General features: G+C 46.6%; 2 protein-coding genes across 4 annotated transcripts; one reads left to right on the forward strand and one right to left on the reverse strand.

Annotated features, from left to right (window-relative positions):
* Positions 1 to 16415: 16415 nt before the first annotated feature.
* On the forward strand, positions 16416 to 46974 carry ADRA1D (adrenoceptor alpha 1D). The gene is made up of 2 exons (XM_008501663.2): positions 16416 to 17726; positions 44421 to 46974. Exons 1-2 carry the CDS (start codon positions 16760 to 16762, stop codon positions 44987 to 44989), a joined length of 1536 nt encoding a protein of 511 aa, XP_008499885.2. The 5' UTR covers positions 16416 to 16759; the 3' UTR covers positions 44990 to 46974.
* A 9292-nt stretch (positions 46975 to 56266) lies between these two features.
* Positions 56267 to 117767, reverse strand: SMOX (spermine oxidase). Of its 3 annotated transcripts, none has more exons than XM_030450451.1 (7): positions 117710 to 117767; positions 80454 to 80688; positions 75070 to 75296; positions 67360 to 67533; positions 64707 to 65406; positions 58559 to 58719; positions 56267 to 56754 (listed from the first exon to the last, which is right to left on the reverse strand). In XM_030450451.1, exons 2-7 carry the CDS (start codon positions 80659 to 80661, stop codon positions 56617 to 56619), a joined length of 1608 nt encoding a protein of 535 aa, XP_030306311.1. In that variant the 5' UTR covers positions 80662 to 80688; positions 117710 to 117767; the 3' UTR covers positions 56267 to 56616. The 3 variants fall into 3 exon arrangements, with proteins under 3 accessions (XP_030306311.1, XP_030306312.1, XP_030306310.1); XM_030450452.1 differs by having other exon boundaries at positions 117723 to 117754; XM_030450450.1 differs by lacking the exon at positions 117710 to 117767 and adding an exon at positions 108113 to 108335.
* Positions 117768 to 142975: the final 25208 nt, after the last annotated feature.

A 142975-nucleotide genomic window follows, 5' to 3' on the forward strand; every position in this document is an offset into this window, starting at 1 on the left:
CGGGATTGCTCCAAGCAGGTTGCTACACCTTCCACTCAACTCCTGCTCTGTGTCTTTGAAGAACTGGATGAGATAAATGGAGTTACCAGTCAGCAACTCATCTCCTAGGTATGTGGCTTTTATCTCAAGCCCTTTAACTCTTTTTGAACCTCTTTCACAGGCCTTGAGCAGAAGGCCAGTTATAATGTTAGATGTCCTCCCAATCACAGAATTGTCCTGGTTGGAAAAGCCCTCTAGGATCACCAAATCCAACCATTAACCCAGAAAATGCTGGCTGGCAGCTTCTTGTGGCTCTGCATGCTCCATGTCCCCCTTTTTTTTGCAGTTTTTCTCTCTCAGTCTGATTAACAGATGATGTTTTTGCAAAAGCATCTCAGCCTTGAAACCAAACCCTCTGCAACCTGATGCCTTTCACAGGTGCCTTCAGCTTCACCCCCAGTGGGCTCTCATCATTATAACCAAGATGAGTTTTATTCTGCAAATTGCTCCCATGTGCTTGGCTGTTTAATAGTCATTGTTTTACACTGAAGTGCTCTTCTAAGTCCTCTATAATTCTCTGCTGGACTGTGACACTCTCTGCTCTCCAGTTCAGCTACTCCCAAGTGATGTTAATAGCCACAGATGCATGGTACAATATTAACAACTCTCCAAATTTCAGAGCTGCCCTTGGTCTGTTAGATTATTAGTAGAAAGATTTAGTTAGTTAGATTATTAGTAGAAAGCACAGACAGCTTTGCAATGGAATAGACACAGGGCTCTGCTTGGAGAGCAGAGTCACAGGGGGTTATCTCAAGTCTGCTCAGGAGAAGATGCTCCCAAAAGGAGCTTGGTTATCCCTTTGGACTAATCCAAGCATGTTACCACAAGATTCCTAAAATACTTCAGATGACACCCTTATCTTATTTGTCTTTGGGGAACTTCACAGCTTTTGAACTCAGCAAGTATATGGTTTATTTAAATTAAGTACTTGATTAATACCACAAACCCATTTTCAGTGCTAGCAAAGAAGTCAGCTTGTTATATTGTTATAGGTTATAAAACCAGGGAATGGTTTGGGCTGGAAGGGACCCTAAAGGTCCTCTAGTCCAACCCCAAGCAGTCAGCAGGGACACCCTCACCCAGATCAGGTTGCTCAGAGCATCCTCAAGCCTCACCTTGAATATCCCCAGGGATGGGGCCTCAACCCCCTCCCTGGGCAACCTGCTCCATATCCCCAGGGATGAGGTATCAACCACCTCCTTGGGCAACCTCTTCCATGGAGCCACTAATGTCATCCTGAAGCCTGGCATGGCACTGAATACACTCTGGTAAATAGACACTTGCTATTTCTTCCCCTATTTCTTCTTCTTCTTGTCATTTCTTCCCCTCCCAGTAACCTCATTTACTTATCCCTTTCACACATTTACTAACTGGATACAACTGGTAGCAAATTCCTGTGCTGGTCACACAGGTCAGGCAAACAAGCAAACACAAGATTAATAGGAGTTAATCAGATAGAGTTTACAAAATAATTAAAGCCTTGAAACACAGCCTCTCTCTGGTTTTAATAACATCTGTAAATCACTTGCCTCATGAGGTCATTCAGCATCTTTTCTGCTTTAGAAGTTTCAGCCTAATGTTAATAATGAGTGCCTTTTCACTCTGACAGTGTTCTTTGGATTTAAACTCAGCAGATGAATATGCACATAAAAAATGAGTACATCACCTCTAATATCTCCCCAGTGGTCAGGTTTTACTTAGCATGGCTGCCTCATTATGGGTAATTAATATTGGCAGGATTAGAGTTTCACAAGTTAAACTACCTGCCCATGGAGTAAAAACAGAAACACAGGAGAACTTCTTTGCAAGGGAGATGGACCTAGAAAATTGTGGTGATTTGCTTCCACAGGCTGCTCTGGAAGGCAGAACCTCTTGGAGGTTCTCCCTCCAAGTAATTTTGGGGAAGTTTGACAGACAAAAGGTGTTGCCATCCCTCAGGTTGTCCTGTGCCAAAGCCACCCCAGTGGCACAGGAATTGATCCTCTGGCAAGAAACTGGGTGAAAGCTCAGCACCTCTGGTAGCTCCAGATGTCCTCTGGAGTGCTATTCTTCTACAAGAATCCAAGGGAAATCAATTTAGCATATTGGTTTTGGTGTTTAACTGTTTATCAAGAATAATTCTATTCTATTCTTCTCCTATTCTAGCCTACTTTAGTTGCCTTTGAAGAAATAGCTGGAGATTTGATGCTGAGCAAAAGCCTTTGTGCCTCAGTTTACATGGCAATGTTACTGACTTTAATTCATGAATTAAAAGGGATTTATGGCCATAATCTCATGTGCTGGCACTTTTTAGAAACTTCTGCTATCTGTATCTTGGAATTCCAGTGGTCATGTTCCTAAACCACATCTCCAGCACATCCTGACCATCTCAGCTCCCCTCCTGCAGCTGGAAGGGAAAATTCAAATGATCTCTAATGGTTTCAAATGATCTCTCTTGGTTTTCAGCTACCCAAAACATTATCAACAGAGATGATCATTTTATTTCTAACTTATCAGAGAGCCAACAATGTAAAGGAAGAAGGTTGCTCTCCCTTTTTCTCCACCCTTTTGTTTGGTACAACATTTCTGCAGCTTTTTTGATTTTTCCACACTGTTTTCTGCCCCCAGTTGTATTTTCTGAGTGCATCTTGTAACTTCTTTTTAAATAAGTCCTAGAAGTCCTCAAGTCTCTGAAGACTTTTTATTTTTGGCTCACAAAAAACATCCTCAACTTTGCAAAAATAGGAGGCCAGGTGTAAGAGAGACAAGAAAACAGGGCAAGAAGTTGTTTGCTCTCCTCTCTCCTCCCCTCTCTGTAGCTGCAGCAATGCAGCCACAAAATTCAGGTTTTCCTACCCTCTGCCTTTCCCTGGCACTGCCCACCCAAAATATCAGCTAAGAGGTGTTAAGATTTCTTGATGCTTTCAGAGGGCCAGTATGCTTCTTTTTTTCCTTTCTTTTTTCTTTTTTTCCTCTTTTTTTTCCTCTTTTTTTTCCTTTCTTCTTTTTTTCATTCTTCTTTTCTTTCTTCTTCTTTCTTTTCTTTTTTTCTTTCTTTTATTTTTATTTTTCTTTTTTCTTTTCCTTTTTTCTTTTTTCTTTCCTTTTTATTTCTTTTCCCCCTTTTTCCCCCTTTTTCCCCCTTTTTTCCCCTTTTTTCCCCTTTTTTCCCCTTTTTTCCCTTTTTCTTTCCTCCTTTTCTTCCTCCTTTTCTTCCTCCTTTTCTTCCTCCTTTTCTTCCTCCTTTTCTTCCTCCTTTTTTTGTTTTTTCTTTTTTTCCTTCTTTTTTCCTTCTTTTTTTCCTTCTTTTTTTCCTTTTTTTCCTTCTTTTTTTCCTTCTTTTTTCCTTCTTTTTCCTTCTTTTTTCCTTCTTTTTTCCTTCTTTTTTTCCTTCTTTTTTCCTTCTTTTTTTCCTTCTTTTTTTCCTTCTTTTTTCCTTCTTTTTTCCTTCTTTTTTTCCTTCTTTTTTCCTTCTTTTTTCTTCTTTTTCCTTCTTTTTTTTCCCTTCTTCTTTCCTTTTTCTTCTTTTCCTTTAATACTATAAAGTATTGCAGTGTGACCCATGTCTGGAAAGCATTTATTTCACTGAGCAGAAGTGTTTGGTTGCAGTTACTCCATGAGCTGGTTATTCCTGGTGCTATCACAGGGTCTGTCAATGGCAGCACAGTGTGGGGAGCATTGGGTGATCATGCAAATACAACCCATAATTACCAAATTGTAATCACACTGCCAACACTATTAGCACCTGATTCATTGATTAATTAACCTTATTAACCACCTTGATTAGTAAGAGCTGTGAGAAACCCTCTGGGTCCAGGTCCATGGATCTACATCTGAATAAAGTCATCATTCTGACAGTGCAAGACTGAAACTTCCCAGTTCAAAAAAAATGCTTTTTAAATAAAAGAAAAAAAGCAGCATCTCCACTCCTGCAGCACAAGCCAGTTTAGAGCTATATCACCAAAAAAATGGTCAAAAATACCTTTTTTTTAATCCTTCCCCTACTACTAGGTGTATCTGTAAGCACATCCCAGAAAGGAGCTGCTCTTTCTCATAGGAATCTTTAGGGTCTCCAAAATGTGATGTGAATTCCACAGTTTTTGGCCTCAGTGAATTCCAGTTGCTCTTCTGCCTTTTTTCCCATTTTCACACACACATAAAAAAAATGATTTTGCTTGATGCAATCCACTGCCAAGCACCCCAAAGCAAAGAGAATAATTTTTAATGCAAGTATACAAAAATATACATAGCTATGTACATAAATCCTCCTTATATGAGAGGAGGGTTTATATTATATTTTCAGCATCATGGTGGGGAGCAGGCAGCACTGAATTCAGGTTCAAATTGTTGTGATAATTTCTGAATTCCTGGATTAGAGGAGGCTGCATCTACACTCTTCCTAACAAAATCTGAGCAGCTCTAAGTATGCCAGACACAAAGCTTCTGATAAACCTGGAAAAAAACATGAAAAAAAAAAAAAAGGAGCATTTCAAACATTTTTAAATTGCTTGTGGATCAAGAAAGATTTCAGGCAGCTCAGGTTGGTTTCTCTCTTCAAGAATCCAGAGAGTTTTTATTCATTTACACACAGCATTCCTGGTTCCCTGCTAGAAACTGATGCAGCTGATTTCTGTCTCTGGGTTAGTTGGTTTATCTGAGGGACTCAAAGGGCAAAATGTGTCCTGCTGCTTCATTTTACAAGTACATTTGTTCTGCCAAATAATTAATTCTTTAAATTCTTCCAAATGGGAAATCAGACTTTCTGGCCCATATTCAGCCTTGCTATTCCTAACCAGAGAGCCTGAAAAATAACAGCTTTTTTGGGGGGTTTGGGTTTTTTTTTTTTTTTTTGCAGCTATCAGCCCAATGGGGCACCTATAATTTACAGCATTTGGAAGTACAAATGGCATTAATGTCAGGTAAGGTTTCCAAAGAGCCTGGGAATCAGATCTGCTTTCAAAAGGCTGGTGAGCAAGGATCACAGAGCAATCTGTATAAGGGACACGCCTGGCTCACTCTCTTGAAAACTTTTTTTCCTTCAAAAAGCAGTGGTGTTGAACCCAGCAGTTTAACACGTCTGGGGAAGTGCTGGCAGTCTTCAACCTCCCTTAAATTTCTCCATTTTTACAGATCTGTCTGGACATTTAGGAACAAGCTCTAACTATAGCTGACTTATTTACTTTGCTCGTGCCAGTCAAAATATTGAAGAACTTGGGACATGGGTGCCCTGTTATCTCTTTGTCTGTACACACTGCAGTCCATACAAAGGAGGAATTAACTCTTCCCCCTTCCCTTCTACCCTTTTTCTTTCTTTGCTTAAATTATTTTACACTTGCAAATCATTTCACATCATTCTTTTGGGCATCTTCAGCTCCTAGCATTTGAATTCTGCTGTTGCAATCATCATAATATTGAAACTACTTCATTCTCACCCCTTCATCCCTCTAAAAAACACTGAAAAAAACACCTACAGGTGAAAAAAGAAATTTCCTGTCCTTGGAGCTGCTCCAGAATCAACTGGGCATGATCATGAGCTACCTGGTCTAGTGAAACCTGTTTTGAGCTACATCTTGGACTCAGTGACGTCTGGAGGCCACTTCCAACCTAAAAATTTATGCTAGGGTTTTGTGAAATCCCAGTTAAACTCCATTTCCCAGGATGGCCAATATTAGTATACTGGCCAGACATCTTCATTCCCAGTAGAGTGACTGGGATCTAAGGAATGTGGTCGTGTGAGTCTTTTAAATCCTTGTTCTTCTAGAGCTACTTGTGGCCTCCTTTATAGGACAGTGGCACTACCCAGAATTAGGAAGACCATCTGACCAGCCAATATTATCAAGCTAAAGAAGCAATAATTCCATGCCATCTTCTTTATGAATTATTAGAAGAGCTCATCACAAGCCACAAACTTTCTGTAGACTGAAGTTACTGGGATTTCTGGGCCATCTCCACACCTTTAGCCAACTTCCCCATCACCCTTCTTGGGTTTTTTGTTAGCTAATATCTTAAGCACCTCCCTTAAAACAGGTCCTTTCTGGGACTTAACTGCTTCCACTTGAGGAAATTAGTTGTTCTGAAGACCATTATCAGGATCTTGTCTTCTTTTCCTGAGAGCAGTTGGTATTGTTTCAGTCTCACCCAAGCTGTCCTCTACCTTCATGTTCTCAGTCTGTTCCTGAATGTTCTATTAAAACTCACAACATCTTCTCTTCTCTTTGGGTTTTTGGTTGGTTGGTTGGTTGATTGGGGTTTTTTTTTGTTGTTTTTTTTTTCAGTTGCTCACCAAAAAATTATGCTTATTAACATCAAGAATTTTCTGGCTTCTTTATATTCCCTGCTATCCTCTCCTTTCCAGCCACATCCAGGGCAAGGAATTCCTTTCTCACATCTCCCAGTTGCTACCAGTAGGTACTGCTGTGACTAAACCTCCTGATTTTCCAGAATTCAACATTGTAAAGTGAACCTTTCACACTGAGAGCTGAAAACTGAGGGTGGTGGCACTTGACCAAGATATAATCAGTGTTTAGCAAAGGAGAGAACTGTTGCTACACAAGTGACCTCCCTACAAGCCTATCATTTCTGGCATCTCTCAAAAAAAAAAACCCTACTAAAACCAAATCAAACATCAAATAAAGCAGGGAAGGCTGCCTTCCCCAGCACTGGGCCATTGCTGGAGTGGTGGGGTCATTCTCATCCTAGATTTAGTGGAAACCCAAAGATTGTTCCAGCTGCAGGCATCAAATGGGACTGTGGTTCTTGGCTCTGCCGTTTCACCCAGGCTGTGGCCAAGCTCCATGGAAAAGAGCTTTTTCACAGTTTATTGGCTGGATTGTTTATATTCCTGGTGGTTTATTTGCCTGTTTAATTAGTGCTTGAATCTCTCTGCACTGAATTTCCTCTAGAAGCTGATTCTAGGGTATTTTAATATCTTTAATATCCTCTAGGCAATTTCTCGTAATGCTTCAATTAGAGGCTTTCTCACACTTATTTCCATTTGGGGCTCTGTGTTCAGCTGATAGAGAAGCAATAAAGGGAAAGTTAGTTGGGTCCTGTGAGTCTGATAGGTTTATAAGGTGAATGGTACTGATTTCATGAGCTGTCTCTTTGTTTTCTTCTATTCTGCATGCTCATTGCCACGTGGCTGAGCTTCCTGGTAACACATCAAGTTGTGTGACTTTGTTTTGTGGTTTTTTGGGGTTTTTTTTAACTTATTTACTAAATGCACCATTTGCACTGATGCTTAAAAAGTCAGGATCCAGAGGAAAAAGATGGTGATCCTTTGCTCAGCAGCCTCCCTGGAAGTTTTTGCTGTGAGCAAGAGGAGCTTTATCCAGTTCAAGGAAAGTTCATTGCATCAGAAGAGTGGAAGTACGAGCCAGAACTTCCATTCTTGTTGATTTTTTTCCATATTATAACCCCAAATCTTCATCTAAGTATCCAGTCCCTATTTACCCTTTTGCATGATATAATAAACTACAATTGTAAGCCTCTTTTGGAGACTTAGACTTTATCATCTGTTAGGCAAAGGTGTTGGCCATAAATTTTGTTAAAACCTTGAAACTTTAGGAGTTTACCAGCTCACCTCTCCTTCTTGATTTGCATGATTAAAAAAGCAGTTTGATTGGGGGGGTCTGTGCCAATTTGTGGCTCTGGTTGTGAGTCAGAAGTGAGCACACAAAATAACCCAGTGAGTATTGGGCTGGTCAGCTTGTTCAGCATCACTTGGATGGATGTCCCAGAAACCTGAATTTGCATCCCAACCTGGCATGCCCTGCTTTGCCTCAATTAAATGCCCATCCCTGGGATTTGCTCTCATGGAGCTTGACCTGGTTTCTGGAAAGAAGCTCCAAATAGCTCAGCAAATCTCTCAGCTGTGTAGATTTTCTTCGTAGGAACATTTTGCTTTGAGAACATTGTTTGGAAGGATATAGGGTTGCTTTTGGGGAAAGTCAGCACTGCAAGGAATCCGCTCAAAGGGGCCAGCAGATACTTAGGAATTAATTCTATCATATGAGAAGGAAACAACACATTTTCTGCTCCTTGCCAACCACATGGAGATTCATCTCTGTTACGTTCCATGTCCTGAGATGAGGACGCCGATAAGAATTGACTTAAATCCCCCAGCCCTTGTTTTTTGCCTGTAAATTGGCTTCAAACTCATCTCCTAATCAGGTATTTGAATCATTTATGTTTCTTGGCTGAATTCCAGTTGGGGTTCATCACCTATGTAATTGCTCCAGTTCATTTAACCAGTCTGGTGATCCTGAACCAGTCATTATGGGAAAATACAACCCTTGCAGCCAGCAAAGGGAGGATGACCAGGGGAGATTTCACCTAAGAGCTTTAGAACTGGTGTCTTAGTCTTGTGACAGCTCTTGAAGGCCACTTCCCAGCAGAGCATCCCAGCTCCTTCAGCTTACCACATAGCACCCCCTGAGCCTGCTGTGGGGTGATGGATGGTACCAGTAGGATCAAGTAGGTCCACCTCCCTTCCTCCTGGTGCTGGCAACCATGACCTCAGGGCACTGTGCCCACCTCTTTTGCCCCAGATTGTTCTTTGGGATTGATTCAGGTAATGGGGTGACACAGGTTGGTGAGGTACATAAGCTCTAAGAAGCCGCCACTGAAGGTAATAGTGTGGTTCTCCAAAGTGACAAGGGGGCATCCCAGGTGTGCCTGTGGTTGGGAAGGACTCTTTGTTGGTCATGTTCCTGAAGCTGGCTTTAGAATTGCCAAAGTAGCCCATATTTCTCTCTCAGCCTTGTACAGAGTGGGAGAGAGTCAGAACATGGCACAAAACCATGACCCTTTCCTCCTCCATTCCCCCTGTCTGCCATTACTCCCAGCTTGAATTTCTTCAATCTGATGCAATTTTCTTATTTTGTGATCTATTACTTCAAATACTTGTGCAAACTCTCCCAGGAGCCATAGAAACATCTGACACTGCAACATCCTCTGGAAAATAAGCCTGGTGCATAAATAGCCACCTCCTCTTGTCCTTCTGTAACCCAACAGGTACCAGCATCACACAATGACCCCCCTTGCTCCCCCTGTTCTTACTTCAGGAGAGACCAGGTTTAGTTGGGTCTTCACCACCTCTGTTCCCTTGGATTTTTAGACCTCACCTTTAAGCATCTCTTTCCCAGACTGAGGAGTCCTAACCCACTTTATCAGATTTGACAGAAAAACTGTTGCTTAGAGCTGCATGGATTTGTTGCCCTTCCTCGGAAGGTCTCCTCTGCCTCCTTTGAGACAGAAGATGCCATAAAGAGTTTGAGATGTGGGAAAACCCAAATTTTAAGTATTTTATACATCATGTCAGAATGTTCTCTGTTTCTTTTCCACTGCTAACTCTTGTGTTCTTTTTTTGGTTTGCTCTACTGAGTTTTCCCTGCTGTGCTGGGTGCTTCCATCACTTGGAATTATTTGAATTTAGGAGGCAACCCTGGATGGTGAGGACCTGAGCTCTGGTTTTTGCTGGCTATAGCCATTGGCTGTTATATTCTTCATAAATGAATATAACCAAAGTCAAAGGTTTGCTTCTCACACCTTCTCCAGAAAATAGGACTTTAAACACGTGTGTACAGGAGGGGGAAATAAAACCCCTAAGACAGCCTCTGAGCTTTTGATAACTTCCACATTCATTTGCCATGTTTTATTTTCCCTTGTCCTGGAAGGGAAGCAGAGGAGTAGAAAACATTAAATCTCCAACCACAGTCATTTCCTGAATGCCAGAGAACTGCTGTCAAACCCGAGGATTCACTCACTGCTGAAACATCTGGATTAGATTACTGCACTTTCCCTTTTGCTCCTGCATCCTGGCCCAGGAGCAGCCACTGCTCCAAACCAGAAGCTGGAAGCAACTCCAGAATTCCAAACCATTGGATATTCCCCTGTCCAACACTGTGATGTATCTGTCACAGCAAGGACAGCTTTTGGGGTTTAGGGATGCTTCTTCATTCAAACACCTCACAGCAAAGAGTAAATCCTTTTTCCTGCCTGGAACAGAGCTTGTAAATAGCTGAGTTAGGTTCTTACCAGTTTTTGGAATTTTATTAATTTCTCCCTGCCTCACTTTCTACCTTGTTGCCATTTTCTGCACCATTCTCTCCCACTGACTGTCAAGCTGCCTGTAATACATTTCTAGAAGTGTGCTTTTCTGCTTTTCTATATTTTATAGAATATATTTTTTTTTTAATATTCTAACCCCTACTAAAAATAATGATGATAGTTTTAATAATGACTGATCTTTCTTGACCTGGTTTTTAGCTCTTTGGCCAGCTGATGCAAGGATATTATTCACTGTCTTCTCCCAAGTAATTTCCATGAGTCTTTGGGACTCATGGCTTCTGTCTGATTGACTTATTAAATTTCAGGATAGCTAATAGCCAACATCAGAAAAGAATTATTTGGATAAGACCTTCTGGAAGGTCTGGGAGGAAGTTTGCTGCTGACTTGCATGTCAGAATCAGATTGAGAGGTAGCAACACATCCAGACCTCATGGATTTATCACCAAAAAAAAGCATGACCTTGCTAAGTGCCCTGAGATATGGCATGTTGCTGGCAGGGTGTGTGACAGCCACTCTCTGCCAACAAGATCCCATCAACAAGGACTCTCTGACTTCCAAGGAAAGATCCAAAAATGAAAAAGTGGAGAACAAATGTGTGTGTGAGAACTTCAACTGTCTGAAGCTTGGCACAACATTGAAAAGGAAGCAGAAAAAACCCCAACAAACCTCCAGCAGCAAATTGGAGACAAACAGAGCTGGAGAATGAAGGTATTTAATGAAAGAGAGATTTTCTTCCAGGTGAAGTTTTCACCCTCAAATGGCTGTACCTTCACCATGTGGCCTTGGCTTGCTTCAAGCACACGTTTTATTGACTCCTGTTTGAGATGGACAGGAGGTGAGGAAGCCAGGCAGGGGGTGAACTCACTTAAATAAATGAGACTGATAACTGTTCCTCACCATTTATTAGCTCAGCCTGGAGAAGACTCTGGGCAGACCTTAGAGCACCTTCCAGTCCCTGAAAGGGTTCCAGAAAAGATGGGGAAGGACTTTTGACAAGGTCATGGAGTGATGGGATGAGGAGGAATGGTTTCTAAGTGGAAAAGAGGAGATTGAGATGAGATTTTGGCAAGAAATTCTTTGCTGTGAAATTCTTTGCTGCCCAGAGCCTTCAGCCATGGAAGTGTTGAAGGTTGGATGGGGCTTGGAGCAACCTGGGCTGGTGGGAGGTGTCCCAAGCCAAACAATTCCACAATGTTATGATTTTATGAATATTTTATTAAAGAAAAAAAAAAAAAAACAAACCAAAAAACAACCTCAGATACATTGAACCTAGATCTACTCAGTGCTCAGGTGGTTGCTAAAATCTTTCTGTTTATTTTTAACTGAAGGCATCATTGAGGAGCAGCACCCAATTTGCAGAGTTTAATTTTAGTCTGAGTTTAAGCTGCTCATTTTCATGCCATGTATTTATATTTGTTTGCATTTACTTGTGCTAAATTAGAGAGCAGAAGCCTGGGAAGGTCCCTGTGTTGGAAACAAGCTGCTGGGATAAATGACAATGCAACTTAAATTTCCTTTATATGGATTTATTTACATTTATGCATCTTGCAAACTGAATTAACAGAAGGCCATGTCCAGGGTGACACATGGGCAGGTCTAAAGCAGAACCAACCTCAGAGGTGGCTTCAGATCTCCAGTTCTCCATCCAGCTGATGGGACAATGACTTTCTCAGGGTTATTTTATGGCTGCCTGGATGGAATGACATCATGACAACTTCTTTGGAGGCCAAGTCCAAGTTTGGTATCCTTTTCCAAAAGGTGTTTCTTAGGCAAAAGAGTCAACCATGAGAGGCAGTTCTTTGCAGACCAGAGGGGCTTTGAGGAGTAAAAAAGGGCTGTAGAGGAGTTCAAACTCTCCTCCCTTACAGACTTTGCTGATTCTTTCATCCATCTTCCTTGCTTTTTGTAGGATCACATCAGCACAATTAGGAACACTTCCTTAGACCTATGCAATTAATACCAACATTTTTTTCTTATAAAAGCAAAGTGAGAACTAGGGCTCTAACCGTACCCACCATCTGAGGAAGCTGATGGTCTGAATATTTAAATGGTAGGAAAAAACCCAGGAATGGCCAATAAATGCTAACCTTGGGGGGAAGTGAAATTTCTCAAAGAAACAAAGCTGCCAACAGAAATATTTTCCTCTGATAACAGAGAAACCCTTCGTTGCAATTTGACCTCTTGGAGCATTTTTATTTATACATTCAGTCCTGCTGTGATTTATCTTTTATGCCATGCCTTATTTTATTCTGTTCTATACCTCACTGGCTGCTCTTTTACATCATCATTAGCAAGCATTCTGCTCATTGCTAATTCTGTAAGCAATTTCTGAAGGGATTTGCCTTATTTTTTGTACATTCCTCCTTGAAAAAAGAAAAGTGTTTTCAAATATGGATCTAGAGTGCTCTGCTTGCTATTGAACTGTTTTATTCTATGACTCTTAACGGAGCAAAAGACAAAAAAAAATACCCCAGAACATCCCTGAGGAATGCTTCATTTCCAACACATCAACATTCCCATTGAAATAACAAACATGTCCAGCCAGTCCTGGAAACCACATTTATCTGCTTGTTCTATCAACACATCCCACCTGCCCTGGTGGCCCAGATATCAGCATGGTTTTCAGAGCTGTTCTCCTTGGACTCAGAAGCTCTGGCAGTTTTAGGTAGGAGTCAGAAGACGATTGTCTGATTTTCTTTTTTCCCCCCACCTTTCTTAGTCAGCTAATAAAAACTATTTCCTCTCCGTAGCCTTAATTAAGGAGTCTCATCTCCTTAATTAAGACATAAACATTCAAAGTGTGGCCTGATTTTTCCTAGACTTCAAAAAAAAAAAAAAGAATAATTGCAGAAAAATGAGTATACCATGAACACATCCATTCATCACACAAGTCTCACAAAACTCACTGAAAAAAAGTATTGCTTTTCTTTGTCTCCAGTTTCTCAACAGCCCCACACTGGGCAGCAGTTGGAATAATCCCTTTCAATCCCTTCAAGCCCATTTTTTATATGCTTCAAGTCCTGGGGCCAGCTGGACACAGGAACCAGCACCTCCTCCAGCTGGACATGGGTCACATAGGCACATGCACTGGTGACCAACCCCAACTTCCCAGAGGATTTCTGGATGTCCTGCCCAAGAAAAGGCAAGCCCAAGTGTACAATCAGTTAAATCTTATAATTCCAGCACTGTCCTGCATTGAATCTGGGCAGGATCCAGCTCTGGACCCAGGAGATGCTGAAGGCTCTGCAGAAGGGTACCCAGGGCATGACTCTCCTTGGTGTTCCTCTTATAACCCTAGAATCCATGCAAATATCAATCAAAATCCTTTTAGATGGAGTCTTTTGCAGTCAAAACTTGCCTTTCCTTCTCAAGACTCGGGTGTATCCCAGTGTGAGCAACACTGCTCATCAGGTGTCTTTATTTAAAAGCCCCCATTCACACCCTGCTATGGCACTGGCAGGTCCTAGGATGAACTCTGCCTCCAAAGGGTATCAGAAGGTCAAAAAAAGGGAAGAAAGATGTAACACATCAAGAGAAAGAACTGTACCTCCTTCCAGCTCAAGCACAACAGATTAGCAAGGTCCTAGGTGCTCACAGATCTCTGGGGGTATTTACTTCAAGCCCTTCAGACCCTCCATGCAGCCTTTTATTTGGGTTTAAGTGTAAACCTGTTCCTCATTAGTTTAAATTAACCATAATCACCCTGGTTTAGATTGAAACAAGGAGACAGATGGAAAGCAATGAGGTAAGTGGACCTTAATGAGCTGGTTAGCTGGGATGGGGTTACAGCTTGGGATGTGCTCTCTCCCTGCCCTGGTGAGGAGGGGAAAAGCATCAGTGCAACCTCAAAGCTTTCATGCATGGTTGGGGGAAGGTCCATCAGTCCTGAGCAGCACAAAAAGTGACCTTTTCCCCACCAAAAGGTGTCACCTTCAGCTCAGCCATCCCACTCCTGCACCCCATTCAAAGCCTGGGGTCCCAAGGCAGCTCCAGCCTCTCAGCAACACCAGCAAGTTGTCTTCAGAGAGGTCAGGAGATGAGGGAGAGCTCACCCAAGGAGGCCAAGAGGCAGGGCAGACACAATCTTCACCCTAATGGCATTTCCTAGCATGTCATTTGGGAGAAATCTTTCCTTTCTGACCAATAAGGTGGGTAAAATCTCACTGTACGTGAGAAGTTCAGCCCAGCCTTAGCTTTGGAGTAAAGCACATGTTTTCTTTATTTCTTTATCTCTCTGTCTCACTGGATAGATTAGATGAGATATATTTATCTAGACAGCAAGCTATGGATAGCCACAAAGATAGAGCCTCAAAATTCCATGGGCTGAGATCATCCCATGCTGGGTTTAGCATCCCAGTAAGAAATGATCCTTCATTTTGGTGCTTGACATGTTTTCAGGAAAACATAAGGCAAGGGAGTAATTTAACCTCAAGTGTTGGGTGTGAGGGCTCTTTTGTTGCTGTTTGGTTTTAAATTCACATGAAGAAAAAAAATTAAGATGTTTGTAGGGTGGAGTTTCTTGAAGCAAAATCTTTCTTTTGAATATTTCCCTTGTACAGCACTCGCTCTTCTTTGCTTGTGTTTTCCAGTTGGTTGACTTGAGTTGTTTCCAGCTGGGTCAAAAACCCCAGCTTTAGGAAGGAGGGTGAAATCCTAAGGTAAAGTACATGAAAGAAATAAGGAAGACAAAACAAAAAAGTGTCACTTCCTGCAATGATTGTAAAGGAAAATAGAGGAAAAAAATACATTATTATATTTTGTTCTGATAGTGAATCCAAAAAATCTCTGTTCTGATGGAGCAACAATGTCCACTTAGCCTGCCCTTTAAATTGTGGGGGGTTTTTTTAAGAAAGAAAAGTTGAAAAATCATGGATAAACAGACTCCAAGGAAATATTTCCTGTGTACAGTAGAAGGGAGTCAAGGGAGAGCCCCTGCTCACCACTGGGGTCAGTCCCCATCCCAATGTATGGAGGCAGGAGAGCAGGGTCAACTGGGAGGAAACCAGTATAAACAGGATCTGCTTTTATCAGTGGGAAGAAAAACAAAACAAAAAAAAAAACCCCAAAAACCCCTAACCCTGTTGAAATTAGCCAGAAATATCTGCCTATATGTTTTAATCACAAGCTGCTGTTTCCAAGCCTTGCAGCAGGGTTAAGACACAGGTAGGGAGCTGCTGATCAAACACTGCCCTGAATGCAAGACACTGATTTCTGCTTTTCAAAGAAATTAGAGAGGGGCAGCTCATGGTCACAGCCAGGGCAGGACCTCTGGGCTGGAGTGGCAGGATGGGAGGACAGAAATGAGACCTGCCAGTCTTACAGGGCAACTTCCTGATGGGATGCTGGGCATGGAGGGGACCTGCCAGCTTCCAAAGCATCCTAATGATGGGATAGAGGGACTGGGGGACCCGCCAGCCTTGCAAAGCATCCTTCTGATGGATTTTTTGGAAGAGGGGGCAAGGGGGGCTGACAGCATCCTCCAGCCTTCCCAGCATCCTCCTAGTGGGCTGCTGAGGTTTTGGGGGGACCTTCATCCTTGCAGAGCATCCCCTGGGTGGGATGTTGAGGCTGGGTGACCTTTCAGCCACGTAGATCATCCCTCCTGGCTCTGGGGGGACCTGGGGTGAGGGGGGGAGGGTGGTGTCCCATGAGAAGGAGATGCAGCCCCCCCGCCCCCCCCTCTTCCCAGCAAGACCCCCGGGGAGGGACCCTCCGGGCAAACCCTGCGTTCTGCTGCCCTCTGCCGGGGTCGGGCGGGACGGCAGCACCCAGGGGTACCTATCCCCCCACCACCACCCCCCGGGGTACCTATCTCCCCCCTCCAACCCCCAGGGCACCTTCCTCCCAACCCCGCGGGGTGCATGAACCCCAGTCCTGCATCCCCCCCACCTAAATGGGTGTCTGCCCCTCCCTGGGGGTGCTTTCCCCCTAACTGTGTTCCTGCACCCTCCTCCTGTCCCCGGGTGCCCCAGGGGTGCCATCCCCCCGCTAGTGGGTGTCTGTGCGTGGGCTCCCCATTCGTCATCACCCTCCCATCAACTCCCCCTTCTTTTCCCCTCCGTGTCTGCAACCTCCCCGCTCTGCTGCCGGCTTCACCCTGCCACGGGCTCGTCTCGTCCAGCAAACCAGCACTGCTGCTGCCTTCTCCTCCTTCTTTTTCTCCTCCTCCTCCTCTTCTTCCTCCTCCCCCTCCTCCGGCGGCGGCACCTGAGGGTCAGAGCTCCCGATACACCCCCTCATTCCCCGCTCCCGGTCCGGCCCGGTCCGGTCCGGCCCACCCCCTCCTTTCCTTTCCTCCCTCCCTCCCTCCTCCCTTGGCCCCTCCCGGAGCTCTCCCGTAGGAGCGGGCAGGCGAGCGGAGCCGCCGGGCGCTGCCCAGCGCAGCCCCCCCGGAGCATGCGAGGGCATCGGGGGGGCACCCACCTCGCTGCCCCCACCCCGGGTGGGTCGGCTACGGGGCTGAGAGGCGGCCAGAGGCTGTGGTGGGGAGGGGGACGAGGAGGGGAGCGTTCTGCCCACCCTCCAACCCTCCAGCTTTGCCCCCGGAGGGGCGTGGGGGGGAGAGAGGTGCCGAGCGAGTTTTGGAGGGGGCCGTGGGGATCATGTCGGGGGGTTTGAACCTCGGCATCGCTTTCTCCTCACCCTCCATGGAGCCCGGACTTTTTTTACAATGACTTTCCCTATGCTGAGCAATGGCAGCTTGAGTGGGAACCGGACGGGACAGGGCAGCCAGAGCGGTACCAACCAGTCCTGGGGGCTGCAAGGTGAGGAGACCCCCGAGGGCAACGGCACCGCGCTGACTTTCGCTTTGGATGTGCAGACGGTGGGAGTCGGGGTCTTCCTGGCTGTCTTCATCCTCTCGGCCATCGTGGGGAACATCCTCGTCATCCTCTCGGTGGTTTGCAACCGGCACCTCCAGACGGTCACCAACTACTTCATCGTCAACCTGGCGATCGCCGACCTGCTGCTCAGCACCACCGTGCTGCCCTTCTCGGCCACCTTGGAGGTACTGGGTTTCTGGGTGTTTGGGCGGATCTTCTGCAACATCTGGGCAGCTGTGGACGTGCTGTGCTGCTCTGCCTCCATCATGAGCCTCTGTATCATCTCCGTGGACAGGTACATCGGGGTCAAGTACTCCCTCAAGTACCCCACAATCATGACCGAGAGGAAGGCTGGGGTCATCCTCGTGGTGGTCTGGCTCTCCTCCATGGTCATCTCCATCGGGCCACTGCTGGGCTGGAAGGAGCCACCACCACCGGATGAAAGCATCTGTAGCATCACGGAGGAGCCGGGCTATGCCCTCTTCTCCTCCCTTTTTTCCTTCTATCTGCCCCTCATGGTCATCCTGGTGATGTACTTCAGGATCTACGTGGTGGCCAGGCGGACCACCCAGAGCTTGGAGGCAGGGGTCAAGAAGGAGAGGAATAAATCCATGGAAGTGGTGCTGCGCATCCACTGCCGCAGCGTGCTGGAGGAGCATCTCTCCAGCACCCGGAGCAAGGGGCACAACTTCAGGAGTTCCCTTTCTGTCAGGCTCCTCAAGTTCTCCCGGGAGAAAAAAGCAGCCAAGACTCTTGCCATCGTCGTGGGAGTGTTCATCCTCTGCTGGTTCCCCTTCTTCTTCGTCCTGCCTTTTGGTAAGTGACCCCCAATCTTCCTTTCCCCCCTCAATCCCACTGCCCAAGGGCTGGGCCCCTGGGAAACTGCTCCTGGAGAGAAACTTTCAGGACACAACTCATGCAGAGAGGTGAGGGATGGGTAACTGATCAGTGGATAAACCAGCAGTGCATTAGTTCAATTAATTAACACTTACTCAGTATTTATGAATCAGAGTCACATCATCAATCAAAGTAAACAGCAAATGAATATAATAGCAGCATAATAATGGCTTTAATTAATTCATTCTCCATTCAGCAGATTAATTAATGAAGCTCAGGCTAAGGAGGAAGCAGCCCCAGTTCAAACAGGCTGTAATTATGGCAGTGTCCCTCTCCCTGGCCTCCCTTCTTCCCAATTTTGGGGCTGGCACCTGGATCTGCCTCTTGTGGCCCCAGGGCTCCTAACTCTGTTGTGAATTGGTGACAATGCTGGAGATGAGTGGCCCCAAGAAGTCTGTCAGAGTCTGAAGCATGAGTCTTGCTGACGTCCCTGGATGCCAGTGATGTGCAGGGGCCTGGAGCAGGACCAGGTTTTATCTACAAGGGTGATGGACCTAAGAGATTTCCCAGGTCTGATCCACCTCTTTCAGGAGCTGTGTTTCAGCTCCCTGCCCTACCCTGGTGCCCGTGTCACTGGGTGCTCATTTGGGGTTGTCTGGCTGTTTTCTAAAGTTCTGGCAAGTTGGTTGCTTGGGTGAAAAGGATGCAGGAGAGTGCAGAGGAGACTGAGAGGGTATAGACCCCTCCAGAGGGGTGTGATGGCCAAAGCATCATCCCCTTCCAACACCAGTGCTACCTTCAGCCCTTAAAAGTGCAGGAAAATCTCTGCTTTCCATCACCACCTCCTCTAACAACAAGCACCCAGCCCAGGGAACCTGTTTAACCCTCTGAAGGGATGCAGCTAAAGTGAGGGGTTGGGGAGAAGAGATTAAAATAACTTCAAATAGTGACCATGGCCTTTGAGCAGAGCTCAGCAAGGCTGAGAGGTCAGACCCCATCTCCTGCTGGGCACCCACATGTTCCACAGCCTGCTGGGGACTTGGGTTAGGGTTAGGGTTAGTGTTTGGGTGAGTTTAGGGGTGAAATTGCTGCTGGGATGAGTTTTCATGAGTGTGTGCATGAAGGTTTGTGGTATAAGTCAGGCAGGGAGCAGTAAGGCTGCTGTGAACTTTTCTCACTACAAGAATCGAGGTGAATTACCCTCTCTGCCCGTGCCTCAGTTTCCCTTCCATCAATCAGGTGCACTGGGGAATTTTTATAGCCTGTAAAGGAATATTTGGGTTTTGTGGGGCTGATGGAGATGCTGTTATCTGAAGGCTGAGTTCTCAGGGCATCCCCAGTCTGACTCTCACCTCTTTGGCCCCCCAGAAGAGCAGGAATCAGCTCCCCCCTTCATTCCCACCTTTGCACTCTCAGGTAATGAGGCTGGGAACTGTGATCCTGTTCTTCTGAGTTATTTGCAGTCCTCAGAATTAGGGAACAAACACCAGGAAAATACTTTTCAGTAGAAAAGAACATTTTATTTTGGTTTACCAGCTAAAAATCCGATTTTATTCTTTAAGTAGCTCCCATCTGCTTCCTCCAAAGGCAGAACTCAGCAAGTTCTTTACAAACACAGCTTTGCTCTTTGCTTCCTGCTGCATTATACATATAATATAAACACCCCAGAAGTTCATTTATCTTGTGACTACAAAACATGCTGTCTTTTCCCTCCCCTTTTATTAATTGCACTACTCAATGCTATCTAGAAGGGGACCAGAAACTTCTGCAAGGTCTAAATCTCTGATTTTACAGCTCAGGAGACAGGTTTGAAACTCAGAGAAAGCAGCAAAGCTCAGTGTAAATCCAAACTGAAACATTCTGGGGCAAATCTCCCTTGGAAAGGAGATTATAAAGGGCTAAACAGAATGGCTTTCAACTGAAAATGCTACTGAGCCACACTTTAAATGAAACTGAAACACTGCTGAGAAACAAGAATCCCTTCCAGTTGAAGTCAAACATCTTGTTTCAATTCAAGACACGAGTGAATGGAAGTGTATTAAAAAATGAGTACTTAGAGACATGAGCTGTCACATGAAAATGAAATGAGTAAGTGATCTATTCTGAAAACACTGAGATGTCCTGACTTTTTTTTTTTTTTTCTGTGTGACATGAATTTTCAAGAAGTTGCTGTTGAGTAACTTAGGCTGTTGGCTGGTGATACTTCTAAGGGCTAAGCAAATTGCTGAGCTGAAAAAAAAGACTCTCAGCTCTACTCAGGACAGGCTTTGCAGTCAGAATTTTTCCTATCAGCTCTGTCACCAGTGCCTGTGTCAGTCCAGAAGTGGTTGAATCTTTCTGCAGAAAAGTTGCTATTTCAGTAAAAGAGGAGCAATATTTATCCCATTAGTGTCGAGGAGCTGAAATAACCAATATTGTTAAAGCCCAGGACCTATGTCAGTGCCAGATGTTGTCAGCTGTTTCTCCATGCTTGAACAATGTGCTAAGGTTCTTCTTTAAATCAGCTCAAACTCCCCAAAACCTCCACAGTCTGTTGAGCAGCTAAGTAACTTAGCTCACTCTTGGGTTTGTGATGCCATCACCAGGGGGTTTAACACAATTAATAGTTTCCATGGCTAATGAGACTCTTTAAGCAGCTGCTTGTTCAACAAGAGATGAAATCCTAATTATCCACACAACTCTTGTGTGGGTTGGATCTTCTGCTGGGTGTGCAGTAGAGCTCTACTGAGCTCCTTTGCCTGGAGGTCCTGGGTGGTCACTGGGGGTTTTATGGCCAGGGTTCCTCTTCCCTTAGCAGAGAATGTAGCTGGAGACTCCTCAGAGTCCAAGATGGGGGTTTAAGGGTGTTTTGTAGGATGGGATTCATCTCCCTTTGGTTGTCCCAGATATTTGTGCCTTCATCTCAGTTGGCAGTGGGATCATGGAACTGCCAGTTGGAAGGGACCTTTTCTTATTCCTGGTCTTCTGTTTGCCTTGGGGTGGTGAGTTGTTTGTACAGCAGAAGCTGGCACTTCCACTTATACATTCCAGGTATAATTAAAAAAATAATAATCAGTGTAATGGGTTTTTTTTTACCTGCATCCTGAAGAAAAAGCATCTGCTACAAAAACCAGGCTCTGCAAGGGCTCCTTCCAGCCAAGACAAAAATACTTTTGTAGATGCTGTTTTTTCATAGGGTAGAAATCCTGTCACAAAACATTTTGCACAAGTTGGGCTCACAGAGGCAGAGTCACTTCTAAAATAAACACAGGTAAAACCACATTTCAGCTGAAACCGAGTGTGTTCTGGTAGAAGAGGAGAATCTGGTTCTGTTGGGGTAGAACGATTAGCATGGTTTTCTAAGGAAAACAAATGGACTTTTGTCATCTCTCTGTGTCTGTGTTTATGGAAGCCTTTCACCACCAACTGAGGAAATCATTCTTCAATTTTGGGCCCATTTGAGGATGTCCTAAGAGCCCTCAGTAGATCAAGTTCCTAGAAAAATAGGTTCCTGGGTAAAGGGATGGGAAGTGTTATTACCCCCTTCACAAACTGGAAGTCTCAGAGTGAGCTCAGCCCCTGGTCAGACATCAGAAAATACTCAGTAAAAATCCACAAGACAGTTCAACAGCAAATCCAACTTCTTCAGTTTTTGTTGTGAGCAGGAGGACCTGCTGGAAAGTGGGATTTAAAAGGAGGAGGATGAAAGGGAAACCATTCAATTACTTTGATTGTCGGGGCGGTCTCTTTTATCTCCTGAAATTTTCTAAGTCATGGTGGGACTGGCAGAATTGGCATGGAAAAAGAAATGGGCAACTGCTTTGGAATAATTAGCTATGCCCAGAGCATCAAAGCAAGCTGGAACAAGAGGAATTGCAATGAACTGTTCCATCTGCCACACGTCCCCAGTTGATCTCAGTCCGCAGGAACCATCCACACATTAAAAATTCCAGCAACATCATGGCCACAGAGTCTCAAAAGCTGCTAGATACTGGGCTCCAGTGGGATTTATTGGACATCATCCAGGCAAAAGGCAAGATTCCTCTCATCTGCTTGGCACCACAGGATGTTTCCATCAAATAAGTTTGTGCCAAATTAGCATAAATCCATTAATGGGGGATGGATGGGTCTTCCAGCCCATCTCCCAGTGTCAGGGAAAGATTCCTTGGTCCCAAACCATTCCTGACCTGTTTTTCAAGACATTAAAGCATCACAGTGTGGGCAAAATGAGACTGTTGCCTAAGGATCCCATAAATATGATTTCTGCTTCTCTTTTTCCAGTTCAGAGTGTCTGAAACAATTTTAGGGCTGGGTTGCAGCTTCCCAGAACATCATTCCTACATGATGGGAGGGATGCATGTGGCACAGGGACATGAGGGGGTGTACATCCCACTGGGATAGCCCTGGAGGAGTCATGCAGACACCAAAGACCTTCCTGGGAGTCATCTGCATTAATTATACCTGTGGAATAGCAGCCTCTGAGCTGGGTTTCTCTCCAGGGAGAAGAACATCCTCCAGAAGGGCACAGGAGAGAGTTCCAAGCAGGGACATGAATAACGAGCCTGAGAGTAAATTATATGGCTTTTGACATGTTGATTTCACTCCTTGGGCCCTGCAGTAGAAGCCTCAGGAGTGTAGAACAGCAGGGAAATGGTGGAGTTTTGCTTGGATTACCTGGAGCCCTGATGAATGAGCGTGGTTCCCTTTTCACCCCTATGTAGAAGACCAGAGGCAGGTTGGGGAGGGGAGTTTAGGACTGGTTTTGCTGCTTTATTACAAGAAATGCAGCATTCTGGCCCTCAAATCATGATGTGGGCACCCAAATCTGACTGCAGGCTTTGCCTCTGCTTGGCCCAAGTCATGCAGTGATCCAGTGACCAGGAGCAGGACCCAGATCTCCCATGACCTATGGATGGGATTGCTCTGCTTCCAGTCCACCCCCCTCACATCACCAAATAAAAACTATTTCAAGCCAAATGGCTTTTTTTTTATAGTGCAGTGTCTTGGCTCATCTGGGGACAGTTGCTATGATGGATGTACCACAAACAAGAAAAAAAAACCAAATAGAACTTGAAAAATTTCAAACTGCTGTGATCCAATGGGCAAAATGTTATAAAATCTCACGACAGGAGTTTTGGAACCAGTACCAAAATACACCATGTAAGATGAAGTGCATCTATATTAAGCTAGAGCTGAATGTTTCATTGTATTTGCACACCCAAAACTTAGTCCTGGCTCTGGAAGGAGCTTTTAGTTATCCTGCTCCATCTGCATTAATTAATTAATTTATATTTGGATAGATATCTGCTGATTAATGCTGATAATGTGGTTAATATGTGATGAAGATTGAGCAGAAGGGTGGGGATGCTCTTTGCTACCATCATGTAAGGTGATTGCTTAATCTCTTGCTACCAGCTTGTTTTTAGTTGATTTTGCCACAAAAAAACCCCACAAATTAGGTAGTAGGGAAGGTGTACATAGAGGTACAGCCTCATGTATGGGGCCCATCCAAATCTCTGTCCCATCAGGTTCCCATCTAGGATAGGATGTCCCATCCCATTCTAGGATGACATTTAAAGGTTCTTTCCAACCCAAACCATTCTAGGAGTCTATGATTCTCTCTAATTTTTAGCAAGGGAAACTGAGGCAATGTTTACATACCCGTGGTCATTGTGTAACCTTCTCTGTGCAAAGAGAAGACTTTGCTGCTCCCTGCACCATCACTTGTCACTGCAGGCAGCCCAGGGATGGATTTACTGGGGTGGCTGGAACAGGGCATGGCTTTTTAGCTACTCAAATGAAGAACCTTTCTCAAAGAGGGCTCCTTAGCTAATGCATTTGGAGCTGAGCCAGAGAACCACCAGGTCCAATGGTAGAAAAACAACTGCCAGCTTGCTAAAGAGAGGTCTTTTCCACCTCCTGGGAAGTGTCCAACCCGTGCCAATTCACAACTCAAGTCATTAAGGCCCTTGAAATGCAACTTTTCTTTTTAATCCCTTCAGTAGCTGAAAAGCAAAGAAAACCCATTTTGCAAGGGATTCCTGCTAGGAAGAATCTGTGCCCCAGAAAAATCTAACCTGCCTTTCCCATTGCTCCCAGTGGGCACACTGGTGTCCCACAGGACCTGAAGCAGACAGTAAGTACTGGACTGGCTCCAGCCCTATACCCAAAATCCCCCTTCCCCACTCTCTCCAACACAAATTTGCCCAAAGAAGCCTGACCATGAGATGATTGGGTGCCCCTTGGGCTCAGAGCCTGGAACCAGCACCCTAATATTCCACCTGCAGTCTCCTACAAGACTGGTGCAATGGAACCTTGTGAGTGTTGAGCAAGCACCCACAAGAGCCAGGTTGAAAATCCTCCAAAGGATGGCCAAAAAAAGAGAAGAAAAATACTTAAGAGATGTCCCATGCCAGGATCAGTTGTGCAAACACTGGTTGCCCATGCAATGGGGATGGGTCCAGGTCCAGGTCGAGGTATCCAGCCACTGAGAAGAGCTTTGTGAAAGAATTTAAGTGGAGGAAAACTAGCAAAGAAATTTGGTTAGGTGGAAATTCACATCCTGACCTTAAACAGGTGATTTTTGGTGCTGAGAGAGTGAGGAATGGGGATATTTTCAGAGTGTTGTGATCTTGTCTTGGGGCAATGAGCCAAGAAAGGGTTAGGGCAATGTGAATAGGAAAGGGACAGGAACCTTCCTGAAGGATGGGCAGGAGCCAGGCACTGCCACCCCAGGACAGGTCAAGGGAAGAAGGGAACTGTGCCTCATGCCACATCTCATCCCTGGCAGCTTTCCAGCTGCAGATTTCCTCAAACCAGCCTCACAGCTCACTGAGAAACTCCCCATAGGCACTGATCCTCAAATCCAGAGGCTCAAAGCTGCTTTCCAGGCTTTCAGTCACCAGGTGAAGGTGGCAATGGGGCTGTTTCTTACCCTAGATGAGAGGGCATCATCTCATGGGATTCCCTGACGTGTGTGGTGTGGCTTCAGAAATGCAATTTGGGAGGGCACCAGGCACCTGTACCTGCAAAACCCATCACTGAAGACACCATCAGCTGCTCAGCAACCTGCTTTGAGCACAGAGGGCTGGAGTTCAGAGAAGCTGCCAGCTCTTGAACCTCTGCCCCAGAAGCCAATTTCTCTTGGGGAGATTCATCAAACTGCACCAGAAAGAGTTTTTTAGCCATGGGCTATTTCTGTTCCCAAGGTCCTTTCCATAGGAATTAGCTGGGAAGCTGGGAGGATGCTTTCTGAGGTTGAGCCATGGGCTTCTCTGCCTCCCTCCACCTGGCTCTCAGGCTGGGGATCTGGGGGAACAAAGCAGAGTGACTTCAGGTCAAAGAGTTTACATTCTGCATATTCCTGGGCATGCAGAAAAAGGGGAAGGAAGGAATCAAGAGTTTTCCAAATATTGCATCTCTCCACTCTGTCATGGAAAAGCAGAGAGATTTGGGATTTAATTCCACTTCAGACTGCTCTGTCTTGAGATCCTTAACAATGCCCTTTACTCATGGGCTTCAGCCCTTCTTGTATCAGGAGCTCTATAAACAGAAATGCTTTTTTTTCTAGCCCTGAGGAGGTCCAAGTGGCAGTTCCAGATGGATGTGGGAAGCAGGAGGGCAGCCAGTGGTGTCTGTGTGCAGGCAGACTGCAGCTTTGGCAGCATCCAGGCAAAGGGGTAGGAATTAGCAGGTGGCTTCTGCTGGGCTTGGAAGGCAACCAGGGTCTTATCATCTCCTTGGCTATCATCCCTTCCTCTCTAAGTCCCCAGGAATGGGTAAGAAGGGAAGCACTCCTAAGGAGATGTTGAGGGAAGAGGCTGTGTGCCAGGATTTCTGCTTTGCAGGTGGACAAAGAGATGAGGGGTAGGACCAGAGTCCTAGAAGGAGACATCTGGGTGGAGTTGTCTCTGGGTAGGTGTCTGCATGTGAACTGGATGTCTCAGCTCCTGTTACTGCCTGTGCCTAGGGAGTTAGATTCCTACCCAGATTGGGAGTGCAATTTCCTTCCTTACTGTAATTTAATTTCTTAGAAATGCCAGTGCTGCCCATGGTCCTCTAAACTCTATGAAGCAACCACCTGGGGCTTTTGGTTGCAAAACAGGTCCTGGAGAAGTTCTGTGCTCTTCTCAAGGAACATCCCAGGACATTGATCTCCTGTGGTCCAAGACACAGAGGGAAACTCAAACTTTAGGCTGACCTGGATTGCACCCTGGATTTCTTTCCCAAGAAATTAAAAAGAAACCCAGTGGTTTCTTTCAAAGGAAAGCCATGGACTGTTACCAGTGACAGAGAGTGAGGGAGTGAGGTCATCCAGCCCTTAAAAAAGAGTCACCCTTGAGCTATCCCAAAATCCAGGCAGGATGGGTCACTTTGACATTGTTGGTCTGCAAGTTGTCAGTGCAGACCCTCCTTGGCCGTGGGAGCATCATTGAGGGCCAAGCACCAGGTCAGGCTCAGCCATGGAACAGAATTCTTCCCAGTGTAATCCCAAAATCCCTCTTTGGAGCCCAGAGATGGGTGGCATCACCCACACCTCATCACATTGGCCATGGCTGGGACACCTGTGCCACAGGAGATGAGGAACAGGGGGAGATTTTGGAGCATGGAGGTTCCCAGGCTAAGAACCAAGGGAGCCCTGACAGCCTGCAGGACAAACCCATAAATTGAACTGTTGCCTTTCTCTCAAAAAGGAGGATCCAGGGACTTCTCCATGGCAGGAGATCAAAGAGGAGACTGTAGCACAGCTAATTGATAGCAGGATGCTTTATTCCTCAGGGAAATCCCTGAGGCCACCAAGCCAAGGGAGGTCAAAAGGAATGAACAAAGGATCAGGGATGTCCCAGAGTGTGAGGAGGGCAGAGACCACCCTGGGGTCTCCTCTCCCAGCTGGTCCAATACCCACCCCTTTTCGTGAGGAGAGAGCCCATCAGTGGAATCTGGAGTGATTTATCAGCCAGCACCCAGGAAAATAGCTCATGTCACCCAACTTCTTTCTCTTCTTGTTTAAATAAACTAGTTTTGAGGGGTTTAACTCCAGATGGAGTTAGTACCACCCAGCTACTCACTCACTGCAACCCTCATCATGATGGGGGGAAGAGGATTGGAAGGGAAAAAGTGAGAAAACCCTTAGGTTGAGATGAGAGCAGTTTCATAACTGAAATAAAACAACAACAGAACCCTCCTAGCTTCTTCTGCACCCCCAGCCTCTTGGGGTAGGGGAGCAGAAAAGAACTGGACTGTAACCAGTATAATGTCCCTGGGTCAGCTCCAAACCACAGCCCCTTCCCAGCTACAGTGGAGAAAATTGACACTGCCCCAGCCCAAACCAGCACAGGAGTGCACAGGATCCCAGTACAGACTGGGGAATGAAGAGATGACAGCAGCCCTGTGGAGAGGGACTTGGGGGTGTTGGTTGATGAGAGGGTCAATATAAGCTGGCAATGTGCCCTGTCCTGGACTGCATCCCCAGCAGTGTGAGCAGCAGGACCAAGGGAGGGATTGTCCCCCTCTGCTCCACACTGGTGAGACCCCCCTGGGTCCAGTTCTGGGGTCACCAACACCAGAAGGACACAGAGCTCTTGGAAAGAAGTCCAGAGGTGGCCATGGAGATGCTGGGAGGGCTGGAGCAGCTCTGGAGCCAGGCTGAGAGCTGGGGGTGTTCAGCCTGGAGAAGAGAAGGCTCCAGGGAAGATCTTATCATGGCCTTTCACTTAAGTAAGTGAAGAAGGAGAAGTGAGAAACATGAAAAGAAAAGCATTAGGCAGAGGTTAAAATGGGGATGGAGAAAAGGTCCATGTGTGCAACCTCTCCCCTTCTCCATCCTTCACGTGGTCACACCAGAAGGTCACTGTGCTCCCCAGTGTCAATCCAGCCAACATCAAATGCAAATCAGTCCCATTTGACCTTCTCACTGTAGTATTTGGGGCATGGATTCAGCCTCCTGAACACCTTGCAAAGCAGTGGCCATTCTCCTGGGTGTAGTGGCCCAAAGCAAGCGAAGCGTTTAAGTGGATACCGAGCTCACGAGATCCCCAAGTAGCAGGTCTGGCTGCTGGCCAGCAAAGGAGGATTTAATTGGAAAATGCCAGTTGGAAAACCAAGCGGAAACGTCCCAGGTTTAACAACCTCTGCTTCAATCACCACTCATAGCTGCGAGGCAGCCAAGTTTGTGCCAAGTTTCCATGGCTCTCTTACCACGCAACCAGCGGAGTGAAAAATCTTGGCACCTCCGCTCTAACCCGGGGTTCACTCCTGGATCCAGCACAAGTAACCTGGAAGCCCTGAAAACTCTGGCTCTAGAAAGGGTTTGCTCATGCTTCAAGGTTTCCCTCTCCAATTACTTTAATTTGGGGGACTTAAAAACCTCCAGGTTTCTTAGAGAGGAAGAGCATTGGGTCACAGGGGTGATTTTTCACAGCTTCGTGCACACCCCTTGCCAGCCAGCTGGGACAAGAATAATGGAATGGTTTGGGTTGGGAACTTAAAGCTCACCCATTCCCAACCCCCTGCCATGGGCAGGGACACCTCTCACCAGCCCAGGGTGCTCCAAGCCTCATCCAACCTTCAACACTGCCAGGGATGGGGCAGCCACAGCTTCTCTGGGCAACCAAGGGCTCAGAACCCTCACAGGCAACAATTTCTTCATAATATCTCATCTCAATGCCCCCTTTTTTATCTCGAAACCATTCCATCTCATCCCATCACTCCATGACCTTTTCAAAAGCCCCTCCCCAGCTTTCCTATAGTTCCTTTCAGGCACTGGAAGGTGCCCTAAGGTCTCCTTGGAGCCTTCTCTTCTCCAGGCTGAACAACTGCAGCCCTTCTCAGCTTGGCTTCACAGGAGAGGTGCTCCAGCCCTCTGAGATCTTCATGGCTTGAAGTGCTTTTTTGGTTTGTTTTCAGTTTAGGGTTTTTTTTGTTGTTGTTTTGTTCTTTTTGTTCCTGTAGGCCTGCATTTCTTTTCAAGACCCTTGCTCAAAAAGAGACAACCTCTTCTGTAGTCCTATCCTGACATGCTTCCTAGGCAGAACATAAAGATTCTCAGGTCTCAGCCACTCTTCCACATTCAGATTCAGGTTTTCATCCTGTCTGTTCTCTACCCCCAAAAGCATCCTTTTTGCCAGTCCATCAGAGATATTATTTTGTTTGTTATTTTCTTAATATTCATGGAGTTTTACATCAACCCATCTGCTCTTCCAGCTCCACTGGGGGTCCTTAGAACCAGTCCTAGGTGGGCTGTGCCCCCCAGATACAAAGCAGGGCAGTCAGACAGGCACCAAGCAGCACATGGACCCTCCAGGCTGCTCCCACCAGCTGTCCCCAGTGCTGCAAAGCCTTATTACCATGCCAATCATCATTTCAGCAGCACAAAAAAAAATAAATTTAAAAATGCAGTTTTAATGCTGCTGGGACCTGAATAATTGCTCAGAGCTGGCCCAGGTCTCTGCTCATGGCATGTACAGGACCATGCAGACCTTGGCATCAGTGGCAGCAAGTGGCAGCAGCTTGGTTGGAGAGGAAGGAGACAGAAAACACTCTCTGTGATGCTTATTTCTTCCCAGCTTTGTTTGCTCTGGGTAATTACTAGCACACCAAAGGATATTAGCTGTGGATGTTAGAGTGCAGAGAGACTAACTGGCCTCAAATGCCATCACTGCAGCTCATTGTAATTAATTAAATGTTGACATGATCCCCAGCAAGCAAAACCTCCATTATATTCAATTAAAACCCCTTGACACAGATGCTTAACTCATTGTCAGTCCCCTTAATTAAGAGCAAATGCATGGAAATGCAGACATCACAGCCTCTGCCTGTCAAAGCCAGGGAAAGATCTTGCAGCAGGGAATAAAGATCCCCAGCTCTTCCCAATTAAAGCAGTTTCTGGAACAGATCAACTGTTTCCCAAAGAGTCTCTGCACTCATCGGGTGCCTGAAGCCCCTCTGGGACATGCTGGGTTTGTACAACTCTTCTATAGCCAGGACCTACCACATTTTGGAGTCTGCAAACCATGGTTTGCCTGCAGTGATTTACAGGCAACTGCAACCCTAAGCATCTCGTTCAGTATCTTCTCCCACTCCTCCATGACTCAAAAAGAGTTTTTCTCCTTAGACACACAGCATTAACTCAGGACTGCAAATAGTGGAGAAGCCATATCTCTAGTTATGCTTTTTCCAGTTGTTTTACAACCTTGCTACTAAAAATGACTCCTTTCTTTCCAGGGTGAATTTATCTAGCTGTTATGGCAAGCCATTAAATTTTTCTACTGTTCTTGGCTAGGTTAAAGACATGCTTGCCATCAGAAACTGCTTCCCCTATATTTCACTGCAATGCATGAGCAAGTCATTTCAGTTTCTCTTAGATAATCTCAATAGATCAAGATCCTTTAATCTCATGCTCTAAGTCAGATTTTCCAGACCTTTGTGTGGTCTCATAGATCTCCTTAGAGCATTTTCTTCCTCCTTGGCTTCTTTTCTGCACAGTGGGCATTCAAATGGGACACGATTTTCCATATGAGCAACCTCCATTTTTCAGTTTTCATTCATCTGGTTCATCTGTTCCTGTTCTGGGGTTTTTTTTTAATGCTCTGAGCTTGTGTTATTATTGCTCATGCTCTGTGCAGCATGACTCCTAGGTGGATCATGTAGCAGGAAGAGCCTTTCTTGCTCCTGGGGCTCGACGAGCTGCTGGCCTTGCACCAGAGTGAGCTCCCTCCTTGTGGGTGTGTGTCCCACCTTTATTGGCCTCCTGGTAATAGGGGGCCTGCCCTAATCAGGCACAGGTGGACTCACACCCACTCTTTGGCAACTCAAGGCACCTGGTTTATCTTGTTTCTCTACATTCCACCCCCCTTTTTTTTTTCTTACCCCAGTTTGCCCTAGCTTACAAACATTTTGACACTGATTACAGGATACACTTATAACTTATGGGATTTAACCCTAGCTTACAAACATACACAGGATTTTTACACTTATAGCTTACAGGATTTAAGCCTAGCTTACGAACATACAACACTGATTACAGGATTTTTACAAACATTTAAACATTTCACACTTATAGCTTACAGGATTTAACCCTAGCTTGTAAGACTGACACAACACTGAACATTACACTTAAACATACAAACATACACTTATAGCTTACGGGATTTAACCCTAGCTTCTACTGACACAAACATCACACTGCTGCAGCCCAGGCAAACCGTTCAATGTCAGCCCAGGCACTTTTCACAAAGTCTCTGCCTTTCCGACTTAAGTTGTTCTTCTCCCTCCTGTATCTGCTCTTCTCTTGGCTTCCCCCTGCTCAGGGGTTTCCAAAGAGAGAATCCTTATCTTGGCTTGCCCCTGCTCAGGGGTTTCCAAAGAGAGAATCCTTATCTTGGCTTCCCTCTGCTCAGGGGTTTCCAATCCAAAGAGCTTGCTGGTCATACCTTTCAGGGAGAATGTTCCTGTTGCCAGCTCCTCACACTGCTGCCTTTCAGAAGTTGTTCTTCTTTCAAGTTGCCCGCATTTTCCACCAAAATGTAGCAGGAAGAGCCTTTCTTGCTCCTGGGGCTCGACAAGCTGCTGGCCTCGCACCAGAGTGAGCTCCCTCCTTGTGGGTGTGTGTCCCACCTTTGTTGGCCTCCTGGTAATAGGGGGCCTGCCCTAACCAGGCACAGGTGGATTTGATACCAGCTCACACCCACTTCTCGGTAATCAGAGGTGTCTGATTGTTTTGTTCCACTACAGGATCACATATGTCTTTTCACCTTGACAGCTTTTTTTTTTAAGGTGGTAGATGTAAGAGCAAGTCATCAGCTGTAACTGGAAGGAAAGACAGCTCTGGAGGTAGTGAAAAGATTTATGGATTTGGCTTTAGGGCCGCGGCTTAATGGTGGACTTGGGAATGTTTGGTTAATGGTTGGACTTGTTGATTCTTTTCCAACCTAAATGATTTTGTGAATCTGATATTCTTCTACAGAACCAAAACTTGTTTTTCTCCAAAACTTTCCCATGTACATGGCATCCTCATGAACATTGGTCCAGAGCTGACAGCAGCACTGATGTGTGCAGTGCTGGGATTGCTACTGGGAAGCCTGAGGTTCAGAAGATATTTTCATGCCTAATAGCAATGAGGTCAATGAGATTTCACCTTCAGAATCTGTGCCATGACATTTATGGCAGGGATCATCAGATGGCTGAGCTTCACCCACTGTTACAAGGTTTTTCTCTTGAGGTACAAACGAGTTGATAGAAGCCTTTCCCTGAGACAGATGGTTTCAGATGACAAAGAAATTGCTTTTTTCAGCATTTTGAGTATCTGGAGGCAATTTGCAGATCTGCATTGTAAGGAAGCTGAGTTCTGTCTGACAGCAAACGTGAGGTCTCTTTACCCAGCCACAGGTTCATTGCACAAGCCTGTGAACACCTCAATTTTCAGCCCTACTGACTGAGACACCCTGGGGACCCACCAGGAGCCCCTCCTTGGACCCCCCAGCTCCCCACCTGTAGACAAAGCTGTTGGTGGGAGGGCAGAAGTGAAGCAAGTTTTACACAGCTTGGTTTTTTGTTCCATTGACATGAGGACCCACCCAAAACGTCTCCTAAGAAAAAGGTGGCAAGTCAGAAACTAGATGGTGATGCTGGAAGAAGAGATATTGGTTATCTTGGATGACACCACTCCTGATGGGCTGTCCACAGAAGCAGCAACTTTCTTAAGAAGGGCTGGAAAAGTCTGCTTAGGGTCAATTCCCTGGAATATAAAATGAATATGAAAAATTAGCATATTCAAAACTTAATTAGGAGTCAAAGCCACATCAAGGCAGGGAGTGCACCCTAGATCCCATGTCTATGACTTCTGAGCAGTGAGTGAAGCCAAAAAGGTTTACTTATCCAAGGATAAAACAAGAGAGAGGGAGGCAGATATCTCACAGGAGAGACTCAAATTGCCATAAAAATTGAATGCAAATTTCCAGCCTTTCCCTTCTGGACCAGAGATTAAAAAAAGAAATAGAGATAGGGCAGAGATGGAGCAGGAGGCACGTCAGAGTGAATGAGCCTCATCACAGTAATGAGGCACTTGGAGACACACAGCAGAGATCCCAAACCAGGCAATGCAGCAAGTTCCTTTCATTCTCTCTCCTGAGATTTCTCCTCAAGACTCCATTGGGCTGCAAAGCTTAAATAAAACCACCAGGAGATGATGGTTGGTCTGCTGCTACCTTTCTTGGTCCTTTCCAGTGGTTTTGGGCTTGTCCCAGGCTCAACTCTGGCTAAGACAACCAGGCATCCTTTTTTTTTTTTTTCTTTTTGTACCTCTTGAGTCAGGGATCAAGAGAAGATAAAATGACACAAGTAGGTAACTGAAAATACTGATAGTCTGGGTTTTCTTGGGGCTTCCTACCCTTTCCCACTGACACCACTGTGCATGGGTACATGGAGACTGCTCTACTCCAAGCATCACAAGCTCTCTCCCAGCGTGGTGCAGCCCATCCAATCTCTCCCATCCATGCTACCAGAGGTCTTGCTATGGGTCCCAAATCCTGGGCTACAAACCTTGTGTGTGCTGCAGGCCTGCAGGACACCCCTGCTCAGCATTGGGGTACAAAAAGCTCCTTTGGAAATTGGCTTTCCCACCACTCCGTGCTTGTGCAGCTCCAAGCACGAGGTGTGCTCTCCCCATCCCATCAGTGACAGCGAATTAAAGGCCTGAGGGACACTTTTTTTAAGCCCTGCCTAGCATTGCCCCAGCTAAACCCTCCAAAATAGTGATCTGCATGCAGGCACATCCCTCAGCTCTGCTTCCCACTGCACCACGTCCTGACCACAGCCATGCCAAGGTCCCTTTTAACAGCCTGGGTGCCCCAGGGTCAAAATCTGGTCCCTTATCCTGTCCCTGTTCACTGTACTGGCAGAGATACGACTTAAATGCATCGCTGAGTAACCAGATAAGAGATGCAGAGCTGCTCACATCAGATGGATGACATGACCTTTGCTGTGGGGATGGGGAAGGGACTGACTAAGAGTGATTCTGTGCAAAGCATTAAACAGGAGACTTCATCCCTTCCACTTAATGGCTTCAGGAACTGTCGGGAGTGATGAGGATGTGGTTATCTCACCATTCTTGTTATATTTGTGGAGCCCTGTTGCACTGACCCATTGTTTTTCTGGGTCTTTTTTGGAAGTGCTATGTCTTTAGAGCTTGGTATCAGCTGGAAGCTGGTTTTCAGGGTTGGGGAGAACAGAGCAATGCTTTTCTATCTCCCCTGAATAATTCCAAGTCTGGGGAGAAGAAGGAAATAAGATAATTTTTTTTTTTTTTTTAATTTTCCTTCTTGTAGGGGGGAAAAAGAATAGAAAAAGAGAAAGAGAAGGCAAACAATGAGAAACTCTAGGTTTTTCTATGCCAACACCAGAAGGGCTGTGCCTTGGAGCTGGGTGTGGAAACAAGGCAAGCGTTGGAGGATTTTCCCCTCTAAGCCTGCAAAGAAACAAGAAGCTGGCTGGCTGGTCTTAAGTACTCCCCCTTGAGCCTGCAAAGCCAGTCTTGATTTTTCATCAGAGCTGAAAATATCAACCTCCCCCAGCCTTTCTTCCCCACCCTTTCCTCTCCAACGTCACAGCCACTGGGTCCAGCACTGTGGCTCTCTGGAGGATGCTGCTCCACGGTGCAGGGAGGGGGACAAGGGCTGAGAGAGCTGTGGTGCCAGGTTCTGGGGCTGGTGACGTGCTGTCTGCCCAATTCTGATATAAACAGAATGTCCTTGGGACCAGCATGGTGGAAATGGGCTGAGGAAGCTCCCACACCTCCCCTCGATAGCACGGTTGCCAAACGCTGGCGTCCCGCCACCAGCAAGCTCTCCAGACTGGGGACAACCATCTGAAAAAAACTTTCCACTGTAGAGTCATCATTTAGGTTGGGCTTCTTCAGATCATCAAGTCTTCTCTCAGTTTGGCCCACGATGATGCTCACCAACCCGAGGTTGCTGCACACCCAGCACCATAAATTGGAGTCAGGACTCGTGCATTTTGCTGCGAGGGGGGAATTTTTTTCTGGGCTGGGCCCAATGAGAAATTGCCTTTTTCCTTTGTGCTGCTCAGGTCTGGCCTCACTGTACATAAAATGCCATGTGTTCCCAGCAGGATTCAGCCCTTCCAAGGCCTACCCCGCAGCCAAATCTGATCTACATATTTACGAGCTTGTAAACAGGACAGGGCGGGCGAGTTCACATTCTTAGAAAACCAAGTGCAGAGAAAAGAACTTCTGAGTTGGAAAAACAAAGAGTAGTCTTGGGTTCGACCCAGCAAACACAGTGTTTTTTCCGAGACTCAGATGACTTGCTTGAGAATCATTCCCCTACACTCCTTTTCTCCAGGAGTTCCCAAGTTTGGTCTTTCAAATTGGAAAAAAAATACGTCTTCAACGTTTCTGACCTGACTGGAGAAGACAGCTTGATAGAAAAGGACATTTTCTCTTGGAATTGAGTTGAAGGCAGAATTCTGTTTGTAGGAGCCACAGAGGAACAGCAGTGACTTGCAAAGGGAGGTCTGAGGAAGCTATTAAAAGAAGTTGGCCAGAAGAAACCAGTTGAAGTGGTGACCCCAGAGCATCTCTACCAACAAATGCAAGGACCAGTAGTCTAGAACAGTGGTTCCCAGACTGTGGTCTTCAGGCCACGGAGGCTTGCAAACAGTTCATGGAAAAGCAGAGGACAAGGGGACAATTCAGTCTACCAAAACCAAGGAGGATTAACAGTTGTTGGTTCAGAAAACTTGGAAAACCACTGGTCTAAAGCCCTGTGGTATGTCTGTTCACTATTTATAGGTACAGAACCAGAGAGCTCTTCTTGGCAAGGGCTGTAGAAGCATTTTTGTTATCTTCTTGCCAAACAAAACCCACACTTTGGACCTTGTCTGTGGTCCCAAGTCTGCTGTCCAGCCCTTCTTCTTGGAGAATGAACCAAGCAGCTAAAATGGGCACCCCAAGGCATGGCAGTGTTGAGGTGAGTTCATGCCTGGCTTGGTTTGAGGACATGGAGAAGAAAATGTCTAACACCAAGCTTGGGGCTGCCAGCTCATCTATGTGGTCCCCTCTCAATGCTGAACCAGCCATGGTCTTCACCTCAGAGCAAGCAAAAATCTCATAATTATGAGCTCATGAGGTGGCCCAGGATTAATGGTCAGCAGTTGTCCTCAGAGACCAAGTGGTGGCTTCATCCCAGGCATGAGAAAGCTGGTGGGACAACATAGTCTTCTAAAACATGCAAAGGAGGTTTTGGGTCCTACTCTCCATCCCTTCCTGCAAGCATTGCCTTAACCATTTTAGAACCTTCTTTTATAGGGAGAACTTGCTTTGAAGAATCCAAGCCCAGGAGTGGTTTCAAAAATATCTCTCCTGTTCTTCTGCGTGATCCTCAGATCCACAGAGCTCCTCTTAAAAATCAAGAAGCAGGGAACGACTCAGTCCTCAACCTACTGACATAGAATTAATTATTCCTTTATTATCTTGATCAAGACTTTCTAAGAAGAAACCCCTAATGGAAGATAGAAACCCACAAGTTCAGGTCAGGGCAATGAAATGTTGTGCGTGGGACGTGCAAGTCCTTGGAAGGAGAAGTGACAACTTCCTGGGGATTTTCTGCTGCTCCCAGCTGTGTGTTTGCAGATGAAGGGTCAGTGTCCTCCCAGGAATCTGGCACATTGAACCTTCTTTGGGCCCCATTGGGTGTCCATAGTATCTCATGAGCACGTTCCCAGTGGTGGCTATCACAAGTTTAGTTACAGCTTTCTCAGGAACCAAGCTCACTACTTAGGGTCATCTCTGCTCCCCAAAAATAAAATATTTTAAAAAATAAATAAAAAAATACAGATTATGGTCACAAAACCATAGATACAGAGATATTGCTCCATGGGAGGTTTTGGAGACTCCTTGTAGGAGAGAAGACCACCAATGAAATTAAGGATGAACTCCATTAGGAGTAACCTTGAGTGCCCTTGATGAGGATGCCCATGAGTTTTTGTCCATGTAAGACTTCATGTGATCCACCTGCCCAGGCCAGGCTTATGTTTTAGGATGAGATGCACCATTGCCTCCTTTCCATAGAGTCTTCTAAACCATTGACAGTGAGAGGAACCCAGGGACCTGCCCAGATGCCTAAAATAAATCAGTTGGCTCACAGAGTTTACCCACAGTTTTCGGGAAATTTACTCCCTTGGAAACATCCTCATGTCAACACCTCCCATGAGTGGTCCAGGTCGATGGGGCTGCTTTGAGGAAAGCTCCAGTGTGAGGGGGAATGAAAAGCAACTTCAGCCAAAGTCCTACTGGTGAGCTGCAATTGAAAGGAAGGCTTTGGAGACATCACTAGGATGGTACTTGTGGAGAGGTGAGGGGACAGGTTTGGGCACAGTGAGTTAGACAAATAAAATGTCAGAACAAGGCTCTGGGGCATTATCCTTCCCTTGCTGAAAGAGAAGCTGCACTACATCCTCAAATTTGGGATCCTGCTTGAGGTCAGAGCCTTAAACCCCCATGTCCTCCCCCAGCCTTTCCAACCTCTCCATCACCTCCAGCCTCAACCATGCTTCCCTGAGCCCCACCATCCCTCAGGCTGTCCCCATTCCCTCTGGGGACCCAAGACACCAGATCTGCACATCCCACCATGGCCTTTGGCATTGCCAAGGGCTCTCCAGGAGGAGAGCCACCAACCTTGGACACTGCAACACTGAGAAGGTCAGGGTCTGGAGCACAAAGCTGACCAGGAGCAGCTGAAGGAACTGAGGGTGTTGAGCCTGGAGCAGAGGAGGATGAGGATTTGGATCTCTGCAACTGCCTGAGGAGGTTGGAGGCATGGGGTTGGGGAGGGAATCAGGCTCTGTTCCCAAGGAAGAAGTGAAAGCACAAGAGAAAACGTCCTCAGGTTGCCCAGGGGAGGTTTAGATTGGAGATTGGGAACATCCTCCATCCCTGGAGGGGTTTCAAAGCCCTGGAGATGTGGTGCTGAGGGATGAGGTTTAGTAGAAGACTCAGTAGTGAAAGCTTGATGGTTGGACTTGATCTTAAAGAACTTTTCCAACCAGAACAGTTTTGTGACAGGCAGGGGAAGGGTTTGCTGCTCCTTCCTGTCTTCCCAGTTGGATCAGGGTGCAGGAGCTGGAGCCAGCAGTCGTGCCTACCCAGAGAGAGGCACCCAGGCAGCTCATTGGGGTTTTCATTGGCATCACAGAAGTCGTGGCCCTTATCTGTGACATTGTTTATGGGGTCAGCTGGAAGGCTCACAGCCCTGAGGAATTCCATCCAACAGAATTGTCCTCCAGGGAAAACACCAGAGGCACTGAACATGCTGTCCTCCTCCTTAGGCCAAGCATCTCTTGGATCTGTCCTAGGAGGGCAGTGAACTCAACATGAAGCCACCAGCTTCGAGGAGGTGTTAACCCTCTAGGGACCCCAAAACACCTCCTGATGGCCAGTGGAGGTGGTCAAGAGTGAATGGAGAAGGTTGGGAAATACTGATCAGGAGCTGAGACTCCCAGCCCAAGACATAGGCAGAAATCCTTGTTGATTTCTGTCCTGTTCTTCCCCAGCTTGGCAGCCTCATCAGGGAAGTTGCCTGAGGAGGAGCTGACAAGGAGGAATGCAAGCTAAAAGTAATGAGCAGAAAATGGTAGTTTATAATTGCTTTGGAAAAGATTATTTGGTTTCTGAGAACCAGAAAAAAAAAAAAAAAAAAAAGAAAAAGAGGTTCTTTCTTTAGCCAGGAGAGCCCACAGTGAGCTTTGGCACTTATGGTGCCTCCTGCATCAGGGTTTTCCCTATCCCAGCTGCAATTCTCTTGGCTTACTGCTCTGATACATCCTGAAGGAGTCCTCAGATCTCTCCTGACCTTTGAGGCCACATTCAGGAGAAGTTTGGGTGATGGGCCCCCTGTCCTCACCAAGGACCTGTTCCTGTATATGGATTTCTGGAGCTTCCTAACTCAAGAAGAGACTGGTTTGCACCTTCCTAGATTTTTTTTTCTTTGCTTTCCATGTTAGCAACCACAGCCTCCTGCTGCAGGGACATCCCCAGCTGAGCAACATGCTGTGAGATGAACTGTCTTCTCTTCTTGGCTTTTAATCTACCACCAGCTGGTCCCCATCTCCTTCTATGCCTCTTGTAGTGGAAAAGACAGGAGCTCCCTTTTGACCTTCTCCATAGCATTCCAACACCTGCAGAAACCAAGTGCCCAGAAGCCATCCTGGAGACCATCCTGCTGGTCCCTGCATTTCCCACTCCAGGTGGGACAGCACTGGGACACAAGTTTGGCACTTGGTTTTTTTCCTCACCTGCTGTCACATCTGCAGCACTTTTGTGCCATTCAGGTCAAGCTGTAGAGCAGGAACCTTTTAAAGCAATGATGCCCCTGCCAAGTGCAGCAGAAAGCAAGCCTGCTCACAGATTCTGCCTGCATACTGGGCCAGAATTTAGATTGGATTAGGTCCATTTTCATTTGTGCATTTGTCTTTTTTTTTTTTTTCCCCCAGCTTGTTTTTCTTTTTTTTTTTTTTTATTTTGAGCACTGCACACTGGGACCAGCAACTCCCCCAAGAATCCAGTGATATCACCTTCAAGTGAGTCATGGGGAAGGCAGGGTGGAGAAAAGTGAAGCAAGGAAAGATCAGGAGATTGTGCTCACTCAAACCATCTTAAAAATAAAACAAAACAACCCAGATTATGTGGGTTTGGATGTGTGGAGGGGAGTTTGTATCCCCCAGCCAGCCAACCTAGGGTGCCACAGCTCTGGGGGAGCATGCCCATGGCTTCAGAGATTTGGGATTTTTTTTTTCCCCAGCTATGAGCAGGGTGACATTAGGAGAAAAAATGTGTAGGCACACAAACACACATGCCCTGAACACATCCACACACTGTGAGAACACCAAAGAAATTGGGTTTTGTTTTTTCTTTTGCTTTCTCTTCAGAGCACAAACCTTAGGGAGTTTGGCACCAGCAAAAAAAAAAGGGAAATTCAGTCTTCAGATGATGTTTAGACTGGGGCTCTGGGCACTAAGCACAGTGTGGGCAGGCATTCCTTGAGCTAACCTGCAGCTCTCTGAATTTCTGCATGATCCTGAAGATCATTTCCTTGGGTTACAAGAGGAGCTCCAGTCCTTGCTCAGACCCAGCCCCATCACTGGGATTCAGACTCAGGAAAATCTGGAAGGGCCTTTTATAAAATGCTAAAAAGTACATATAAAGCCCCTAAGTTGACTTTCAAACCCCAAGAAGTATTATTATAGAAGCTGCATCTTTTAAGGGAAGAAAAGATCCTCAGGATCCCCATCAGAGCCTTCTCAACAGGGCAGCTTCATCCCACCTTGCCTAGGATCATCCTACACCAGGATGCTCCTGAGAGCATCAGGAACATTCTCCTGAGAGGCATCACTTGGTAGGCAGTCAGAATGGAAGATGGGCATCCCAGGGGGCTGTTTTCCTTGTGTTTCACATGGGAACTTAGTAAGGTTGGATAGAAAAACTCCCTGGTGGGATCACTGCCTTCAAAAGCAGCAGCCCTGCCACTGGGCACCAACAAATCTGTCAGAGTTTTAGCCAATAACCAGGTGACAGATGCTCTCTGGTTTTCTCCCACCACCCTCCCAGGGGAAGATGAAGAAGGGGAAAAGGGAGAGAGACTTTAAGCTTGGAAAAAAATAAAAATAGGGTAGGTTCAAGGAAGTAGCAATAGCAAATTACAAAGAAAAATATGCAAATGGAGAACTCACCCTCCTCACTTGGCAGTCATTGCCCAAGCAGAAAAGTCCCACACAGGAGTCAGCAGCAGATGGGGGTGCCCAAATCCAAGGATGGTTTGCAAAAGTCTTAGAGCAACCAAGCTGGTCCTACCTGGAAGGGCAGCAGGTGACCTCTTTTGGTGACTGATGTCCTTCTTCAGTGAGGAGACAAGGGGTAGTAACAAGCAGATCCCAAGCCAGCTAGCACACCAACCAGAGAAACCACCAGAAGGTGCCCTTGGGAGCCATTTTATATGGGAAGGAGCACTGTGATTGATCCATTTGGGTCATCTGACCCATCCTCTCCTCTCCATTTGCTCAGCTGCTCCTCATTATGAATTCCCCATCACTTGATGGTGCTGTCCCAGGGAGTTATTTTGGAGTTATTTTTCTATTCTGATCTTCCCAAACCAGGACACAGGGCAAATCATGTCTCTAATGCCCTCTCCTTTTGAGGACTCTGATGCTCCAGCATCCAGAGGTTCCTGGAACCTGCACACAGTGTGGGTGGAAGTCACCAAGGTGGCTGTCACCACCTCCTCCTCTGGAAAGTACCTGAAGTTTGCAGTGAAATGGTGAGCAGGATGCCTGAGAGAGGTGTCCAGGGCTCTGATTTTTGAGCAGCACCTCTTTGAGACCAGTCCAGGTTTCACAAACACAAGTCCTGCAATATTTGAGCTTCTTGAGCTTTGATACTGCCCTGTTCCAGCTCATCAAAAAGTGCTCTTAGACTGAGCCATCAAAGTGCTGGAGCATCACTCTGTGTTGCTATGTCTGACATTTCACTTCCATTTTCTATTTCTGAACTTTGGAAGCATCCAACTGGGTTTTCTGAGCCCTTCAAGTGTCCATTCCTCATATGCTGTCTTCTCCACATCCTGACAACACCCAATCTCCTATGTGACAGATGTGACAAACCCCCTCCTGCTTTCAGAACGTTGCCGTGCATGACAGCAAGAGATAAATCCTCCCATTCTTTAAATAAAACCCCACAGCTCTTCCCTCCCAGTGCCCACCAGTAGAGTCTGAGGCTCCAGCATGTACCAAGCTCCCAGCCAAGGACCTGTTCTGGGGACTTCTTGTCTCATTCTCTTCACCCCACTGTGATCAAAGGAGGGAACCATGGATGCACTCAGGACACGTCTCTGCCAAGGGCCACCCTTATTTGCATGGAAATGAGGATGGTAGTGAGGCCCTTGTCCTCAGATGTACACAAAGTTCTCCTGGGTGAAAGAAACAGCCAGAGCTGAAACTCAGGGAATTCAGTGCTTTTGTATTATTATTGTTATTTCTTTTCCATTTGAATTTCCTTGTCTGGATGCAAAGGACAAAGCACGTGGTAGAGAAACTCTGCTGTGCAATCAAGCCCTAAACTCCAGACAGCAATTGTTATTATTTTAATAACCATCAGGCTGCTTAAGCAAGCACCAATCTCCTCAGTAGCCTGGCTCAAGCAGTAATTACTGGTCTTGTTTCTAAAGAGACCCTTCTTTTATTTCCTTTTTTAGCACAGCTTTTTGTTTTCTTTTCCTCTCTCTTCAAGTGAAAAAAAAAATGCTCCAGAAAGCCACAGCTCCTCTGAGAACCCAGTGCATGCTGTAAACAGGGTAATTAAGTAACTTCCAGTGGGGAAACTGAGGCATGGAACCTCTCCCCAGCAAGTATGAGCAGGATTAGATGCTTAATGAGCTCTCTCACCTGTGTTAGAGCCAAATGCTCACCCTGAGTGAGCATGACAAGGTCAAGTTGAGACAAATCACTGTCTTAGGGCTAAAATCCCCTTTCACAGAGCTTCAGGTAGAGGCTGGTCCCTGGATGGAGAGAGGGGAGGCCAGGCTGGAAAACTGACCCATCCAATATCACCAAACCTGAGAGCAAGGAGAGGAATTGATGGTGGGCTTGGAAACCCAACTGGTCCTCATTGCCCAAGGGATCAGATGGTACCTGTAGGTTGATGGGCTGGGGGCAGTGAGAGAAAGCTCAAAGCCATGGTTGGACAGAGAAGGGAGGAGATGCTACCTGGAATGGACTGTCCTCAGCACCTCTGAGATGTTTAAAGTTCCTGGCTAAACACTCAGGGGCGATGTTTCTGCTCTGCTTAGAACTGGATGTGGTGTTTGAAGAAGCACCAACCTAGAAAGTTCAGCACTGTTCCAGAAGGAATAAAACCCTTTAACCATAAAATCATAGATTTTTTTCTGATTGGAAAAAGACCTTTGAGGTCAAGTCCATCAAAACCAACCAAGGTGGGGCCATCACCTCTGCAACCCCCTAAGTGCCCATGGTTCAAAGCCTTGGCACTGGCCATATCCATCACTTGGGTCACACCACCAGTAGCTGCTCATTAAACTGCAAAATCTCCTTGAAGGCCCCAAGCTTTTCCAGAACTGAGATGGAAGTCCTGATGTCCTTATTCAGTGCCTCCTCCAGCACATCCTGACAGCTCTAGGTTGCCCTTCCCAACCACCAGAAAATGCTGAGCTCTTTTTTCTTCTCCCGTGTCCTTGTGGTAGAGTAGAGCACGGAGCTAATGCTGTGTCTGGCTGTAATTCCTGCACTTCTTAGGGATGGAATAAGAAAGCCTTTGCTGGACCCAGTGCTCTGAGTCTCCTGGATGATGGTTTTTCTCCAGCAAACAGCTTGAGGAGTTTTTATGTACTGTCAGTCCCAGATTTCTGGCTCCCGACACCTATTTTGACACCAGGCTGTTGAGCAGAGGGAAAATAATGATGATATCCAGAGCTAATGTTATTTACTAAAATACACATTAATGCTCAGTCACATGATGGCATGATTTGTTATCCAGAGCTAAAATTAAAAGAAATTAAGGCTGAGTCAGAAAGTTATTTCAGATCCTAGTGGGAAATGTTGTGACGAGGCCATGGGCGAGCAACACTGACATCTTCTGGCTGAAAAACAAAGTACTAATAATCAAAAATCTCCAGTTTTTTCACTAAGAAAACCACCGGGAACTTCCAGCACAAAAGCATCAGTGAGCACAAGAGTTTTCAAATATCAGGTACAAGGTTGGGATGGTGAATATTGTCTGAGCAATAAGAGACCACCTGAGCATCACTGCAAACCTTGAACAGATGATGTGTGTGGCATCAATGATCCCAAATGGGTGGATGTAGGAGGTGAAGGGGTGTAACTCTTCCACCAGGTGATGGGGTTGAATCCATCCTCTTATGTTGCAGTGGTGAACTGTGAGGTGTAGGAAGAGGCAGGCACCAAGAATTGATCCCTACAAATCAGCTGAGCAAAAATGGTCCCTAGCTGATCTGGGATGGGACAGGGCCTGGAGGCCTTGTGTTGATGGCATGGAGACCATTGAGCCTTTTCCCCAAAATTATGGTCTCAGCTCCTGGTGCAGGATCTCAGAAAGCAGCCAGACCCCAGATATGGGTGCAAATCTCCTGCATCAGTTCATAGAAAGGAAAGCAGGTTTGGCCATAGGGCTGTTGAGTCCTGCAGGAGGACTTTGATGTGGATCCCCCTCAAAACAGAGTGCATGCTGGAATAGGGGGGGTAGCTGGTGGTCTGGAAAGAGCTGTGAGAAATATCCATCACCCCCCACACCCCCCCTCATGCTGCTGCCACAACTCACAGCCTCGCTTCAAGCTGTATGGCCTTGCCATGATGGTTCCCAGCTGCATTTGAGGGTGCTGGGTCTATTCCTAGGAGTCCATTTGCATTGGGATCTAGGAGGCCCCTGCCAAAAATATAGTAGAATCCATCATTATCACTTCAAGGTCGTTGCCTTTCTGTCCTGCAGTGGCCAAATCTTCACTCTGGTGGCAATGGCACTGCTAGCCCAGGGCAATAGCAGAACCCAACCTTCAGCCTTTTCTGCAGCTCTCGTGTCTTCAGGTCTGGGTTGACCACCCTGCAGTTCCCTCCCCTCCCAACTTCTCCTAACCATCTCCCTTTCAATCTCTTCCCAAGGTTCTTTTTTCCCATCTCTGAAGCCCTCTGAAATGGTCTTCAAGATCATCTTCTGGCTGGGATACTTCAACAGCTGCGTCAACCCCATCATCTACCCTTGCTCCAGCAAGGAGTTCAAGAGAGCTTTCATCAGGCTGCTGAAATGCCAGTGCCAGAGGAGAAGAAGACCCATCTGGAGGGTCTACGACCACCATTGGAGAGGAGCCTCCATCAACAGCTCGGGGCAAGACCCCGAGACAGACCCGAGGCCCAGGATTAGCACCCTCAACAGCTCCTTCATATTGAACTCCTCCTTGCAGGAGAGAGCCAGCAAGAGGAGGACACTCAGCTTCAAGGGCTGGAAAATGCTCACTCCTTTCCAGAAACCAGCATCCACCCAGCTGAAGGAGAAGATGAACAGCCTCTCCAACAAAATCCGGGGTGGCTCCAGCAAAGGGGGGGTGACAGCCACCTACAAAACAGAGGTGGAGTCTGTCTCCATTGGGATCCCTCAGGATTTTGTGGAGACCATTGACTTCCAAACCTATGAGCTACCAGATTGCTGCAGGCTCCGGGAAACAGATATCTGAAGGCACTGGGACAGCTCTTGATGGTTTCTGTAGATCCAGATGGCTGAAAAACGAAGGGGTGGCACCTGTGGGTCTGTCAGGCAGATGGGGAGCAGCAATCAGGTAGAAAAATGCAGTTGCCCAAAGGTTTTCTGAGCATCTCCCATCCCTTCTCTGGGATTCTGGGTTCCTCCAAATAAAATAAAATAAAGAAAAAAAAAAGGTGGATTCCATTCCAATGGGCCTCAGCATTGAGGGGAAGATGGAGGGTGGCTATGGCCCTAGGGCAAGAGCTGCTCCCTCCAGTGGGTGTTTATTTTTCACCCTGGAAGAAGCTGTGAAATTAAAGGAAATCAGGATGTCTCCTTTGCCTTAAAAACACCACCAGAAAAATCGAAAGGAAAGGTGAAACCCCAAAAGATGCCAACCCTGCCTTAGTACACGTGGTCCTGTGTCCATCCAGAGGCAGCACCCAGAAAGGACTCAGCAGAGCAGCAGCTGGCAGCTGATCCTTGGGATAACAGGTTGGGAACCTGGAGGTCTTACAGGGCTGGGCAGGACCTCCAGCTTTGGAGAGTGAGCAGCCTGTGGCATTCCCAAGCAAGGGGAGGAGGATTTGGGCTCTCAGCCATCATGTCTGGCATGACCACAGCTTTCCCCCCACATGCTCCCCCATGACCATGCAGATGTACGTGTAGACACATCCCCACTGTGCTGCATTTACATCTTTAAATGTCCTCCAAAACAGCAGAAACTCTCCCACAAATGAAGATTTTCCAGGGGCTTTGAGCAGTTGCTGGCAAACAGTTCACTCCCAGGAATGAGTTGAAATCATTACTTACCCTTTTTCCTTGTAAATATACTTCTTTCTTCTTTTTTTTTTCCAATTTTGAAAGATTTACATCTACAGCCCCCCAGCCCCTTGAAAGCCTCCAGAAGGAAAAGTTTAGCCTGGAGGTTTGTTGCCTCACCATCCCAGTTCTTTATAGACCTACAGGGGAGAAAATGAGGATAAAACCTATTTAAGCCCACAGATGAATGCCCAAACTCTGGCTCATTTACTCACTGCATTTGATCAGGCCCCAGGAGATTCCTTAGGAGATGCTGTAGGAAAGTCTTGAGCTCTCTGTGCTGCATTCAGGCAGAATTCTTCTTCTCCCCTTAGCCTGGGTCTCCATTTTATTGAGCATCCTGCAGCAGGAGAAGCATCACCAGGACTGGGTTCTGAGGCTCTTCATGTAGAGCTTCATTTAGAGAAGATGGAGCTGCCTTTGCAGGCAGGGGAAGAAGGAGCACATTGGAGGAAACACGACCTGAGTGCCTCCAGTTGTGCTTTTCCCTCTGATTCCCATCATCTCCAAGCTCTCAAGTTGGGAGAAATGGGCTCAGAGGAGGTCAAGTTGTTCTGCTCCCACCTCCTCCTCCTCCTCTCCTGGCTGTGACCAGCTAAAAGCCTGGCCCTAATTCTCCCAGTTTCCCCAGGAGCCCTTTCCCCAAAACACCTGTACCTTGGTTACCCAGGTGCTCTGACCTCATGCTGTTGCTCTGACATCACTATTGCATCATCAGCCCTTGCTGTGACATCACTATTACATCATCAGCCCTTGCTGCTTCCACCAAGCCAACGTGGAGGATGCTGAGCAGCAGCTTTGCCATCACTGATCTGTCCTGAGTCCTGGATTTAAGGGGGGGGAAAAAAAAGTCCCTGACAGCTTGAGCTGGACTGCAGTTGGGTTGCATTCCTATTGTTTACAGTGTGTATATAAGTGTACATTTTCTTTAGCAGACCTTGGAATTTTGTATGTATAGATTTTTATTTTTCATCCCTGGATGTATTTATTAGCCAGAGTATTTCTGTTTGGTTCCTTGGATTGTTTTTTGTTTATTTGGGTGTTTTGGTTTTGGTTTTTTGGGTTTTTTTTTTTTTCTGTCAGGTTGATGTAAGCTCTATGAAACAGAACGCACCGATTTTTGTTTGTTTGTACCAAATACATGCACAGATCTGTCTAAAATGGGGCTGCTGTGTCCTGAGTTTTAAAACAGGGGGTGTAGGGGATGAGGGAGGGAGGGAGGAAAACCTGCAAATGATCTACCACCGTTTTTTGCTCCAAGACTTTTCCTTTTCCTTTTCCTTTTTTTCTCTTTCCTTTTTTTCTTTTCCTTTCTCTTTTCCTTTCCCTTTTTCCTCTTTCATTTTTTTCTTAGTTTTCCTTCTTTCCTTTGTCTTTTTTTTTCTTTTTCTTTTTCCTTTTCTTTTTTCTTTCCTTTTTTCTTTCTTTTCTTTTCTTTTCTTTTCTTTTCTTTTCTTTCTTTCTTTTCTTTCTTTTCTTTTCTTTCTTTTCTTTTCTTTTCTTTTTCTTCTTTCTTTTTCTTTATCTTTTCCTTTTTCTTTTCCTTTTTCTTTTTTTTCTTTTTCTTTATCTTTTCCTTTTCTTTTTCTCTCTTTCCTTTTCTTTTTATTTTTCATTTTCTTTTTTTCTTTTTTCTTTTTCCTTTGTATTTTTCTTTTTCTTTTCCTTTTTTCTCTTTCCTTTTTTTCTTTTTTCTCCTTTCTTTTTCCCTTTCTTTTTCTTTTTCTTTTTCTTTTTCTTTTTACTTTTACTTTTCCTTTTCTTCCTTTCTTTTTCCTTTCTTTTATTTCTTTTTCCCTTTCTTTTTTCTTCTTCTTCTTCTTCTTCTTTTTCTTTTTTCTTTTTTTTTTCCAATTTCACAACAATAACTCCTAGAATCACAGAATGGTCCCAGGCCATCACGAACATGGCCAGGAAACAGGACAGGAAAATTATACCAAACTGACTCTGAAACATGCTAGAAAGGCTTGACCTCTAAGTTGGGACCAGAAATCATTTTGGGGCAAAGAACAGAGAGAAAGGGAAAGGTCTCATCTCCCTTTTTTCCCTAAGGAAAAGAGGACACAGGATATTTACCACCCAGTCCCTTGGGCATCCTGGGAGAGTGAATCCTGCCAAGAGGGTGGGAAGACCAAGCCAGGGATAGGAATTTATCTTGAAGTCCCAGGAGACCAGAAAGAAAGAGTTTAGAGCAAAATGTTCAGTTCTGTCCAGTTCAATCAACCAAACTTCCCTAAATTTAAAGATTTCCTGTGCACAGGGCTGGTGGGTAAGAGATGTCTTGAGGTTTGGAGACACCCAAAATAATTTTTATGCATTGTGGGGGAAGATTCTCTCCCATTTATTATGCCCAGCTCTCCAATTTCATTTTTACAGCCCAGGATATTTCAGAAAGTTTGGAAAGTGCTGGAATTTCTGTATTTCTTTACCTTCAAAAAGACTGAAACAAGACAGACTCTACTTCTGGGTCCTGCACTTTGGCCACAACAACCCCATGGGGAGCTCCAGGCTGGGCACAGAGTGGCAGAAAGGGACCTGGGAGTCTGGATTGCCAGGAACCTGAACAGGAGCCAGCAGTGTGCCCAGGTGGCCAAGAAGGCCAATGGCATCCTGGGCTGGCTCAGGAACAGCGTCACCAGCAGGTCCAGGGAAGGGATTCTGCCCCTGTGCTCAGCCCTGGTGAGGCCACAGCTTGAGTCCTGTGTCCAGTTCTGGGCCCCTCAGTTTAAGAAGGATGTAGAGGTCCTGGAACAGGTCCAAAGGAGGGCAACCAGGCTGGTGAAGGGACTCGAGCACAGACCCTCTGAGGAGAGGCTGAGAGAGCTGGGGCTGTTCAGCCTGAAGAAGAGGAGGCTCAGGGGAAACCTCATTGCTGTCTACAACTCCCTGAAAGGAGGCTGTAGCGAGGTGGGAACTGGACTCTTTTCACAAACGACCTTCAACAAGACAAGAGGACACAGTCTTAAGTTGTGCCAGGGGAGGTTTAGGTTAGATATTAGAAAGAATTTCTTCACGGAGAGGGTGATTAGGCTATGGAATGGACTGCCCGGTGAGGTGGTAGATTCTCCGTCCCTGGAGACATTTAAAAAAAGACTGGATGTGGCACTCAGTGCCATGGTCTAGCAACTGCTCCGGTGGGTCAAGGGTTGGACTAGATGATCTCTGAGGTCCCTTCCAACCCGGCTAGTTCTATTCTATGATTCTATGATTCTATGATACTCATGAGAAGTCCAGCTCCCTGATGCTAAAAAACCCACTTAGACCTTAAAATTCATTTGGGTATTTCATTAAAAATAATCAAGACCAAATCCAGCTCCTTTTATGAATATTTCACTACTCCTACCTTCTGGATGGAAAAAACAACAAACCCAAAAACCTGGCAGAAAGATAAAATAATATTTAAAAAGACCCCCAAAAGCCCAGCATCCATGTGAGATGAAGCATCAGCTACTTCCAGCAGTCCCAAAATCTCTTTGTCATTCAGAAGTTGCCTTGACACAGATTGGAATTTCTCAAAATATTTGGAAAAAAAAGGCAGAGCCCTCAGGTAACCTTGTTTGTTGTTTCTTTTATTTTTTTTTTTAGCCTAGCCAGGTAGTTTTATGGGTTGAGGAGGTGCCCTGGCAGCCTTCATGTTAATCTGTGAGTAAATTGCCATTTTTTTATGCATGTTTCTTCCTGCAGATGATTCACAGCCCAAATCCAATTTATCTGTGCTTGCTGCAGTGGTTTTATTCCTCTCCTGGTTTAGCTTTGCAAGTTTTAATGCTGCTCCTCAAAGCTTTCAGGCATGGGGGGTTTGACAGAGGATAAATAGGTTTTTCTGGTTTATTTAGTCATATATGTCTATAAATAGGTAGATATACATAGACACACAGAGGTACATGTATAAATATGGATAGATTTTAGCCTTCAAACATGTTTTTTATGCTCTCTTGGCTAAAGCACTTTTCTATCTGTGCCTAAATCCATGCCCAGGTTGTGTCCCATGTCCTCCCAAGCCAGAAGCTCAAAAGTCAGGATTTTGAGTGCAGGTGGGTGACACAGAAATCACTCATGAGTTTTCTAATATTCCATTACTGGACTCAGTTGCCCAGGGAGGGTTTGGATTCTCCATCACCAGACTTCAGGCAAATATTTGTCTTAGGTAACATTTTATTTAGACAGAGCAGCTCCTGCTGCAGCTGATGGGGTAATTTGAGCCTTCTGAGGTTGCTAAGAGCCACATCATTCCATATTCTCTACTGTTCCATATGATCTTCTCCCTAACCTGCCCAGGAGGAATTGGAAATGGAGTTTTTTTCCAAGTTTTGTGATTTTGCCATCCATTTCAAACAGCACTTTAGGTACTTACCCCACCTCCATCCTTTCATACCGAGCAAGGCTGAACAACTGTGCTAAGAAACTGCCCATAAAAAAAGGAATAAAAAAAGGAATAAACATTCCTCTGCTGATTAACTTCCTATTAGCCATGGTTTAGCTTTTCTTTCCAGTCTCTATTTTCTCCTGCTAGCTTCTAAATGATCATTTTTCCCCTGGCACAGTGCTGTTCCTGAGTCATCCGTGCTTCAGCCAAGCTCTTCTCTCTGCAGTGACCTCCTGCAAAGTGAGGACAGAGAAAAATTCACAACTGGAGCAGATTTTCTCCCAGACATGAAATGCAAAACGTGGGACAGAAGAAAAGAGGGAATTACGTTGTAATGCATGCTCTGACTCAGGGAGAAGTAATGAGCTTGATAGGAAAATTTGCTTTCCTGCCCAGCTTAGACAGGAGGTCAGGCTCAATTATTAAAATGCAATGTCTGCCCTTAAAAATAAATGCTTTTCTGGTTGAGTTGGCAAGTCTTGCTGAGTTCAATATTCCCCAAAGAGAGCACCTGTTCTGCTGGAAGGAGAAAATACACCATGCTGAGCCATCTGCTCCTGACCCTAAGGAACCTGGATGAAAAGATCTTCTCTTCTTTTCTTCTCTTCTTCTTTTCTCTTCTTTTGTTCTCTTCTTTTCTCTTCTCTCTTCTTCCCTTCTTCTTCTTCTTTTCTCTTCTCTTCTTCTTCTCTCTTCTCTCTTCTCTTCTTCTTTTCTCTCTTCTTCTCTTCTCTCTTCTTTTCTCTCTTCTTCTCTTCTTTTCTCTTCTCTCCTCTCTTCTTCTTCTCTCCTCTCTTCTTCTCTTCTCTTCTCTTCTCTTCTCTTCTCTTCTCTTCTCTTCTCTTCTCTTCTCTTCTCTTCTCTCTTCTCTTCTCTTCTCTTCTCTTCTCTTCTCTTCTCTTCTCTTCTCTTCTCTTCTCTTCTCTTCTCTTCTCTTCTCTTCTCTTCTCTTCTCTCCTCTCCTCTCCTCTCCTCTCCTCTCCTCTCCTCTCCTCTCCTCTCCTCTCCTCTCCTCTCCTCTCCTCTCCTCTCCTCTCCTCTCCTCTCCTCTCCTCTCCTCTCCTCTCCTCTCCTCTCCTCTCCTCTCCTCTCCTCTCCTCTCCATCATTTGTTTATTTCTAACTTTATTTTCAGCCTCCCATTTTCTTTGCATTACATTTTTCTACCAAAGGTCCCCCCAGCTATTTCTAGCAGGTGGAAATTGGCCAGACAAGTTATTTTTTCACTCTTTTCATCTAGGTATTTATTTTGGAGGGATTTATTAACAGAGAAAGGAACCTGACCAGCAGCCTAAGAGCTCTCCCTTTCTCTGTTCTCTCTTTAAACCTAGAACTTGGATTTTGACACCCAGGGTGTGTAAATTGGTCATCAATGGGTCTCAGATTGGTTGGGTTTCCTAATCCCATTTTAATCTGACCTCCAAGCCACCCTGTTTAGGCTATCTGAATATGCAATTTTCCGCACCTTTTATTGCTCTCTTTCCCTTTTCCTAGCTCCATTTTATCCTTTTGGAGACTAGGTGGCCAAAGTTAACCTGACTACTTCGGTTGTAGTTCCATCAGGAACATCATGAAGTGCTCAACATCATCCTGCACATGGCAGAATGATTTTTTTTTTCTTCTGAATTTTCTTCCTAGTAATTTCTAGCATTTTATTGACCCTTTGGACAACTGCTGAGCTGAGGTTTCCACTTCAGCTCTTCTCAAGGATTCAACATCTCTTTCCTGAGTGCTAATGACCACAAGCAAGTCCAGGTGTTCTCAAGGGGTTCTGAACATCCCCAGGGCTGGGAGGAGGCAGAAGGTTGGACTTTGAAGCTTGATACCAGTAAGGGGGTAAACTGGGCTGTTCCAGCTGGGTTTTAAAGGGAGGGAGAGGGGTTATCCTCCTGTCCTTGTGTTTCCTGGGGATGGAATGCCCTCACCTGGTGACTCTCAGCACAGCACTGGAGCCACTGGCACATCCACCTTGCCCTGAGCAGGATGCTTGGGTACCCCCTCTCCATCCTCTGCCATCATCCCCTGCACCCACCCATGTCACCCACAACCCTCCCCTGAGCCTCTGCCAAATTCTCCCATGTTCCTGCTCTCCCACCAGCTCAGTCCTTGCCTGCTGCTCAGCCAAACCTGACAGATTTAGCTCTAATAATTTTATGCATTTTTCTTTCATCTCTCCCCTTTAAGATCAAACTTCCCCAGCCCCTCACTCGCTGCCTCTGCTGTTGCCCTTCACCCAAGCAATGCTCACTTGCCAAATCCTTTGCCAGTTGCTCTGCCCATGACAAAAAACCAACCTTATTCCTTCCCTGACCATATCTGCTCCTGTTACCCCTTACCTCCCAGATTCCCAAAGCAAACCACCCCATCCCATCCATCCCCCACGTTAACCAGGGTTAGGAAATCTCTCCCAGGACTTCAAGCAGGACTTTTTACTTTTTTGTTTTGTTTTACATTGGGCAAAAGTCGGTGCTGCTGGGAGCTGAGCCCTTTTTTCTTTGGACCACTTGCTCATCCCTTGGGATGTGTCCCCTCTAGCATCCCAAGAGGTCACCCATACCTGCCATGAGACGTGAGGACAGTCCACATGGTGACAATTCCATCACATCCAGACCAGCAAGGGATTACTGGAGGTGGGGAAAAGGGTGGGAGGAGAGATGGAGAGATCCTGGAAGGTGCTGAGCTCTCACGTGTCCCTGCAACTCATGGACATCCATCACAGCTGGACCTTCATGCAGGACCTGGTTAATTACTGGTATTTCTAGAAGACACCAAGTAATTGGCACTAGCCAAAAGTATCAGAGTTCAGAACAGGTTTCTGATAGCCTGGAAACCACCCAGCTTCATCCCACAGCTCCTGTCAGGGCCCCAAGGATGTCTGAGCCAGCCCAGGGCATCTCAGGTTTATGCCAAATCTTCAACTACCATTGACTGGAAATAAAACTCACCTCAAAAATGACCTGCAGGCATCTGGACACTCTCTGTGCTCACCCTCTGGGCTCCCAGCTCTTTTCCTTCACTCACCTGGATGTGTGAACCTGTTTCTTCTCACGTGGCATTTTGTTAGCATTTCCAGAGGAGATTTGTGGTGCCACAAGGTGGCAGCATAAAATCAGAGAATGGTGGAAAAGGAACGTCCAAAGTTCATCCTGCAGTGGGGGGGACATCAGAGCCCCATCCAACCTCACCTGGAATGTTTCCAGGGATGGGGCAACCCGGCCCAGGGTTTCATCATCCTCAGTTTAAAATATTTCTCTGTAATATCTAACCTGAATCCTCCCTTTTTTAGTTGAAAACCATCACCCCTTGTCCTATCTACTGCTAAAATAACCACTCCCTGCTTTGTACCTGGTTTGCAGGACCCACGCCAAGAATCCAGGGGTCTCACCCCAGGAGGAGAAAATTTCCAACCCCATTAAGTGCAGGGCTGGGACCCCCTTTTTTCATCCCTTAATAATCTGCAATTTCAGCATCTACTCACTGCAGGTCCTTTTGTTTTCCTGAGTTTGTTCATCTTCCAGACATTCCTTAATGATCCTGAACCATTAAACCTGGGTTGGACACCCAGAGCCTCTTTGCTGCACTCTCTAGAAGGGGTTCTAATTAATTCTGGGTAATTAGGTGCCTCTTAGCAGCACATCTGCTTTCTACCAGCCTTCAAGCTACTGATGAGTACTCAGAGGACACAGCTGGAGAGAGGATGCTGCAGGGTTTGGAGAAGGGAGAGCAGGGGCTGAGGGTCACACAAGCAGTGACAGAACCCAGTGGTGATGCCACCTCTCCTTGTCACATGCCCAAGGTGGCCCTTGCTGCTAATTTTAAGTAGTTCTTGGTGAATAATTGCTAAATTTCATCCTTCTGAGAGAAACATGAGCCTTGGTTTCAGGGCTGGATTGCTGGTGAGGGAGGCAGAGGGGTGAAGCAGGGTTGCCCTGCAAGGTTTTTCTGATGTAGGAGACATTAACTTGAAGTCCCCAGAAGAATGAAGCATGAAAACCACTCCTGGGACAGGAGATTTGAAGCTTCAGTCCAGTCTTCAGCAGCTGATTCTCACCTTCAGGTCAATGGAAGTGGGTGCTAAGAACAGGACAAACTCCCCTTGCTTGGGGGGTGTAAAGCAGGACCCAAGGCTGAATGGCAAAGACATAAAGACTTAAAATCCAGGGTCCTGGGACATTTACTTCTGAAAGTGTCTTGAGACACATTGAGTGAGCACTGATGGAGATCCCTATCTAGTAAAACCAGGCCCCATCATCACATTGTCTGCACAAAGCAGGAAAAGGAGCTTTGAACCCCTGATCACCAGCCCAGGAGCTTCTCTTGGATATCCCATGGTAAAAGCCATGGGAGAAAGCAACATTTTGGCTTTTCCTGGGTCAGTCTCCTATGCCCAAAAGGTTTGGTTTTCTCCTCTGCTTCCACTTTGCAATAGATCTGGCTGCTGGGAAATCAACTCTGGCTCCCTGAGGTTTATGATCCTTGATTCTTCATCATCAGCTCTGGCTCCTTTGAGGTCAAGCTCTGCCCAAAGCTGAGTGACTGAAGCTGGACAGATTTTTTTTTTTTTTTTTTTTTTTTTTTTTTTTTTTTTTTTTTTTTTTTGTCTTCTTCAACTCCAGCATCCTGCACTCTTCCCACAGCACAACTCTCAACTCAAAGTCATGAAAATGGATTTGCTTCTGAGAGAAAAAGGGAAAAAAACATCATAAAGTCTTCCCACAACAACACAACTTAGTTGAAGCTGGAGAGGGTCAGAGATAGTGCCTCCTCTCCAGACATTGATCTTGGTGTGCACTGACTAACAACCTCCTGGAGAAGGGGGGTTTTTTCCCCTCTCTTTCCCTTTCTTTCTCTTTTTTGTCTCTAGAAGGACCTCTAGAGCTCATTTATCAGCTGGCATCCCACTTGTAAAGAGCTGCAGCAAAGCAACGTGACTTCCACCCCAGATGCTTCGTAGAAAAACACAAAGAGAGCACACAGACTCCTCATGGAGATGCCAAAACAGACACATTTTTCACTCCTTGCTTGAGCCCCTGGCCAGCAGCCAGCCAGAAGGATTAAGGCAAGGCAGGGAGAGATAAGGCAACAGCAAAACACGTGTCTTCTTCACCCTGAAAACTTTCCTTAGTTTTGGAAAAACACTCTTTGGATGTTTTAAAACTATGCTGATGTCTGCGTTTTGCTCACTTGCCTTTAAAAGAGCTCAATTTTTAAAGGTAATTAAAACAATTTTTAGCTCAAGGGAAAAAAAAAAAAAAGTTGGTTTGTTTTTTCTCATTCCAGAAAGCGCCTTTCACAAGGTCAAGGCACAACCTTGCTGGTTCTATCTGTGCCTCCTGACACACACCTGCACAGTTCAGGGGCTGCCTGGATTTGGGAAGAGCACTCCTGTTAAGCTGGAGGACATGCAATTAAAGCATTAATCAACAAACAGACTGATGAACACGAGCAAACCATTCTCAGGTCCTCATGGAAGCTGTTAACCCAGGGGATGAGTGGGGCTGAACATTCCTGGGGTTACACACCTACCCCTGAGTCCAAAAACAAAAAGCTGAGTTTCAAACCCTGAGCTTAAAAAGCCTCCTAGGAAGCTCCTCTGAGGAGCCAAGTGCCAGCCCTGGTGTCACCAAGGCACCAAGTGCCTCTCAGAAAGAATTTCTTGGCCACCATGGCTTGTAATGTCCCTCCCAGGGGTGCAGAGGACACATGGACTTCCATGTTCTGTGTTTGCTGGAGAAGCTGAATTGGGAAGAAGCTCCAAGCCAGGAGGATTCATCCAAAAGATGTTCAGGGGATGCCAAGCCCTGATGAGCTGTGAAACCTTCCCATTTCCTGACTCTGCACCCAGAAGATGCTGGAAGGTGGCACTGGGTTTCTCAGTGAAGCAGGAAAAGCCCATTTCTTAGCTATTCCTCCATGCAAACACCATTTCTGTGATCTATTTCTGACACTGTGAAATCAGAATTGTTTATTGCTAGAGGTGATCACCTGAAGGCTCCACTGGGAAACTAGGAAATATTTTGAACCCTGAATAAACGTGCAAGTAAGTGAGTGAAGCACCCAGGTAGTACCAAAGCACCCAGTCTTTTTTATTACAACATTTATTTTAGTATAGAAGGCACTTACAATACAGAAAGGGAAAAAAAAAATCAAATATGATAGGCACCAAAAGTGAAGTTAGAATTAAAATGACAAAGAAACAGTTTACTAGACAAAAAGGAGCACCCTTCCCTGTTAACAATACAGCACACAGAAATAAAGCTATTGATGACTAATTTTTTAAAGAGTTAGGGCTTTTTTTTTTTTAATAGAAAAAGATAAAGGCTGTTCTACTGTGAACTGAAATTAAAAAAAAAAAAAAACCAAAAAAAAGAACCCCTCCACACACCTGGACAAGGATTTGGGAGTGGGTGGTGTTGGCAAACATGGGGCCTTTCAGCTCTGGCACTGCAGGAGGTCCTGGTACATCTCAATGAGGTGAGCAGCCTCTCTCTGCCCAGAAAGCACAGCACCATGGGTCGTGGAATAATACTTCCTGTGAGTGGCCTCCCCTGAAAACATCACCTGCATTGGCTGGAGAAGACAAGAGAAAAAAAATAATAATAAAAAACAAAACAGAAAAAGCTCAGCAGCATTTACAGGTGAGTGGATAAAAGGAGATGAAATTTTAATTATTTTCCATGCCCTCCTACATCCCCATGAGCTGACAGTGTTATCCATCAGTGTTATCCCCATCAGTGGTGTTATCCCCATCAGTGTTATCCCCATCAGTGGTGTTATCCCCATCAGTGTTATCCCCATCAGTGGTGTTATCCCCATCAGTGTTATCCCCATCAGTGGTGTTATCCCCATCAGTGTTATCCCCATCAGTGTTGTTATCCCCATCAGTGTTATCCCCATCAGTGGTGTTATCCCCATCAGTGTTATCCCCATCAGTGGTGTTATCCCCATCAGTGTTATCCCCATCAGTGGTGTTATCCCCATCAGTGGTATCCCATCAGTGTTATCTCCATCAGTGTTATCCCCATCAGTGTTGTTATCCCCATCAGTGTTATCCCCATCAGTGTTATCAGACTGCTGGTTCTCCAAATCCTGATGTGATGCACAGGGATGTTCCTGCTGAATGCAACTAGGGGGTTGGACAGGGTGACCTGTAGAGGTCCCTTCCAACCCAAATGATTCTATGGTGACAAGCAAAATGTGCTTTAGCAGGGTTTGTAGTGATAGGAGAAGAGGTGATGGTTCTAAACTAAAAGAGAGGAGATTCAGACTAGAAATAAGAAAATGTTTTACACAACAGTGGCCGAGGCTGCTCAAAGAGGTTCTGGATGCCTCTTCCCTGGAAATATTCAAGGTGAAGTTGGATGGGGTTCTGAGCAACCTGATCTAGCTGAAGATGTCCCAGCTCACTGCAGGGGTTGCAAGATAAGGACCTGTAAAGGTCCTTTTCCAACCCAAACTGTTCCATGTCTGCCCACATGAAGCTCATTCTCACTGCTGTGCCCACAAGGAGCTGCTTGCAGGGCTGAGGCACCACCACAGAGCCAGATACCAACTCCTGTAACCTCAAACAAACCTTCAGGAGTCACTCAGCACCTTAATTCTGATTCCTCTCTTTGCTCCTCTGAATTACAGTTCAGCACATTAAGGATTTCTTCCTTCAGAGAGGAATTGCAGAGGGAAAAAGTCATGTCTCAAAACCCTCTGAGTGAGACCAGAGTGTCCGACCTCTTCCATCAGTAATCAGATCCTCCCTCAAACTAGTGCCCACACAGTTCTGAGGCAGGAATTTCAATCTACCTCTTTTCCCCAGGAAATACAGCAAAAAGATTCCCAAAGCTCCTGCTGTGCTGAACACAATCCCATGGTAGGGCCAGGCTCTGGATGGAGAAGACAAGATCAGATGGATGCTTGGAGGCTGCATATTCATCACCCTTTTTCTTTGGATTTAGACTCACAACCCTGGAGTAAAGGGTGAGTTGGGCTTAGAATGTTACTGCTCATTAGCTGAGCTGTAATTATCTCCATATGTGCTCCTGCTCCCCTGGCTACAGTCAGAAAGCAAAGGCAATATCTGAGGAGCAAAGTCATTGTCCTCTGCCAACCCAAAGTCCCCCAGCCAAGGACTGGGCCTTCCTCACTCCCTGCTGCCAACCCAAAAATCTCCTAATATGCACCTCTGGCACATTGAAGAGGTCAAACCCTACATGGATCATTTGTCCAGACAGGGAAAGAATAAAAATAATAAATAATAAAAACTGGAAAACCTATTACTGGAGACCCAACCAAAACTCGTCCCCTTCAAGCTCCCTTCCAGAGCTGCTGCCCAGCATCATTTCAGTCTTTTTGCCCCAGAACCAATTTGGGCCATACTTACAGCAGTTTTGGAGCTTTCAGCATAAGGCAGTGGTTTGGCAAGTTTCTCTACATCAGCCCCACTAGATCCAACTTGGGTGTAAGAGTAGGAGCCACGGAAGTAGGGATTGCTGCCCCAGGAGGACCGCAGGATCCGGCGAGGTTTTGGAATGTTTGGATTCCCTAAGTGGAAAGCAGGAGAAGACAAAAAGTAAGACTGTGTTCAAGAAAAAAAAACATAATAAAGCCTGGTTTATTGAAAATATACCCCAGCAGAGCCTGAAGGCTACTTGGAAGAGGCCCTAAACCAGATCTCTTTTTTGTTAGTGACTTCTAATTATCTATAGAACAGATATAGCTTCCCTTTTAATCTCAGCTACAGTTTTCCATTTTGGGAAAGATCCCAGAAAACATCACCAATACATTGGAGACCCTCTGGCTAGGCTGGTTTGAGAGCATCTCAGAGTCACTGACCAGGATTTTGTTGGCATCTGTGATCCTATCTGGATGGGCAAGACAGGGATGGGGAGATGGAGAACTGCACTAAGGATAAATTCTCTTTGTGGGAGAGCTGAGACTCATCTTTAAGGCAACCTCACATACCCAGGCAAGCCTGGGAGACTCTCAGCACAAGAAACAAGAGTTCCTGTGCCTGCTGCAGCCTCTGAAACACTTCATGCTTAGCCTGCCATAAAAATGATCCAAATTCCTTTGTCTCTTCATCAGGGCTTGGAGAGGGAGATATCACACTGCAAAGAATAGTCAGGCACTGTATTATTTACCCCTGTTTAGCAACTATTTAGCATGCTTTTAATTCCTTAAAATCAGGAGCAGGTTATTTCCCTGGCTCAGCAACTGTTTTTAGAAGCATCACGTGTCAACCAGAACTATGAAATCCAAGGCTGCAAGAGAGCAAAGGCACCTGGATGGCTTGCCAGAGTACACTGTGAACACCTTCTGACCATTAACCCTCAGACAATAACATGGCATAGGCTAGCAAATAAATATACCCTGTGAACAAAACCTATCCTACCACTGAATGTTGTTTCAGGAATAAGAACTTAGCATAACAAAGCCTCTAAAATCCTCTCCCCTCCAAGAATCTTCAAAGCAGGAATGCCTGGGATGGAAGTGAAAAAGCCCAAGGGAATCTGAGAACAGGGAGGGCTCAGATGTGTCAAGGAAATAAGTTTTATTTTTAAGGGCTGTGGGAAAACCCAGGAGAACACACCATGGAAGCTGCTAAGACAACACAACACCAAAGAGAGCCAAAGCAGCCATCCAGGGCACTGCATTGCACAGAAACAACCACATGATTTGTTTTCAAATAAAAGGAGTCTCTGCAGAGAGCTGGTGGTGCCTCTTCTGGTGCATGTTCTCATGTCCCACTGTAAAGGTATTCAGAGGATTTCCAATACAGGACTCAACAAGCAAGATGCTGATGGAAAGATGATTCCTTTTAATTACAGAGGCTTACAAGTGACAAGATGAGGGCTTGTCAGCCTGCAGGGAAGGCCACAGATCTGCTAAAAGACTGAGATTTGTTAACAAAAAGAGTCTGTGGAGTCATCAGCTCAATCAACAAGTGTATAAATCCAGCAATCTTTAATAAAGCAATCGTTAGGACTGGTAAAAGCAGCAGCTCTGTCCCTCCCTAGTGTTTCCCATGGATGACCTTGAACTGTGCATTTAAGCAGGTGAACAGCAGCCTTCCCAGGGAAGGGAATTACCAGGGAATTTTTCTCCTCATAGCAACTTCATAGAATCATAGAATGGGCTGGGTTGGAAGAGACCTCAGAGACCATCAAGTCCAACCCTTGAACCACCGCTGCGGTTGCTAGACCATGGCACTGAGTGCCACATCCAGGCTCTTTGGAAAGATCTCCAGACACGGAGAATCCACTACTGCCCTGGGCAGCCCATTCCAATGCCTGATCACCCTCTCCAGAAAGAAATTCTTTCTCATCTCCAACCTAAACCTCCCCTGGCACAACTTGAGACCCTGCCCTCTTGTCTTGCTGAGAGTTGCCTGGGAAAAGAGCCCAACCCCCCCCTGGCTCCAACCTCCTTTCAGGGAGTTGCAGAGAGTGATGAGGTCTCCCCTGAGCCTCCTCTTCTCCAGCCTCAACACCCCCAGCTCCCTCAGCCCTTCCTCACAGCAATTCTGCTGGATCCCTTCACAGCCTCCTTGCTCTTCTCTGGACCTGCTCCAGCACCTCAAGCTCCTTCCTGAGGGGCTGAGGGGCCCAGAACTGGACACAGGACTCAAGCTGTGGCCTCACCAGGGCTGAGCACAGGGGCAGAATCCCTTCCCTGGACCTGCTGGCCACGCTGTTCCTGAGCCAGCCCAGGATGCCATTGGCCTTCTTGGCCACCTGGGCACACTGCTGGCTCATGTTCAGCTTCCTGGCAATCCAGACTCCCAGGTCCCTTTCTGCCACTCTGTGCCCAGCCTGGAGCTCCCCATGGGGTTGTTGTGGCCAAAGTGCAGGACCCGGCACTTGGAATGTTGAACCTCATCCCAAAGGAAACTGCAGCACAGCATCATGAAGCACATGGCTTTGGGCAGATAGCAGAGCTCCTGCAGAAATGGCCCCGAGCAGGTCTAAGGAGCCTGGGTAAGATAAATCCTAGTTGTACAGCTCCCAGAACCAGTTTCCTTCCTCAGCATCATGCTGGGGGATGCAACTCTCAGCATCTCCTATCAGATTCTCAGCTGCAATGAGGAGAAACAGCTGGAGGACAAGGAGGACAACTCAAGGCATCTCCAGCCACAGCTTGACAAATCAGTGAGTCCTTCAGAAGGGATCAGGACTGCAATTCCTGTCTCCTGGAGCTTAGCCAACAGAAAAAAAAACCAGAGCAAGAGTCCTAATTGCTCCAAAGCATCCCATTTAATCAGATTTAGAGGATACTGCTTTCCAGCCATACTGTGGAAAGCAGTAATTGTCAGTGGTCCTCAGGTTAGAGCAATCTTCAGAGCTTTTTCACAGCAAAGGCAGATAATCCACAAGACTAACCTGCCTGTGGAATTTCAGGTCATCCCTCAGACAGAAATTCTCAGTGTGAGTTGAAAGGGATGGATTTAATAAAGAACTGGTCTAAAATCCCCTGAAGGCAAAGCAAAGGCCTCCATGAGCAATGGACTGGGAAAACACAGCTGAATATGGGAGCTGACCTGGGTAAGGAATTAATTCTGTATCAGAATAAGAAATAAGAACACAGGGGATTTTATACACAGAACATGAAAGCTACAAAAGGCAAAGTGAACATTAAAAGGCTGATACTACCTACTTTCATTATTGAATAGAAGGCTCCCTCTCTACTCAGTAGGGGAAAGCTCCTTCAGAGCACCAAGTGAGCTCTGGAAGATCTGAAGTACCTTATTGAAGAGTCTTTCTTTCCACTGAGCTTAGCATCCTAGGAGGACTGAGTTTCCCAACTCATTTAGCTGACTTCCATGAAGTTGGGTGGGTGGGAAATGCTTTAAAGGCTGGGTTTGGTGGTGCTAATTGGACCAGAGGAGAGGAATCATTTTCAGGAATGACTGCAGTCAGATCACAGCCAGAAAGCTGCTTTGTTCCCCCAGTCCTCACTAACCCCTTAGCTGGGCTAACCTCACATTCCTGATTAGCTGAGGAGAGGGTAGGTGCATGGAGAGCTGAGCAGGCTTCTGTGATTTCATCCTGCCTGGCACCTGGCCCAGGGTAGCCTTGGGAAGTTGTTTTTTCTGGGAACCTGCTAGGGAAAACAGGAGCAAGGGGACCAAGGTAAACCCAGCCCCCCCCCCAGCAAAGCCATCCTGGGGCATCTGTGAAAAGATTTCCTACAAATTAATGTTTCCTACAAATTAACAAGGCTTCCTACAAATTAATAAGGTTTTTCTGGGGGGGGAAGGAAGTGGATCAGGCCATGTTGTGTAATGGGAGCTCCAAGGACATGTTTTCTTCCAGGAGTTTCAAACAGCTGAGAGGTGAGCTTGTGTACAAAGTGTTCATTGCAGGGCAAGGCCCTGGTAAATTCAGCCTGAAATTCTGCAGGGTTAGACAGCCCAGGATTAGGAGAAGGCTGAGATGGAGCTCACGTTGCCAAAAAGTCTGATGGACAGTGACCACGTGCAGTGTCAGCTGGAACAGCAACTGCAGCACATACCAATCCCAACATATTTCCATCCTGGGAGGAAGAGAGGAACATCCAACACATGCAAACAATAACAACAGGATAGGAGCCCAAGGAGGAGGAAGGAGGGCATACTCCCATCTGCCAAAGGAAGATGCCAAGAGCCAAATTCCCGCTGATGAATCAAAGAAAAAAAAGAGGTTTTAAGCAAGCAGTAACAGTCCAAGCTGTTGATATGGTCTGTGAGATGTCAGCACTGGAACAGCTTGGCCTTAAAGAGAAAAACCTCTACAGAGAAGGGAGAAGAACACAGTTGGGCTGCAAGGTGTCAGGGGAAGATATGGATGAAGTAACAGTGAATGTAATGCAGGGTTTACCTAAAACCACTGGAAAGAGAAGAGAGGAGAGAGGAGAGAGGAGAGAGGAGAGAGGAGAGAGGAGAGAGGAGAGAGGAGAGAGGAGAGAGGAGAGAGGAGAGAGGAGAGAGGAGAGAGGAGAGAGGAGAGAGGAGAGAGGAGAGAGGAGAGAGGAGAGAGGAGAGAGGAGAGAGGAGAGAGGAGAGAGGAGAGAGGAGAGAGGAGAGAGGAGAGAGGAGAGAGGAGAGAGGAGAGGAGAGGAGAGGAGAGGAGAGGAGAGGAGAGGAGAGGAGAGGAGAGGAGAGAAGAGGAGAGAAGAGAAGAGAAGAGAAGAGAAGAGAAGAGAAGAGAAGAGAAGAGAAGAGAAGAGAAGAGAAGAGAAGAGAAGAGAAGAGAAGAGAAGAGAAGAGAAGAAAGAGAAAGGAGAAACAGTCTCTGAATCATCCTACAGGCTCCAGTCCAAATGCAACACTGAAGAAGCTGAAACAAGGATCAGTTTTGGTTGCTGTATCAGGGTTTCTGAATCTAGGGTCTACCCTATGGTTTCTGAAGAGAGCAGTAAAACATGAAAGGTTTTGGGGCAGTAAGTTATTCAGGTTGTCCTCAGCTTCCAGGACCCCTTCTCTAGATCTGCATGATGTTGGTAGCAAATGCTCTGTAACACTTGTGAAGATAAATTCCTTCAGTTAGAGGTCCATAGACAAAAGGTAAGGCTGGAAACCCACTGGTAGCTGGGTTTTGGCTAACATGAGCTAGCAGACCAATATAAATAGTTTAACCATGGGACCCATCTCCAAAATGGCACAGAATACATCTCATTTTGGAGGATGCTGCTCTTACAATTGCTTCTAGCTATGCAGAAAATCAAAATTCCTTATTTCAGGACTGCAATGAGTCAGCCACTATTTCCTTCAGTGTTTCACACCTGTGCTCATCCAGTATCTTCCATCAGAGGATATCAAAGAACTCTGTAAACACAAAAAGCCCTTCCTTGGGGAGGTCTGAAACCTCTAGAGAAGCAGCTGCAGACAAACCAAGGCACAGCATGGTCAAGTATTAGAGCTTTTAGTGATTTCATCTTGGATTTTCTCAGGACAACACACCTAAGGTCTGCTTTCCTCCAACTGCTGCTTTTAATGTGATGGATGCTCAGTAAACATGAAATCTGTGAAGTCCAGGAAGATTCTGGTAAACGACTCAAAAAAAAAAAAAAAGAAAAAGGAATTTCTCAAGATCATGGATAGTTGGAAATTGAGGCCAATGAGATTTCCACATAGTCTGGAAGTCAGGGATGGGATTCAACCACCTCATCTCAGCTCTGAATCTGTTCAGCTTCACTGGCTCTAAAAGAGCTGAGCTTTCCACAGCTGAGATCAGTTCTCAGAAGCCCAGAGTCTGACAGCTCCAGCTGCTGAAGAGTTATTTGTGATTAAATAAAGCAGAGGATGTGAAATCCTCAAGCACTTCTGCCCACCACTTCCTGAGCAGGTTATCAGCCCCTCTGTATAAATAGCTTTCAGGCACACCCAAGAAGGAGGTGTGCTGGAAGCAGAGGCACAGCCCATCCAAAGGGCTGTAAAATGCCAAAGAACTAAAAATGACTTCAGTGCCTTTCCTTCCTGGTGGTTATTCAACACCCCAGCCCCACTCTCCCTCTCTTCTCCCCTCACCAAAAGGACCCAGAGCATGGCTGACCTGTAAATTTACGTAGCATTTCAGTGCAGGTTTCTGCCACAGTTTCATCATCATACTTCTCCATGATCAAAGCCTCTTCTCCACAGATCCAGCCACTCAGGACATGGCCATACCTCTCTGGTGGGTAGAGCACATCAAAGCTGCAGATCTTCTTGTACCACAGCTCCTCGGGGTAAGTCAAGCTCTCACTCTCTGCCTCGTCTTCCCAGACAAACTGGATGCTGTTGCATTCAGAGCTCCAGAAAGGCTCTTCAAACTCCAGGAAAATCTTGTCAGTTGTGTTGATTCCTAGTTTCTCAATGGCCATCACCTTGTCCTCGGGCAAGCGGGGATGGAAGAGGCTCTCGTGGCGTTTCTTCAGGACACCCAGGGACACGGTCACGATGACGTGGTCAGCTGGGATGAACTCACAGTCCTCGCACTCCACGAAGACATCAGAGCCCTTGTCCTCCTCGGGGAGGTCACTGTTGTGGTCAGCCACCCTCTCAATCTCCTTGTGGACCGACTGGTTCCAGTGGATGCACTTGACCGGCTTGCGGAGCTGAATGACGGACTCTGGAATGGAGCGGGCTAAAATCTCCACGATTTTAATGAAACCACAAGGAATGATGTGATGGGCCCCAGGGATTTCGGTCCATTCCCCAAATTCACTGAGCGAGACTTCATCCATGCTGTGGGAGCTGCTCTCACAGCTCTCTACCTAAGGAAAAGCAAGACAAAAGCAACATTGCCACGGAGCAACTCATCACAACCATGGCATGGCACTGCAAGGGCACTTTGGGCAGCTATTTCTAATGTCTGAAGCTTTCAGTGTGCTGCCAAACCCTCAGCAATCAGCAAGGTAACCATCTACAGAGAGGGAGAGGACCCAGCACAGGAAGGAGACAGGAAATGCCAAGATGAGAGAGAGACACTTGTGTTCCTTTCACTCCATGGGATGTATCAAAGCGTTAAATTCGGGACCTGGTGGTTGAAGTTTGCAGGAGTATTGGGCACAGCTGTAGCTTCCAGAGATCCCTGGAACAGAGGCAGGATGTTTAGCCTGACCTGTGATAAGTTTCTAAAGATTAGAATCATAGAATCATAGAATTGGCTGGGTTGGAAGGGACCTCAGAGATCATCAAGTCCAACCCTTGATCCACTCCCACTGCAGTTCCTAGCCCATGGCACTCAGTGCCACATCCAGGCTCTTTGGAAAGATCTCCAGACACGGAGAATCCACTACTTCCCTGGGCAGCCCATTCCAATGCCTGATCACCCTCTCCAGAAAGAAATTCTTTCGAATCTCCAACCTAAACCTCCCCTGGCACAACTTGAGACCCTGCCCTCTTGTCTTGCTGAGAGTTGCCTGGGAAAAGAGCCCAACCCCCCCCTGGCTCCAACCTCCTTTCAGGGAGTTGCAGAGAGTGATGAGGTCTCCCCTGAGCCTCCTCTTCTCCAGCCTCAACACCCCCAGCTCCCTCAGCCCTTCCTCACAGCAATTCTGCTGGATCCCTTCACAGCCTCCTTGCTCTTCTCTGGACCTGCTCCAGCACCTCAAGCTCCTTCCTGAGGGGCTGAGGGGCCCAGAACTGGACACAGGACTCAAGCTGTGGCCTCCCCAGGGCTGAGCACAGGGGCAAAGAATCTTTGTTCTTCTCAGGTATTTACCCATGAGAAGGGATTTGCATGACTTGCAGAGAAGTCTCTGGCTGTGGCAACCTGTAGCTACCCCAGAAGTAACTACCAGGAAAACCAGAGCTGTATCAAGTGACTGACATTGTCTGCACAGGGGATGTTACCTGGATAACACAATAAATAACTGGTCTTCACATGGCAGCTGTGGAGACACCCTGTGACACAAACTCTTGGGTTAGGACACTGAGGTATCAGAACAAACCTCAGAACACACGTATTCAAATCTCAGCTTTATCACAGACCCCCTATGAGACCCTCTAGGTCTTGATTTCTCCATGTTTCAGCTTCCCACCTTTCCCATACACTATGGAGAACTGCTTGCCTTCCCTGCCTCATTTCTTAAGTCATTATAATTAAAAAAAGAATGACTGTTACACTTGCAGAGCAGCATTTAAGTCCTCATCCCACAAAGATCTCATTTAGGTGAAGGCATCAAGGGGATAAAAAGAACAAAGGAAGCCATGAGGAGAGATGCTTAGGACACAGGTTTGTATAATCTACCTTTGATTTTATGTCTTTACCTTCAAAATGCTGTCTAGGGATTTCTCCAGCAGATTATTAGCATCAAAATTACATTTATTCTGGTCTCTGATATACAGGGCAGAGGCAGAAATGGGTAAAAGACAGTTTTTAGGTAGGATCCTGGCATTGAGGCACAAGACAAGACAAGAAGCTGATAACAGAGTAGCTTCAGGTGGTAAAAAAACATTAAATCACACCAGAAAATGTAACAGGGCCTAGGAAAGCCCCTTCTAATTAGAAAGCTGGAAGTTTAAGGTAAGGAGAAAAAATAGTAAAGGCATTATTTCTTGCAGCCCCTGTCTTCAGCCATGTCTCCTGGGGAAGAGCTCACAAACCATCACACGGAGAGCAGTTCCCCAGTGATGAGCAAGGCTTCACCAGGTGTCTGAAGCTCAGGATTTGTCAATTCCTAGTTAAAATAAACCCAAAAAACCCCACTGACTTGTACACACACCTTCAGGTACTGCTGGATCATGGCTAGTTTCAGCCTCTTGATGGCCTCCGTGTCATCCGGGTCGGCCTTGACGCGTTTGCGCACCACGTCCCGTGTGAAGACACCCACACTGTTCTGGCTCTCAGCATTGACTGGTTTACCTCGTTGGAAGAACTCCTGAGTCAGGTTATAGACCTGCCAGAGAAGAGGACAATGTGATCCACAGCAGATCCCAAGCCCCCAGCATGAGGCTTTTTTCCTCCATCCAAACCCATCCAAGAACGTTCAGGTTGCCAAAGATCAGCTTTGGGTTTGTCACCTGCTCTGCTCCAACTCCACACCAAGTGGTGCCCACAGGTACCTTGGGTAGAAAGCAGGATCCCTCCAAGCAAAGATAAACACCCTTACTCACCTCCAACAGTCCAAGTTCTATTACATCACTATAGGGTTTAAGTTGTGCCAAGTTTAGGGTGGATATTAGGAAAAAATTCTTTACTGAAAGAGTGGAATGGGCTGCCCAGGGAGATGGTAGAGTGGCCATCCCTGGAGGTGTTCAAGAAGTGTTTAGATGTGGTGCTTCAAGATATGGCTTAGTGGTTGTAGTAGTTAGATTATGCTTGGACTCAATGATAGTGAAGGTGTTTTCCAACCTTAATGATTCTATGATTAAGTTATTTTTTAATTTAACCGTGCCCTTTCTAGAAATTGCAAAAGACCAAGTGAGGTGTTCCTGCTGCCAGGCAAGCACAAAAGCCTCTCTACAGAGCAGGCTTGGGTCTGCAGTGTGTAATTTCTGGCTCTGCTGAGCAGTGTCACAGCCTGACTTGGCTCCACTCTCCACCCAAAGGCTACACAAAGCCTATAGGGAGAGATCTGGAGCAGCAGGACCCATGTGCATCCTCACAGCTGACACTAAGGGACCAGCTCTGTTCCCACTGGGATGTCTCTGGAGCAATCCCAGGTGCAGACACTTTTTCTAAAATCTTTCTCAGCTTGAAGGGCTCAGATTTTTGACTGCTCTAACCTGGAAGTAGCCCTTCCATCCTCTTTGTGATCCTTCCAGACAAGGAAGGTGGAGAAGGATGTCCTACAAGGCATAAAGGCTCCAGCAAAGGAAAAGAAAGAACATCTTCTCTGTTCCCCAAAGCCAAAAGCTCTTTGGTAGTTTCAACATCCCCCAGTTCTCCACTGATTTAATTTAAGGGCCAAACCACTTCCAGCAAGTAGAAGCTGGCCAGACCTTGTGTCAGCACAATGCAGCTCAGCTTCCCTAAGCTGATTGCACACTGTAAGCAAATAACACCCTCACAAGACAAGCAAAGCTGTGGTAAAACCCAGCTACCATTTGGCCAAAAGGATAAAGAACCCAGGGCTATGTTTTCATTAACCATTGTATTCTTCACTGCCCAACAGAGAACAGAAATGCAAACAGCAAGTCTGTCCTACACGTCATCCCATCACTCAGGTAGCAAGTAGGTATCACCACCAGGATTATTTTTTTTTCCTCAGGATCCCTGTTATTTCTTTGCTTTTCTCTTCCTGAGGGTGCTGAACCATTTGATGAGGAAGGCAAAGCTGTTGTACACAAGCAGGAGGTGAAACAAGAGCAAGTCCTGATTAAGAGAGACCCTGTCATACTAACAGGATCAAAAAGATACTTGAAATGTGTTCTTTAACACACACATGCATCAAATAAATCCCATATAGGAAATTACAGGAGAGGTTGAATGCAAGTTACATTTAAGGCAAGTTTTCTAATGAAAATGGAGCAGAATTGTGCTGTCTGGAGTTGGAGTTAACCTGGGCTTTGCCTTCCCAGGTAGGAAACTGCTTAGAGTAAGAGAAAGCATCATTGTGCTCATGGGACCACCTCTGAAATTCCTGGGAACAGGCATCTGTGAGATTTGAAAAGTCTCCTTCAATCATTTCAATCAGTTCCTGTGAGAGTTCACGTGGGCTTTATCTTAAAGAGCCTGGTGAAAGGTTGCATCAACAACCACCTGAAAAATTCTGCTGGTTTTCTAATTAACCCTACAAAATCCCCATGCATCAGCAGGGATAGCTACACCCTGGGCAGTCTTCTTTTCTGGTATCACAAATCTGATACAAGCAGGGAAAAAAATCATGACAGACTGCATCAGCTCCCAGCTTCTACTGCTGGCAAACTCACATCCCAGCATAGTCAGCTCATCATTTCCTCTGGGTTTGGGCAAAATAACTGGTCCTAGAAGCCTGTCTGCAAGAACCACCAGCAGAAGCAAAGGACACATCTCAAGTGACCATTCCATGTGGATTTCCATCCCTAATTCTGCAGGTTTACACACAATTCTGTGAGGGAAACGAGGCTGAAGGTCAGAAATTAAAAAGAATCACAGAATCCTAGAATGGGTTGGGCTGGAAGGGACCTTAACATCACCTGGTTCCTGCATGGGTAGGGACACCTTCCAAGGAGTTAATGGAATAGCCAGAATCCTAAAATGTCTCCACTTGGGCTTAGACCTTCTGACTCCTTTTCAACCCCCTTTGGAGCATCCCACAAGCAGGGGCTCTGCCAAGAACATGGGCTCCAGCATGGATGTCCTCACTGTTACCTACAGCCTTCCACCTCCACGTGTTTACTACCTACGTGCTCCTGCACCACCACAGGAAGAGGCAGCTTCTTAGGAAGAACAAATCTAAATAAAGAAGTTTTTCAGCACTGAAGGAGGTCAGGAAAGCACATCCCCATCCACGCTCCTTCCTGCCAGCCCCTGTGGCATTGTCTTTTTCTTCCTTGGCTTCAAAACTGCAGTGACTTAATCCCCGGTCAGTCAAAAATCCCTGCTGGAGATAGGACCCTGCTGTCACCCAGCCAGACATCTGTCAGGGCAATAGAGGGGCAAGGGAGGGAACTGTAACTCTTGGTGGCCCTTTGCTCCTGCTTTCCACGATAACACAAGGCACTGGAGCTTAATTGGGGATGGCACGGAGCCCAGCACAGGGTGGGGGTGAGAAGGGTTGGAAAAGTTGTTCATTCTTTGGAGACATCCCTCCCCCAGGAGCTGAGCAGCACACAGGGGGGAAAGCTGACAGATAACGGGGCCATTAATTAGCTGACTGTTCAAGGGAGGGCTCCTGAGAAGCAGGTTTTTAGGGACCACATCCTTCACTGAAAAGCCTGTGTAAAAATCAACTTTTTTTCTAAATGAGGCTGGTGATGGGCTGTGAAATTCCTGGGCAGCCAAAGCAGTGGGGTTTTGCACCTGCATTTAACTTATCAAGTTGACACCTACCTCCCACCCTTCACAAATACCTGGGAGCTGGCCTTAAATATCTCTGTGGAGAGGGAAATGAGGATTTAGCAGGGGCAGAAGAGTATCTCTGGGATGGATTGTCCCTATTCTCATTTCCCCAGCAGTTATAGGGCCACACAGAGAGACCTCAAAGTTCACACTCCTCTCCCTTTGCTTTCATGCAGATATGGAATAAGCAGGCAAAGGAAAAAAATCCAGAATTTCCCCACTTATCCTGGAAGGAATGGAGAGGAAGGTGGGAAGATGATGAACACATGGCATGGACATCAAACCCAGGGGAACCTTCCAGTGCTGATGTCCCCTTTTTCTGAGAGACTTGAGCAAGTGATGACCTTGAGCAATGCCAAGGTCATGATCTAAGGAGAGCCTTAAATCAACAGTGGCTGGAGAATTGTCCTGCCCACAGCAGGCTCAGTATTTTTTCTCATGGTGCATCACCTGGCAATCTGTGGTTGGAAATCCAAGCAGCTACTCTGCAGGGCTGGAGATTTTCCCTCCTACCCAGCAGTGCTCGTTTTGCAAATGTCCTCAAGGCTTTGGGTCACCTTGGTCACAAGCTCCTTGAGAGATCTTGACTGATTTCAACCAAGTGCAACAGCTTCTCAGGTAGGACAGTGTCTCTTAAAGAGTTTTCTGCTACAGAAGGGAAGAGCTGAGCAGTCTCAGCTGCCTCGTAACCAAATAAAGGCTTCTGTGAGGCATCCCTACAGCTATTAAAAATTCAGGCTACTGCAAACAAAAAGAGGCAAAACTTGTACTGAAGTCGAAGGAGCCAGCCAAAAAAGATTGGACAAGTGCCTGGAAAAAAGCATAAGGACTTCCCAAATGAACTAGCAAGGCAAAGCTCTGCATGTACTGGGGTGCTTTGCCTTTCACACCAGGAAAATCCAAGCACGGAGAGAGGAGAGACCTTTGCCTTGCCAGGCAGCTCCACATCCCCAAGGGAAAAACTCCAGGGAGGGTCCCTGTGCTTGGCACTCACTGGAATTTGGTGTCCAGATGACAGAGTAAGAGGGGTTAGAGAGGCACAGATGGAGAAGCTGAAGGCTTTTGCTGGAGGGCAAGGAGGTGGCAGCAGCTGCAGGGCAAGGAGGGCAGAGTTTGACGTGAGTGCACGGGGAGGGAGCTGGCTCTGCAGGGGGGCAGAGGTTTGAACCTGTGACAAATTTAGCCCTGTTCATTCAGGACTACATTTTCCACTGGTACTGCCAGTGTTACTGATTAAGCTTTGCATCATGTGGTTGCTGGCTGTTTTGTTGGGTTTTTTTTCAAGTCAGGACAGAGTGAGTTACAGCCTCCACTAACTCAGCCTCTTCTAAAGGGGGAGATGCAGCCAAGATGCTGCCCCAAGACCCTAAAAAGGGTCTGGGAGCTCTTGCAAGGCAAGGGAAAAGCCTGACCTCAAGATCTGGTGGTCTGTATGATGGCTTTTTATCCTCGAGAGCTTCAAGACATTTTAACAAAACCTCTCAATAAACCTGCCTCCCAAAAACCAGAGATGCAGAACTGGAGACCAAATTCCTGCTGGTCTACGCCAGCACTCATCTCATCACCAGTTAAAGCAAGAGAGTAGTGGCCAGAGAGAATGAAAAGAAAGGAAAAAAGAGGAAAAGGAGGAAAAGGAGGAAAAGGAGGAAAAGGAGGAAAAGGAGGAAAGGAGGAAAAGGAGGAAAAGGAGGAAAAGGAGGAAAAGGAGGAAAAGGAGGAAAAGGAGAAAAAGGAGAAAAAGGAGAAAAAGGAGAAAAAGGGGAAAGGGGGAAGGGGAAAGGGGAAAGGAGAAAGGAGAAAGGAGAAAGGAGAAAGGAGAAAGGAGAAAGGAGAAAGGAGAAAGGAGAAAGGAAAAAAGAAAAAGGAAAAAGGAAAAAGGAAAAAGGAAAAAGGAAAAAGGAAAAAGGAAAAAGGAAAAGGAAAAAGGAAAAAGGAAAAAGGAAAAAGGAAAAAGGAAAAAGGAAAAAGGAAAAAAGGAAAAAGGAAAAAGGAAAAAGGAAAAAGGAAATGGAATGGACTCTGGTGAAAACGCAAAAAACTAAAAGTGCTGGGGAAGTGGGAGACTCAACAGAACAGAAACCAGAAATGCATCAGGCAGACTCAGCATGTGTAACCAGAACCATTCTCTGCACTTTATGGCAGAGGAGAAGGTCCCCAGGGCCACACTCCTGCTGCTTGGGACTGCCCACCCACAGGGACACTTGAATTTCATTTACAGTCTTCTGGAGATTTTCAGATCATGTCTTGCCTTACATCCCACTTTTCCTACACAGTGAAAGGCAGAAACCACAGTCAGGTGTCTTAAATCTCTCCAGATCCCATCTGACACCCAAAGAAGCTGAGACAAGAAGCTCAACAAAGCCCCTGCAAGAAATTCCAGCACAATTTGAAAGCAGCCAGAGAAAGCATCTCCCCAGTAACAGCAATTAAGAGGTTGGCTGATGTCCCCTTCTTGGCTTAAGCTGTCCCCTGCATATTTTTTATCACAGAGAGTTGCTGCAGATATTTTTACAATCCATAAATGTGAAAGCCTTTTCTGTCTCCTGGGGATAAAGATCTATCCTGTGGCACCAATAAGCTCACGATGTGCTGCATAAAGAAGATTAACTTTTAATGTGCTGTTCTCTCATGCCACTGGCTGCTCTCTTCAAAAGAAAGGGGAGATTTTCCAAATGAATCATTTCTAAAACACTGACACCTTGCTAGAGCCTTATCAGCTGAATCTCAAAGCTAAGGAGCTCTCAACTTTATATTCTCTTCTCATTTCAGAGTCTGTCACCCTCCCTTTTGCTGGAGATTCTTCTGTCAGCTTTGATGACCATCACAGAGCACTACACACAGCTTGGCAGTCTGCCATTTACATAAATAATTCTGCTCCCTCCAGTATTTTCACTTATTCCCTCATTGCTGTTAATCTTGCCCCCCCCCTCATCTCACCTGTCTTTTTTTCCTGGCTGGCTCTGGTTCTGTTTTCAACCCAGGAACACAAAAAAGTTGTTCTGATGAATTATCCCAACATTTGCCCAAGAAGAATTCCCTCCCAGCCACGAGTTGCTGAATTCCTTCCATAACAAGGGCTCTCTGAAATTCCTCCTGCCCCTCTCTAAAACTGAAACCAATTTGGGCCATCCCATCACAGATGACCCAGGTCAGCTTCAAGAGTTTCTTCAAACAAAACAAACTTTAAAACTCCCCATTTCTGCTCTCCATTCAATTCTTGATAATTCCTCACAGCCTACAGTGACTTTTCTCTTGGTGGCTTTCTTAATGCTCTTGGATATATTTTTAAACACAAAGTATGCAAGAGTAACCTGAATTTAGTGTGTGTTTAGCCAAGTATCAAATACTGGTGAAGCTCTGGCAGATGAAAATCTGAAGATTTTAAGCATGGCTACAGCCTGATGAGAATAACAACATTTTGCCCCATTTTCTGTAAACCCCTAAGAGATCACAGTACCTGGAGGATTGGACATTTTCCCTTGATCCCCCCATGAATGTACTTCAGAAGCAACACTAAAAAACTGTGGGGAATAATCACAATGAACTTTGGCAAGCCTCTGTCTTTCACTCCACTCTTCCTCAGGCCAAATCTTTCTGGCAGCAGACACAACTTATACCAGTTCCACACACCAATCAGTAGGAAACCCCATTTTCCCTCTGAAAGAAACACAAGGATGACAGCAGCAGTGCCAAGTTACAGGGAAGTAAATTTGGCCTCACTGCTTTTTAGCAGATTTAGTCTTTCCACTAAACATGCATTTTCATTTCCACCTTGCAGCTTTTTTCAGTATTTTTAGGTGCTGAGTCTGTAGCTGCATCTTTGGGTTGTTTTGGGGTTTTTTTTCTATCTGCTCTTGTCACATCCTGAGCCCCTCATCTACACCCAACTGAAGAGGACATCACTGAACATCAATCAAAAGAAGTTAAAAGAATCTTAAACTCAAATCCACACTGGTGTCAATCTGCCAGAAAAGATGTTCCTTTTCTTCTGATGCAAGAAAATCTAAAATTCCAATGAAACTGCACTAACTTTGGCATAAACCACTAGGGGATTTATAACATCAATAAAATGTCACAGGGCTACAATATTTAGCTGCTGGTTGCTAAGGTTCTGAGTTCTGCTTTGCTCAGTGATTTGATCCCTCCTCTACTCTTTCAATGAAGTAGGAACTTTCAAGAGCAAATGACTGGATTCCCCCCAGCAATATTTGCTGGAAGTGATTAAATTGATGACAAATGTGGAAAGATTGCTCTTCCCAACAGCAGTGAGTTAATCCCACATCAGGGACAAATAAGGTGTAGTTAAGCAAATTAAATGCTGATTTTTTGGTAAAGAAATTAAAGCTGTGCTTCCTTTTCTCCTTCTGCCTTACTTCAGGATGTTGTAGCTGTCAAGGGGTGTCAGTAATCCAGGCCACCCTACAACCTGACAAAGCAGCTGAGTACCAACCTCGTTGTATAAATCACTGAATTCTTCAACCACATCCTTCGGGATCCTCTGCCCGTTGTTGGTGAGATGATAAGCCACCCCATTCTTGGAGTAAAGACTGATCCTTCCAACACTTCTCTCACCATCAGTAGTCTCTTCAAGCAAACCATTGTCTTCTGCTAGATGATAGACTGGGTTTCCATGTGAACCATGAATCCACGTAGCTCCCAGTTCAAAAGTGGCGTGCCCTGTAGGAGAGTCAACCAAGCAAACCAGTTACTGAAGCCCTGGAAGCTCCTCACACTCAACCCTAAATAAAATGTACATGAACAAAAGCAGAAAAATTGCCCAAGGACAACACATGTTTGAACATCACTTAAGCAAGCTCACTCTGTTAGACAAGGGCAGTGCCAGTGCTCTTCCAACCAGTCCTGTGGGATACAAGTTTAGGCAGTTCTAGAAGAAGATGGGAAGTTTCCAACAAAGATACATCATAGTGGCACACCTCTGATGCTTCAGATGAAATTCAGAATATTCTAGGTTCCCAGTTCTTCTCATGGTTGTTGCTAGCTGCTCTATCCTTTCTACTTGGCCTTTCCAAAACATCTCCTCTAAACCTGCCCTTAGGAAGGTGATCAGACAGCAAGGGATGTACTGCTTGTGTTGCAGCACAAGCCATGGAAGGATTTCCAAGCCCTGGAGATGTGGGGATGAGGGCCATGGGGCAGTGGTGGCCTTGGCAGTGCTGGGGGAATGATTGGATTGATGATCTGAAAGGTCTTTCCCAACCAAAATGATTCCATGATTCTATAAAGGGGGTGCTGGAAGGAAAAGAGCTGTTAAGAAGCCACCTGCACTAGTGCAAAAAGGACATCAGGGATACTAATATAACACTAATACTAATATAATATAATACTAATTAGGGATACTAATATATATATACAGATAAATACTAAAGTTGTAGGACAAGAATAGAGTAAATAAAAACTTCAGCTATCCAGTGTATTCAAGTGAATGGGATGGAAACTCAAACACAGAAAGAATCACACAATGGCTGAGGTTGGAAGGCACCTAAAGACCAAGAAATGCATCTACAGCAGGGAGATGCAGAAAAATTTGGATTGCCTTGGGATGGCCACGTTGCTCTGCACACTGAACCCTGCCCTGTGATTAAAAATGCATTTACAAATACACCTCAGATTAACTGCAACACAAAAAATGCATTTCCACCCCCCAAGTAAGTAAATAGGTTCTATTTTATTATTCATGCCTTTGAAAATTTAAATTAAAAAAAAATCATCTTTAAAATGATGCTCTGTCAGGTTAGACACCAAACCTAGACTTTAATCACCTGTACTATTTCTGCCTGCAAAACACAAAGATTTTGGCCAGCCCCACTTGCTCCTTTCCTTACAATTAATGGGGTTTGCCCCAGGACTCTGATCCCTGCCCCCTAAAAGAACCAGCACAGCCCCAACTGGGCTGAGAACAGAGGGAGATGTACAGCAGCTGAAAGGAGGTGCTAAAAATAAGCTTGGGTCACATCTTCCACCCAGATTTTTTACAGATTCTTCAAAGTCCAAAGGGAACTGTCTGAAAGCCTGACAAAGCTGTGTTCTCCCTGCATCCCTGCCAGCACCACACTGGATTTCTCTCATCAGAGGTGTGCCTAATTAAATGGGTCAGTTAATAGGATCCTCCTTAATAAAGGAAGGATCCATGCAGTTAGCAGGCATCATATACTGTTTAAGATGTAAATGTATGCTCAGGCAGGCAGCCACAGCAGCTCTGGGCTGAAACGCAGTCAGGTTTAATGTGTGAAAGCTCCAAGAAATGCTGCTCCCCAGCTGAGACTCTGCCTCCCAGGGAAGCTCCACTACCTTGTTTTTCAAGCAGACAACCACCTGGTCATTAGGGAACATGCTAATTGCCCTTCAAAACCCTCATGACAGGACTTTAAAAGAGCACAAGGTTTCTACATCTTACCCCATGACAGGTAAAACCCAAGCAATGTGCTTCAGCCCCGAGTCACAAACCTGGGAATATTTTAAGGCATCACAAACTCCAAGACATTCCCAGAGCATCCAGCCTGGAGGAAATGACAGCTCTACCTTGGCAGCCAAAAGGTACAAAGCTCATAAATAATACTGCATGTGGCAGGCACCTTGTTAATGCAATCCTCCTGTGAGCCATCACATGCCAGACCAGCAGCAGGAATTCTGCCTGCTGCTTCGTGGCAGGAGCTTGCTCCCTGCTCCTCTTAAAAACCCTCCTGGATATAGCACTTATTTATGGAGCACCTGATCTTGGAAAGAAAAAAACCAATAAAACATGCCAGCAGGTCCTGCTGTATTATGATGTGTTCCCAGCTCTCCTGTTTTCAGCAGCTGGGTGGAATAAAATCAAACACTGATAAATTAAAGAGAGGCATTCTTGCCTGTCATACTTAAGAACTGACTGTATGCACTCCCAAGCTGTTAAGCTAGTTGTTACCTGGTGTGATATGACAAATTATTTGAAAGTGTAAAATTAAACTACCTATTTTTAATGAGAGATATATTTAATGAGAAATAGCTCGTTTACTTTTAGGGCCTTATAAAAGACTTGAGCTTCAATATTAATTGGCTTCAAATGAATCATCTGATACATCAAAAATAGAACAAGAAAAAAAAAACCTGCTTCCTATTCGGTGGCTGTAATTAGTGAGACACAAGCAGCAGTCACAACAGGCCTTTACACAACAATATACTGTACCAGGAGTTTTCCAAAGGAACAGAGATTGTGCCTCAAGCCTTCTGAATACGCACGGGAACTTCCCCATTTCCCCTCTCAGCCCTGCCTATTTCTTGGGCATCCTGTCCTGATATGTCTGCAGTGGATATAGATGTTACAGATCATTTAAAATAAAAAAAAAAACACAATGGACAACCACACAAACCCCTCTGCCTCCTCTGTGCTAGAGGGGATGAACCAAACCTCTGCAAATCCAAGTAATTCCCCTAGGCTGAAGAGTTTGAGGGTGTTCCTGCTTAGTGGAGGGGGGTTGGACCTTTAGAGGTCCCTTCCAACTCAATTTTTTCTATGGTTCTATATTCTGGTTGAGGGAAAATCCTGTGCCCTGCAAGACAGGGCTCAGTGAGAGTGGAACTGTAAGGAAATAACCCTGGGAGGGTGCTCTGCTGAGGATTTAAATCGTAGTTAATTGTGCAGGCAGAGGGAGAGGCCAGAGAGGTTTAACATTTAAATGCCATTCAGACAAGCAGATCAAAGCAGTCTCATGTTGAAGACCCAGACAGACCACTTCTGGGAGACTGTTTTGTAAGCTTTAATGAGCTCTGAGAAATCAACTTGCACGCCCCAGGTGCTATCTTGCTGCTCCAGGCAGAATGGAAAAAAGAAAACAGAGCCCAGGGCCATGATGCCCTTCACCTTCACATCAGGGAAGGAGGAGGTTTGGAGTACCTGCTGCTTCTGAAGATTTCAACACCCAACTGGGCTTGAAAATTGTTTGGCAAAAGGGCAGGGGATTCTGCAAAGTGCACAAAGGGGCAGAACAGGGACCCAGCTTGGGAGAGAGCTGCAGTCCCTGCCCATAGCACAGAACTGGAAGAAGACAAGATGGACAGTTTGGAGTTTTAAGAAAGATATTAAAAGATCAAGGCTTTGGATTCCAGCCCTCTGCAAACAACACACCCCAAGATCTCCACCCAAGTGAAAAGCCTGCTTTTGTTTCAGGTTAGTTAAAAATTGGCAACAAACTGGAGGTAGATCCCCAGCAAAGGAAAAGATAGGAGTAACCACTAAAGGTGTCCAAAGGTGAAAGACTTTGTCTCTATACTCATACAACAAAACCATTTCACAGGTGCACTGACAAAATGATGTATTGCTCCCCAAAGCTCTCAGGTCTTTAACACTTCCCTCCATTCACAGAGATGATCCAGGATATTTTTAATTGTGAGTAAAGGACACACTTCCCATTCTAACCCCCATGCCAAGTCTCAGCAGAATGTGAAGTGCCCTATTCAAACCCCAGAGATTAGATTTGTCCCACTGCCTTTCCATTCATTTCCCTTCTCAAAGTCCCTAGGACACTGCTGTTTATTTACCATGGTGAGTTTCTCGAGTAAAATATAAGCACCTGGAAAATGAAAAGGAGGGCAGCAAGAGGCCAAAGGCAATAAATAGAGTGGGATCAGAAACAGAACTGCTTAACTGAAATCAGGAAGGCAATTCATTAAATGAGAAGAGAGCTTTTTGCCTCCTGCAGAGTAGATACAGGCAATGCCCTTCTAGATACCAGGGAAAGTTTTGTTGACTACTGTGCTGCAAAGGTTTGTTCCAGTCCTTTTGCACTGAAGAAGTTTTACAAGTCCTTCCAATTGACATGGGATTAAAATACCCAGTGTCTGCATCTTTATTCCATGCTAAGAAAGGAAGCCACAGAGGTAGGAAAGCTGCAAGCCAGGATGAAAGGAAACATTGAAGGGGTTTTTCCAGCAGCCTGATTCACAGAGGGTAGTGCCCCACACAGTAAATTAGTTCTAGGGAAATGAATGGGGCTGTTTGTGAAACAGAATAGCTGGGAGCTTGCCCCTTTGCAAGTGATGAAAGTCCCTGAGAAATGGCCCTTCACTAGCCAGCAGATTTACTGACTGCTCCTAGGCTAGAGTCAAGCTTGAAAACGTTGGTGGAAAGTGCCTCAATAGAGTTATTTAGTCACAGACCTGCTACACAGAGCTCTGCCTGTCCAGAGGAAAACAACCACCAAGGTCTCTGTTTCCTAGGAACACACTTGGGGAGCAATTCTCCCTGAACAAAATACCCACAGGGTAGCTCAGATCCACCCAAAAAGCCCCCCAGCTTTGTTATTCCCCACACCACCACCCCTCCAACAATCTTTTGCACTTTTGCCTGTAAAAAAAAAGCACATTTCTAACAGAAAACCTCACGGGCAGAGCCAAGCCCAACCCATCACTTCCCAAAGATTTCCTCTTACCAAGATTCAGGGAGCAATTCTCCCTGAACAAAATACCCACAGGGTAGCTCAGATCCACCTGAAAAGACCCTGAGCTTTGGTATTCCCCACACCACCACCCCTCCAACAACCTTTTGCACTTTTGCCTGTAAAAAAAAAAGCACATTTCTAACAGAAAACCTCATGGGCAGAGCCAGCAAGCCCAACCCACCACTTCCCAAAGCTTTGCTCTTTCCAAGCTTCAGGGAGCAATTCTCCCTGAACAAAATACCCACAGGGTAGCTCAGATCCCCAAGCTTTGGTATTCCCCACACCACCACCCCTCCAACAACCTTTTGCACTTTTGCCTGTAAAAAAAAAGCACATTTCCTACAGAAAACCTCGGGCAGAGCCAAGCCCAACCCATCACTTCCCAAAGCTTTGCTCTTACCAAGCTTCACGCTCTGGACGCGGCCCCCGATGCGCTCGGTCGCCTCAAGGACACTGACATCCGTGAAACCACTTTCCAAAAGTGCTTTGGCTGCTGAGAGCCCTGCAAGCCCAGCACCAATAATCACTATTCGAGGCTGTCGTTTGCTCCGTAGGCCACTACTGAGAGGATCATCCGTGCTGTCTGCAGATATTTCACAACTTTGCATGCCGTCCAAGCTCTCTTTCTAAGGAACCTGCGGGGAAAAAAAAAACCAAGAAAACGAGTGAGGTTCAGGGAGCTCGGCTCAAACTCAGCCTCTGCAGTTGAGACATCCTAAGGAAGGCTAAAAAAAACAACAAAAAAACAAACAAAGAAGTCTGGTTGAAAAGAAAGAACATTTGTGAACTAGACCCATCCTTCAAAATTGAGATGCACAGGAAGGATAATTGAGGTCAAATTGGGATACAACAACGTTTTGGCCCGGAGCACCCGTACTGGAAACTCCAGAATCTCCACCCTCTTCTACCACTTAGACTATTTCCAGAGAAGTCAAGTGATTTACAAACTCCCCTGTCTTTATATAACCTCCACAAGTGGCAATTTTGTGGTAAAGACTTAAAAAAAAAATTAAATAAAATTTAAAAAACCAACAAACCACACGCCCAGTGCCACCAAGCTCCACAACAAAGTCCTGAAGATTCACTTTGCTTCTGTGGCAACCACAAAGCATAAGGTTCATATAACCATGGGACAGGGTAAAGAGGATTTAGCTCCAAGCATGGGGATCAGGTATCAAACCAATCATTACAGAAATGGTAGAGATGCAAAAAAAGTTTCAAGTGATGAAAGCCAGCAAGGGCCAGCTGAAAAATTCAGAGCCACGTGGTGCAGCCACTGCTGTCCTGGATCAGCCTGAGTCTTTGATGAAGAAAGGTCCAAACCAGGCAAGTCCTGACCAGCCTGACTCTACCTCCACCCAGCCAAGTCATCCAGGCAGTTATCCTCTTGAAGCCACCTTTAAAGAGTGTATACCTTAAAGTCCCATCACCTTATTTAAGTATATGGCCTTAGCCATGGTTAAGGTTAAATCTTTAATCAGAGATCACCAGTCTAGGATGTCCCCATGCCCAGATGTCAATGTCACCTGGTTCTGGATAGCTTTACACCTGCATGAAGAACAGGGTACAGAGATCCATACCCCAACAGGCCCCAGGAAACATCAGTCCTGACCTGCAAAGGATAAATGCACAGCTCAGGTTCCCTCAGCCCTCCAAAGCAGGAGGTACCCAGTGATTTGGATAAAAAACACACACAATTCCCCCCCAAACCTCCTACCCAATGCCTACTGAATGCAGCAAAATCCAGGGAGCTCCTAATGCTGCCTCTACCTCTCACCAAGTCCCTGGATGCTCCTCCTGAGCTCCTCAACACTCCCATCACTTGGCCAGTGTCAGATTCCTCTTTTCTCTCTTGCCTGATCAGGAGAAGAGTCAAATCTTTGCACTTAAGACACTGCTGGACTTTTGCAGTACATGATCCCAGGGACTACAAAGCAATCCTGGCAGTATATGGAGAGTTTCTTTTTCTCTGGGATCTTAAAGCTTTTATGTATGTTGGCCAAGAACCTCCTGCTCTCTGTAACAGAGGAGACATGAGACTGTTGTCAGCAGTGATTTGAGCAGTGGTATTCAGCTCAATCCACCCTATCTGGGCTCATCTGCAAGAGAGATGAACACAGGGCTTGTAACAACCTCTGCTTCTGCCCATGCAGCTTTGTCCCAAGTGCCCCCAGGTGACACTGAGCCAGCTCTGCCTGCAGCCATGCTACAAACTCAGGTCACATCATCACATGCTACAAAACCTCAGATCACATCAATTATCTCCCTCTTTTCACTTCCTGACCAACAGATCTCAGCAAGCAGATATTTATCCTAAGGAACCAGATATTGGTGTCCAGAGTTATTCCCAAGCTGGAAAGACATCAAGCATCAGGCTTTTTCTGAAGTCACAAATCATTGGAGAAGCAGAAAAGCTGTGAGCAGCCCAAACCAGGCACTGGACTTACTTTTTGGACTCAAAAGCAGTAGAAAAGTTTGAAGAAGTAGCAGTGAATAACTTCTTCCACAAGAAACAGTAAAAATCTGAACAGGCAGAGGGGTGAAGGATGCAGAGCTCCTTCCCTACAGCTGCTGGTGGGATAAGTCAGATTTCCAGTTGTTGTCACCTTAGGAGTTGTCTCTGCTTGGCTTTGATGCTGATTTATTGCTCCTCTGGAGTTTCCTCACCTGGAACAGGAGTGTTTTATTCCTTTTTTATCTTAATCCAGTCTGAAAGTGGATTTTCAGAATGGTTTAAGATAAACAGGAACATGGCACTCCAGGTATGGAGGATGGAGTTGGCTGGGAATTGGTCAAATCCTCACCAGTTAGAGGTTGATATGGAAGAGGAGACCTCCTCAATGGTCTGTCAACTTTATACAAATATTCATGTCCTTTTGGTGGCTTCAAAACCATTCCCCAGTGAAAATTTAAGACATTCCCCTAAGCTATCTTATAAGAAACATCAAATGGTCATTCCCAGTTGACATTCTCCTTGGTGCTAAGGGCTTTCATAGATGATCCTTGGTCATCTCTTCTTCAAGAAGAAATAAATCTTCATCTGGCAAGTCCTTCCTCCTTTGTCAGCAATTATAAATCCACAGCTGAAATAACTCTTACTTGTCAGGTCTTAAGGAATGATTACAAGTCACAGATGCAATTCTACAACACTCTCCACTTCTCCTCCAGTCTCCAGTTAACACTTTGCATTTTAATTACCCCAGTGAAGAAGCATCTTTCCTGCTATCTAAACCCCACAGAAATGGAACCAGTTTAGCTCAGTTCTTTCAAGTGCAGCTTTCCTAATCCTGGCTTGGGCGAGCTCATGAAAATTCTTCACATGAGTGCTTCAAGAAAATGTTTTCCCCTCCTGTTTCAGCATTTTAATACTGGATTAGCTGACCTGTCTAGACAGAGGAGAAAATAACAGGGTATTGTGTGTGTACAGAATCCTGATTTAAAACCCACCCATAATTAGCCAATAACCATTCCTGTGTGATTGGCAGGGGAAGGCAATTAAAATTTAGCAAGAGCTTGGGGCTTTCCAACAAGGATACATGATCCATTGTGAAATGAGCAGACAATATAAATACAAGAATCCCCACTACACTTGATTTCAGTATCAATTATACACTGGTAGGCTCAAAAGTAAGACAAGCAGAGAAAACACAGCTCTCTGCAGTGCTCTACCTTGCCAGGCCACCAGTCAGGGCTTGAGCAAGTGAAAATTACCAGGTCCTCTAACTCAAAAGATGGTTTGGCTTTTTACTTTTTCTTGATTGCCAACGAGCTCTTTATTCTTTTTTTTCTTCCCTTTTGTCTTCTTCAAATCACAGGGTAAGAAGTGTCTTAGCTGTTATACTATGAATCTCTCTGAAGCTGTAATTTTGCTGTCTGTCCATCTAAGAGCAAGGGTAATACTAAATCACAGCAAAATTCCCCCTGTTTTGTCTTGGTTATACCTTTCCCTATGAGACAGGCACCAGCTTCCCACAATAAAATATTAAAAAAAAAAAAATCCAAGTACACATCTCCCTTCCATCTTAGAAAAATATCTTTATTTCTCTTACCTCTTGTGCATTTCAGCATTTCCCTCATATTTAAATCACTTCTGAGGCTCCCTTGCCTCAGTCTCCACCACCATTCTGTCCTTCCTTGCCTCCCTAGGTGCCACCACCCTCCATTCTTTCCTTCTCATTACTGTCCATTTCCTTTATCCAAAATAAAATACCTAATTCCTAAAACACCCTCCCTCAAAAAAAAAAACACCCAACCCTGAGCCCAAGTGCTGTTTACGAGCAGGCAAATCTTTGCAAAAAAATCTATTTTCTAAGATGGGCATCATTCTACCAGCCCAGAATCATGGGTTTCCACTCCTGGCATCTGTAGCCTTCAGTCCTATCAACTCCTCAGCCCTTCATCTCTGATCTGTTGCCCACCCAGCCCACTGCCAGCTCCCAGGGAAATCATTCTTTGCATCTGCACAGAGGAGCCTTGGCAGCCTTCTGCAGGACTTCAGAGCTAAGGACTAACCCAGAAATCATTTGGAACAGAATCCTGTGCTTCATCCTTTTAATATATCCTTCTGGATATATTCCCTACACCACAGAGTTATCCTGTGTTAAGCCTTCCACTTATCTAAGCTACAGTGGACCCCCAGCCAATGGCAACCTAGAAGTGCAAACATCACACTAAACCTTTTCTACCCTTAATCCAGCAGCAACAGCAACACAGCTCAGAGGTTTGTCCACTTCATGGGTTTTTTTTTTCCTCATTTTGCTGCTCAAAACTTGTAGGTCACAAGGAAAAAGGCAGAGAATTAAGGCAGTTCAGAACTGCCCTCCTTATTAAAACAATCCTCTCTGATCAGGCCATTCTTCTAGGATCCTTAAGAAAAGGTCACCAAGGCTCCAACAATTTAAAAATACAAATCCAAAATAAACAAAAAACGTTTCTCAAGGAAATCTGCTATTCTTAGTTCACCCAAACACTCCTGGTAGTACTGTCCTAGCTGTGGTGACACAAAGGCCAGACCAGGTACTGAGAACAAAGCTTGAGTGCTTCAAGGCTTCTCTGGTGGTTGGTTGGGTTTTTTTTTTTTTGGTTGGTTGTTTTTTCCACCAGGATTGGTTAGTCTTAAAAAAGCAACCTCCCTCTCCCTTCTGACTTCATCTCACTCAGCAGGTTGGTTTTTATACCCATGGGCTGTGAGCTCTTGGCACACCATGGACCACAGTGATGGTGATTCCAGGTGGGACTTCTCTGACCCCAACTCCCATCTGCTGCCTGCAGCCTTTCAGGTGATGGAGAGGAGGAGTAATCCATCCTGCTGATCTTTGGCATTCCTATTTTAGGATGGACGAGCTGCAAGGAAGCCTGCAGAGCAGTTTAAAACAACCACCTCATTTTTCCCAGCCCTCTTACATCAGCAGTTCAGCCAGGATCAAGAGTTTGCTTTGGAGAAACCTCAACACCTCCACATCCCACATTTTCATTCATGCTTTTCAGTGGTAACAAAGCAGCCAAATGGCTTCACTCCTCCTGGATGACACTGAACAAGAAGATGCCTTCCAAATAAGAGGGATTGATGGGGGCAGAGTAATCCAAGTCCAACCTGAAGCCTCCAGGGACACTCACAGACATGGGGACCTCAGCACTGGCTCTTTCACTCCTATCACCCTGACATCCTCCCTCATCTAGAAATATCTTTCAACAGCTAAATGAGCTTGAGAGGAACTCATCCTCACCTCCAGAAGAGGCAGCCAGTGGCCGCACTTCCACTTGCTATTCTGAGACTCCTGCAGGAGGAACCACTTTGCTTTCCTGGCCATGGAATGTGCCTGCATTTTTCCAGTCCTTCTGCAGTGATGAATTGAGAGTCTTCACATTACCAAGTGTAACAGCCAGGCTGGAGGGTGAGAAACCCATCAGCAACACCAACAAATCCCCTGCTAACAGCACAGACCCAGCAGCTCCAGTATAAACCAAGTAAAAATTACCAGGATCATTTTATTCCCTCTGGGGTTTTAATTGATAGGAATTAAGCATCACCCTTCATCAGAAATCTAAACAATGATATTGTGTGTGTTTGAAAGGAACTCAGACAAATCCAGTTGAGCTTCATTTCAGTTGAAAGACTAAAAGGGAGCAGAAAAAAAATAAACACACTACTCTTTTATTACTATTTTAAGTGCAATTATTCAAGATAACCATCAACACATGAAGGGGGGCACTACGTACACGTGCTCATAATGCAGGTTTGTCAGCACAGTCTGAAAATGTTTACAGGGAATTCTTGACACCAGAGGATTAATTCAATCTAAGCAGAGACAAAACAAGATTGAGCAACCAAGAGCAGAAGCTGGAAAAAATCAGAACAGAAATAAGATGCCTATTTTTAACAGTGACACTAATCAGCTGTTGAAACTAAAGACAGAGGGGATATTGTTGGTAGCTTTTAAATCAGGATCCAGTCTCTCATAGACATTTACACTCCATTTACACACAGAAAACAGGGCTGGAGTGCTGGGAATGCTCCTGGCTTTATGATGGAGATGGCCAGGACAGATGTTGGAGATAAAATTTTCTGGTCTTTGCACCTCAGGAATCTACCATGGTGCAGAACTGGGTATGGAACATGTGAAAAACTAGCATGGTGTTGGAGAGATGGAGCACACATGGAGGTGGCTCCCAGTGATACCTGAAGAGTGGAAATCAGTGCAAGGCATCTCCTGGGTTTCAGAAAAATAATGAAAAAAAAAACAACCCACAACAGCAAAATTCTTGATATATGTAGTATATCAAGATTTATTTCTACATTCTTTTCTCAATAGATGTAATGATCTCTATTATTTCATCACGTGCATACAGAAGAGTGGGTAGCTGAAAGGACTTTTAGCAGAACCCAGCTCCAGCTGGGAGCTAAACCCAGTTTAGCTCCACAATGAAAACAGAAAAGCAACTTATTTAGCAGGTGTAAAGACACTCCAGCATTTGGGCCATTTAACTCATTTTGGGCCACTTAACTCATTTTGCAACCTATCACTGCTTGTACTGAGCATGGTTGTAATGAGTAACCTTTACCTTAAATAACCCCAATAACATTTTCAATTTTCATCTCAAATGCACCTTTTTTTTTTTTCTTTTTTCTTTTTTTCCCTTAAGCTGAGGGAGAAGTGTTTGGAAGGATTATTTTAGATGGAGCAATTTTATCTCCTTTAACACCTTTCCAGCCTTCAGGCTCAGGCTGTCCATGAGTACAGGTCAGGACAGAGCAGATCAGATCTCTGAGCAGACAGAAAAATGAAGTGGAAGGAGATTTCTGGGCTGGCTCCAGCACTCCCTGACACCAGTGCCTCCCACTGCTTTGAGCTGTGGTTCTCCCTGTGGCTCCTGGCACTACAAACAAGCATTTTGCAACCCTTTTCCCCCTTTCATCAAGCCTTCTGAGAAGCAAGCACATTAATCCTTACTGCCTCTTATTTCAAGATGCTCTTTCCAAGCTCTCCAGGCTGTAAATATGTCAAACTGGAAGCTATGTCTCTTTTCTCCACATAACCTCCTTCCTTTTTCAGCCAGCAAGTCACACACCAAACTCAGCCCTTTTTAAAAATCACCATTTACACCAGCAAGGGTTATGTGGAGACACCCTTCCAGCAGAAGGCAGGAGCATTATTAATATTATTAATTGAATTTAAACCCTCCCCATCAGTCAGAGGGGTGAGTGAACCCAGGAGCTGAGCATCTGCAGCACAACAGGAGGATTATTGCATGGGAAGCAGACACACCAGGTTTGCTACCTGGAGACCTTCAGGAGCAACAATCATGGTCCACAACTACATAAGAGCCCTACCCAAGTTCACAAACTTCTGCCACATGCACCAGTGAGATCCAAGTTAACTTGTGGCACACCCCCATGCATTGGGAAGCCACCTCCAACTGGGGTGAAACTAGCTGGACAGGGATGTTTCATCATCATCCTCATGTTCAGGCTTTATCCAGTTCAGTGTTTGAACCTAAAGAGTTTCCTGGGTGGATATGGGCAGCTGGAACAAGAGACTCAGCCCTGGACCAGTCCTGCTGCCCTCCTGTGCAGGCAGCTGGCAAGGGGGCAGGCAGAAGGTTTTGGCAGAGGAGATGTGTCCTGACAGCTCCCAGAAACTGGAAGCCTTGGTCAGAAGCAGCCTCTCAAACATTCTGCTCCAAGTCAAACCATCACCAGCACAGTCTCCTTGATTTTCTCCTTGAAACAAGCAAAACAGATCCCAAATCCCCTGCTTTTTCTATCAGTGAGATTTCTGATCCCTTGCTCCTCATCACCTCTTCAGATCTGCCCAGATCCAGGAGCCTTGGAGGTGCTGAATGGGGATGGGAAGAGTCTGAGGGAACAATTCTCCCTGGACTCAAGAAGGCTTTGAGAGGAGCAGCTCCACCAGTCCTGCAGCACCTCCCTGCTGCATCCCACACCACCAGGACAAACCCATTGATCCCGTGTGCCTCACCTTTGCCCACCAGCCCCGGGGATGGAGAGCTGACCATGCTCATCTTCCTCACCATGGCAGTGCAAAGAAGAGTAAGAGCTCCTCCAAAAAACAAGGCTGCAGACCAGCAACCCATGGCCTGCCTTGTGGTTCCACAGGCAGGAGGAGAAACAAAGGGGTTTTGATTTCCAGAGAGCTGCTGGAATTTATAGGCGACTGTGAGTGAAAAAGAAGTTGGAACTGAGGAGAAATCCTGCCAACCCACTTAAATTTGCCCTTGTAAAAAGCCCAGGCCATCAAATGTGGCTTGAGGCATTGAAAAGGCTGCAGTTCAGTAGCTGATCTTACAGGGACACCAACAAACCCCAATTACAAGTGACAGAAGGGGAATGCAGAGCAGGACCAGACAGCAAGGAAGGAAACACATGAACAACATCACGAGGACTCTCAGAAACCAGCATGAACAAAAGTCCTCCTGTGTTCCCCACATGCCAAATCTCCAGCCTTGTGCTCCAAACCTCAGTGGCATCAGTTGTTTGAAGGCAGCAGTGACCTTCAGGCTGACTCTGGATGCATCCCAAAAGAGACAGAAGGAAATGAGAGCATTCACCTTTGCCTCTCCAAACTCAGGTCTCCTCCAGCCTGAGAACATGACCTCAGCTGGGCTGCCTAAACTTTATTCTTGTAAAAAAAACACTGCAAGCCCCATCATCATCATCATTTCCTCCTCACTTCCAGAAATACCACTTACCCACAGCTCAGGACAAACGGAGACAGGGCCATATTAAATGGTTTCCTCTTCCTGACGTGGGAAGAAACTGCTCTTCTTCAATACCCACACCACAAACAACAAATTGCTGCTTCTAGCATGACCACTGATGTGGGAGGACCTCAGACAAACCTTTTCACCCACCAGTGTCTTATAAAAATGCCCACCTGGAGCCACCTCTGTAAAACTCTGCCAGTGATGAATGAGAAACAGCCCAAAGCTGCCATCAAAACTTTCTGCAGGCTCCAACCACAGCACCACTCTGGGGTCCTACCCTGCTTGCCTAGAAAAAGCAGCAGAAATGTTTAAGTTCTTCAACAACAACAAAACATTCTAACCAGCAACACTTTTTCTAAGGTTGATCCAAGGCAGCTGTTCCCTTTGCACCATCATCCAGAAAAAAACATGGGAGAGACAGAGAGAATAAGCTGTCAGATCTAAGGTTTTATAATTATGTCTCCATCAGCAAAGCTGGTGGAAAAGGTTCTGTGAGAGGATCTGCTAGCTTAGAGGCACCTCCTTTGCTGCCCAATTTTCTCAGCAGCTTCCCAGAAGCTGCACTGCAAGAAAAGATATAACTAATCCCTTCCCAAATCTCTGAGTGATCAGAGCAGCAGCCCATGGAGAAATGTGGGCAAAACAGCAGCTGTTAAAATTCCTTTTTCAAGACAAGGGAGAGCCAGGAAGCATTGCCCCAAGCCACCAGCTCCTGGAACCATCACCCAGGAACCAGCATCCCCTCTGAGAGATGATGGGCAGAGCTGGCAGGGCAGGAGGCTGGGCTGACAATTTGGGACAAGAAGGCAGCAAAGAGGGAGCAAAGCTGGGTTTGTAAACAGCTGCCAGAGTGCTGACTCCAAATGAACCTGCTGAGGAGCACCCAAGTGTCATTCATGATTTATACACCAGTGAGGAATCTGCTGCTGCAGCCAGAGAAGCCCAGTGAACAATACTGACTGCAGGCAAAGCAGCATCAGGATGGTTTGGTTTGGTTTGGTTTGGTTTGGTTTGGTTTGGTTTGGTTTGGTTTGGTTTGGTTTGGTTTGGTTTGTTAAACCCTCCCCACCAAAGTTCACTTTGCAGCCACTGCTGCAAGTGTTCCAAGGGCTTCCAGAAACACTTGACCCAGAAAACCTCCCCCTCTGCTCACCAGAAACTTTCTCACTGGGAAAATCTCTGTGATTTTGAATGTTCAGAGGAGACTAAAAAAAATAAAAAGCAGTGGATGGTGCTTTTGATCAGGAAGCCACTGTACATTTGTACATTTTTACCACTGTGATGCAACTTGTTTTAATGCCTGCAAATATCCCTGGAGTCAAATGAACTTGTTCAAAGCTGATTCACACCAAGGCTACTTTTTAAATTGGGCAGTTGTTGACAAGTAGAATATATTTAACAAGCCCCAAGCATCTTGGCATGCAGTGTAAAGACTTCCTATTATGAGTTGCTCTGTTTTGGTTTGTTTTGTTTTTTAAATTTAACATATGGGTAGAGCAGGTTGTCTGCCACAGGGCATTTCCATACAGTGCTTGGCACTGAAAGAACTGCCAGGATATCCAAAAAAAATAAACCAAGGAACATCATGCCAAGAACACAGGGGATGAATCATGCCATTTAAAACTCACCAACAAAATGCACTATTATGTGTTTTGAAAAACCTTCTCATCCGAGGGAAAACAAAATAAATCAAAATAATTGGCTGGCCTGTGGCTAATTCTCAAGCATGTTCCTCTGGCTGGAGGGCACCGTGAGAATCCAGCAGGCTCAGCCAGCTCTGAGATGCTGGGAACAAGGCAGGGAAAGGAGGAGCAGGGAAAGGAAAGGAGGAGGTTATCTTGAATTAGTTTTCAATAGTCCCTCTGACAGCTTGGCCAGTGGGTTCACAGGATCCTGGTTCACAGCATGGGGATGAAATGAAGGACCAGATGATTTCCTTCAGTATCAGAAGCTCCCATGGAAGTGGTAGAAAGGCTGCCCCCATCCCCAAGTGATTCTCAAAGAAATGGGCTGAGAAGCAAATCAAAGGACTTTCAAGAACCTGTGATGGGAAGATGAGGCAGCTGTGGTCTTACTGGTTGGGCTTTCAAGGGCACTCCTGGAGGTTTATGTCTCCTCTTTCTATGTCTCTATGTTTCCTCCTCTTTCTATGTCTCTTTTGATTGCAGCTTCTCTGGTCACACAGGGTTAGGGAACCTCTGCTGGTAAGATCCCAGTGCTGTACCAGTGTGTTTCATCTGCCAGAGGCTACAGTATTCCACAGGACACAATTAAAAGGAATTTCACAGCAGCAGCAGCAAAAAGCACAGCCTCAGCATCTTCCTTGCACAACAGAGGAGTAAATCCAGGAAAGCATCAGCTCTACAAATCCCCCAAAGACAGAACAAGCAGATGCTGCAGCTGGGACATCAGCAACCCCTGTATTTTGGAAGACTGCAGAGATAGGTACCAGGGCTCACCTACCCAGAGGGTACCCCACAGCATCCATCTACTCCATCACCAAGGTCAGACTACACTGCCAGGACACCCATCTCCTGCATCACAAGCTGTAAAGAACAGGGACACCAGAGTGGTATCCAACTGGTGTAGTGAATGCCATATTCCTGCCTGAGGCATCATGATCCATCACATTCAGTATTGGGAGATATCTGAAGTTGCTAAGCTCCTTGTGAAAGCAAAGCTTGGTGTTTCAAGGTTGTAAAAATTAAAAAAAAAAAAAAGAAAAAAAATGGAGAGACAGTAAACTGCAAGGAAAAAAAGGAGGTTATAAACTATACCCCACAGCATCCGTCTACTCCATCACCAAGGTCAGACTACACTGCCAGGACACCCACCTCCTGCATCACAAGCTGTAAAGAACAGGGACACCAGAGTGGTATCCATCCTGGTGTAGTGAATGCCATATTCCTGCCTGAGACATCATGATCCAGCATCCATCAAGTATGGAGAGGCAACAAGCAGACCCAAACTGCTGCCCCCATGGGGAGAATCTTTCCCCTTATTGCCATCTCTTCCATCACATTCAGTATTGGGAGATATCTGAAGTTGCTAAGCTCCTTGTGAAAGCAAAGCTTGGTGTTTCAGGGCTGTAAAAATAAAATAAAAATAAAAAATAAAACAAAAAAAGGAGAGACAGACAACAAACTACAAGGAAAAAAGGAGTCTATAAACTACACCAGTTTAATGGATCAGAATAAAACTGCAGACAGGTTTCCTGAGATCTTCTCTTCACTACCCTCCTTCTCTCTCTCCAATTGTTTGGGAAATTTAATTGATCAAACCAGCCCCAAATAAATGGGAAACTTGCCCGTGTTTGCACAACTCAGAACACAATGGGGTCTCAGGCAAATAAACACTGGTGTCCATATTACATTTGGGAATTCTCTGTGGTTTGGGGTTTTAAATTGATTGCAGCAAGCTTGGGAGGAAAGCTTCAACAGGAATCTTTTCTTCTTCTCCCATCCCCTGTAATAGGAGGGTGAGACAGGGAATGAATCTGCCAGCAGAGAGGCTCAGTAGTGGTTCCAGCTCCATGTGTACATGAGGATCATTTCAGGACACACCATATGAGACATGTTAGCCCAACAGCAATTATTTTTCTTCACCACTTCTCAGAACCCAGACCTAACAAACTGCCCTGAAATAGCAGCACAGCTCCCTAAATAGCATCATTTTTGCTCTGGTTGGAAGACACACCCACACTGAAGCTTTGACTTTAGGCCATCCCAGCCCAGTTACCACACCTTTAACCAGGAAAGCCACAGGGTAAACCACTGAATGCAACAGAAACACTGGGAAGTGAGAATTAGAAAAGCTGAACACCACGTGGATTTGCTTCCACAGCAACTGGATTGACTGGAACAGACTGGACATGACTCCAGGAAAAAGAGGAGGCTCAGGGGAGACCTCATCACTCTCTACAACTCCTTGAAAGGAGGTTGAAGCCAGGGGGGGTTGGGCTCTTCTCCATCAGTCAGACAAGAGGCCATGGGCTTAAGCTATGCCAGAGGAGGGTTAGGTTGGATATTAGGAAGAAATTCCTTACAGAGAGGGTGATCAGACATTGGAATGGGCTGCCCAGGGAGGGGGTGGATTCTCGGTGTCTGGAGATTTTCAAGAAGAGCCTGGATGTGGCACTGAGTGCCATGGGCTGGGAACCAAGGTTTAAGGGTAAGACTTGATGATCTCAGGGGTCCTTTCCAACACAAGTGATTCTATGATTCCATGTGGAGCTGTATTGTAAGGACTTCTCCTGAGCTCCTGATTTGCTGGAACATAAAATGGGAATCCCATGGGTTTGGGTTGGAAAATGATCCAGTTCCAACCCCCTGCCATGGGCACGGACACCTCCCACCAGCCCAGGGTGCTTCAAGCCCCATCCAACTTTCAACACTGCCAGGGATGGGGCAGCCACAGCTTCTGGGGGCAACCAGGGGCTCAGCACCCTCACACCAAACAATTTCTTCCTAACGTCAAATCTAAATCTCTTCTCTTTCAGCTTAAACCCTTCCCCTTCATCCCATCCCTCCAGGCCCTTGTCCCAAGTCCCTCCCCAGCTTCCCTGCAGCCTTTTCCATCACTGGAAGGTGCTCCGAGGTCTCCCTGGAGCCTTCTCCAGGCTGAACACCCCCAACTCTCTCAGCCTGGCTTCAGAGCAGAGCTGCTCCAACTCTTGGATCATCTTTATGGCCTCCTCTGAACTGACTCCAACATCTCCAAATCCTTCTTACACCAAAGGCTCCAGAACTGGACCCAAGCACTGCAGGACAGAGGAGAAGAATCCCCCCCCCTTGACCTGCTGGCCAGGATTCTTTTGATGCAGACCAGTGCACAGTTGGCTTTCTGAGTTGCCAGTGCACCTTGCCAGCTCACCTGGAGCCAAAAGCATGTCCTTAAATCATGATGAAGCCTGGGCCACAGCTGGCAGATGGGCTTTTTTGAGATTTCTACTCACTAGAAGCTTCCCTTGAAGAAGATCAGGGGTTTCCCCATGCTGCCTGAGGTGTGGAGCTTTGCAGAGGACAACAGGAGAGGTTTCAACACAAAAGCACAAGATCTTCTCCTAACTAAACTCTGTCTGCATTCAGGTCACCTAGAGATATCTTGTGGAAATGGGTGACTGCAACCAAAAAAAAAAACCATCTTACATCTCTTCTGCTGCAATGGAACAGAAGTAACTCACCCTGCTAAGTGGTTTTAGGCACCCCAAAAGAGCAGGAAAAGAAAAAAAAAGAGCAGGAACAGCTCCTCAAAGGCCATAAGGGTGGGAAAGTGATGGAAAGCACTTTGGCTTTGTTTCCACCTTGTTGCAAACTTCAAAGCAATGCACAAGGGCCAAATTCTGTCTGGAGACTCCAACAGCCTCCAGGTGACTTCTTGTGCTTTGAGGTTCCAGAGTGTCCTGCAGGGAACTGCAGCCTGGAGTGCCACAGGATGCACATTCACACTGGGTTATCACTTCTGCAAGGAGCCTTTCAGTCCTCCTGACACCCCTGAACTCAAAAACATTTCTTCTCCGTGACCCTCAAGACATTTTACTGAAACAAAGGGAAGTTTATTTCACATTGCTCCTCTTCAGGAAATGCTGTCTCAAGCAGCTTCACAGAATGAAGATAAAACATTGCTCAGAAAGCAAGAAATTAAATAGCACAGGTTGAAGGAAAAAAAAAAAAAAAGGAAAAAAGGAAAAAAAAAAGAGAAAAGGAAAAAAGGGAAAAAAAAAGAAAAATCATATATTTTTCACAGAGCAAGAAGACTTCTCATGCTGCAAGGAGTAGAAACCAGGAATTGGGACACTTGTGATTTATCTATTCTTCCACAGCTTTCCCATCTGAGTGGGGGTAAATGAATGACAACCCTGCCCATAAGCTCCTAAAAATACAGCACCATTTCAGCACATTTAAATGGGAGCTCATTGTACTCAGCACATCCTGCTTTACCCTCTCAGTGGTGCAGCTCCATCCTATGTAGCATTGAGCTGTGCCAAAAAAAAGCAGTTTGAGTAATGCCCCCCAATGAAAAGGAAAGAAATTTTGATACCCAGCAGGACCAAGCTACGTGGAGAGCAGAAGAGGCAACAAGCCAGTTAGTTTCAAATCCCTGCTTGGATCCATCCCATAAGTAGATGCTGAAATCTGTGCAGCCAAGAGAGAGGCTGGCAGGTCAGCAAGAAGAGAATTGTCACTTCTAAATTTAGCAGACACTTCAGCTATTGTGCCATGCTTCAAAAGCAAAAGAGGTATAAAGTGGAGTTTGTAGGACGAGCATTTAAGCTGAAATGAGAGCTCTGCTCACTGAGCAAAGTTCTTTCTTAATTCCTTTCCTGTTTGGACTGTTGGATCCTCAGCTTTCTTTCCGCTGCAACCCCAAGGATCTGCCCGGCCCTGAATGGATGGACTTTTTTTCTGGGATAACTTCCAGGTTAAAGAGAAAGGATTTACACTTGAATGAAACGTAGGCTCTGTATTTGGAAAATTTGTTTTGAAAACTTGGGAAGGAAGCAAAGCCTCCTTCATTTAAAAAGGGACTCAATTAACATTCTCCAGCCAGGCTTCCTACCCAAAGGACAGGACTTGCTGGGGGACATGTGATTTGAGACTTGTTCTCCTGGGTCACAATGTCCCTTTCTGAAACACAGGCCACTCTTTCTGAGAGACACAGGGCTCTCTACACATCTTTCCAAAGGACTGCCTGGCACACTCAATGCCTTGATCATCCCATCATAAGATGTTCTAGGACTTGGGCTCAGGAAACTGAAATTAGTGCCCAAGGACCCTAATGAAGACCTGGAATGACACCTGCACTCTGCAAGCATCCCTGGACAAGGAAAACCCATCCATGTTCAGCCAAACCACAGAATGAACCCTCTCCTGGAACTAAGCCCCACCACAAATCTCACCTCCTTGTGCTCTTGAAAACACCCAGCACTCCACATCTGGTTGAGGCTCTGAAATAGTTTTTACACCAGTGACCAACCAAGGAGATGCTCTGCTTTTGAGTCACAAGTCACTGGGTGTGGGGTTGATCTGCAATAACCCATGGCCAGAAAGGACCCCCATGGTTATCTTGGGTTTGAAAACCAACCTGGGCATGTCTGGGTATTGATTGCCCACACAGGAGGAGGAAAAAAACCTATGCCACCAGTTTTTTCCAGCTGAAGGAAAAATAACTCACTGACAATTTGATATCCACATTTCTTTCTGAATTTCTTTATCAGCTGCATTTGTCAGAGCATTCTTCACCCTTTAATAAGCACAGGTGGAAACCTAGCCAGCCCCCAAGGTGATGACTGAGTATGGGAGTTGACTCAAGACACAGCAGACAGGGATGGGAGAGCAGGGATTTTTAGCAAATATCATTACAGAAATCATGCACCCATCAGCTCATCTTTGGTGGGGGGCATCACAAACCACTCTCATCCATCTCTGCTCCATGTCTCAAGCTGAAACCTGACCCAGGCAGGATGCCACAGGAAGGAACAGTCACCTATGGCCACCAACCAACAAGGACAGACACTCTCCAGAGCCTGTTGTAGTAATTTAGATGCTGAGATGTCAATCACCCTTTGGAAAAAATACCATTCCCCCTGCTGACCAAGCTTTTAAATCCAGGAACTAAATCAGGTGTGGATAACTATAAAAACTCTTCTGTATTCAACAGCTCTTCTCGAGCTGATCCAAAATAAATTGGTGGTTTGGGAGTTTGTCTACACTGAAATGGACCAAACCAGTTCCCCTGCAGTCTTTTCCCTTTGTCTGAAATAAAAATGATTTAGGGGTTTTGTTATTTAATAAGATTTTCTATGGGCAAGTCAGCATGCTTTAAATTCACACCCCACTTTACAGGGGGATAGTTTCCTCACATGGTCAAGTGCCTGAGCCTTAACCCTAAAAAACCCAGAGAGATCAGGACAGAAAGCTCCAGAGAATCCTCCAAACTTCCCCTATAAATAAACCACAAGGTACTTCTGCTTAAGAGACTTAAAGATGAAGAGGTCTGCTACTGTCTTTTCTGCTGGACAACATGACAAGCTTGAAGATATTTTTCAGGTGAGGTAAGCAGGCCATAAATGCAAAGCCCTAAGAAATTCACCCAAAATACAGAGCCAAAACTTGACCTCAGCATCATCTTCTTGTCCAAATCCTCCAATGACCCTAAGGGGACCCAGGAAAAATCTGGACATGTTTCATGTGGGCACTTTCCCATTACCTTGAGTGAAATGTCCCTTGGGCAGATGTGTCTTTTGTACCCAGAAACCTCCCTTGCAGATCACTTCTCCTGAGAATATAATAGGTGGTGACAAGTGGTGAAATGTGCTCCTATTCCCATGGCTCTCAATAAACAAGCTAACTGCTGGGAAAGGAGAAACACTCATCCTCTGGAAGAGTCTGCCTTGGCTTTCATTATGCCTTTAAAAAGGGTCAGTCCACTCCAAATGTTTTTAAATGGGCAAATGAATTAACTGCACCTCCTAAAAAATAAAAAAAAATTAAAAATAATAATTAAAAAAGAGTATTTTCATAACCTAACAGCCTGTCTCTTCCATGTATGGAACTGGCCATGCAAGATTTCTGATGCTGTCTGCTCTGCATCTTCTTCATGTGCTAGAAACAAGCTTTAGGACCAGGAACTTGATGCCAAATCCCCACATCACACACAGAGGAATGAAAGGGGATCAAAGTGCTAGAAAACCAGTGCTTTTAAAAGTGAAAATGCCTGGCTAACACGGGCATTTGTGCAACTTTGGGAATCAAATATTAATATAAATGCTTCAGGCTCTGCCACAGAAAGCTCCTGGAAATGGAGGGATGGGGACACAGGACCAGATTTTTGCCACCACTCCTCCGTGCAGCTTCTCCTGTCCATTTGTCACCAACCACACCTTCCCCTCCTTGTTCCAAAGCAGATCAAGCTTAATACACTTATGTAGCTGTGTACTGCCTGTTATCCCATTAGGGAGCTAACAAGATCTGAGTAACAGCACGTAGGCACAGATAACTCTTGCCTGATACCTGCTCCAGATTAGACACGTTCCTTATTTTTCCAGCCCCTGCAGAAAAAAAGGCTGGGATTTGTTCAAAGGCTGCTCTGAAGACTGGATGCAGGTAATTGTTTAATTTTGTTTGGGCCCCATAAACACATCACATTTGTTTCCTCTTGATCTGCTGGAGCTGCCATATGGCAGAAAGTTCTGATAAAAATAAATGGCATGGTTTGCACATTTAAGCTTTCAGTGTGGACAAAGGCAGCTCTCCTCACCTTTAAGGTCCCTGCTAGCTTCAGATATCCATGGAACAACAAAGGATCTATGCATCAGCAGGAAAAAAAAAATGTATGTCTGGGCAGCTGTGTTAAGGATATCCAGAAATGCAATCTTCATTAGCTCTGACACTGCTCCAGATGACGTGCCCAGAAGATCCAACTAAGAAAACATCGATGAGATGTAATCACCATAAAATGAGCCTGACAGCACAGTTCTCAGAGCATAATTATCAGGGGGTTGTTATCTAATTGGGAAGGCACTGGAAAGCCAGGCATAAGAGCTGTGCAATATCTTCATTACTGATCTGGATGACAGACTGGAATGGATGCCCATAAAGGCAGCAGATGATTCAGCTGGGAGGATGTGCAAGCACTTCAGTGTGAAGGTTTAGATTCCCAAATTATCCTGCCACACTGGTCCAACATCAACAAGAGGAAATACTTCAGAAAGGGAAGTTACAGGAACAAATGCAAAAAAAATGGGGAGCAATTTCCTACACATCAAGGCTTCAGAAAAGGCTCTGAAGGTCGTGGGACCATTGCAAGGTTCAGCAACATCCCACAGCTCCATCCAGGCAAACCTCAGCCAGGGAAAGCACCTTGCAAAGTTCCACTCTTAGCTGCTCACTGCTGGGCAGCTTTTTATAAGAACAGACTGGAAAGCATCTTGTGGAGAACCTAAAATTAAAAAACAAAACAAAACAAAACAAAAACCCACCAGACATGAGATTAAGCTGGACCCATTTAAACCAGACATGTTCCTAGGAACAAACCAGCCCAGGCAAGCAGGCAGGACACATCCTGAGGAAAGGCTCCTTCTTCCTACACCCAGCAGGAAAAATTATGGGGTTTTAGCTCTTCTGAGTTTAACACTCTGGCTGTAATCTCAGTTTAAAACCAAGCTAATGGCCATCAATATGGACAGAAAGAACACGAGTCTGTGGTCTTATCAACATAGAAAAAGAGACCAGAAACTATTTTGTAGAACCCCAGGTGATTTGACTTCACAAACCTCTTCTTCCAGCACACTTCCCCCAGAAGAAAAGCAAGAAGTCAGCCTGAACACAGTTTTTTCATGGGTTTGAAGCAGGGATTTTTTGAAGAGTGGGCATCCCAGAGACACTCAGCCTGTCCCCATGAATGGGGGGATACACCAGGTGGGTGGAATTTCAAATTTTGCTCGAAAGGCAGCAAATCAACAGACTGGAGCCTGACCTGGCAGACCTGTATGAATGGTGGACCTCAACAAAGAGCCACTTCTGATGTTCCCACTGCTGGATGTCTTCATTAATGACAGGATGGAGAGATCCTTCAGCAAGTTCAGAGACATCCCCATGCTGGGGTGAGGAGCTGATAGACTGGAGGGCAGGTCTGAGCAGCAAGCTGGAAGAACAGGATGCAGGAAACCTCATGAAGTTGAGAAATACAAAGAAAGAACCCTGCACCCCAGCCAAAAATTACCCATTGTCAGCACAAACTGGAGACAGACTGGTTAGGGAGAAGCTCTACAGAAAAGCACCTGGGTGGGGGTCCTGGTGGGCAAGAAGATGACAAGGAATCAGTAGTGTGACTCTGTAGTGACACAAGTCAGTGAGGGTCAAGAGCTTGTGGAAAAAGCTCTTCTCAGCACCAAGGAGGTTGCATCAGGAGCCCTGGGTGATAGAGCTGACAAGACACTGACCAAGTCTGGTGGCTGGAAAACATGATGTAAGAGAAGAAAATGAGAAAATGGGGCTGGTTTAACTTGGAGAAGAAATGGCTGTTGGTGGGGGATCTAATTTCTGTCTTCTCTCTGTCTTCTCTCCATGAAGAAGATGGAGCCAAACTCTTCTCATGAACAAAAGGACAAGAAGCAATGGGCATAAGTTGGAGCAAGGGAAATTGTGATCAGAGAAGAGGAAAATACTCCTCACCCTGAGAGCAGGAAGCATGGCATCAATCTGTCACACTTGACTGGAAAAGGTCAGTGACTCCATCAGAAAAGTTTACAAGAAACCTACCTTCAATTCTGGCCCTGCTTGGAGCAGGAGGTGAGACCAGAGAGCTCCAGACATCCTACGTGACCTAAATTGCTTTTCAGTTCTCAGAAACCATCCTGAAAACCCCTGAACAAGGGATTTTGCCCGGCAGACTATGTCACTCTACACATGTTCAGTGATAACAAGTACTTCAGACTCAAAAGCTGTCAATAAAATACCTTCCACATGACTGCAGATCCCTGTATCTGTAATTAGGGGAAAAAAAAAACCCAGTAAGAAAACACTGGAGCTTTCACTGCCATTTGAAACAGAACAAGAGGAACTGGAAAGTCACACTGTACAAGGTATCATTCAAAAGCACTGGAAGAAACCTGTAAGGAATTCAAAGAAGACATGTCCTGATAGTTCAGACAAACCAAATCAAGACTGCTCCTCCCCAGCTGCTTTTCCCACCACAATAAACATGAGTTGATGCCAAGAGTTGTTTCAGACCTGTCCAAACCAGCCTTGATTTGGGTTTTTAGCTTCTTTACAGACAAAGGCTCTTTGTCTGCAGAAATACCTTGCATGCATACTTTCTATTCTGTCCCACTGAAAGGTATAAGAGGTGTTAATAAATGTAGATAAAATCCCTGCAACAACACACACAGGCAAGTTGTTCTCAGTTTGTTTTGATTTTTTTTTTCCAAAAAAATTAAGCATTCTACAAAGTGAAGCATTTACACACAGCTAAAAGGAAACTGCCCCCTCTCTCTGAATATTCTGGAAAATGAATCCCCTAGGATCTGACAAAATAGACACTATTATAGTGCACATCAGTGAATGCAAACTTGAGTTTCTGTGCTATGTGGACATCTGTCCAGCTGGAAGAAGCAAGACTCAAACTCTCTTCACCCAGATGGACAAGCAGCCCTCAGGTACCCGACTCCATCACATGAAAACCATTTGAATAATTTTGCTAAAATTACAACAATCAAGCAGCAATCACCTTCAAGCAACCTTCTGATCATCCACAAGATCTGCAACCTCCAGTGCTTGCCCCTGGCAGCCAGGTCTTGAAAAAAAAGCTGATTTTATGTGGTGCTCTCATCCAAAGCTTGGATCCCTTCCTAACCTTGGGCTATGCAGGAACCCCAAAGATCCCAGATTCCCAAAGGAGGACAAAAAAGGGGGAATGACCCAGTGCTTGAGTCTAAAGCCTGTTGTCACATCCAGCCCTTTGTCAAGTTCTCTTTGAAGTCCCCAGAGAGGCAGCAGATGCTATTGTATAACTGGGGCAATGGTGTGAGCTCCCCAGGACTATAAAAGGGACATTTCATTTGGTCTGCTACATTACTGGAAGCTTCTGCAAGCATTAATTAATGGCACACAGTGTTCTCTAGGATCAAACCACCCAAGCAGCAGAGTGTAAACTGAAAGCCCCACAGGACTAACCTTTATCTCACCTTCAGCAGCCAAAGGGCTTTTAGGGGTTTTGGCTTCAATCAGTGCCCTCCTCATCTCCTGAGCTCAGTCCTGTAAAGCTCCCAAGCTCTCAAGTTGTGGAAGCACTCAGTGAGCAAGATGACAGAAGTGTTCTGAGGCAGAAACCCCCACTCCTGTGTCCATCCCTCTGTTTGTGAGGACCCCCCAGCAAATCCCAAAGGCCAGTTTTGCAATCCCAGGAAACCCAGACCTAAGTTCACCCTGTCCTTAAGAAGGGCAGTTCTGACTGTCCATGTGGTGCTGACAGCAGCAGTCACAGGATGAGGCAGGGATTGGATCCAGCTGAAAAATAACCCTATAAAAATAAGTAATCTGCTGCCAGGAGCATGGGGCTCCCTGATCAAGATCTCCAGCCCACAGTCACACCAGAGCATCCAGAAGAATAGGACCAAGCCTTTCACTAGAAGGAGGGCTTTTAATTTTCTGCAAGTTGACTCAAAAGACTGTGTGTGCCCTGATGGGGGTGGAGAAGAGTTATGCAAGAGAGGAAACAAGGAGCTGGAGATACACAGTGAAAATATCCTAATGCAGTTTCACTGTCTTGCAAAACAATGCTCCTTCCAGCAAGCCAGACTGTCCAAAAAGGGTCTGTGATTTTTGGGAGTGGAACCAAAAGATTACCAAGCACCCTCATGCTGCACGCCTTCCTGGCAGAGTCCTCTGGGATCACAACTGCAACTGATTCCAAAAAAGAAAATCCTGTTAGAAGGTTGGAGATCAAAGCAGGAGGTTACACCTACATCCTGGAACATGCATGCCCACGGGACAGAGCAATTTTAAATTCAGTTTCAGACTAAATGTCTGTCTGGCCAGGAGAGTCACTAGGTTAGCACGCTTCAATGTTCCACCTCTGCAAACTCTGGGAGAAAATCCATACCCCACCTGCCCTGCAAAATGAATTAAAATTGAACAGAGCCCTTTGAAAGAAAAAGAAACTTTTTTCCTATGCAATTCCCAGATGAGGGATAAGCCAGGATCACCTGCTTGGCTTTGCACAAGATATTTTCTGGATACACTACCTACAGTAGTGTAGGTATTTCACAGCAGAAATGATCCAAATCAAAGAGCTTTACTTTATTTTTTTTTCTCTCTCTTCAAAGTGTGCAAACATCATCCTATCCTGTCCAATATTGCAGCTATTCCAAGATTGCCAGCACCCTCCACTGTTAAATGCCCCTCAGCTACATCTAGAGGACACACACTTAAGAAAGAAATCTGGCATTATACAGAAATGAATAAATAACTATCCATTCTTTAGAAATTATTTACCTTCATTTAGCTCTCTACTTCATCAGCCAGGAAAACAAATGTTTTCTTTTTTCTTAAAAGGTAGTTCCTGCCTTTGATCTCAGCAGGTAAAAAAATATATATATATAATAATTTATTTTAATGACTTTTTCAAGCTACTACAAAAACTTTGTAGCCCTTTCAAGACCTAGTGGATAAAAGAAATGCAAGTGACCAAAATCCAAGATTCACCCCAAGCTGAAATGGTCTTGTATTTACATCAGCTCAGCTCTTTGGGCTCCCCAGAGCTGAGGCTCTGCCCCCCTTACTGTGTCCTCCATTCTGTCACCCATCTGATCCTCAGCCTCCAGCTCTCTCCCCTCCTTCCTCCTATTCTCAGACACCAGATAAACGTGGTCTCAGAGGGTGATAATAGCCTGGAGAGTGGAAAATAGCTTGGAAGCAGGAATGTTTGACAACCAAAGCTCTGTGTAAATCACTACTCCAGGGCTGCAAACTCAGGTTCCCTCAGACCCAGCAAGCTCCATCACTTGGAGTTATCTGGGAGCACCAACAATAGCTGTCTTGTTTTACTGAGACTTGCAGAAAAGCTTAAAGGATGGCTTGGTAGCAGAGAACTACTCTGAAGGATCAAACTCCAGTGCAACCAGCAGGGCTCCAGCATGATATTCCTGCTGAGGAGCTTATCTCACCCCCTTCAGAGCAACTCAGAAATGCCAAAACATTCCCTGCTACATTCATCCTACAGCCTCATGTCCCTGGCCACAAGATGCAACAAAACAAAAAATTCTAGTGGTAAAAAAAGCCAACAAACAAACAAAACTGTACTTACAACCAAGGACATGATTAAAACTCAGCATCACTTTTTTACTAACCCAAAACGTTTAAAGATCTCCAGAAGAAAAGGTCCCCAGTGCATCCAGCTCCCAAAAGCAAAGGTCTGTGTCATTCTGTTGGCAAGTTCAGCCTGTGAACAGCTTTGTTGTAAAAAACCCCAAATGCTGTGTTATCCACAGCCAGGATGGGCAGCTCAGGGCTGCTGGTTGAACCCTCACCACCAGTCTGCACTCCCTACCCTTGGGTCCCACACAGGTGCTGGTTCTGGTTCTCAAAGCCTTTTCTTCCCCCCCCCCAGTGAATAAAAAACATGCTGTGTATTCTGGTGATGTGATGGGCTCACTCTGTGCAAGTGAAGGTGAAGGACAGTGCCATAAACCCCATAAAAGAGCACCATCCTTCCATAACCAAAGAACAGTGCCACTGCAACACCAGCTGATGCTACCCTACTTAAAATGGTTTTATGTGTCAGCTTTAACCTCAAGAGGCTTTATAACAAATTGCAGTGGCCTCTCAGAAGGTACAAGGAGGAGCAAAACCCCCCAGGCTCCCTAAAATATGTTCACACCTGTAGACAGACACAAGCACAGGACCTCCAGCTGGGGTTCTTACAAAGAGCAGAGCCACACATCAAGTGAAACACCTGCACCACATCATCATGCCCTCCAGGTGCCACATGGAAATAAACCAGGTTTTATTTTCAAAGCAGTTCATATTCCCACCCACGGTATTTCTGGAAGCTTTTCTTAAAATAAAAAGAAACCACAGAAACACCAGATTTAAAAGAAAAAGAAAAAAAAAGCAAAGACTTGCACTCAATTTCCATGGTACTATAAACTGTAGGGGTGTTGTTACTGTGCATGGAGTATGGGACACTTGGACACATCAAGACACCAACAAGAGCTGAGGAAAACTGGGCAGGTGGCTGAAACTTTACAGGTTCCCTCAATTTTCAGCTTGAGGAAACACCATGATGTGTTGTGATACCACTTGTTAAAAGGTCACTCCTCAGGAGTCTATAACTCATGGAATTGGTTGTGTTCAGGGTTTTTACACTTATGCCTCTATGCCCTCACCAGTGATGGGCTAGAATGTTTGGTCTGCAAGAGGATCTGAACCTCAAAGCCCTCTTCAACATCATTGCTGGACAAGATTTTCATTTTTGGACTCAAGCAGAGCAGGACAGATCCTTAAGTGAGTTGGTTTGGATGCTTTCTTGAGAAGGAAGAGTTCAAATCCATTCTTCACTCCATTTCCAAGAGGCAATCTTTCTACCTCTTTAATTTATTATTCACTACTCTTGAGACAACATTTTAGCTCACCAACAGAGCTAAAATAAATCAGTTCTTTAATTTCCACAGGGTTGACTTCATTAACTTCTGGAGAGGTCTAATGTTTGTGGCCACTGGGAAAGGGTATTTCTACATTTTTCCATTTTCTGGTCTGTTAATTACAGTCACAGAGAGGAGACAACAGATTTGTGAAATACAACAGGCTGTATTTAATATTTTTCAAAGGCACAGAGAAAAAAGTTTGTATTTCTTTCTCATATAACCCAGTCAGCCAAAGTAAGTAGGTCCCCATACTTCGTAAGTCAGCACTGCCATGCTCCTTAGACCCTCATTTGGGCCAGCAAGAAATTAGCTGGAAAACTGTAGGTTTTGTTAGAGGAGATTACTGTGGGATGACAGTCACAGAAAACCCTCTCACTGGGCAGAAATGCCCCTCCAAGCTTCTGAGGCACAAGTGGGCACAAGTCCTCTATCTTTTGGGGATGGAGAGTTGCAAAAAATCTGAATCTAAGGCTAAGGTGGAGACCATCACATCTTTTAGACCAAAAAGGTCTGTAGGGAGCCCACACACCTTTAAATCTCCTTCTTGTGAGGAATGTCAGCAATCTGACAGAGCTTTCCAACCCCTCCATCTGCACCAAAACAACTGAGATTCCTCCATCCCAGGAAAAAAACTCCTTCAGAGACATCCTGCTTGTGACAGCATGAATTTTGGTGGAGAAGACATAGCAGAGAGAAAGCCCTTCAAGTGAAAATCAGAAAGGGCTACCCAGGAACAGCAGAGCTGAGGACAGGGGCTCTCAGGACACATGGAGGGATTTTTGTGGTCTTCAAGCCACACACTCCAGCATTTCAAGAAATCATGGCACAAAATGGAACACCTCAAGAGCAGCTGCTCCATCAAGCCAAAGGACTGAGAAGGATGAACAACCACACTGCCCAACATCAGCTATCATTTTGGGGACCTGAAGACCCAGACCTCCACAGCTGATTTCCACATAAAGTTTAACTAAACTACCAGCTAGTTGCTCCTAAAAAACCCAGAGATGCCCAGGTAGACATTTGAGTAGTTATTACATTGGATCCAGGCACCGAGTCAGATCATTGGGGTTTTTTGCCAGCTTAGTAGCCATCCCAGTCTGTTTCCTAGTCCAGCTCCCTACTCCAAAGTGAGGGGACAAGGGACAGACAGCACTTGTCTTCTTTAGAGACAAAGCCAGCTGAAACTACAGACCTTGCTACTCACTGAAAAAACACTGTACATCTGTTCCACAGCAGTGCCATAAAAGATTAGGAAGTGCTGGGCTAACAGTATGGAAAGGGAAAAGGCCCGAGGAAAGCAAAATGTTATCAGTAAGTCAATAAAGCAACCTTTGTAAAAGACTGAAAACACACCGAATTCTTGCAAAACAGGCAGAAAAAAAAGCTCCTAGGCTGATTTCTTGTCCTCCACTAAACCTGTCTGGTAACTCCAGGAACAGGACCGTGTTGTACCAGGCTAAGGGAAAAGTGGATTAACGGGGTGAGTTCAGGACAGAGCTCTGGACCGAGCTGGGTTTGTGTAGAGGGGACAGGCATTATCCCATACATATGGTTTCACTTTTCTGTAAAGCTTGTGTTTACATCTCATCTGTCAGGACAATTCCAGCTGGCCCTGGCACTGGGTTTGTGACAGCATCCCCAGGCACCACCCAAGGGGTTTTAAAGGGTGGTCAGAGAGCGAGGCTCAAGGGGAGCAGCTCTATTCCTGAAGGCAGAGGATGCAAATTGTTAAAAAGCTTTGGTTTGAGGTCAGGCTCGGGACCTGGCAATTGGCTTTGTAGATTTCGCGTGTCCAAGGCTAATCCCTCATCCACCAGAGCGTTTTAAAAGCCGGAGCAATCCTGCAGAAGTCAATGGGTTTGACGGCAAAGGCGAGATGGGGAAGTGCCAAGAGTTATTGTAACAGCTTTTGTGTAAACAAGAAAACACCAGAACGCGAAGGAACCGCAGGTTCTTCACAGCTCGGGATTTTCACCCCGCCTCACCTCAGACACACCGGATTATGGTGATTTCCCTGCTTAACCTTTATTATTCTGCATCGCATCGCCTGAAGTGGAGCGGACGCAAAGGCGGCGATGCTGACATAGAGGAGAGAGGGAAAAACACCAAAAAAACCCCTAAAACCCCCAACAAATAAAAAAACAAACAAAAAAAAAAACCCAACACACAAAAAAACCAAAATAAAATTTAAAAAAACAAAAAAACCCCAACGTGATGCCACACACCACCGGGGTCTCTGCTGTTGGCTGGGGCGGTGGTCGTGTCCCTCTTACCCCTCCCTAAACACCCGGGCAAGGGGAAACCCCCCCACCCGCAACCTCCCCGCACTCCACTCGTGCTCCGGGTGGGGGGTCCCGGGAGGGGAAAGGGGGGGGCTGAGGCGATGCTGTGTCCCCGGGTGCATCACACAGGTCCCCCCCTCATGGCACCCACCCTCTCCCATCACCGGCTTGGAAATCCCTCCCGGGCCGTGTTAAGAGGAGGGGGAGAACCGGGCTCGCCACGGCTGAGGCGGTCGCCGAGCTCCCCGGGAAGAGAAGGGAGAGCAGGTGCCGAGGGGAGGGCGAAAGGGCCGGGGAGCCATGGGCCCGCCCTGAAGGGAAGAGACCCCCGGGCGGGCGGGCAGGCAGGCAAGGAAAGGGCCTCCTCTTTCTTCTCTTTCTCCTCTTTCCTCCCTCCCTGCCCCGTACCTCTCTCTGCGGTGGCCGGAGAGGACGGGGTCTCGCCGCCCGCCCGGGCTCCCCTCAGCGCCTCGCTCCCCTCCCCGCTGCTGGCGGCTCCCGGCGCTGCTTCTGCTGCGGCGGCGGCTGCAGGGACTGCGGGCCCAGAACCAGCGCCGTCCTGTTTTCCAGCAGCACTCCCCTTCGGACCGCCCCCGATCCGCCTCAAGGATCCCCCCGCCTCCTCCTCCTCCTCTTCTCCGCCCGCTGCTCCCCCCCCCCAGCCGCCTCGGTGCGGTTTGGGGAAGGGAGGGCTTGGGGGGGTGGGGTGTCTGCCCGGTGTCTGCCCGTGGAGCCGGGATGAGGATTGGGGTTGTTCAGCCTGGAGAAGGCTCCAGGGAGACCTCAGAGAACCTTCCAGTGATGGAAAGGGCTGCAGGAAAGCTGGGGAGGGACTTAGGACAAGGGTATGGGGTGATGGGATGAGAGGAAATGGCTTGAAACTGGAAGAGGGGAGATTTAGGTTTGTTTTTAGGAAGGAATTATTTGCTGTGAGGGTGCTGAGCTCCTGGTTGCCCCCACAAGCTGTGGCTGCCCCATCCCTGGCAGTGTTGAAGGTTGGATGGGGCTTGGAGCACCCTGGGCTGGTGGGAGGTGTCCCTGCCCATGGCAGAGGGTTGGAACTGGATCATTTTCCAACCCAAACCATTCTGGCGCTCAGTGGTTCCCACGGGGGGAGACAGAGAGGAGATCTTGGGGAAAAACTCTTTGCTCTGAGGGTGCTGAGCCCCTGGCCCAGGTTGCCCAGAGAAGCTGTGGCTGCCCCATCCTTGGAATTTTGAAGCCCAGGTTGGATGGGGCTTGGAGCAGCCTGGGCTGGTGGGAGGTGTCCCTGCCCATGGCAGAGGGGTTGGAATGAGATGACCTTTAAGGACCCTTCCAACCCAAACCATTCTGTAATTCTATAATCCTAAGAAACCTCAAACCCAACCCATCAAAAGGCAAAGCCCAAGGGTTAATAAACCTCCATCTCCTTCTTCAGGACCAGTCCTGGAGTGGACAATATTGCACACCCCAGCAGTACCCCTCAGACACACCACTCTGGCTGGTGTCAGGCTGCAGAGCCTCCACCATGCAAACTTGTGAAGGTAGAGGGAAACAAAACAAAACAAAACAAAACAAAAAAACCAAAAACCATTATATTGTGCAAGCCAGGAGACGGCATTCAGAGTCCTAAAGCAGAGGGGACCAGGCTCTGCCAGCTTCTCAGTTTCATGCAGTTGGAGGTTGAAAGTCTTGTCTCCAAGCAGCAGACCTGCAAACTGCATGATTTTTTAACTTATAGCCTCTTTCTGAATAAAGTTTGCAACCAGGAATGAACACCGTGTAAGGCACAGGGTAAAGGATCCACTATAGTGAAGCTGAAACACTCAGATCCACTTCTCCCAGCCTGACCATTACGCCCTGTCTGAAACTGCTTTTTTGGCTGTCTGGAGGAAAAGACAGTGCCTTGGATGAAAACAGCTGTGTCTGCAAATTGCCTTCGAGCATTTTAAGGTTTTATAAAACATGTTCAGCTGCCTGCTGGAGGTTCACACCTGCACGGCTGGGGTGAGGTTGCTCAGCCAAAACATCTGGAGAAAACAGCAAGAATAACACAGGGCTCAGGTTTCCCAGCTTCAACCAGATATTAAATAACAACTCTGAAAACTTTTCCATTTCATATATACGGGGTTTGATTTTTGGTTTTTTTTCCAGACTGTGTGTTCTCCTAACTGCCTTTTATTGCAGCTGGTACCACTACAACCAATATCTTCAAGGCACCCCAAAGCATCCAGATGCTGAAGCCACAGTATTATTTGACAACCTGTGTAGGACAACAGACATCTTATGGTCACACACACTGCTTGAAATGTGGTTTCTGAGACTGCAAGCCATAAGGATGGTTGTCCCCATCCAAAGAAGCCAGACAGCACTGTCCCTGGTGAGCACCATGCTGGGGTGCCAAGAGAGAAGAGGCAGCTCCCCCAGCCTCACCATAGGGTCTGTCAAGCTTAGAAATGGAGGCAGAACTTTGCAAATTAAAGGGCTTCAGGGAAATGGGCAATATCCCTCTTTTAACCAGTTACATCAGGAAAGATGAATTAGAAGAGGGTTGGTTACGTTGGCTGGAAAGAGAAGCCTTTCCCACCAGACCTGACAGAACCTGAGGTGAGGAGGAAATAGGGTCAGTTTTATGGTCCAGCTTGGAGCTCCCTATATGGAGGAGACTGAGAGGAAGCCAGGATTTCCTGCTCGTAGCCCTCAGCATCCCACAGAGCAATACCTGACCCTGGGGCTGCCTCTAATCAAGGCTGTGTCTGTCTGGAGGCAAAGAAGAGCCATGGAATCATAGAATTGGCTGGGTTGGAAGGGACCTCAGAGATCATCAAGTCCAACCCTTGATCCACTCCCACTGCAATTCCCAGCCCATGGCACTCAGTGCCACATCCAGGCTCCTTTGAAATACCTCCAGGGACAGAGAATCCACTACTTCCCTGGGCAGCCCATTCCAATGCCTGATCACCCTCTCCAGAAAGAAATTCTTTCTCATCTCCAACCTAAACCTCCCCTGGCACAACTTGAGACCCTGCCCTCTCGTCTTGCATGGAGAAGAACAGATCAGTGCTGCCTGTTCCCACAGAGAAGCTGACCCATGAGAGATTCTAGTCATCCAGCAGCTGGGAAAGCTGGTGAGCCAATTCCTACTGAATGGCACTTCTATTTCCTCCCCAGCAAATAAACAACCTTGCTCCAGGACTGCACTAGCTCTCAGCTCGCTTGGCTGCAGCTTGAAGGAGCTGAGCTAAATCTAGAAAGCTGGGAGTAGCTGGGGTCCCCTGGGCTCTACCCTCTTTCTCCAGTTTAAATTTGGCAACAGAGCCCAGCCAGCTCAAAGCCCTGGGCATGCTTGCAAGAGGGGACACAGAAATGCAATTACCTAGGGGAAAATAAAACTAAAATGCATTGCAAGCACATGTTTAATACAATGTTCCATGCATTAAGAAAGAGAAATTGACAGATAGGACCAAGATAGGTGCCATACTTGGAGAGTAGTTCCAAAGGAAGCTGATGAAATCCTAAAAGAAGCACTTTTTTGTGCTCCTGACACTTTTTTTCTTAGCTTGTGGCCTGCAAGCAGCTGGCTTGCAAGGTAAATAGAGCATCTTTCCTGGGAAAACCCCATGAACCCCACGCTTATGAATGAAATAAACAGTGATAGATGTCCAGAAAGTGTAACCCAGAAGCTAGGAAGAAAGATCTCCTGGTTCAACACACCTGAGAAGACTGCCAGGAGCTGCAAGCCACAGACATACTCATCATTATAAAGCAAAAAAAGGGTCTTATTGCCTGAAAGGTTTTTGTCTGGAAGGGTTGTTGGGTGTTTTGCACTAGCAAGATGTCTCAGGGATGGAGAGAACTAATTCAGGTCTCACATCCTCCAACTCACCCAAGTTCCAGTGGGGAAGGAATTTTAGGAAACTAATCAGGAGAGCTCATGGTGGGTATGAGGAATGTGTACCTGGGCACTTTATTAAGTTTTATTTCTGGGTTTGAGGCTGTTTGAGGTCTCATCAAGAAGGTTTATTGGGCAGATTGACCCTGTTGGGTTTTTTTCCCTGCCAAGTAAAATAAGGATTTAAGGCCATTAAGGAAATATCCTCTGGACCAGCATAATGCCCCATTCCTAGATCTGTCAGGCAGAAAAAGATCAGGAGAGGAGATGAAAAATAAGCAGCATGCAGGACCCCTCCAGAAGTGGGGCACATCTCCAAATCTTTGAGGCATCCACAGCAAGCAGGACCCTGCTGAGTTAAAACATAACTCAGAAGCAAACCTAAAATATGGAGCTTAGAAATCAGGGAAAGTTCTGATTTTCTAACCCAGGAATCATTACCATAAGGGCCCTCAGATGGTGATTTTGGGTCCTGCTCCAGGCTGGGTAAGGTGTGACAGCAGAGCTCCCTGTGTTCCCCTGAGGAGTACACTAAGTACAGTGTTAAATAACTACATTACAACTCCAAACAGCCCAGCTGACTTTTCCATCCCCTGCACTGTTTGTTTACTAGAGAGAGAGACTAATCCATTTTACCTACAAAGCAAACTCAGAGCCAGGGCTCAGAGTTAAGATTTTGTTCTCTTTCCATCCCCACAGAACACGGAATTTCCATGATTCATTCACCCACTTGAGGAGCACTTGAAGAGTCAAACAAAAACACACATCCCCAGGAGAAAAAGCCAAACCAGGACTTGTGTGGGAGAGCAAAACATTCTAAGGCATAAATACAAAACCCTGCAAGAAGTTTTAGCTGGAGCAAGACAAACGAGATGACAAACACAACGGGGAAGGGCAAAGATCAAATGGTATCAACCTCTTGTGAATGTTTCTCCCCCTGACAGCAAGTCAATAAAAGGTTTTACCAGGACTACAAAGGGAAACCTGAAAGGCCAGCAGCCTCCCTTGGAAAGCATCCTCAGGGTACAGAAGCATAGCTGCAGTCATTCAGAGGAATGAGTAATACATGACGTTTGCTCCTCAGTCATCACTTGGCAAGTGTTCCAAGTGGCAAGGAGATCTATCATAAATATTTCCCTGTGATGAGAAACAATCATCCCAGTCACCTTTACAGTTAGAAACAAAACAAGCCCAGGTGAGGAGAACTCCTGAAATTCCCCTAGTGGCTTTTTTTCTTTTTTATTACCTTTTAGGAAGGTGATTTCTAGAACGACACAGCTCAAATAATTTCTTCTAATATCCTGAGAGCCACAGGCTTGAACATTTCCCTGCATGGATTACTGGATGGACAAAGCTACTGAGAAAAGTACCCAGACTCAGCAACAATCACAACATCTAAGTGGGGAAGATCCATCATAATCCTTGATAAATTGTCTGGAGTGTGCACCATGGATGCTTGAAATGTTACAAGCTATTCCTAGCTTGTATCTCTCAAGCTTCACATCCCAAACATGGGCTATGGAAGTGCTGTAAAACACTTCAAGACATCTGGTGGCAACAGCCTGAGTTGGTACAGCCCAGGCCATTGTCTGTACGGGAGAAAGTGTCCAGGAGACAAATCCTTCCTTTCAGTCCCCACCATCATAGGTGAGCAAGAGGATTAATGCACAACTCTCAAAAATCCTGGGGAAAGTTGACTTTAGGAGACAAGAGGAAGGACAGCAGTTCCCCAGCCACACCACAGAGCAGATGTCTTGGAAAAAAAGGTGGAAAATAAGAAGCAGAAAGATGAGGCTGGCAAAGAACAGCAGGACAGCTCTACCTGGTGAGAACAAATCTCTCTAGGCCAGTCTGCTGCCTCCATAGGTGAAAGAACAAGACTTCCCCCTCCTCACCCCCAGTTATTTTCTTGCTCAGGGACTTTGTGAGCCAGATATTCTGCATCTATTCACTTGCTTTGGATTTTGTTTCCATCAGCTTGCCTGCTCTGCCCATGTAAATATTGACACCCTCAACACCCTGCAGCAAGTTGTGCCCAGGAACTGTATCACTGACACATCCTTTGGGTCTGCCTGGACCTTGGTACCTTCATCTGATGCCCCCATATTCTTGTGTTGGAAAAGACAGTGAGCAGCTGTGTTCTCTGCAAGTTTCTCACTAGCTTGTGACAAACCTCTGGCACATCCCAAGAAGTTATCCCAAGAAGAAACAGCCCCAGCTCCCCTCCTTGAGCCTTCTTATGAAAGCAGTCACGGATCTTTGAACCCCTTTGCCACACGCTGCATGAAATCCCAATCCCTTAAACTGTTCTGAACACAAAGAATGCAGGAAATGAAAAGCTGGCAGGTACAAAGGGAGAGAGATTGAGTGTGGAAATCTGGGAGGAGGCTTTGCTGGTGACGGCAGCACTGCTCCTGCCTTATCTCCCAGCAGGTAGCAGCGGGAAGCAATGGCAGCTGCAGAGAGAACAGTGGAAAAATGCAAACTGGTCCTACAGGATCTCTAGCTCTGGCCAGGTGACAGCAATACTCCCAGCCAGCCTCTCACTCTTCCAGAAAATATCTTTCTTTTTCAGATGTTTCCCCTTAAAGGCCGAGGGCTGATACCCAGGAACCATCCTCAGAGTCCTGCTGCCCTCACCACCATTTCCCTGCCTGTCTCAGCAGCCTCTCCCTCTCCACCCCTGCCTTCCCATGCCTTCTCCCTGCCCTGTTGTTTCTGCTGTGCCCTGCTGTCTGCCTGTGCCTGTCTCAGCTCCTGGTGATGCTGGGTTTGAGAGGCACCCAGCACAGAGGATGCCTTTGTCCTCTGCACGTGTCTGCTGCCAAGTGCCATGAGCCACCCTGGCACTGCCTTTCCTAGAAATAGCTTGCCCCAGGGATAACCCCACACACAGCCTTTAAAAATCACAGGTTCTTGAAAATAAACCCTCATGCAACCTGCCCAAAAGGAGAAGCAAAGGCATTTCTTGGAGGCAGGGAAAGAGGAAAGCTCTGAAGAAACAGGCTGAGAAATCTAACAAAGAACACAGCCTCAGCAGACCCAGAAGCAGCCAAGGAAACTGGTGCCAAGGGGCCCTGGGGAGCAAGTCTTATGTATAACCTGCACACAGACAGAATTCAACAACTGCTGAGCCACAGGATTGGTTTTGGGGGTTTTTTTGCAGCCAGCCTCCAAGTTCTGTGCATGAAGCCACAAGCACTGCAAGCAGAAGTAAGCAAAAAAAATCCCAATCCATCCAAATTATCTGGAAAAGCACTCAAATTTAGCTCCCTCTTTACAGATGGATACATATTTTGGACACAGAATCTACCCAGATAGCTTTTTTCCCCTTCCACAACTTGCAAACGTGTCCATTTGCTCTTTCACATTTTTATTTTAATAACAGGGGAGTCAAGCAAGCTCGACTGACAGGCTGGTTCCCAGGGCAACATCAGCAACTTATTTCTCCTAAAGAGCAGACACAAATGCTTCCTGTGTTAAACTGTGGAGCCTGCTGGGACATTCAGATCTCTAGGATATAATCCCAAAAGGACAGAATGTGCTTGCCTGGCTCTGAGGTGGGAGAAGGAGAAAGGTAGCAGCACTCTACATCTAGTGACAGGCACTAACAAGGCACCCAAATCACTTTTGTGGAAACAGATCCTTTGTGCTGATCCTCAAAGGAAAGGCAAAACAAGACTTTTCACAAAAAAAAAAAATTGGTAAAATTACCCAGGGTTGTTGGGAGTGAAACAGAAGAAGGGAATTGGTAATGGGAAGCCATCAAAACATCAAAGTACTGGGCTGGCTGCCTGCTGGTTTGGGACAGGTTAAGAGCACAAAAAGACCCCCACTGCTCTGGCCCAGAAGCTTCTTTGGCAGGGACAGGTAAAGGTGGGAAGGGATTTGGAAAAGAAAATGGAAGACAAAGCTGAGCATCCTCATTCAGAGCATCTCAAAACTTGGGAACACCTAGACACAGAGCATGTTCCTGCTTCCCATCACCAAGGATGCTGTTCCCAACTCAGGAGCTGCAGTAGCTTCACTGGCTAAGCTCATTTTCCTGCCTGCTGTTTCAAATTAAGGTGAACAAAAGAGACAAAACCAGTGGCCATGAGCAGACACTCATGGATGGGTCAAAAACATACAATAATTCTCCCCAAAACTCTTCCTGCCTCCTGTACCTTCAGCTCAAGGCACATTTTGAGCCTGATGGGATGGCTCTGCAAATCCCAGATCTCTCTTCCCCTTCTTGTACCCACAAAATCCTTCAGCAAGAAGTTCACAGCTCAGCCTCCCATTGCACGAGGACCATGGCTTTGCTTGGAGCCCATATCCCACTGTTTGCTGGCCACTATTTCTGGTGGTGGCCAAGACACTGCACAGCTGTTCCCTCATCACCCCAGCACTGGCACATAGGATTTTTCCAGACCTTCAGTATCCAGGCCCACATTCTGCTTTCACATATCTCCTCTGAGCCAATACTCAAGTGGGGTTTAAGTGAGCAGGTGGAAAATGTGGCCTAAAGACCATTTTCCCCCTCTTTTAAAATTTGGGGGTTTTTTGTTAAAAAGAAAAAAAAAAAGAAAAAAAATTTAATTTTTTTTTTCCTCTGTTGCTTCAGCATTCAGAAGCAAACTAAAAAGACAATGAAATACAAGGTCTGCCTGCCAAAGTTTCCAGGTGCCTGATGTCACTGGGACACTGAACAAACAGCCCAGGGACACCACCCCCTCCCTGCCTTTGTTCTGCCAACTGGAAACCAGAGCTCACCCTGCACCCAGACACCACCATGGTCCTGGCCCTCAGGAGGAGGAGGTATTCCCTGGAGCAAAATCCTCCTTTCAGCTGACAAAGGATACTAAAGAGGGACCTGGAGTTTGGGTTTGTTTTTTTTTTACTGAGGAACTTTTTCTGTGAAAAGGTCTCTGTCCCTGCAAGTGACTCAGCTCAGCAAAGAGCATCAGTGATTCATAACACTGGATGTTGACCCGTGGGGTGCTCAGTCTCTTCCTCACCAGGAAAACAGCCTTAAATGACATCAGCAGCATGATTCAGGCAGCAGGACCAGGGACTTCAAGGCTCCCACTCAGGTGCTGGCTCCAGATTTCCCTTCCCCAGCCAGTTTTTGCTCTCCTCTTTCCCTCAGCTTCTTGCTCCCCATTCAAGGATTGGCTTTGGATGCACATCCACGTGGTGCCCAGCCCAGTGGAAACTCTAAACTGGGCTGTAATGCAAACACTGCCCAGGGAACTCAGTCAAATGTCAGCATCCAAACCATTTCCCTGAACTTTCCACAGAAAAAAAACAAAGAAAAGGTTACCAAAAGGAAATGGAATGGGCCAGACATCAAAGGCAACAGAAAATCTTTCATGGAATTGCTTGCTCAGACACACGTCCCAGTCCAGCTCCAATTGGAAACTTCTTCAGGTCATTAAAAAAAAAAAAGTCAAAAGAGGAGGTGAGGAAGGTTTCTAACGTGGTTTGAGAGATGGGAAGAGTGCTTTAAAAAAAAAAAGTCACTCCTCTCTTCTGCATTCAGGCCAAATATCTGAATACCCATCAGTCCTGACATTCCACATTTGTCTGAACCCCGCAGGTAACTTCACCTCAAATGGAGAAAAGTTGTCTCAAATAAAATAACTGTGATCCTCAACAACTTAAACATAAATCTTCAAAGCCAGGGATGACTTTGATGAAACAGGAACACTAAATCCAGCTGTCTTCCTAAATGCAAAAGGTCTTTTCCACCTTTTAGGATTGCTGCTATTCTTCAAGGTTGCTGTTGATACTCCTGCTACTGGGGCATTACCAACCTGACCTGTAAAGGCACTGAATTAAAGTACAGGTTTTTCCTATTCCTCTCCAGAGAATGAAATTAATCTCAGTAGAATCCATCTCACAGCCAAAGCCCAGCCTGTGGACCACAGCCCCCTACAATCCTATCCAAACACTGCCAGGTTTCCTTATCTCCCAGCATCCGTTTTCCCATTCTACTGCTCAGCCCTATCAGTATTTTTGCAGTGGCACAAAGCAGGGTGATACACAGAAGGAAAATGCAATATAAACACAAAAATAGGTAGAACTTCAAAGTTTTTCCAGCCTGAAGATCCCCAGAAATGAGGGGAGGATCAGCCCCCCAGTCCTACCTCTCTTAGTTACCTCCTGCTGAAACTTTCTGGTCCTGGGGGTGGATGGGAGCAGCTCCCTTTAAGTCCTCTGTTGTGTTTGCACAAGTGGAAAACAGCTCCTATGAAAGAAAAAAGAAAAAAAAAAACAACCTTCTGTTTGCCAAGCTGTGTGTAGAGCTTATGAATCACTAAATGGCAGCCACGTGGCAGCAAAAGTAGCAGGAAGTGTCTTGTGTTTGACCTTTATTTATAGCAGCAAGAGCACTTTGCAGCACACAGTCACCATCATCTAATTAACCTTGCTTACCAAAGACATTGGATCAATTGTCTGCAGAAGATGCTTTTCTCCCAGGATATCCCTGCCTGGCTGCACGTGGGCCTTGCTGCTCCATCACAAAACTCTTTTTTTCCTGCAGGACTCAAGGGAAGGAGCTGGGAGAGGAGTCACCATTCAGCTCCCATCCTGTGATCATTTGAGATCCTGGAGGGAGGTGAATCCTGGACCTTGTTCCAGCCCTCCTGTGCAGGTCTCACTTTTGGTGGTAACTCTTGTAATTTTGACAGCCAGGCTGGAGCCTGGATGCCAGAATCCAAAGGGTTTTATCAGCTGCCAGCACACGTCAGATCTAAGATGTTTCTAGTACCAGGGATGTTGCCAGCTCACATCTTGTCATCAGGGGTGTCCTGATCTTTGGCATCCTCCCTAAAGCCCATTCTTGCAGTAGCTCAATGAGAGGAGAAACCCAGGTACACACCAGAATCCCTTGAATCTTCTATCCTCCAGCTTGAAGCTTCATGTCAATAAGGCAGGTAGCCTAAAACTTCACTTACAAGCCATGCCTGGGGGGGAGAAAGAGGAAGGAGACTTAAGACTTCCAAATGTGTGAGCTGGTTACTCCTGGAGCTCCCAATCCCCCAAGAAACACCTGAATTTTCAAGCAGGAGGCTTCTGCTTAGTTACACCAGGAGTGTTTCATTCAAATAAAACACTGACATCTCCCTTTGCAAAGCTGCAGAACCTCAGAGGGTTTTGGAGGCCAACACAGCATCTTCCTGTTATCACCAAGTCTTTGCTCTTCTGAGGAGCATCCAGAGAGGAAAGAGATGGGACCCAGCCTGACTTACAGCTGGGGAAAGCTCCAGTGGACCCCACACAGGAGGCAAAAGAGAAAACAGCCCTGAAGCTTTCTTCTTCCAGCCATGGGTTGTTTTCCCTGGCCCCTCAGACTCACCCTGCAAGGACAGAAGGAGAAGGACAAGAACGAGTGGTTCATTATGCAATAGAATGGATAATGCCAAAGGATTCCATGTGGATTTGGGCCATGTGGTCAGATTCTGGAACAAACTGGCTGCCAGCTTGTAAAAGCTTTGTATTTATGACTCTTCTGCCATGAAATCTGATGGAAGTTGGTCAAATGCTTCAAGAGAAGTTGAAATATCCAGTTCTCTCCCCATGCAGGTCTGCTCACAGAAGTTCTGCTTCCTTAGGAGGCCAAGATAAAGCTATCTCCATGGCTGACATCCATGGAAACAAGCTCAGCAGAGACAGGGGAGCCAGGAGGAGGGACAGAAAGCCAAAACCTTTAGCCCAGAGTGACAGGTTATTCAAGTCTGGGATGAGGTTGTACCCAAGAGATGGGATGGACAGCATGACACAGTCATGTTTCCCAACACCTCCCACTCCCAGCCCTGCTTCACACCACATGGACCCAGTCAAGCAGCTTGGGAATTTTCCAGACAAACATTTTTTTCCCCATCAGAATGTGCAGGTTTGTGGAACACTGAACTTCTCACAGAAAATCCATTGCATTCAGTGACCCTCTGGGGGAGCACAGGCAGGGAGAAATTTCCATGGAGAACCTGACTGCAAGTTCATAGAATCTCAGACTGGGTTAGGTTAGAAGGAACCTTCAAGATCACCTAAATCCAACCCCCATGCCATGGGCAGGGACACCTCCCACCAGCCCAGGGTGCTCCAAGCCCCATCCAACCTTCAACACTGCCAGGGATGGGGCAGCCACAGCTTCTGGGGGGCAACCAGGGGCTCAGCACCCTCACAGCAAAGAATTTCTTCCCAACATCTAACCTAAATCTTCTCTCTTTCAGCTTAAAGCCATTCCCCTTGTTCCACCCCTACATGTTCATCTGATGATGTGAGGAACTCCTTACAACCAACTTGTCCATAATTCCAGGCAACCAGATTTGTAGTTTGCAATCAGGACTCCAGGTTATCCAGACTGAGGACTTGATGACCTCAAGATTTCTCTAAAGTCTCTCTGGTAGCTCCCACTCAAGTTATTCAGGAATAAACTTCTCCACTCATGGCTCTGGGGCACCTCCTAACAGGGATAATCCCAATTCCCATTATCTCCAGGCTGCTGGAATGTCCTTTGGAAAGTTTTGCTGCCCCACCAAGGAGCCATCCCAATGGCCTAGGTAGACCTAAATCTGGTTGGACTGCCTTAATCTTGTTGGACTCCTAAATCTGGGGTCATTGCTCCTTCTTTGACCCTCAGAAACCCCTGCAGCCACCATCTGAAACCAGCAGAGTTCTCATCACCCTGAAACAGCAGCTTTAGAGCTGGCAGGAACCACAGCAGCTCCAGCCCTCAGTGCTGGGTGCCAAGGCCCGTGCTTGAGTCAAGAAGAACTTTTGGCATGACCTCAGATGAAACTGCTATGAGATTTCCATCTGGAAGGGAAAATACATATTTCTGTAGCCAGTGAGGACATAAATGAAATTTACCCTTCCAAAAAACTCCTAGTGCTGACTGTACTCCTGCTCTGACAGCCCAGAACCCTACAAACCCATCTTCCAGCCATACCTGTCTGAGATGTCTGGTCCCCCCAAGCTACATTTCTAACATGTAGATCTTGATCTCAGGGCCAAAAATTAATAACCATGGTCCCTGCAGAGTCCTTCTCCCCTGCAGAACCCCTGCACCTGGGGAAGGTGTCACTGTTGAGGTTGGAACCAAGTGTTCTTTAAGGACCCTTCCAACACAAACCATTCTCAGGGCTCTGATTTATTGGCCCTGAGGGCTCTGCTGTGCAGAACTGAATTTGTGTTTTTTTCACTCAGTTATTGCAGGTATTGGCAGATTAAGTGGTCAAGGCAGAAAAAAAGACAGGTTATTCTCAGTTAGAAGACTTCAGTGATGTTACTGGCCATAAAATAATAGTGACATTCCTGAGCAATCTGCAACCTCAGCTTGCCATTTCTCTCATCCTTATCATTTCCTTTGCACTGGGGAACATGTTCAGTAGCAGCTGAATTTGACTGCAGACCCCAGGAGGAAGCTGAGCAAAGTCTGTTGAAACAAACAGCAGGCCAGTTATGGACAGACAACCCCTTTCTGTCTGATAACCCCAGCACCAGACATTCCCAAGGGAGGAAAGGGCCCAGCTCCCTGTTTCCCAAAGAAACAGCAGTTTCTGCCCTGATGTGGAGAGGGGCAGAGGTTTTTGGTGGACTTGGCAGAGCATTTGATGCCAACAGGAGGAGATTAAAAGGCAGAGGAATCATCAGGAGGTGTTGCACATAGCCTTGCAGGCTCCTCTCCCATCGGGTAAAGAGTTGGTGCCTTCCATCAGAAGAGAAGATGAAGTGGAATGAAATGAGATAAAGAAGTGGAGCACAAATCCAGGAGAGCCAGGCTTGCTCATTCCACTCCTGGGGGACACACAATTGCCAAGAAACTTGTACACATCCCCTCTACAACCACCAAAAAACCCCAGGGTGGCTGGGATTGCTCCCTGGGGAGGGAGTCAGGGACCCTTTCCCTTTCTCCTACTGGGAAATGCCCTTTCCCACTATTGCTGCTCCTCCTATTACAAGAAAACTTTAAAAAAAAAACCCAAAATCAACAAACAAAGCCATTCCAGGACAGGCAATTCCCCTGTTTCAACCTTTCTCTGCAAATGAGGGTCTTGTAGGTCAACCATCCACATGGCCAATCACATTTGCTGAGGGTAAGTACTTTCTCAAGGGCTTAGACATTCCCATTTCAGTCTGTAAAACAAAGCTGTGGGTTTTTTCATTACCAAAGGTCAAATAGATCCTTCAAGCCCTTTGAACAAGCTACAAATAATCTAATTAACTCAGACTATCTCCAGACTGTCAGAGTTACCCTCTCCAGGAAGCAATTTCTGGTCTCCAGGCTAAATGCTGTGAGCTCTTATCTATACTATTTGCCTGGAATAGACTGTACCCACTCAGAACTCTGCTTGCCTTAAGTCTCTTTTGGATCCCTTGATCCTTTTGTGAACAAAATGAAATTATCCTCTTTTTTTTTTCTATTTTTTTCAGCTCAACGACCTTGTGAGGGCTGTGTCACCACCCACCAGAGTGGTGTCCAGGGTTTTATGTTGAGTGCCCTTGGACAAAACCGTGGGCATATGGGCATGGCAGATGGTGCAAGACATGCTGGGGTAGTGCTGGAGGAGACCCTGGAGGCTGGCAAAGCCCAGTCTTGAAGGCTTTTAGCCATGATGTCCTCCTGCTGAGGCAGCAAGCCATGTGGGGTGAAGTCACAAGCTGCCTCTGGCTCCCAACCACAAGTTCCTCTGTCCTAGCACGAGCCAGGGCAGCACTTCAGAATAGAATCCTAGAATGGGCTGGGTTGGAAGGGACCTCAGAGATCATCAAGTCCAACCCTTGATCCACTCCCACTGCAGTTCCCAGCCCATGGCACTCAGTGCCACATCCAGGCTCTTTGGAAAGATCTCCAGACACGGAGAATCCACTACTTCCCTGGGCAGCCCATTCCAATGCCTGATCACCCTCTCCAGAAAGAAATTCTTTCTCATCTCCAACCTAAACCTCCCCTGGCACAACTTGAGACCCTGCCCTCTTGTCTTGCTGAGAGTTGCCTGGGAAAAGAGCCCAACCCCCCCCTGGCTCCAACCTCCTTTCAGGGAGTTGGAGAGAGTGATGAGGTCTCCCCTGAGCCTCCTCTTCTCCAGCCTCAACACCCCCAGAATAACCCCAGATTATCCTGGTGGTGCCCATTAGAAGCTGCAAATCACAGCTGTGGGCAGGGGGCTGCTGGTGCCACCCCAGGGACCACTTCCCACCCCCTGGAACAGCCTCAGTTCTTACATCTACTGGAGGGAGATGGTCCCACCAAGCTACATTTCTAACCTGGTAGATCTGGATCTCAGGGCCAAAAATCAGCAGCTGTGGTCCCTGCAGAGTCCTTCTCCCCTGCACCTGGGGAAGGTGTCCCTGTTCATGGCAGTGGGGTTGGAACCAGGTGTTCTTTAATGCCCCTTCCAACACAAACCCCATCCTGGCTGTCCCAAGGTCCTGGCAAGGCACCCATGGAGCACAGGGATGCTCTACACAGCACCCACATCCCAAATCCTTGTAAAGTGGAGATACAGCTGATCTTTTAGGCAACTCTTCTGCAAGACAGACCATTCCCTCCATCAGCTGTCTTCCTACACCCAAACAAGGCATTTACCTTCTTCTCAGTGCCTTGATCTTCTTGATCTTTTTATTATCCTGGTAAATCATTTATTGGGGCAAACTTTCAGAAAACTCCCCCACAAACTGTGCTAAGCAGAACCTCCCAAAAGTAATATTAGTCTCTGTAATACCAGGTGTAGGCCCCTGCCTGAGCGTGTGGGAGCTTGAATGCTTCCCTTCTCTGAAAAAAATATTTAGTGAACTCTTCAGGATGGTGAGGCTGTTCATTTCTCATTTGACCTTGTCTTTATGAATTATATTTCCATGGTACCTGGTACAAAACCCCCAAGTACCACCACAGGTATCTCACAGCGTGAGATATTGGAGGGCCACATCTTTTATCTTTTGAATGAGAAAAATGCAGTATAATATATGTATAGAAATGTATAAAAATATACAAAATCTGTAAAAATATATAAAATATGTAAAATATATAAAATATATAGCCCATGCTACTCAGGGTCAGGCTGCTTACACACCAGCTGCAGTGTTTGTCTTGCTTTTTTGTTGAGAAGCCAGTTTCAGCCTGTACAGCACTTCCTCTTCTGAGACATCTGAGGACAAGAGGCTGGGACCTTTGGCTGCTGCTTGGGTTCAGTCCCAGGGCTGAGCCAGCTGAAGGAGAAAAACCCTTTTCTTCCCCCTCTGTGTCCTCATGGACAAACTGAGACCAAAGCAAGAAGCCAGCTGTGGGGGAGACACAAGGCTTGGCCACTGCAGGGAGGTTCTTCTCCATCAAGACCACAGCTGAAGCAGGAAAGTGGCCCAGCACGAGCCCATCCTCTGAGCCTGGGCAACGTTTTGACTCAAAACCTGATTATCATAAGGCTAAAAGGAAGGAGACATCTTTGCACTTAAGTAAGGAGAAATTCCTACCACAATGTGGCATTTCTGTCCCACCTGGGCGTTGATCCAGGAGCACACCAAAAGCAGAATGAACTGAAGGGATGGTTTAAAACTCTCTGTGGAGGCAATTTGCTCCCTCACCTGCAGAGAGCCCCTGGCTAGCAATAAATCTTTGGGAATTTTGGTAAATTTGGCTAAACTGTAATCAGGTATTCAGATAAAAAAAAACCTGGGACTATCAGAATGGCCATCAAGATCCTTTCAATCCATTGACTTTGGTCCCTACCAAAAGTGATGGCTGGAGAAGGGTGTCAGTAAATAGTTTGAGATGCTTCCCCAAAATATCCACTCAGCTTCCAACAATTTGTGGCTTCCTGTCCCACAGCAAATGGCTTTGGATTTAATTGCCCATAGTGAATTTTTCTTCCATGAATTTGTCTGGTTTCTTGATGAACCCCCTTTGACTTTCAACATCCACAACATCCTGTTGCAAGGAGTTTAATTATACACTGGAAGAACCACCTCCTCTTGTTTGTTCTGGACTTGCAATTTCTGGTTTCATCTGTAATTTTCAGACAGATAGAGGTGATGAACATGGTGTCCCTGTCCACCCTTCCCATATCATCCCACCCACTGATTTAAAGTCCTGTCAGAACCTTTCTCATATATTTCCTTCCAGCTTGATGAGTCTTCACCTACTAAGTGAGAAAGCAGCCACCACAGAGTTTTGAGCATCTTGGTGTCCTGAATCTTTCCAAATTCACTTTGCCTTCACTTTTGCCTTTTCCATTTCCACTTTTGCCAGGGAACCATCTTTCAGATGCTCTCTAAAAGACACCACCAGCAGTTGAGCCCATTTTCTAGAAGGCTGTGGGTATCTTCTAGGGGCTCAAAACAAGAGAGGTGCCCAACATGGAATTCCACCAGGTCAAAGCAGCTTGAACTCTAGGAAAACTTTTCTTCTTGTTTCAGTCAGGAGATGGGAGTCAGAACTCAGTGTCTGCAAATGGTCTTAAGGGCTGCATTTTTGGGAGGGGGAGAAAGAAGCCAATATTTTTGTATTTAGATTCCAGAAATAATGAAAGGGATATATATATATATATATATATTAGATATAAATACTAGAGATCTGGGTTTCTCCAAGGTGACTTCCCTGAATGAAAGCTTGGAGCATGTCTGAGATTTTACAAGTGCATGGAGTAATAGGACAGGAAGGGGGGGAAAGTCTCCAACTGAAAGAGAGAGGGTTTAGACCAGATACTGGGAAGAAATTATTTGCTCTGAGAGTGATGAGAATATGGCCCAGGGTGCCCAGAGAAGCTGTGGCTGCCCCATCCCTGGCAGTGATGGAGGTTGGATGGGGCTTGGAGCAACCTGGGCTGGGGGGAGGTGTCCCTGCCCATGGCAGGGGGTTGGGAATGGATGAGCTTGAAGGTCCCTTCCAACCCAAACCATTCCATGATTCTACAACCTCTGAGCAGTGGTATCCTCTCTCCCAATTCCCTTTCCAGCCCCCAGGTTGCTGAGGAAGCAAGGTCAGAGCAGGGCTAGAGCAGATCTCAGAGGGGCTTTGCTGGGCAAACTGTTGTGTCTGCCTGATGTCTGCAAACTCAGCAGGGATCAGAACCAGCCCTGGAGGGTCAGGTTCCTCTTACAAACACTGACACAGGAGGAACCTCCACCAGCCAGGACTTCTGGGAAGTCCTGCAGGGCACATCCACAGCCTGGAAAGTGTAAAGAGGATTTTGTTGAGCATTTTCTGCAGAAAAATCACAAACTTCCAGACCATCACACCCCTTGCTTGGTTTCTTTGTCATTCTTAGAGGACCTGAAGAGCTGGTCAGAGCAGAGGAACCGGAGTGTGTTCAGGGCTGTACAAACACTGCTATGAACATGGCCAAACCTTTGAGAGGCTCAAACTGAGCTGCAAAATCACCAGCAGATCCTGTTGGAGACCTGCTGGTGTTGCCTGGCAGTAACAAGTCTGCCTGCTGTGCAAACATCCCTCTGCCTCCCCAGGACCAAGGTGTATTTTCTAGGCAGTGTCCCACAGCTTTCTCCCTCTGGGGCAACAGAAATTAATTCCTGTTGATATCAGAGCTCCAGCAAAGGGGATGCATAAATTAAAGACACTTCATTATCCCAGGTTCAGTCAAATTCCTGCTCATCCAAAAGCCCATAAGCCCAGGACTCAATCTATATGGTCAGAGATCATCAGTAGACACCAAAGTGAATAAAAGTGAGTACAGAAAAGAAAAAGAGGCAATGCTGGGTCTTCCCAAACCTTCCATTTGGTAACCATCACAACACTGTGGTGTTTTAAGAAGACAACTGGGAGAGGAAAAGGGTGTTTCAAATATTATTCTCCTCACCTGTACTTGAAGGGACAGTGCAGGAGAAAGAACAGAGGCACACAGAGAGATTTGGGATTGTTCAGCCTGGAGAAGAAAGACCAGAAAGACACTAGAGCATCTTCCAGTGCCTGAAATGGGCACAAAAAATCTGGGGAAGGATTTCTGAGAAAGTCATGGAGTGATAGGACAAGAGTGGATGTTTTCAAACTGAAAGAATGGAGATTTAGATATTAAGAACTTCACTATGAGGGGGGTGAGACACAGGCCCAGATACTGTGGCTGCCCCATCCCTGGAAGTGTTCAAGCTCCAGTAGGATGTGTCTTGGAGGTGTCCGTGGAACCTGATGATCCTTAAAGTCCCTTCTAATCTAAACTACTCTGGGATTCTGTGTCTGAGAGCAGAGGAAGGGTGGCTGCAGACACTGGGATCAGGCATTCCATCAGAATTCCATACAGAACATCCATGTGGAGGTGAAGGTACCAGATGCCAAGCGCCATGGCTGAGACCCCAAGCTGTGCAGAGGGGTAGGAAGGACACAGAACCCCCAAGGTTTGGACACAGCCCAATTTTCAGGGGTTGGAATGTGTGTCAGCATGTGGGGACAAAGCCACTGTGTCAGCAGCCACAGCAGTGTCCTCAGGTTTCAGGAAAAAACACCAAGAGAGCACAGGAGGAAGAAATTAGCTGTGCTGGGCACAACCCAAAAATCCATGAGGACTTGTCAGACAGGGGCCAAGGTTTTAGTGAAGACATGAGCTGGGTTTTGGCATCACTTGTGCACAGAAGTGGCAGTCAGAGGAAATGAGAGCCGAGGGAGAGTTGTTTCAGATGGGAAAGATTAAAATGTGTTTGGGCTGCAAGGAGGAGAACCAGAAGCTGGTGGAAAGGGAAGGGAAAAAGAGAGCCAAAGCAGAAGGGAGCATCAGGTGACAGAGGGAGGAGAACAGCAGGGACAGGTCTGGGGCAGGAAGGGGGCTGCTGGAAGGGCACAGAAGAAATGTGGTCTCGTGCCAAAGCCTCCTTGGAGGAGAACAGAGAGCTCCTGTTCAGAGCCAAAAGAGGGGGGAGGATGAAGGAGAAAATCAGCTTTATCACGAGATAGCCCACAGCAGGAGAGCAGAGGAGGGGAAGTGGATGGTGGAAGGCAGCCAAGGCTGCTGGGGATGGACTGGATGAGCTGTGGTGAGCTGCAGAGAGCCAGGCACAGAGGAAAACATTTATTTTCTCCTTTTTCAGTGACAGTCCATGCTATGCCTCACCTTAGGGCCACTTCCAGCTAAAGAAATCCCCTTCAAGTTATTGCATAAAGTTCACAGGTACCAGTACAAGTCCTACCACCTGTCCCTGCAGTGATGTGAGGGGTGGAAAGATCTTTTATTTTCTCTGACAGTGTTGCAGCTTTCAAGCAATAACCCAGAAAGCCATGTTTGCATCAGCATGGACAGTTCGTGATGCAAGGAGATAAAAAAAGGACCTTAAAAATACCTTACACTGCAGTTCTGAGCCAATGGAAATGTTGCTCTGGTACCCCTACCTGGAGAGGATCAGGAGAGCCATGGTGAGGAACCATGATGTTACTCATGGTCCTGCCTGACCAACTCTCTCACACCTTTCTTCTTCTTCCTTCCCAGATGTCCCAACACCTCTGCTCCTTCTCTACCACACGATCTGAAAACTACTACTACTCAGCCAGGCTTCCAAAACCACCTTGTCCTTCAGATCAGAACCCAGCAGGGTTCACACACCCAGAGCCAGAAGTTATTTTACCCCCATCAAGTCCTCCATGAGCTGAGCTGTCCCCAGGGGACCAGCACCAGCCATGGCATGGCCACCCTCTAGTGGCCACCACTCCTCTCTTGGGACTCTCCATCTTCTCCATGAACATCCATGGCTTAGTCCTCTAACCCAGGCCCACAAAAAAAAAAAAAAAAACATTGTGGGAAATCTTTCTCCTCCCTCCCAGCCCTTTCCAGCAGCACTGGGTGGGCTCCCAGGGTGAGAGTTCATCCACTGGGCATTGAAAATGTAGAGGAAACCAAAGAAATTAGGGTGCTCCCAACCATCCCACCAGCTCCTCCTGACTGCAGCCCAGCAGAATATTTATCCTGGTCAGCTCTTAGAGCCCCAGCATTAAAAAGAGACCAGGTAGAGATAAAATGCTATTTGTGAGGGGGGAAAAAATACAAGAACCAAGTGGGCATCAGCACCCAGGGAGGAGTTTGCTTGGGTGGAAGGCACAATGCAGCTCCTCGGGGAGAAGAGCTCATGTCCTTCCCTTCCCCAGGACAATGAGCAAATAAAACCACATCACTGAGAACAAGTTTTCTGTCCCTAAAGTCTGTAAGGGCACTTTGGGCATCCCCTAAAACCATACCTGTGGTCACGACTTAAAAGCTTCCCCCCCCTCATGGAGCTTGTTGTTCCCCAGGACACTCTGAAGGTTTCCCCATGGGGTGAAATTTTGAGAACTGCTGGGCTGGGATTAAAACTAAATTTGTACCAAATCAACCAGGAAAAGGAATGCAATTGCTTTTCAACAAAATACCCCACAACGATGCTAAAAACTGAACAGATGCTGCCTTGGTGTGAGCAGGCAAAGAACAGGAAAAAAACAAATCAAACCAAACCAAAAAAAAAAAAAACCAGAAGGGAATTAGGGAGTCAGCAACTCAAGGAGTGACAAATAACTTGGATTTCTTGCATCACAGATGATCCAGCCCTGTTGCAAAACCCAGCTTGCTCCTTCCCTCACCCACAGCCTCACCAACCATGAGTCAGTGCAGGGGGGGAGAGGAGGCTCTGGACTCATGGAGCCTCCACTCTATGCTCCTCCTGGAGGCTGGGAGCAAGGAGGAGGAGGGACTGATAGCTTTGGATGCACTGACAACCAAATCCTCTCCAGGTGTCCTTGGGGAGCAGCAGGAAATCTGCATTAACCACTGGGAAAGGCTCTTACACACCTGGTGGATGTTGGAGGGGAGCCTGTCAACCTTGCTCTAAGAGCTAACAGGTAATTGAAACACAACCCAAGCAAGGAAGGTGAAGCAAATATCTCCAGGATTTCCTCAGCTTGAAACCATTTGTCTTGCCAGCTTCACCTGATGACCCCTAAATCTTGAGCTGTAGGAGACAGAGACCACCTCGTCTTTGCCCAGACTTTCCAAAGCACCCATGAGGTTCTAGACTACTCTTGTGTCCTCCCATGACCATCTCCCCAAAACCAGCAAGTGACTACCTTGATATTTCTAATGGGAATATCACTCCATGGATCTGCCCAGCTTGCTGCCTTCTCTGGACCAAACTCTTCTGGGATGGGGGACACCGTATCCAGGGAAGAGCAATTGTGAGGTTTCCCCCCGTGTTCTTCATTTCTCTGCAAGAGTTCTTGGCATCTCACCCATGCCAGAGACAGCTTCACCTTGGACTGAAGGTATCTGAGCAGGAAAGGTGCAGAGAAAAGCCTCAGCAGCAAGGAATGTGCCTCATGAGGATGGGGATGGTCAGGTTGGAACCATCCTCCATCCTGCCCCCCATAACCTGCAGGAGAAGGACTCAATGAGCAGGGTTACATCTCCTGCAATGAGACAGACCCAAAGCAACATCTCAAGGGCCAAAGGCAGGAGCTTGGAGAGCTACAGGCAGTCCAGGGGAGGGCAGGAAAGTGCCTGGCCTGATGGAGGTGCTTGGGGACACATGTGTGACACCCCCAGGTGCTTTCCCTGCTACACAATCTGTGCTGAACATCCACAGATGCTTATTTGTCTGAGAGGAGTGGAAAAGCAGGAGAGGTCAATTCCTGTGTTATTCTTCCTCAGGAAAACCCCTCTGGTTATCAGCTGGCTCTGCAGGGATGTTGTTGTGCCTCTGGTTTTTGCAGACTCTGTCTGTGCCTCTCCAAGCCAACACCACACAAGCCAGAGAGAATCACAGAACCTCAATCTCCCCTCTTGCAGCTCAAACCTATTTCCACTTGTCCCATCACTCCATGCCCTTGCCTAAAATCCCTCCCCAGCTTTCCTGGAGCCCCTTCAGGCACTGGAAGATGCTCTAAGGTCTCCCTGGAGCCTTCTCCCTTCAGCTCTCCCAGCCTGGCTGTGACATTCCCTTGGGGATGTGGCACAGGATCTACAAGGATGGAGACAGAGACACTGAGCCAGCAGATGGAGTGAGGGATAAGGCAGAGAGCAGACCCTGGGGATCTAGAAAGATATTGCCAACCTGCATGTGAACAGCCAGGCCACTCTGTCTTCCCAGTCCAGAGGTGGATTCATCCCACAGAACAACTGGATGAGGAGCAGCTGGGGCCAGGAAAGCATCCAGGGTGCCAATTCAGCAGGTTTCTGAAAATGCCACCTTCCCTTCCAGACCAGCAGACCTCACCCACAGAAGAAAGGAACGATGACAGCTCTGTTCTCCCACAGCTGTGACAAACAAAAGCTGTGTCAGAGCCCAGCAAGGAGGCAGAGTAACAAATTGCCCAAGAAAATGTGAGGAATTTCCTGGCATAGCCAGCCCTCCTAGCACCATCCCTGCTAACAAGCTGAAAGTTCAAATCCCTGCATTCTAAGCTAAGATGGGATTTTAAATCACATATAAACAGGGGGGGGGGGGGGGCTGGATGCACTGAACTCCCTGGCTCTCAGGACATCTCTGGATCAGGATTTGGATAAAAACATCAGTTGCATCACAAAGAAGGACAGAACTGTAGGGCTTGCTCTGCTGGATCAATTCATGAAATTTGCAGCATCCCAGGGAGGTGGTGATAAAGTTGAAAGGAAACTGAGGCACAGCTAAGCTATGCACCCCAAAGAGAGGATCCCAGCTCCATGCCTTCCTCCAGGGCAGCCACACCCCCTGGAAAAGACCTGAAAGGAGGTTGGAGAGAGCTTGGGATCGATCTCTTCTTCCAGGGAACAAGTGATAGGACAAAAGGAACATTCTCAAGTTGTGCCAGGGGAGGTTTAGATTGGAGATTGGGAACAATTTCTCCCTGGAAAGGGTTGTCAGAGCTTGGCCCAGGCTGCCCAGGGTGTCCCCATCATCCCTGGAGGGATTTCCAAGCCCTAGAGATGTGGGGATGAGGGCCATGGGTTAGTGGTTGGCAGTGCTGGGTTATAACCTTATTGACCTCCTGGTTCTTATAGCAGTGGGAAGTGTTCAAACCAACAGTCTGGCTCTGGATCAGTTTTATCCACATTCCATGACCAAAGGATCAGATGAAAGGTTTGTGCACCAGCTCCACTCCTGCTGAAATTGATCAAAGATTGGCTTCAGATTGCAAATGGAGCCAAAGCCCAAAGAGAAACTACAGTAGGAAGCTGAACAGACTCTAGAATGTCCTCTCATTCATTTCTCCCCATTTACCACAGAAAAAAAAAAAAAAAAAAAAAAAAAGGAATGAGAGGGTTGGGATATGCCCAGATTACCCAGCTCGGGAAAACACTTTGCTCCATTGCAAAGTTCCCTGCCCACCTACAAGCCATGGCCTTCATGTTTGTGCTCCTGGCACAGCCCAGTGAAGCAGGGAGCTAAGAAAATATTCCGAGGGCTGGAATGAGCAGCAGCTCATTCTTTGGGCTTTCTTTGGGCTGAAGAGCTCAAGGAACTTGTGTGGGTTTCCTTTTCAAACCCGCCTGAGAAAAGGTTTTGTTGCAACTCTCCAGCAGGCCAGAACTGTTGGGGAGTCTTGAATCCTGAGCTCTGGGCTTGTTTGTGCTGCTTTTAGTTTGGTTTTTACTCTTTAACTGCTGGAAGCAGCTCTGAGCAAAGAGGATTCCCCCTGGTCCCAACCAGATGAGGTTGGGATCTGTCGTTTGGCTCAGAGACCCAAAGAGCCCCCTCTGAGACCCAAACACCTTCCCACAGAGGACATCATTGCTATGGGAATGGCCCCAGAATGAATCCTCTGTCCTGGCCCAGACTCTTGGCAGGATGCTGAGGCTCCTCTTGCACACAGGAGGTTTTTTTTCCAGCCCAAACACAGCAAGAGGAAGAGACAGGAGTGTGAATGGAGCTGCAGTCACTGGAGATCTTACCCTTGCCCAAGACCTCTGCCCTGAGACCACCTCATCATCCCACAGCTCCTGTTGTCCTTCTCAATTCCCTCAAGCATCCCAGCAGTCATGATGGGAAAGAGATGTTCTGTCCCAGTTAGTCCTGACCCTGACACCTCATCAGCTCAGCCTTGGACCTGCCTGCAGTTTCCCACAGATCCCCCCAGCCTCCATGGTTCTAACTCCCTCTTGCCTTGGAAGGAAGACACAACATGGCCCAGAAACATGTTCAGGCCATCCAAATGGCATCTCCTTGGGACAGCAGCTCCATGGGAAGTCATGGCTGGAGGGGTCTTGGTGTTGGCTCTGTCAAATGTCCCTTGGTGCCTTCTCAGGGCACCTCTACAACACTAATGGCAAGAGCAGCACATGACACAGGGAGCATCCTCAGCCATTCCTGGCCTTCCAGAACCTTAAAAGCCATCAGCTGAGACTTCAAGGTAGCCATCCTGGCTTGGAGGCTGCAGTAGTCATGGTCCCCATGATAAAAATGTGTGATTTTGGCTGAGCCACCTCTGTGCCCATTCTTAGTACACATTTACCTGCCCTCAGCCAGAAACCAACTAGGAGAACACCTTGATTTCTGCTATTAAGGTGTATCAGGTGCTTTGGAATAGAGATATCAACTTATCCCAGGTAAGCTGCAAAGCTGGGAGCTCCAGGAAGGTTTGGGGTGATGCTGGGGGAATGGGAATGGGATGGGTTCATCTTGGAGTTACAGATGGAGAAGAAGCATAAAGGAAAGAAGGGAGTGGAATGGAAGAGAATAAAGATAAATATTACTTGGTGAGCATTAATATTAAGTAGCCAGTACCTCAGTCCTTGGAGTCTGTCAATTTTAGAAGCTTTTGGAAGGATTTTCATGCCTCATATTCTTGCAGGTGCCAGTAAATCAGATGAGCCAGCCTGAGATGCACAATACTAAAGACAAAGCAGGACAACCAAACCCAATCTGTATGAAAAAAAAAATATAAAACACTTTCTGAACAATTCAAAATGAACACAGAAGTCTCAGTTCAGCCGAAACCTCCCGGATGGAAACTTGATTTGGCTTTTAAGTTCAACTGCAGCAGATGAACTGGATGCTGGGCATCCTCCCTCCCTGCCCTGTGCCACCTGCTGCACCTCAAGGTTGTGTTTTAAGGGCAGAAAAGCCCTGCTTCAGCCCTGTGGGTTTGAAGCCCTGCACTCAGAGATGTCCCTGGGGACATTATTCTTCCTGCCCCTGGAAATCTGACCCTCAGGCAGGCAAAGCTCCAACCAAGGGAACATCCTGGCCCTGTGGCCCCAGTCACCCAAGTTGACATCAGGAGAATCCCATTGGTGTCCAAGGAGGACCCCCTGCTCTGCACGTGTGTAACAGGGAGGGACATGACCCCACCATGCTCCTGGCTCTGGAAACCTCCTTGGAGAGGGCTCAGCTGACAATGTGCTCCCTGCAAGACATCACAGCAGCTTGTTTGGCAGAGCTGTGCACCCTCCAGAAAGGCTTGGAGGGAGAGGTTCCTGCTCTGGCTGCCAGAGATGCCATTTTCTGCACCTGGACCAGTTAAACCCTTGCTTTTCTTCACCCCTCTTGACATGGCATTTCAGCCCTGGTGTCCCACCATTAAAAAAAAAAAAAAAGCCTCTTTCTGGCTCACTCTTGCAGAGAGAACATTCAGGACTTCTCCAGCTGGAAACTCTGGAGTATTTCCCACCCCCCCCCAGGAGATGGGTGCCTGCTCTGAAGTCAAGATCTGGTGTTCCCACAAGGGATGACTCTGAGTTCTCCCAGCTCTCCCTGGTACCTCCTGGGGGAGCACAGATGCTTCAGACAACATGGATGAAGGGATGGGGGCCACCAGAGCCCCATTTCCAGCCCATTCCTCCCTTCCCAATGCTGGGGACCCCTGCTCAGCATCCTCCTGGCCAAGAAGGGAGAACTTGGCCACCACCATGGAAGCCTTTAGTGACCTGGTAGCTGAAACCCAGAGTGGAAAAACTTTCACAGTGCCTCAGAGAGGTCACACCTGCCCTGGAATCACAATCTGCAACCCAGAACCTGTGTCAAACCCCAAACCATCACCACAGCATGGGGAGGGTGCTCCTGCCTCCCCCTCTTCTCCAGCTTCCTTCCCGAGGCAAAGGGGGAAGGGAAGGAAAAAATCTCAGCCCCAGACAGATGCATTTTCACCCATCAGAAAGCAATTTTCCATGATTACAGAGCTTTTTTCTCTTCTGGTCTGCAATTGCAAGTTTATTAGCTAAGAGCACACCAGTAACTCTGAATTGTGGCTGCATTAGGAGGAGCACTCAAGCCTCATCATCTTCTGAATAAGACACTTAAGGAAAGCTCCACAGTGGTTATAACCTTGGATGGAGCTCTTTGCCTGTGGCATGACTTCATGTGCTCCTGGTGGGAATAAGGAGAGGGGGAAGTAGGTGATGGAGCTTCCAGCACAGAGAGCTGCAGCACAGCAACAAATCCCCAACATCTTTATGGAGGAGGTTGATGAGATATTGAGCTGTTTCACTGTTTAAAGCTCAAAAAGGGAACCAAGCTGAATCAAACAAAAAGTCCTCTCTGAAAGTGCAGAAATTGGGAAGAAAGATGTGTGGGGAAAAGCAGCCCAGGCAGGAGGTGGCTGGAGATTTCCAGTGAGCAAAACTCATCCTTGGAAAATCTCTTTGCCCAAGCACACCCCTCCCATCCTGGGAGATGGGGCAGCTGGGTTACATCAGGGGACAGACAGGGGATACAGGGGACAGACAGGGGATGTGACCAAGGGGACACCCTTCAGAGGTGGCCTTGCTGTCTAAGTGGGAGTTTTGGCAACCCCTCAGCATCTCCACCACACCTGGACAAACCTAAAAGCCCACCAGGAGATGGAGCAGTTCTCATTCCACTGAGAGAATGGGGAGGGAATTCCAGGGGGAATTCTTACAAGCAAAGCCAGATTTAGACTCAAATCCTAAAGACCAGATGGGCATTGACTCAAAGGATATAAACCTGGCAGTCACAGGATGGTTGGGTTGGAAGGGACCTTCAAGATCATCTCATTCCAACCCCTCTGCATGGGCAGGGACACCTCCCACCAGCCCAGGTTGCTCCAAGCCCCATCCATCCTGGATTTCAGCCCTGCCAGGGAATTGAGCAATCTGTCACCAGCTTGCCCAGAGATCATCAGCTCAACCTATCAGTGGCTGATGTATTACAATTTACCAAGCCCAGATTTACAATCAGGGGACTGAATATTTTTTGTTTTCCTTGAGCCACAGACATTTTCCTCCATTGTGGAGCAATCTTCCCACTCTGTAATTGAAAATACATGAGGAAAAAAAAACCCCACACCAGAATACAGACACAAAATCAAAGCAAATTCTGATGACATGAAATGAGGGTTAGTGCCAACATCTGCTTTCTGACGAGAGAAGAATCTTGACAAGCTTTTGCTTGCAAAGGAGAGAGGCATTTTTATCTTGAACGCTTCTTGAAATGAAAGGCAAGGGAAATTCCAGCCTTGAGGAGCACAGGCCACCCTCTCCTTCAGAAGAGACAAAAATGCCACTTTTTGGGAAACCCAGTAAATTTGGAGCCATGTTCCCAAAGGATTCCCTCCCTGTGGGATCACACCTCTCCTTGGGGGATCCCAAATGTTGTTTCAGCCAGCCCTGGGCAGCTAAATCAGGCAGAAATAAAATCCCCTCCCATGTCTGGAGTTCCTTTCCCTCTAACTGAGCCTGGTGAAGCTCATCCCTAAGGCTGAGCTGATGGCTCCAAGGTTGCCCAACATGGGATGGGGTTTATTACCAGAGGAGAGGCTGTGCTGATGGATTTCTTGTCCTGCTGGGGTTTGCAGCTTTCAGGCAGCTCCCAGGGAGGACTCTGCAATCCCTCCTGGATTTATTTCCAAAGACAAAAGGTCATTGTCCTGGTCACCAGGGAGGATTCAGCCCAGTGACCCTTGCAGGGTGCAGTATTCCCAGGCCAAGCTCTGCTCAGCCCCTGGAGTGCTGCTCAGTGGAACAAGAAATAATTCCTGCAATCATTTTCCAGCATCCACCAGCTGAGCAGCTCCCTCTGCTGCTCCTTCTTCCAACTTGACCCAAACTTCATTTTTAGAGGTGAAAAGCCACCAGATGCAGCTGATGAATTTTAGCTCAGCTGAGCATTTCAGTCAGCTGGATCCCTGCAAGATGCCTGGTGGCATAAGAAATAAAAAATGCTCTGTGATACCTTCAGCATCCCAGGTCCTGGGAAAAACCCACCAGAGGTGGAGGTCAGCAGATCCTAAGGCATCTCCAACAGACTTCATGTGAACAGACCTCACACCAGCTTTATGCTTTATTTTCCATCCCTTGGGTTTGTTTTTTTCTTAATAAAGGCCAGGGTTGTACCAAGACCAAACAAATAACTTCACTGCATCATGGGGTGCCAGAAAATCAGCTGGAACCTCCCTGCCTGAGGGTTCCTTGCTGCTCACATCCCTTGGTGACACCATACCCAGGTCTGGTGAGCAGAAATTCAGGGCAGGAAGTATCACAGCAGCCTTCTGCTCGTTTCTTTGCCTTCCATCTCCATAGGAGTGTAAATCTCAATGGCTTCCCTTGAGCCAGGACATTTTATCAGGCTGGCATTTGCATCACTGGCCCTTGGAAGGGTGAGGATGCCAGACACCTCCTGAGCTGGCAAAAGATGAGGATCTGCAGCAGAAAGGTGAGAAAAATGCTCTGCTGAACATCCCCCATGGCCCTGGGAGGAGGAGCCACCATCTGCCACAGGGATGACAACCTGGCACCACTTGTCCCCAAGTCCCCTGAGATGCTCAGGGTTTGGGACACAGCAGGAGCTGAGGGAAACACTCACCTGGGGAAACTGAGGCATGCAGTGGCTGGGAGGTGTCTGTGGTTTTGTAGAATGTTAAACTGTACCAGTGTCCTCCAGGGTTTGCTGTGAGGATGAAGCTGCCACAGGAGGGTGGGTGGGTTTGGGAAATGTTTCTTCTTCTGCAGCAATGTCACTAAGCTCCTGGCAGTCCTGCCAGTGGGGTGGAGATGGAAAAGAGGTCTCTGCTCAGCAGGGACCTGGAGGAATCACCTCCACCCCAACCCAAGAGGTGCTGGACATGACTGCAATCAGATCCACAGTTATCAGACCTGATAACTTTGGGCTGTTTGAAGCAGTGAGCCAGGGGTGACATGGCAGCAAGGTTTATCTCAGGAGGTTTATTTTGAGGATGGTGTCCACCCCAAAACAAAAAAAAAAAAAAAAAAAAAAACCAAAAAAGCCCCAACCAGAAAAACAAAAAACAAACAAAAATACCCAAAACACACACACACCAAAAAAACCCCCAAAAGACCCCAGCCAGCATCCTGTTGTAGACCTGCACCCTGCTGCTGGCACTGGGCAGCTCCCAGTAGGATGGTGGGAGGGGGTCAGCAAAGCCCTGGCTAAGAGGCAGTGGGAATGAGCTGTACTCAACACAACCATGAATCCATCACCCCAAACTCTGCATGAGTCTGCTGGGAAGGTTCCCAAGCTCCAGGAGGAAGCATTTTTGCAGAAGACACCAAATGGGGATGGAGGAATGCCTCGAACAAGGGGAAAACCACCAGAGACCTGCTTACAAGGTAGTTCCTAGTCCTGGATGGGACAGAATTGAGATTCAGGATGATGGAAGAAAAGGAATTCCAGTTCCTCACTTACCCACAGCTGCAGCCAGGAAAATTCATGCCAGGACTTGGATGGCAGCATTTCCATGGAAGGAATGTGGTGCAAAAACCTAACCCAGCACAGGCCCAACCTAGCAAAGAGGGACCTCAGAACTGCAATGCCACAAGCCAAGAGCACAAACACACCAAGAGCTGCTTGCAAGAGCCCATCTCTGCCTCCAGCAACAAGATCTGCTCTGCTGAACCCCCAGAGAGGCTCTGGATGAGGGGTGCAAGGAGGAGCCAGTTTTAGGATGTTCCATTTTCACACTGTCAGCTGCTGGGGACACCTCATTTTGGCAGCAGGGAGCTACTGGCTTCTTGCCTTTAGCTTTTGCTTCCACTGGAAAGCACCCATGGAGCTTCCTGATTGTGAGCATCATGCTATGGGTGAGAACCTTCAGCCTCTGCATTTCCCACCCCTGGCATCTCAGCAAATCCTGCCTGGAACAGCAGCAGCAACCAGCCAGGGTTCCTTATCTGCTGGCTCTGCTTTTGCTCTTAAGTGGAGCAATTTGGTGATGTCAGTTCAAGAAGGCTGGCAGGAGCTGAAGAGGAGTCATAAATCAACTGGTAATAAATTAATCACTCCAGCTAATAGCCAAGACAAGGGATACATTGTTCTAAAATAAAGGAAGATTTGCCAGTGACAAAAAAAAGAAAACCAACCCTTATTCTTCCTTGCTGTCTGCTGTTGAGAGGAGAGGAAGATTGGTTACAAAATCATCATTTCCCTCCTGATTGGGCAGGGGAAAGAGTAAAGCAGCTTTAAAGGTTATTCAGAATTGAAGGTGTTGTGTCACCAGGTCAATCAAGAAGAACAACAAATAAAATGAAATCCCTCCTTTATGGCATCACCTGGCAGCCTCGTGGCAGCTTTCACCCAAGGATGTGAAAATGGTGAAGTTTTGAAGCTTGGCTGAGCTGGCCCAGAATGTCCCTGAGGGTGTTTTTGGAAGCCATCACCTTTCCTGATGCAAAGGCAAATCAAAAGTTTGCTCTGCCCTTGGCACCAGCAATGCAAAACCCCTGGCCACAGCTCTGGAGGAGGAGTCCAAGAATTCCTCAATCCCCCAGACCTGGGCCAGAAATTCCCCCCAAAAATGGCATCACCCTGAACGAGCCTTTCTCTGCCTCCTCTCCATGCCATGGTGATGTCAGTTCAAGAAGGCTGGCAGGAGCTGAAGAGGAGTCATAAATCACTGGTAATAAATTAATCACTCCAGCTAATAGCCAAGACAAGGGATACATTGTTCCATTGTAAAGGAAAATTTGCCAGTGACCAAAAAAAAACCCACCAACCCTTATTCTTCCTTGCTGTCTGCTGTTGAGAGGAGAGGAAGATTGGTTACAAAATCATCATTTCCCTCCTGATTGGGCAGGGGAAAGACTAAAGCAGGTTTTAAGGTTATTCAGAATTGAAGGTGTTGTGTCACCAGGTCAATCAAGAAGAAACTTTTTAAAAGAAGAACAACAAATAAAATGAAATCCCTCCTTTATGGCATCACCTGGCAGCCTCGTGGCAGCTTTCACCCAAGGATGTGAAAATGGTGAAGTTTTGAAGCTTGGCTGAGCTGACCCAGAATGTCCCTGAGGGTGTTTTTGGAAGCCATCACATTTCCTGATGCAAAAGCAAATCAAAAGTTTGCTCTGCTCTTGGCACCAGAAATTCAAAACCCATGGCCACAGCTCTGGGGTTGGGGTCCAAGAATTCCTCAATCCCCCCAAACCTGGGCCAGAAATTCCTCCAAGAAATGGCATCTCCCTGAACGAGCCTTTCTCTGCCTCCTCTCCATGCCATGGGGGGTTTGATGGATCTGCTGGGCTTCCCTTCTTCTTTCCCAAATGAAGGAGCCCTCCCAGACCATTGCCACCTTCAGGGGGGGTCACAGAGATCCCAGACTGAGAACCTGTCCCACAGGACTGAGGAACCCACAAACCCATCTCCTTCGGGGCCAGAGGACAGACAGGACTGGTGAGGTCACATCAAAATTCTCTTGGCACTTTTTGGCACCTGAAATGAGCTGGGGGGCACATCAGGAGGGCAAATGAAGGGGGGGCAGGTGGTAAGAGAATTGGGGGGCTGCCTAAGAGGTGATGCAATTTTCTTTCCCTAGGTTCCAGCAAGGTTAAAGGGGACCTAAAGCCAGTGACCTGCTGGTTCCTGCCTTGTGGCAGGGGACTCCTGGCAGTGCAGGGTGAGCCAGAGAAGAGCAAAGCTGCTGGAGAATGCATTCCAAAGGGTTTTTTTATCAGGACAGGCAGCCAAAAAGCCCCAGCTCCAAGGGGAAAGCACCTGGCAGCCCTCTCCCTGGAAAGGGGGGAGATGAAAGCACCCAGATGCAGAAGCAGGAAGGTGCAAGGAGCCCTGAGCCCATCCATCCTCCTGCCTTGTCCCCAGAGCTGGGGGAGGATGGAGCAAGAAGCTCTGGGAGCTGCATCCCTGCTTGGCTGGTCAGCTGGGTCACTTCTTGGATCCCTTCTGGGCTTCCATGTATCCTCCTCACTGCTCTGACCTGCAGCATCACAGAATTGTTTTAGAAAAGACCTTGGACATCATCAACTCCAACCATGAACCCAGCACTGCCAAGGCCACCACTGCCCCATGGCCCTCAGCACCACATCTCCAGGGCTTGGGAATCCCTCCAGGGATGATGGGGACTCCCTGGGCAGCCTGGGACAGGCCCTGACAACCCTTTCCAGGGAGAAATTGGTCCTAAAATCCAACCTAAACCTTCTGGCTCAACTTGAGGACATTTCCTCTTGTCCCATCCCTTGTTCCTTGGGAGCAGATCCCAACCCCCCCTGGATCCAGCCTCCTGTCAGGGGGTTGCAGAGAACCAGAAGCTCTCCCCTCATCCCATCACTCCAGGATCAATCCCCCCAGCTCCCCCTGGTCAGATTTGTGCTCCAGACCCTTCCCCAGCTCCATTACCTTTCTCAGGATACCCTTCATCCCCTCAATGTCCTCCTTGTCCTGAGGGTCCCAGAACTGACCCCAGGATTCCAGGTGCTGGAGCTGAGTATCTACACCAAGAAAGGGAAAAATAGAGGAGCTGATTTTGGAGACTCCTCAGGTGTCACCTCTCCAAATCAAGAGGTTGGGTTTTTTTTTTCCCCAAGTTCTCAACACTGTGGTTTTATGACATGCTGTTCCTTAGCAGATCTCCTCGAGGAGATCCCATTGGGTGGATCTGAACCCCCCCCCAGCCCCTCTGGAGCCCAAACCACCAAGAACATCTTTGGGCCAGCTCCACATCTCACCTCATCCTCAACCCCAAGCTCCTGACCCAGTGCTTGAGCCCCAATTCCAGCAGGAAGATGCTCCAGGCTCTGATGCTTCAATCAAGGCTTGCACACACTCAGGAGACCCCAAAAAACAAACCTGAACAAAGCTAAAAAGAAGCTGATGGGCAAGCTAGAAACCATCCCTCTTCCAAAACACCTCAGAGAAAGAGGGAATGCCCCAGGTTGAGCTTAAATAGAGCTCCAGGGCTCTATGTGTGGGGTTGGAGGCCACAGGTGAGGATGGTCATTAAGGTGAATTAATGTCCTCAGAGCCTTAACAAGAATATCTCTGGTGATACAAGACACCTGTGCTTGGGCAGCTGAGTGGGACCTCATTTTTGGAGGATTGCAACTCCTCCTAGAGTAGCAGGAGCTGAACAACACTCCAGCAAAGCTGCTTCAGGCAGAAAGGTGGCACAAGCTGCAAAAAGCCCAGTAGAAACCCTTCATGGAATTGTTTGGGTTGGAGAAGCCCTGGAAGATCATCAAACCCAATGTTTCACCCACCAAAGCCACCACTCTCTGAGATACTCTCATGTCCCTCAGGAGTGCTCCAATATCTTGTCCCCATGTCTTGTAAACACCCTCCCCCACTTCTCCTGCTGACCTCACTTATTTTTGGGATGATTTCCTTCAGCATCTCCCCCTGCCAGCTCCAGGGCTCACACACTGCCCACTCCCTGAAAGATCTGACACCCTCGAGGCAGTGAGGATGCTGCAGACCACAAGTTTTCCTCCTTCTTCCACCACCCTTTGAAGTGTGGAATCACCTAATGCAACTGGGAGTTAAGGAACTTGAAAATCCTGGTGTTTTGTCTTCCAAAGTGCCTGTTTTTTACTGCAGCCCAGCAGGGAAATGGTTCTGCTCTGATGCCAAGTGATGGCTTTGGGGATGTTGTCTCCTGTGAACATTAATGCCCATGAGCAAACAAAGTGATGTGGCTGGAGGGGAAAGGGTCCCACCCAAGGAAGGAAGGCTGCCTTCTTTTTATGCATTTAGACTAAAAAAAAAAACCCCAAACTATTCTAAATTCAGCTTTAGGAAAGGTCAGTTCCCATGCAAGCCACAGCCTGAAGCATCCGTGGCCCCAGGAAGGTTCAGGGGTTGTGACATTACAGCCAAGGGGATGGTCAACCACATTTCTGCACTTTATTGCATTCCTGACCTTCCTTCCACTTCCCTCCTCTTTTCCACAGGTGTCATTTTGAGGTGAAAACATTCACCCTTCCCTCTGGTTGCAGCCACCACTGGTGTGGACCTTGATGTGTATGGGAAGATGTTCAGCCATCAAATCCATAAGGAATCACCAGGAGAGAACTACTTGAGGAGGATCATGTGCAGTAAGACCTCTCTTGCTTTCAGGACATGCTGGTGATGGTGAGAAACCAGATTTCACCTGAACCAGCTCAGGACTTGGTTTTATCTGGTGTTGCCCCAGGAAATTTTCACCTCTGGAGGGGTTGGAAGTCCCACCAGCATACAAGCTTCTCTTGGCAGTCCAGGAGTGGGGGAATAGTGTTTGTCCATGGAGCTGGGTCACCCTCTGCAATACTTCAAAACCCCTCTTGCCCTTCAGA

The sequence above is a fragment of the Calypte anna genome, chromosome 4B, assembly GCF_003957555.1.
Source record: "Calypte anna isolate BGI_N300 chromosome 4B, bCalAnn1_v1.p, whole genome shotgun sequence".
NCBI classification, from domain to species: domain Eukaryota; kingdom Metazoa; phylum Chordata; class Aves; order Apodiformes; family Trochilidae; genus Calypte; species Calypte anna.

Coding starts and splice junctions, on each gene's coding strand:
- SMOX (XM_030450451.1), bottom strand. CDS start 80,661: ATGCAAAGTTGTGAAATATCTGCAGACAGCACGGATGATCCTCTCAGT. Junction 65,407..67,359: donor TGATCCAGCAGTACCTGAAG/GTGTGTGTACAA, acceptor GCTTTTCCTTAG/GTAGAGAGCTGTGAGAGCAG. Junction 56,755..58,558: donor CTGAAAGCTCCAAAACTGCT/GTAAGTATGGCC, acceptor TGTCTTCTCCAG/CCAATGCAGGTGATGTTTTC.
- ADRA1D (XM_008501663.2), top strand. CDS start 16,760: ATGACTTTCCCTATGCTGAGCAATGGCAGCTTGAGTGGGAACCGGACG. Junction 17,727..44,420: donor CTTCTTCGTCCTGCCTTTTG/GTAAGTGACCCC, acceptor TCTCTTCCCAAG/GTTCTTTTTTCCCATCTCTG.